This window comes from Plodia interpunctella, chromosome 14, assembly GCF_027563975.2.
Source record: "Plodia interpunctella isolate USDA-ARS_2022_Savannah chromosome 14, ilPloInte3.2, whole genome shotgun sequence".
Classification (NCBI taxonomy): domain Eukaryota; kingdom Metazoa; phylum Arthropoda; class Insecta; order Lepidoptera; family Pyralidae; genus Plodia; species Plodia interpunctella.
The window spans coordinates 3,524,443-3,668,621 of NC_071307.1; the positions used below are offsets into that span (position 1 = coordinate 3,524,443).

At 35.3% G+C, this 144,179-nt stretch overlaps 10 protein-coding genes and 1 long non-coding RNA gene across 11 annotated transcripts; 4 read left to right on the forward strand and 7 right to left on the reverse strand.

Moving 5' to 3' along the window:
- The first annotated feature begins 10,506 nt into the window (after window positions 1-10,506).
- On the forward strand, window positions 10,507-25,363 carry Regnase-1 (Regnase 1). The gene is made up of 4 exons (XM_053754692.2): window positions 10,507-10,847; window positions 21,135-21,311; window positions 22,241-22,473; window positions 22,734-25,363. Exons 1-4 carry the CDS (start codon window positions 10,626-10,628, stop codon window positions 23,851-23,853), a joined length of 1,752 nt encoding a protein of 583 aa, XP_053610667.1. The 5' UTR covers window positions 10,507-10,625; the 3' UTR covers window positions 23,854-25,363.
- Window positions 25,357-26,628, reverse strand: LOC128675353 (uncharacterized). Its single transcript, XM_053754698.2, has 3 exons — window positions 26,336-26,628; window positions 26,095-26,238; window positions 25,357-26,003 (listed from the first exon to the last, which is right to left on the reverse strand). Exons 1-3 carry the CDS (start codon window positions 26,425-26,427, stop codon window positions 25,376-25,378), a joined length of 864 nt encoding a protein of 287 aa, XP_053610673.1. The 5' UTR covers window positions 26,428-26,628; the 3' UTR covers window positions 25,357-25,375.
- Window positions 26,629-27,032: 404 nt separating this feature from the next.
- On the forward strand, window positions 27,033-31,313 carry LOC128675352 (uncharacterized). The gene is made up of 6 exons (XM_053754697.2): window positions 27,033-27,533; window positions 28,165-28,322; window positions 29,062-29,628; window positions 29,860-29,972; window positions 30,286-30,429; window positions 30,956-31,313. Exons 1-6 carry the CDS (start codon window positions 27,362-27,364, stop codon window positions 31,095-31,097), a joined length of 1,296 nt encoding a protein of 431 aa, XP_053610672.1. The 5' UTR covers window positions 27,033-27,361; the 3' UTR covers window positions 31,098-31,313.
- LOC128675350 (uncharacterized protein) lies at window positions 30,929-33,821 on the reverse strand. Its single transcript, XM_053754694.2, has 2 exons — window positions 32,397-33,821; window positions 30,929-31,931 (listed from the first exon to the last, which is right to left on the reverse strand). The coding sequence occupies exons 1-2, from the start codon at window positions 33,623-33,625 to the stop codon at window positions 31,694-31,696; spliced, it is 1,467 nt and encodes a 488-aa protein (XP_053610669.1). The 5' UTR covers window positions 33,626-33,821; the 3' UTR covers window positions 30,929-31,693.
- A 573-nt stretch (window positions 33,822-34,394) lies between these two features.
- Window positions 34,395-43,790, reverse strand: Prp6 (pre-mRNA processing factor 6). Its single transcript, XM_053754690.1, has 18 exons — window positions 43,749-43,790; window positions 43,475-43,642; window positions 43,289-43,348; window positions 43,079-43,202; window positions 42,827-42,957; window positions 42,250-42,509; window positions 41,782-42,042; window positions 41,420-41,613; window positions 40,635-40,905; window positions 40,062-40,198; window positions 39,686-39,763; window positions 39,187-39,403; window positions 38,724-38,887; window positions 38,065-38,241; window positions 37,400-37,533; window positions 36,548-36,698; window positions 35,995-36,105; window positions 34,395-34,725 (listed from the first exon to the last, which is right to left on the reverse strand). The coding sequence occupies exons 2-18, from the start codon at window positions 43,567-43,569 to the stop codon at window positions 34,501-34,503; spliced, it is 2,790 nt and encodes a 929-aa protein (XP_053610665.1). The 5' UTR covers window positions 43,570-43,642; window positions 43,749-43,790; the 3' UTR covers window positions 34,395-34,500.
- A 106-nt stretch (window positions 43,791-43,896) lies between these two features.
- Window positions 43,897-55,940, forward strand: LOC128675346 (uncharacterized protein). Its single transcript, XM_053754691.1, has 5 exons — window positions 43,897-44,573; window positions 52,292-52,850; window positions 52,924-53,439; window positions 53,658-53,872; window positions 54,371-55,940. Exons 1-5 carry the CDS (start codon window positions 44,196-44,198, stop codon window positions 54,587-54,589), a joined length of 1,887 nt encoding a protein of 628 aa, XP_053610666.1. The 5' UTR covers window positions 43,897-44,195; the 3' UTR covers window positions 54,590-55,940.
- LOC128675349 (carboxypeptidase B-like) lies at window positions 45,239-51,429 on the reverse strand. The gene is made up of 9 exons (XM_053754693.1): window positions 51,274-51,429; window positions 49,471-49,767; window positions 49,205-49,396; window positions 48,175-48,308; window positions 47,906-48,066; window positions 47,574-47,705; window positions 46,447-46,543; window positions 45,856-46,002; window positions 45,239-45,693 (listed from the first exon to the last, which is right to left on the reverse strand). The coding sequence occupies exons 1-9, from the start codon at window positions 51,365-51,367 to the stop codon at window positions 45,454-45,456; spliced, it is 1,494 nt and encodes a 497-aa protein (XP_053610668.1). The 5' UTR covers window positions 51,368-51,429; the 3' UTR covers window positions 45,239-45,453.
- A 668-nt stretch (window positions 55,941-56,608) lies between the features above and the next one.
- LOC128675351 (carboxypeptidase B-like) lies at window positions 56,609-60,437 on the reverse strand. The gene is made up of 9 exons (XM_053754695.2): window positions 60,278-60,437; window positions 59,796-59,990; window positions 59,527-59,718; window positions 59,243-59,376; window positions 58,936-59,096; window positions 58,521-58,649; window positions 58,041-58,137; window positions 57,418-57,561; window positions 56,609-56,969 (listed from the first exon to the last, which is right to left on the reverse strand). The coding sequence occupies exons 1-9, from the start codon at window positions 60,411-60,413 to the stop codon at window positions 56,730-56,732; spliced, it is 1,428 nt and encodes a 475-aa protein (XP_053610670.1). The 5' UTR covers window positions 60,414-60,437; the 3' UTR covers window positions 56,609-56,729.
- An 835-nt stretch (window positions 60,438-61,272) lies between these two features.
- fl(2)d (female lethal d) lies at window positions 61,273-72,984 on the reverse strand. The gene is made up of 10 exons (XM_053754699.1): window positions 72,825-72,984; window positions 72,472-72,703; window positions 68,872-68,996; window positions 68,114-68,441; window positions 67,656-67,885; window positions 64,258-64,418; window positions 63,325-63,447; window positions 62,944-63,043; window positions 62,204-62,350; window positions 61,273-61,584 (listed from the first exon to the last, which is right to left on the reverse strand). The coding sequence occupies exons 2-10, from the start codon at window positions 72,665-72,667 to the stop codon at window positions 61,318-61,320; spliced, it is 1,677 nt and encodes a 558-aa protein (XP_053610674.1). The 5' UTR covers window positions 72,668-72,703; window positions 72,825-72,984; the 3' UTR covers window positions 61,273-61,317.
- Window positions 72,985-74,092: 1,108 nt separating this feature from the next.
- On the reverse strand, window positions 74,093-107,477 carry LOC128675531 (runt-related transcription factor 3-like). The gene is made up of 6 exons (XM_053754998.2): window positions 106,604-107,477; window positions 102,045-102,284; window positions 93,604-93,717; window positions 90,324-90,488; window positions 76,326-76,460; window positions 74,093-74,799 (listed from the first exon to the last, which is right to left on the reverse strand). The coding sequence occupies exons 1-6, from the start codon at window positions 106,710-106,712 to the stop codon at window positions 74,276-74,278; spliced, it is 1,287 nt and encodes a 428-aa protein (XP_053610973.1). The 5' UTR covers window positions 106,713-107,477; the 3' UTR covers window positions 74,093-74,275.
- LOC128675532 (uncharacterized) lies at window positions 94,797-96,371 on the forward strand. Its single transcript, XR_008405291.1, has 3 exons — window positions 94,797-94,931; window positions 95,644-95,734; window positions 95,955-96,371. It is a non-coding gene; the product is annotated as an uncharacterized LOC128675532 (long non-coding RNA).
- Window positions 107,478-144,179: the final 36,702 nt, after the last annotated feature.

The window sequence follows — 144,179 nt, forward strand, 5'->3', positions numbered from 1 at the left end:
TGAAAAAATCGCGAGAATAGAGCACCGCGTAAACTGGAGATCCACATCTGAAGAACGTTGTCGCGCCGCGGAAATATGGTAAGAAACAGAAGTACTTAGACAGTCAAATAATTATTTAAGTATATGAAGTGGGGATATCTAATAACGATTATTTTCATTGTCTACTATTATTTTGTAATATTCCCAAAACACGCAATAATAATAGAACTACAAAAAATAATGCATTTGATTTTTTCCTAGGTTAAAAAGTTATTTATTCGGAACCAGCAAATGAATGCCCTATGAGAGAGAGACTTTGGGTATTACACTGCTCAAGTACCAAACATTAAAATACAGCAATAAGGTGTAATTATTAAGAATGTTCAAATTACGATGCTCATGCTCAAAACATTTAATCTTTTTTAGAACCGCGAAGTGATAAGTTAGATATATTATATGGAAATCAATGAAACAGCCACGATAGCATTATATTTGCTACGAATGTTCGAGCCAGTCAACACGAATAGTATAGTCGAAAGAACCGCTACCGTGAGCCAGCCCGGTCCTGTCACGAATAAATCCGTATTTTTAAAACGAAATTTGAAATTTAATCAGAAAATATCTAAGATTGTATATTTGTAATTTTTAGGCATTCTATTTTTATCTATTAGGTAGATTCCTAAAATGAATAACTTTTTAATTAATTGAAATTATTTTATTTTTGCAGAAACCGAAAGTCAAAAAGACAATTTTGAAAAATAGAAACGTGAACACTGTGGCTAACGATAATCTGGTAAGATGTTATATGCTTATTATATTTTCTTATATATTATTTAGAAAACTAAGACTGACAAGCTACAACAGTATAACAATAAGAAACATTAAACCACTTATATCAAAAAATCTATCTGATTCACAAGAAGCAAGAATCCAAGCCGAATAATATTGTTTTGATAAACGCGATAGTATATCTTAGGTACCAATAGGATTGGGACATGCCAAAGTTCCATCGCAGTTACTGAACAGTATTCATTGGACTCCAGAAACATACACTAGCGCCACAAGAAAGCTGTTGATGGCAGTGTTTTCACGAAGGTAAATGACAGAATAAGTTAGAATAAGTTTCAGAACAAAATAAAAATTTGCATTTTTTATTACAGCTTTGTAGGCTTTGATAAAGTTCTAAAAATAATTTTAACCGTTGTGATTTAAATGCGTTTTTTTTAATAGCGTGCTGGCAACCCATTCTTTGACGGGTAAGCCTTCTCCAGCCTTCCAGTTCAAGTCAGCTAAGAAGAAGCTAAATGCCCAGAGTGTTGATGACATTGTGCATACCGTGGCATCGCTCTCGTCTAAAGAAGTAGACGATCAAATGAAAAAATCTCGAGAATAGAGCACCGCGTAAACTGGAGATCCACATCTGAAGAACGTTGTCGCGCCGCGGAAATATGGTAAGAAACAGAAGTACTTAGACAGTAAAATAATTATTTAAGTATATGAAGTGGGGATATCTAATAACGATTATTTTCATTGTCTACTATTATTTTGTAATATTCCCAAAACACTCAATAATAATAGAACTACAAAAAATAATGCATTTGATTTTTTCCTAGGTTAAAAAGTTATTTATTCGGAACCAGCAAATGAATGCCCTATGAGAGAGAGACTTTGGGTATTACACTGCTCAAGTACCAAACATTAAAATACAGCAATAAGGTGTAATTATTAAGAATGTTCAAATTACGATGCTCATGCTCAAAACATTTAATCTTTTTTAGAACCGCGAAGTGATAAGTTAGATATATTATATGGAAATCAATGAAACAGCCACGATAGCATTATATTTGCTACGAATGTTCGAGCCAGTCAACACGAATAGTATAGTCGAAAGAACCGCTACCGTGAGCCAGCCCGGTCCTGTCACGAATAAATCCGTATTTTTAAAACGAAATTTGAAATTTAATCAGAAAATATCTAAGATTGTATATTTGTAATTTTTAGGCATTCTATTTTTATCTATTAGGTAGATTCCTAAAATGAATAACTTTTTAATTAATTGAAATTATTTTATTTTTGCAGAAACCGAAAGTCAAAAAGACAATTTTGAAAAATAGAAACGTGAACACTGTGGCTAACGATAATCTGGTAAGATGTTATATGCTTATTATATTTTCTTATATATTATTTAGAAAACTAAGACTGACAAGCTACAACAGTATAACAATAAGAAACATTAAACCACTTATATCAAAAAATCTATCTGATTCACAAGAAGCAAGAATCCAAGCCGAATAATATTGTTTTGATAAACGCGATAGTATATCTTAGGTACCAATAGGATTGGGACATGCCAAAGTTCCATCGCAGTTACTGAACAGCATTCATTGGACTCCAGAAACATACACTAGCGCCACAAGAAAGCTGTTGATGGCAGTGTTTTCACGAAGGTAAATGACAGAATAAGTTAGAATAAGTTTCAGAACAAAATAAAAATTTGCATTTTTTATTACAGCTTTGTAGGCTTTGATAAAGTTCTAAAAATAATTTTAACCGTTGTGCTTTAAATGCGTTTTTTTTAATAGCGTGCTGGCAACCCATTCTTTGACGGGTAAGCCTTCTCCAGCCTTCCAGTTCAAGTCAGCTAAGAAGAAGCTAAATGCCCAGAGTGTTGATGACATTGTGCATACCGTGGCATCGCTCTCGTCTAAAGAAGTAGACGATCAAATGAAAAAATCTCGAGAATAGAGCACCGCGTAAACTGGAGATCCACATCTGAAGAACGTTGTCGCGCCGCGGAAATATGGTAAGAAACAGAAGTACTTAGACAGTAAAATAATTATTTAAGTATATGAAGTGGGGATATCTAATAACGATTATTTTCATTGTCTACTATTATTTTGTAATATTCCCAAAACACTCAATAATAATAGAACTACAAAAAATAATGCATTTGATTTTTTCCTAGGTTAAAAAGTTATTTATTCGGAACCAGCAAATGAATGCCCTATGAGAGAGAGACTTTGGGTATTACACTGCTCAAGTACCAAACATTAAAATACAGCAATAAGGTGTAATTATTAAGAATGTTCAAATTACGATGCTCATGCTCAAAACATTTAATCTTTTTTAGAACCGCGAAGTGATAAGTTAGATATATTATATGGAAATCAATGAAACAGCCACGATAGCATTATATTTGCTACGAATGTTCGAGCCAGTCAACACGAATAGTATAGTCGAAAGAACCGCTACCGTGAGCCAGCCCGGTCCTGTCACGAATAAATCCGAATTTTTAAAACGAAATTTGAAATTTAATCAGAAAATATCTAAGATTACGTATATTTGTAATTTTTAGGCATTCTATTTTTATCTATTAGGTAGATTCCTAAAATGAATAACTTTTTAATTAATTGAAATTATTTTATTTTTGCAGAAACCGAAAGTCAAAAAGACAATTTTGAAAAATAGAAACGTGAACACTGTGGCTAACGATAATCTGGTAAGATGTTATATGCTTATTATATTTTCTTATATATTATTTAGAAAACTAAGACTGACAAGCTACAACAGTATAACAATAAGAAACATTAAACCACTTATATCAAAAAATCTATCTGATTCACAAGAAGCAAGAATCCAAGCCGAATAATATTGTTTTGATAAACGCGATAGTATATCTTAGGTACCAATAGGATTGGGACATGCCAAAGTTCCATCGCAGTTACTGAACAGCATTCATTGGACTCCAGAAACATACACTAGCGCCACAAGAAAGCTGTTGATGGCAGTGTTTTCACGAAGGTAAATGACAGAATAAGTTTCAGAACAAAATAAAAATTTGCATTTTTTATTACAGCTTTGTAGGCTTTGATAAAGTTCTGAAAATAATTTTAACCATTGTGCTTTAAATGCGTTTTTTTTTAATAGCGTGCTGGCAACCCATTCTTTGACGGGTAAGCCTTCTCCAGCCTTCCAGTTCAAGTCAGCTAAGAAGAAGCTAAATGCCCAGATTATTGATGACATTGTGCATACCGTGGCATCGCTCTCGTCTAAAGAAGTAGACGATCAAATGAAAAAATCGCGAGAATAGAGCACCGCGTAAACTGGAGATCAACAACTGAAGAACGTTGTCGCGCCGCGGAAATATGGTAAGAAACAGAAGTACTTAGACAGTAAAATAATTATTTAAGTATATGAAGTGGGGATATCTAATAACGATTATTTTCATTGTCTACTATTATTTTGTAATATTCCCAAAACACTCAATAATAATAGAACTACAAAAAATAATGCATTTGAATTTTTCCTAGGTTAAAAAGTTATTTATTCGGAACCAGCAAATCAATGCCCTATGAGAGAGAGACTTTGGGTATTACACTGCTCAAGTACCAAACATTAAAATACAGCAATAAGGTCTAATTATTAAGAATGTTCAAATTACGATGCTCATGCTCAAAACATTTAATCTTTTTTAGAACCGCGAAGTGATAAGTTAGATATATTATATGGAAATCAATGAAACAGCCACGATAGCATTATATTTGCTACGAATGTTCGAGCCAGTCAACACGAATAGTATAGTCGAAAGAACCGCTACCGTGAGCCAGCCCGGTCCTGTCACGAATAAATCCGTATTTTTAAAACGAAATTTGAAATTTAATCAGAAAATATCTAAGATTACGTATATTTGTAATTTTTAGGCATTCTATTTTTATCTATTAGGTAGATTCCTAAAATTAATAACTTTTTAATTAATTGAAATTATTTTATTTTTGCAGAAACCGAAAGTCAAAAAGACAATTTTGAAAAATAGAAACGTGAACACTGTGGCTAACGATAATCTGGTAAGATGTTATATGCTTATTATATTTTCTTATATATTATTTAGAAAACTAAGACTGACAAGCTACAACAGTATACTGTTGATGGCAGTGTTTTCACGAAGGTAAATGACAGAATAAGTTAGAATAAGTTTCAGAACAAAATAAAAATTTGCATTTTTTATTACAGCTTTGTAGGCTTTGATAAAGTTCTAAAAATAATTTTAACCGTTGTGCTTTAAATGCGTTTTTTTTAATAGCGTGCTGGCAACCCATTCTTTGACGGGTAAGCCTTCTCCAGCCTTCCAGTTCAAGTCAGCTAAGAAGAAGCTAAATGCCCAGATTGTTGATGACATTGTGCATACCGTGGCATCGCTCTCGTCTAAAGAAGTAGACGATCAAATGAAAAAATCGCGAGAATAGAGCACCGCGTAAACTGGAGATCCACAACTGAAGAACGTTGTCGCGCCGCGGAAATATGGTAAGAAACAGAAGTACAATAAAATATTTATTTGCGTCTTTCTACGTTAAGAGGGATATAAAAATAGGTGGCAATATAAAAAAAATCACACATTATTTGAAAATTTGAAGGAAATGACAATCATTATTTATTGTAAATAACAAATACTTTGATACCACTAAATTGAAATACCTAAATTAGCTTAGTTTGGTTATAATTGCATGTTTACCGACAAAAAGTAACTACCCTGGCCTGTCCCTTTTCTATTCTGTAACAGAATTTTTGAAATTTACACAGGAAATTACAAAAACTCTGTTACATTTACAAATACATTTGTGATACATTCTGATCTGAGCTTTATTTATTACATAAAGAAGCTTAATCAATAATTTTGAATACTTAAATAAACTCAGAGTTTTGTCCCTCGTATTTTATGTCTCCTCCCCTGGACATTTTTCGTCAGTTTAAAAATGCCGTTAAAGTAGGTACTACGGTGTAACAAATTTAAGTCTTGGAGCATGTTTCAAAGTGAAATTAGCTACAAACGGCGCCCGAACGAATCGCGTGCTCTCATTGGCCGACAGTCCAACTACGCCAGTCGGCTCGCGCGTCTGTCTGTCATTGTCGTCTCTCCACTGGTAAGATATATAGTAAAAATTGTAATTTGTTTTTACTTTAATTTATGCCTAGTTTACGGTGTTAGTTTGTTTTTTCGTAACAGTGAAAACGTCTCTGCCCTGCCGTATTTCCCCTGCCTCATGAAATGCCAGGATAGAGGCCTTACATCCAGGGTAAATACGGAAGTATCAAATTAGTACTTTTTTAGTATTTTACTTTTAGTTATTTATACTATTCTTCGTAAATAAGTAATTTGTTAACATAAATAAGTTTTTTTTATTTGAGTTAATATAAAACCACTACATAGTGTAAAAGTAACTTACACCATACATTACTTTACATAGTGTAAATGTAAAATAAATGTATATAATAATATAATTTATATTTCCGTTTTTTATACGGAACAAATTCTGTTTTCAGCATAATTCAGTAGAACAACTGGTTTGTTCTAATTATCTGCATTACTCATAAGTCTCCCAGACAGGGGATCACACTGGGTGTAGACACATACCCTTTTAACGTAGAATGACCCATTTAAGTATATTAAGTGGAGACATTGAATAACGATTATTTTCATTGTCAATTATTATTTTGTAATATTCTCAAAACACTCGATATAAAGTTCTGAAAATAATTTGAACCATTGTGTTTTACATGTAATTTTTCTTCATAGTGTGCTGGCAATACATTCATTGACGAAAAGACTTCTTAAAAGCTTTGTTAAAGACATTATGCACACCATGGTGTCGAAAGTGTGGCATTGCGGCAAATCTTGTCTATAACGATTAGCATTTAAAAAATATTTTTATTAATGGGTATGAACAATAGGCATGTATTTGTTATGTTTATTTACTTATATTTTTCCAGCAAAATGCATTGAACACGACAAAATAAAAAGATGAAACGAAAAAATCGCGAGAATAGGTCACCTATTTTTACATCACAATCTAACGAAACTGTGTGTACCTTAGGTCCAAAAGGTCCAATTTAAGAACCAAACTTGTCGGGTGGCCACGGAAATGTGGTTAGAAACAGTAACTAGTAGACAGTAAAATATTTACATAGGTATATTAAGTGGAAATATTATGTAATAATATTCTGAAACACTACATATGCATTTTATTTATTTTTTAAGTAGGTTCTTTCAACCTGATTTCACAATGTAATATTTGTTTAGAAGTGATGTGTATGATAAATAGAGCAACTATCCATATTTCATACCCTATGTATGCCTTTACTTAACAAAATAGTCTGATTATTAAATAATACCTTTAATGCCTAGCTTTTTAACATGAACATTGTGTTTTATTACTACTTAGACCTTTTGTTAGCAAGTCGGCAGACATTTGTGTAGCAGATATACAATTTTAATCCAGCCGTTTATAACCACTTTCCTGACAAAATGGTAGCATAAATCAATGTTCTTAAACCTCTTGTGAAATAAAAGGTTTTTCTATTAACTTTAGAGGATATCAAGAAAAGAAATACATCTATTATCATAAGCATCTCTTAATTTGACCTAAATCTTTAGTTTTGAAATTTGACATCAAACGATTTTATATATATATATAACACTTTCATCTAAGTACATAGTTACTTTTACATTCTAATAGGTGGAACTTGCATATATACATTTTCTTCAAGATAGCCATTTAAAAAAATGATGCTTACATCAAGATGGGTGATTTTAAATTTTACCCTCAAAGCAAATTAAAAACTTTAAAGTTTAGTACCTTAACACAGGTGAATATGTTTCTTTAATGTTTCTTCTACCTGCTTGAATTCATTCCCCAGGCTTGATTTTCTTCAAACGCGTGTAGCTCTTCTTTCATACCCTATTTGCACATTTCACTCTCAGGACCTATTGATGCCTCCTGCCTCGTAAGTGATATCTAATTTTCTTGCATTACAAGTAATATATGCTTATATATTTTCATTTATAGCATTTAAATTTGTTTTCACAGTTACCTAGTTGGTTTTGTTTATTACCTACCAGTAGTTGTCACCTTAGACGTTTCGTTCGATGATGACATTGACGTTCATTTGACCTGCCGTGTGTAGCTCCAATCCTTTGCATTGAGCTCTAATGTTTGTTTGCCTGACCAAAATGCCGATTCACCCCCAATGCTGTCAACGTCAGATGTCATATCCAGAAGTTTCGTTAATGACGTCGGAGCTTACCGTTAGGCCTGAATGTTCCATTCCAAAGACTACATTGTTTGAAATCGCGGCGCATTTCTGGTTTACCCGCTAACAGCAAATATCCAAACCACTCCTCACTGATTTCTAACCCTGTACTTTTAAATCGTCGAGCAGTTTCCATTATTTGAGATACATAATTTGTCATTTTCACAATACTCCAGGCGAATATTTATCAAAATCCGTAATAAACGGTCAATGCAGACGTTGGCCGCCCTTATGGAGTCTAGGCAACCGAGTTGTGATTGTCAAAGTATGAAAAATTGAAAATAATATATGTGAAGTATTAACATCCTATGTTATTTATTTTCCACTCCGGAATCTTCCACAAACTTATCCTTCTTGAGAATCCTGTGTCATCAAATATTTGCTTCAATTTATTCCATACCGGCGTAATTGTAGTTTTTTATACACACATATAACGATGTACATATAACGATGGATTAGTTATAAAATAACTTCGCTTTCGCTTTTCTTTGTTCGGCTTCCGTGATCGTTGGCGATATCGATGTCGTCGATATCGATGCCCACCAACACAAGAAAAAAATTCACTGCAAATATTAGGTACCAATCATCGTAGATTTCGCGTCCCTTCAATTTCGGCGACACGTTCACTATTATATTATCCCGCGGTAGACATTTTGGATAAATATACTTTTTACTCAACTAATTACTTTTAGAAACGACTGAGCCGATACCTGACCTGATAAACTGATAAAATACAAGGGTGGGTAGGCAGGTTAACTGTTGCAAATATAGCACAGATTAATAAATTAGAATCATAGATTTAGAAAAGTACCGCGCGCGGGTTGTAATCTTGTAAATGTTGCAATAGTAATAATTTTTATTCTTCAACGCACAGATATAAGTTAAATTAAATGATCTAAGGTTCAATATAATGTTCTTATATCTGTGTTTTTACGTGATTTTTACTCTTTTGTTCATAGAAAAGCTAAAGCATACTATAGGCAAGCTAAATTATATTTTATCACTATCGCACTTTATGATGTTTGAAACTGGTAGAAAGAGAAACACATACTTTAGATTAAAAATGCCTTAATTTTTTTATGAATTTTTAATGAATATAATTTTTTTACCTTAAACACAGATATAAGAACATAACATTGAAGAATAAAAATTAAATTGTAACATGGCAATAGGTTAGTAGCGGTGGTGCTTGCTTGCTTGGTGCACTTGCTTCCGGTGAAGGAAAATATCGTGATGAAACCTGCAGACTGGCTGATTATAAACTTGTGTGTGAAATGGAGAAGGCAATGGCAAACCACTCCATTAATAATGCCAAGAAAGTTGTGTGTGTTTAATTCCACGTAATGTCCACGACCCTCGGCCATGAGGAATACGACTATGAAGAAGATTATGTTATTCATGAAAAAGTTAAAGCCACAGATTATAAGAACATTATATTGAATGTTCTTATATAGCTGCAGTTAAAGCATATTTCAAGGAATATCTCCCTATTTTGTTTATTTTCTGTGATATGGTATATATATATATATATATATATATATATATATATATATATATATATATATATATATATATATATATATATATATATATATATATATTAGTATGCTTTGAACAAAATTTCTGTTTCTTATCGTTCTTTTTGTCCATGAATTTACGTCACTGTCAAAGCGGGTACCTACCTAAGTCAATGACTGACTCGAATTACTAGGTACAAGAAAAACGTGCATACATAAAAAACTTATGACGTAATTATGTCGCAAATCTTTAAACATACATAAAATGGCGGCATGACACATACCTAAACTTTTGGCAGGTGTTACCATAAATAAGCAATAAGCAAAATATGTTTGTCCTTGTCGTCAAAAGCAAAAATACGGTAGAAAAAAAGAGAAAAACATATATTTAACACTCTGCTTTAATTGCTTGATATGTATAACTAAAATTCGTATTTCCCATGTTAGTATGCATATAGGGAAGTATGTATATAGGGAAGATTCCCTCAACAAATTTCTCAATCAACAATTCCTTTTTAATAACATTTTATAATTGTTTTGATATCACGCATTACAATGGCGTTTCTCTAATTTAAAATCTGTTTTATCAACAGTCTTACCAGCCTGCCATTAGACACTATGATAAAACAGTACGTGTATGTGCAACTTACAATGGCGTTCATTCATTTTAAATCTGCTTTATCAACAGTGTTGGCTGTCATTCTCAAAATGATAAAACAGTATCTACATAAACACAACGTAGATTATACTTACATACTAAGTCTAGGAAACAATGTGTTTCCTAATATGTTGACAAGGGCTTCTTTATATAATGTATTCTCTAAGACCTAAGTTTGGCTTACGCATTTACGCGGTCGATGATTGAGTTGATGTCATTGTCAAAAACTGACAAATGAAATGACATATCATCTTATCAAGCACGTCACGTCATACGAAAATTTAGTGTTGGATTGGAAGGTTGTAAAAGTTGTGTTTTGATACGAATTATGCAATTAAATCGCGATAGTTGTGCGTGATTACTATTTTAACACTCTTCCTTCAACAATGTCTCACGAGACTGATCTGTTAATTTCGGTACCGCGTTCTTGTGTTGGTGATTTTTACACCAAGTATCTCAATTTAGTAGAAACTTTTTACTGTGTTACATTAAGTGAGGCTCCAGGCTTTGCGAAGGATAGATCAGATTATGTGTTCTTCAACGTCATATTTAACTTGAATCCAGCAGATGGGAGCTTCAATCAACGTGAATTGATCGGGCGTATACAGGTTCGTATAATTTTAGTTTTGGGATCAATCACTGGAACCCACATTATTGTTCACTCTTATAGCCTTTGTCTACTATTGCTTAAAATTTGGTTACGATCATCTTCAATAATTCAGTTTAAATCTTGAGTTGACACCCAGTATTACTTTCTATGCTTTGAAAAAAATGTTTAAGAGAGACCATATTTACATAATTTATTATTTACGAAAACCATATTAATTAATGTATGCATAATTAAGTATAATCAAAATTTGTCAATTTTCAAATTGGAATTTTTTTAAGATTTAAAAACACTAATATATATTGATGTTAATCTTTATTAACATAGGACATTTTGGGCAGTTTTTCCTAAAAGTAAAAACTGTTTTAGTTAATTTGTCAGGTTTTATATATGTATTAATATGAAAACATATTGTACTTATACTATTAATTATAATTATATTATTATAATGTTATCAGCCCATAAAGGCAACTAAAACAGAATATATTCTAGATTTTTATTGTTATTATTTCACTGTACATTGGTTTTCTTTATAAATCTGTAATGAAATAGAGAAGAATAAAATAACAAATGGTGAAACATTAGATGTCTCAAGTGTTGTTGAACAGTTCTTGTTCTTAAATACTTACATCTTATAAAAATAAGTCCCCCGTTGTATTTGTCTGTCTGTGTGAAAACAGTAAACTCAAGACTTCCCAAACACATATTTGAACCAAAAGATTGTGTGATCTCTGAAGAAGGTTTAGGTTTATAATTTACTAGCTGATACTCGCGGCTATGTGTTGCAAAGTTTCAAGGACATTGGTTGAGTAGATAGAGTGTGAAGAGATAACAAACAGACAAACTTACTTTCACATGTATATTATGGTTTTACCTGTATGAAGTTGGATTGGATACCTTAGAATAAAAGACTTTAAAATAATTATTGTGATAACAGACAATTAAAGACCTAATTTTTGGTTTAATATTTTTTCAAAGACTTGATTTAATCACCAATTTACCATAGGGTGTAGACCTTGATAAGTAATAATTAGTCTTATTAAATCAGTGTTTCTGCTTCATATTATGCCATGCCCTTGAAATGGTAGCAGATAAACAAAGATGGTTGTGCTTAATAGTGATATATAATTTCCTCATTTTCAAGCTTACATTTATTGTTCATTTATTTACATAATAGCTGTAAGGGACTTGCATCTACGGCATTGTCCAGGCTATTTTGTGCACTTTTTGGATTGTTAATTTCTACTTTAGACATCTTGTAGAAAATTTTCAGAGTAAAATTTAGTCATATTGCCAGTTAAGTACATATTATCAAAATTGATGCGATGTCGACTTTTATATCTGCGACGGATGCGACCGCCGAGACGATTTTCGGCATGACAGAGGTCAACGTTGCGCGGATTGTTTGGGGGCCGGCGGGTGCAGTGGGCGCACACCCGGATCTCGGTGCCCCGCTTCCCCTTCACTGAGCGGGCCCGTGGAGGTGTGCATGCGCCACATGCTGCCAGTAGTCTCCGCGCGGACTAGGCCGCGCCCGCACACGCGCTATGCCACGCCACGCGCGCTAATTCTAACGTCTATTATGTACGCGATCGACAACACCCAGGTGAGCGCGAAGCTTATTCCTCGAGACGAGTTCTCGAGTACACACTCCGATACCCCTCGCGGATGCCACCCTGCCCCGACCCTTGTAATGATGTTCATTCACGTTCGGCCGATATAACGATCCCGGAAGTAGAGCCGGTTCGTTAACGTCATATATGCTAATTACCTTCGACAGTGATCGCGTATCACCAATGAAAATTGTATTACTTAATTTCTCAATGTAACACATATGTCAAGTTAATTACACACGGATGAGTGAAACAATTATGTGTATGTGATGTGAGCTTCTTAGAAAGTATGGAAGGAATAATATTGCTGTTTACCGGATCTCTGATGAGTTAGGTGTAACAATAATTACTCGCGAGCACGCCGTCGCGAGCGAGGTGTTTGTGTTTTGTCACCTGCAATGTTTTGCGACGGTGTCGTTTATAATGTTGTTGTTTTTGCATTGTGAAAGTAGTGGAGAAGTTTAATTAATGTGTATGTCTTCATCAGTCGGCCGTGCGAAGTGTCGCAGGTCCGGCACTGGTTTTATAGATACTTTCACTCCGACTTTGAGAGCCCCAGTGATTTGTATTTGTTCGTTTATCTATGGTATCTGATCGCGAATTAAGTAAGCGCAAAACGGAAATTTTCCTAATACTTGCATTAATGAAAAATGCTGATATCTTATCTGATTGAGAGACGAGAGACGATTATTATTACAGTGAATCAATCACTTTCATCGATTGAATGTACAACTTTATTAGTGGATTAACACAAGACTAAAGGTCCAAAGCACCAATTTATTTTTCAAAATTATTGTGAGAATATGTATACTTACACAATTCTATGGTAAGGCATGTTGAGTCTTATGTGTTTTAAAATTTTATATATCAATATACTTACACGAGTTTTTGAGTTGTTTTGAGTTTTTACTAAAACAAAAACTCTTTAGTTGAACTGAACATGGTTCGTGGTGTTAATAATATTAAAATTAATTATAATATTTTTACACTTCTATTTCAAATAATTCTAAATAGGTACCACTTCCCGCTAAATTATAACTGCGTAAGTTTGGATGTGCTGATGTGAAGGATGCTGTGGAAGTACCTATGTTTGTTAGGTTAGGTTACCTACTTAATCACGCAAAATATAGTGAGAACTAAAAATATTAATATACCTAATATTGATCAAATTTGACTCTTCTTCAGTTTTATTACTTGCCTTGCATGAAGTGCCAGGAACCTTTTCAACTACTTTATTGTTTCTACATTGGTACATTCCTCGTTCCCTAACTAACACGATGAGAAGGTTCCCCACTAACTCCTATCAGTTCCCAAGACCTACCTACCACACAAACATCAATATTTTTTTTTTTTTCAATATTTTTATTTTTTTTTTATTTTATGGAGAACAAATTTTTTAATAAACCCTACCTAAACCTCAAGGCTCAAACAAAATGATACTAGTTTTATTATATTTTTCTTTCTTCTCTCTGGTCCTGAAGAAGACCTACTCTTTTTTTTTTAATGGTGCTAAAAAGAAAATATCGCTTAGGTATTAATTAAAATATATTATATCAGATAACATTTAATACTTTTTACACACATGTTACAATCTTATTCAGCTCTGGGGGCTGACTGTGTCAAAACATAAATCAAATAAAATCTTGTTGGTTTTTCTGTTCTTCTTTCGAAATGCAATAAAGAGTTTTTTTTAATGTAATGGAGGAGTATCATTACAGTACCTAGGTATAACAGTATATTTTTTCCATAAAAGGAATCCCTGAAGAACTTATTTATTTATTCACCCAAACGAAGCTGCCGAATAAAAGATACTGTACGATAAAAGATATTAGATTTTATCCTTGCCTTATTGCCTTTATTAGGGTTCGTTTCTTTTTTCATTGATAGGTTTATACATAAAAGCGAAATTTAGTTGTCAAAAAGCCATTATCGCAAACTTTTATCATATACCTAACTAATCAAAATAAATACAGATTATGTTAGATATTAGATATAACTAATCCAAATATCGGGTTGCTAGAACTCAGTTATGGACAAAATATTAGTTTCGATGGAGACGAGACACATATATTTACTATATGAAGGTTATGTATTCACGGATGTAAGGTGGTAAACAATCAGAAAATACGTCACTATGCCTACTTATATTTATTATAGTTTCAATAACTGTTCCAAGTTCCAACAATTTCTTTTTTGTGAGATTTTTTCATCATTATAGATTTATCCACCACGACCACGATATCAACATTCATATTTAGGCCATGAATGTTGGTCATGGATAATCCATTATTTTTTAATCATTGAAAATGACCTATGAATATTTTTCGAAAATCATAATCATATGTGAAAGCATAGGTAATTATGTCGTCAATGTATTGAATTAATGACACATTATTTAATCTCTTTAAAAACCCAATGTGTGTTAGTACACACTCATCCTATGTTAGTAGGATTCCTAAAAAAAATTTTACAGTGCTTGAATATTTTTCTGCTGAAAAAAAAAACCACATAGGTACATAAGTCAGGAAAAGTTTCAGAAATTTCTGTACAGCCAATAAATTTGGAATTATTTAAATCTTTATTGAACTCTATTTTGCCGGATTTGGCCAAATGTAAAAAGTTCTTCATTGTTTTTCCGGACATTATGTAACTCCTTTCAGCGGAAAAATATTGAAATTTTTCATCGCTTGCCCACTAATTTGATTAGTATTAGTTTAGCCCCAGGATAAGGATAAGGACTTGAACTCATTTTTTTTGTCTAGAGAGTATCAGACGAATAAGCCTGCCTATAACTAATATCGAACTATTTCAACTGATAAAAGTAGTGGTTTAGCAACCTTCTAATGTTCAGCTGTATCCGGTATGATTATACTCTGATGTAATGAATGAATGTCAATAGACTAGACTAGACAGGCGCCGAACTCTGCGACGACGGGGGCCAGTTGTGGTTTTAGTTCTATAAAATATAATACATTTACTATTTATTCCGTAGGTATAATATAACGACAAATTCTGGTTCTAGCTTCGTAAAATATATATATAAATAAAAAAGCTATTTATAAATAGGAAATCTAAAAGTACTTGTTATTGATATTTTGCACAAAGCCTAAGATTAGACCGAGTGAAGTGACGTGTTTTGTTTACGAACTAAATTTTTACAACCAAATAGTTGCATGAGGAAGGCTTCCTAATCAAATAGCATAGTCAAGTGTAGTCAACCAACGATGTCTACAATAGAAATACAAATTTATATGCCTAATTGTGTGAACCCGACAAACGTAATACAAATGAGAAAAAACCTCACTAGGTGCGCATGCGCACGTGTGGGGAAACCCCAGGGAGTTATGCGTAGGTAGAATCCGACGCGCCGCAACAACAATGCTTTTTCAGCTTTTTATATCCTTAATTTACATGAACTCTTTTGGCCATTCTATTACGCAATAATCCACGATTGTGACAGCAAACCTTATTGGACCACAGTGGTCGAATATGATCGATCATTGATGAAGCAAATTCAAGAAACAGAATACGTAGGTACTGCTATGTGTTCCAGTCCCTTCAGTTTGGGGTTAAATATTTATATATTGTTGACTAAGAGATGAACTATGAAAGACTATCTTATTCAAAGCACTCGGTAGAAACTCAATTAGCTAGTTCGTATAATATCAATTTAAGTTCTACAAAAATTTATCAACTAGCCGTGTTATAATAATGACCTCATGACCTCCTTTGATTCATTAGTTCAATCGGTAAGCAAAAGTTTAAGATCATTGATGCAGGTATGCATCAGATCTATGATCTTAAACTTCTGCGAGAACGATTCAGATAGATGTTAATTGCGTCTTTAAAGTGATGACAGTAGTATTAATGGTTGTCGATTTAGCAAATCGTTTTTTGTGTTGATTCCGAACGACCAACAGTCGCATTAACAGTTAGTAAATAGCCAATGTTCCTAGTTTGCATAAATTCACGACACTTCGCTATTCGTCACGCTTTATTGCGAATTTACTTTTTCCACATGTACCTTTGCATTATAGCGATTTTGTTTTCTACGTGTTACCTACCTTCGATCTGCTTCAAGATTACCTCAAAAGTGCTATCAAGAAATATCAATTTGCCATTTTTGTAGTTAGCTACTATCCTTGAAGTTTTAAATTTTACATTAATTTTTGAGTCAACAAAGCCCTAAGGTGCATATGTATTGTCTAATTAGGTACACTTCATAGCGAAAGACAATAGGCCGATTGTGACGCAAACCGTTAAGATAATCCGAAGTTGCGCTAATCTGACTGACACTTATCATCGCAGAGTGCCAGTGTACTAAATCATGTGTCCAATTATAGATGTATGCATTTCAAGTACATATGTGTGCGTGTATTTGAAGTATGTCGCGTGCTCGCATCCTGTTCGGCGCTGACGCCACATCGAACGAGTCGACGTCGCCCCAATCCTCCCTTCCCATTGGTCACTCTTATCTGTAAAACAAACACGCGATAGAATTTCTCCTTACAAACGGAACCAATTTGTGCCCACCCAACAGACGCTGTTATCGTATACGGTCGTTCAATTTATGAACGCACTAGCAAACTTGTAAACAGTGCATCACGTAGTGAAACTAGGCCATGCATATGCAAATACTCATTAACAACATATCATTAATCAGAAACTGGTTTCCGTCAACTAATAAAGGAAGCGCACATTTTCGTCAATGTTGATGTCTCTGACGTCAAAGTCAAGAATAATTAAATAATTCTAGTTCTTGGGAGATAACACTTTTTTATGTTTCTTATTTACAATATGAACTGCGCAACTCTGCGGTTATGCTTAGGAGTATTGTTTGTTGATATGCGCAGAAATTGTGCGTATCGTTTTTCTATTCACGTGCACTTGTCAGTTACAAAATCGAAACGCTTTCGCTTGAGGTGTGTGGGGAATAGCCATGCTCATGATGGAGATAAACAATCCTGAATGCAACGTGCTTGCCATTACTTATTGCTGATTCTAAATAGATGAGACAACTGCAATGTGAAAACAAATCGCCTTTTAGTTATGTTTGTATAGTAAACAGTGTTATATCTACTTACGTGTGCAAATATCGCACAAAGGAAGTAAATAGAAGAATTCGTCATATGTTGTATTCGTTTAGTTTCATTAGTAAAGATTTTGATGAATTCATCTTAGCAATGCTTTGTAGGTCACGTGACGTGAGTAATGTAATGTTATTATAGTTTTTTATTTAGTAGCTTATTAACAAAAATTGACTTACTCATTTAATACTGAAACTTGATAAGGTTTACCCAGTCTTTATATATGCTGGTTTCTTATATAGGTATAGTGTTGTAGTAATTGGTGTGAATTGGATTTAGGTAGTAATAAGCTAATGCCCGCGACTTCGCACGCATTGATTTCCCACGGGAACAGCTATTTTTCCGGGATGAAATGGTTATATGGAATCCCTATGTCCTTTTCCATTACTTCAAGCTAGATGTATACAAACATTCAAAGAAAATTGGTCGAGTAGATAGAGCGTGAAGAGTTAACAAACAAACAAATTTACTTTCACATTTATAATAGGTATTAGGAAGTTGGTAGATATGCTTTTGAGTGTAAAACTTCTCAATATTTATAATACCGCGCCGGATTAAAAATGTAACTGACTAAAACGATAGCCATGACGTGCTTGTACATTTTGAAAAAGAAAATTAACAACACTTCATACAAACAAGTTTATTACAACCGTCATAAATGCCGTCTTTTATAAAGTTGCGGTTACTTTGATAGAGGGGTAGATTTATCAAACGGGTAGATTTAGCAAACATCCTGTTTAAATTTAACAGAAAGCGGAACTCGCCTGCGTCCTACGTTCTCCGAAATTACTGAGTACTGATGCAATAACGCCTTCTAAATCCAAAGTATTTTAATAAGCATGTCTTGTTGCTAATGTTAGATTTGTATCGTTGCATTCCCGACCTTCAAATTGGATTTAGGTAGTAACAGACTTCTTGTGAGCTTTATCTGTTATGTCTCCACAATGTCTCCGAACATGGACACATACACGCGAATGCGTGAACATTGCGTAGTTAGTATGAGTGCTTTTATTTACCGCAATAAAAAACCAGCAATGTTACCGAATCCGCCAAAGTTTGGCAAACTGTTCGACGCCAGAGTGTGGTGCCGTTATTTCATTTAGGGTAAATAATTTACTATTTACTTATATGTAAGTATGGTTATAAAATATAGTAACGTTGAGTTAACAAGTATTTAAATTTACATTTTGGCAACTAGCTATATTTGTACTGTGGCTATCCTACAGAAAGACTTCCAAATCAGATTGGAACTATCCAGAATTTAATGCATTCAAACAATCGAGCTCTTTAGCTTTATTAGTAGTATCACTACGTTATGTGAATTGTCGTAGGTACCTATATTAGTATTTTTACAAGGAAGGATCCACATCACGCTCTATTGTGCGATTTGTTTTTCCCATTTCGCGATTTTTTGCCACAAATGGAAATTATAGCCAGTCTAACGTAATTTTAACTATCGTATAAGGCGATGAATGTTTGGATGTTTTATTCAATATCATATCTATAATTATATTTAAAGGATTTTTTTTACAAATATTTATTAATTTATATAGTATTGTGTAAATACAGTCAAACTGTGAATCTCTAACTAAAATCTAAAGTTCAATAACAACTTGCAAAAATATTTTTGTCGCAATACATCGGTAGGCAATAAGGTTACTGATGGTAAGTAAGCATTTAGACCTCAAATGTAGCAATTATCACTCAGAGATTCTGCTAAACCCAATTACTTTATTAACGTCTCATTCGTTTCGCCTGTAACTTATCCACGGTTTTCGTTTAAAGATTGAGAAGAGTGACCAGGAAAAACGTAAACAAATAGATGAGCGAACCTAAAGCGGGTAAACACCGTAACTAACAAACCGGGAAGGTAAATATCTATTGGGTTTTTTGTCTATCTAATGTCACAGTCAACTATAGTGACAAGATAGAAGCCATGAGGAAATTGTTTCTTGTCTATCTATTGTCTAATCTAACTTGGACAGGCTTAGCGGTAGTTGAGTGGTCTGTGGCGGTAGCATATTGTTTTCCTCATAGTCATAAAAAACATGGGTGTCCTAGTTCACAATTTTTTTAATTTATTTATCATTAGTAAATTGAAATGTTATGAATTACAGCTGTTTATCAAAGATTGTCTTGATGACTGACTGACGTTTGACTGAATGAGATCCTGCAGACTCGTGGTTACTTACAGTTTCGATACACTGCTCACTTGATTCCAATACGCAAATTACAGGGGAAAATATAAGTGCCAAGCAGGCGTGAAAAGACAAAATATAATGACATCAAACTCTGAGCTGTACTGAAAGAATATTTTAACATTCTATGATTGACAGGTAACCTGAAAATGTCAAAGATGAAGATTACTTTAGAAAGTCTACGTTAAACACATTTTTGAAAATATCTTACTGCTTTTGTTGTATTGTTTTGTGAATTAGAAAAATATGTCGTCTGGGATTATGGTAACTTTATAATATAATATTCTGACTATGAGCGAAAAATGATTCGTGTATCGCGGCCTCTGCGGCGACGGTTTACGCGCACTATATTTTTTAGAAAGTCGCATCCGGCTGCGCCGATGTAGGTGGGGCGTTTCCGTACCTTGCGCCCGGATGTGCAAACACAAGCTCCCAGCAGAATAAACCAGAGACCTACTAAACAATGTGTTTTATTTCTCTTCATGACGCTATCCACAAATTGGCGACATTTTAGATGATCATATGGATAATTCGAATTCAACCTTATTCAAATGCTTTCAGTTTCCCAGCCAACTAGGTCTCTACACGGATGTTGAATGACTAAGAATTATTTTCGATCGAATAACCCGACATGAGAAAATTATAAAACGGAGCGGGGCCTTCATATGAATAGACACTGCGTAAAATTAATATACCTGCGCCGAACCTCGAATATTTTTGCCGATTTAGTTAAGTAATGAATTATAAACAACCGGTATGGTCGACAGTTGCGCACACGCTAAAGGTCAATGATCATCTGTAGATCCGCTTCGACGCCCTGATGAGATGACCCTGTCTTGCCCCGGCGCCGTTTGTGGTATTATACCTATCAGCTTATTGATCGATGATCACAAACTTGGTGTAACAAGTGCCAAATTAACACTAGCCTTCAGTCATAAAAAACTCATTTATGTAATCCTCGTTGTCGTTAAAGGAACTAAAAATTCAACGATTAAGTGTATTATACCTATAAAATGTAGTATCTAGTTTGATAACTTTACATAGTACTAAATTAAATTTATTCGCCTATAAGGCGAACAAATTTAATTTAGTACAGTAACAGAAGCCCAAAAAAGTATCGAATCAATGACGTAAATGACTAAATGTTATCAAGTGTTTCGTTTAATTAGGTAGGTACATACGAAGTTAACATGCGAACTAGCTATACCTATTTCGTTACCACTTATGATGGATTTGTAAAATAGTTAAGTACATAAATTAAAATTAGGTAATAAAAAATGCAGGTATTACTACGGCCGAATGAGCATTTTTGACTGAATACCTAGTTATAATATAACATGTTTTTTTCTGTAAATGGTCCAATAAAGAGTTCATCTATCTCTTATTCCAGAAATATGTGGAGTCATCACTGGGCTGGGCCGGCGAGCGCGGAGAGGACTCCAGTTATGACTCGGAGTGCGAGGACGAGAGTGCACACAGGGCCGCGTCGCGAACGCCCTCCGACACACTCGCGGCAGAGTTCGCGGAGTACGTCACGCTAGCGTCCGCCGCGCCGCAGCTTAACCAGGTGAGACTGAACAATACATATTATAAAACAAAGCCATCAACCACGTCTGTCTGTCTATTCGCGATAAACTCAAAATCTACTGCACGGATTTTCATGCGGTTTTCAGCGCGGTCAAACATTTGTACTTGTTGAACAGATATTTGCCTGCGGTTCTGAGCTGCCTGGACGTTCTGTGTTTGCCATACCGGATGTTGAGTGTTGTCCATGCAAGCTGAAAATTGCTGAAAATTTACCTGACATATCTAGATTGGTACCCTAATTTCTCAATGTCAAATGGCACTTAGCGTTTACATAAACAAAAAACAATCATTATTTAGTTATTACTATTTAATAATTATTTATTTATTATGTGTATATGGCATAGATATCGAATATTTTTTGAACCTTGGACCGTGTATCAAAGTACAGAGTAGAAAAAACATAACACGTTCCTTTGATAACGTCAATTGCTGATTGGAAAGAACTAACTGAAATAATCACGGGTAAAAGCTAGCCTATAAATATATCAAATTAAATGGTAAAACGAAGACAGATTATTTAGTAGCTATATTAACGCTATTTCAATAAGAAGTCAAAATTCAAAATACAATTCAAGATGCGTTGACGAACCTACCTATATTCAAATTCAAATAATTCATCTTGGATTAAAACACATTAATATTAAAAAATTATAAGTTGGGTTGTTGGATTATTGCTTATTAGTGATACATAAAAATATGTTATTTGAATGTTTTGTTCTAATTGCACTTAGAAACTGATAATTATAAAATGTAACAGTTCTAAAAAAACTTTAGTTTATATTGTAGGTACTGTTAGCTATTTAGATGTGGTTCTTATTATTGTAAATAATTGGGTAATAGCATATGATCGCATACGTAATATATAATATGTTTAATTCATATTACATTATAACATAATGCATATTACAGGCGAAGATAGAGTTCGCAGTGAAGCTGGGTTATTCAGAGCGACTGGCGAGGATAGCCCTGCAGAGGCTAGGACCTGACCCTCCACGCAATGAATTGCTAGCCGAGCTCATCAAACTGGCGGCCAAGCAGCCGCCACGGACGCTGTCCCCGCCCCCGCCCTCCGACCCTGACCCCCCGCCCGATAGGGAACTGCTGCGACAAATAGTCATCGATGGCAGCAATGTTGCAATGAGGTAGGTTTCTCTGTATTATGTAATTGTTGGTGCACGTGTCGAAACTAATAGAATTGTTATTACGAGGGCGAGTATTGTTCGTACTATTGCGCAGGCTGAGTACTTCATTTGCGAGTTTTATATTCTTATATCTCAATTTGAATTAGATCAGTGAATAGTTTTAGAAACCATTTTTAAAAAGAATGTATGATATTAACAGGTTGTTTATTGTTGTGTCTTTCTTCAAGTATATTATTAACATATTGCCTTGCCTTTTCCAGCCATGGCAACAAAGAGGTATTTTCATGTCGAGGAATAGAAATATGCGTGGATTGGTTCCGCGCCCGCGGGCACAAAGACATCATAGTGTTCGTGCCCAAATGGCGCAAGGAGGCGTCGCGGCCCGACAACCCTGTGGCGGACCGGGACGCGCTGGAGAGACTCGAGAGAGACAGAGTGCTCGTGTACACGCCCAGCCGCCTCGTGGGGGGCAAGCGTCTCGTCTGCTACGACGACAGGTACATACTGCGCCTCGCCGCCGACACCGACGGCATCGTCGTCTCCAACGACAACTACAGAGACTTAGCAGCAGAGAACCCCGAATTCCGCAAGGTCGTCGAAGAAAGACTCCTGATGTACTCCTTTGTAAACGACAGATTCATGCCTCCCGATGATCCTTTGGGTAGGTCAGGACCTACACTGGACGCTTTCTTACGCGCCCCGCCGTCTCGCGCAGATCCACCTCCGGCCTGCCCGTACGGGCGAAAATGTACATACGGCAACAAATGCAAGTTCCACCATCCCGAGCGCGCCGGCCGGCCTCACAAGTCCGTGGCTGAAAAGTTGTCTGAAAGAGCGGCGCGGGCGTTGAGAGCGCGCGATCTGCACACCGTCAGCTTGCCGCCGGGCGGCCGGCCCGTGGACTCCAAGCGCCCTCTAGCCCGGGCCCACTCGGCCGCCCCTCGACTGGCGGACGCGGCTCTCGCTACACACTTCGAACGAGCGCAGTTGCAACTGCCCGGGCCGTCGCAGCCGCCGCCGGCGCAGCAGATGGCGGACGGCAACCCGCACCGCAAGCTGGCGCGGCAGCTGACGCTGAACCCGCTGAGCGACCCGCGGCTGCAGCAACACTCGGCGGCGGCGCGCGTGTCGTCGGCGCCGGCGGGCGGCGCACGCGCGGCGGGCGCGCCGCTGTCGCCGAGCGCGTCCGAGGGCGCGCTGCAGCACTGGGACGCGCGCCGCCGCATGCACTATCACCTGGCCGGCATCTTCCCCGAGGCGCAGGTGGCGGAGGCCATGGCGGCGTACCCGGAGGAGACGGACGCGCAGACCATGTGCGCCATCATCCTAGCGCGCTACAGGCCCAGCGAGGCGCGGCTGCCGCGCGCGGCGCCGCACTGAGCCGCTGCCGCCGATCGTCGCTCCGAGCGGACGATGCGTTGACGAACCTGAATTATTTCGATTTTGAAACAAAATCGATTCAATATTCGCTGTCGATCAACGAGCTTCGGAACTTTTGGTGCTCATTTGAATTCGAGTGTTCTGGTACATTGCCAATATAATAATATACATCGATGTAGTATTGAGCGAATGTGCCTGTGGTTTTAACGAATCTAGTATAGTGCCAATCACGCCAATCCGTCACATGATCGTGTTACTAATCAAGTAGGCAGTTATACATTTTTGTAAATTTCATTTATTCATTTTCGTTGTACACTTCTAAGAAGTGTATAATGTATATTTAATATGGTATAACTATAATTTAATTTAGACATTAAGATGTACAAATTAACTAAAATATATGTATTTTGACATTGTTAATCTATTAAAGTTTAATTAAATATATTTACCTTTTGGCTTATATACGCCTTTTATATTGTAATCATCCAGTGAATCGATTTTCCACTTATCCATCATTTAAATACAAGATATTACTCTAATATACTAATTTTTCGTAGCTAGTAAAGCTTGTGTGATGATACAAACAATATATAATATATTGGTACTATGTACCACTCTTTGAGTTTAGTGAAAACTTTTTAATATAATGAAAAAATGTTTATAAATTTAGTATATTAAGTTATAGGTATGACCACTTTTCATTAATGTTTTTATTGTTCACAACTATTTCATAAGTATAAATTAATTTGTAATTATGTCCAATATATTACATAAGTACCCTTTATTCAGACCATAGATGACAAAAACATGTGCAAGGTCTATAAATTGTCTTTGACATATTATGTTCTATACACATAAACCATGTTTTCTACAGTTTAGTATTCAGTAGGAGAATCTCTGTTGCCAAAAGGTGTCTGCAACACTCAACTAATGTATGTAATGTATGTAAAATGTATGTAACATCCAAATAGTTTTTGTCAACTATTACAGACGAAATGATTAAAAATCATTGTTAAGACTTGGTCATTCCTATTTAGCATTAACTCTAATCAATGGCCAGATTTATTATGGACTAATAGTCATTTGGATTATACTTAGGTGTTAAATTGACACACACAATTTATTGTTTGATTTTTATTAAATTGAACTGTTAAAAATTAATGCAATGCATCAATTGAAATGGTAAGATAAATATATCTACTAGTGTGCTGTACTTCATATCAGTATTTGTGTATGGTGTATGGCATTATTAATTTAGTATAATTGACAATCAAATTTTACCAATGTCCCACAGGTTACAATATTGCAACTGCATATAAGTAAATGTCATAAGTTTGGTAAAACTTGATTGTGGTGTTCAGAAGTGTTTTAAAATGCTTATGTTATTGTGTTTTAAGGCACAGCTGCCAACTGTCTTACATTCCTTGTGGAATGATTAACATGATACATGTCTTTTTTGACATTATGATTATTAATGTTAAGAATAAAAAAAATGTCTTTATCCTCAAAACATGGTTTATTTTTAGCTCATCCTTTTACTTTTAACTCTATTAGGATTATTTGAAATTCGTTTGATCATCACTTTCTTGAAAGTACTCCTGTCTGTCTGTTCTTTGTTAGGCTTATCAGAAAATTCAATATAATTCTGTCCAACAAAGTGCTTGGTTGTCTTTGCTGGCACAACTGTACCATTAGGAATAAATACTCTAGTCTTTCTATTAGATCTGTATAAATAAGGATTTGTTATACAAACAGATTCATCCATAGCAGTAACTTGCTCTAAATTTCTTACAGCAGTAGCTTCTTTACTAGGGTCTACATCCATAATTTCTTCCTCTTTACCATTCTTATTTGATATTTCTTGCAGCACTGAATAATTCTTTGCTATCTCAAGTATAGTACATGTAAGATCAGGCAAGTTATTAAGTTTTATACCTAAGCAACTTGTGGAAATACCAAAGTAATTTTCAGATGTTTTGCGTAGATTTTTACAACAAATAAATGGTACTTGAGCCTTCTTACATGCTACTGTTACAGGTTGAACTATAACTCTGGGATTAACCATAGCATCTATAATAATGGCTGAGCATTGGTTACTTTGAATAGCTGCACAACATTCTGTTATTCCAAACAATAGTCCAGGGACTTTTCTGAAAGATAGACATTATTTTGTCAATATCAGTAGAAGAATACTGAGCAAAGGTTAAATGATTGAAAATAAGTTAAAAAAAAATAACTTACTCTAGTTTTGGAGGCTTCGGACGCTTTTCCTTAGGGATTGATTTCAATTCATTCCAATGTAGTTTTTTGATAACTGGTATTCCCACTTTGTGCTTGCCGAGAGCCATTTCCAATAAAGTTTTCTGGTCTTCTGACACCTCAGGCCTAAAATTGAGATGTTCAAAATAAATCTGTTAAAGATCTGCCTTGTCCAACAGTACTTTGAAGGTTATAAATATACATAGGTGTCCACAATACTTACCATAAAACTGGATCTGGCCTGCACAGTACATTTTTTATCGTTTTTTTTAATTTATTTTTATTCAACTTTTTTTGTGCTCCTGATTCTCCCATTATGGACAAAGACAAAAAAGTAAAGTAGGTAAAACAACTTGCTTGATCCAATTTGCAATTCCACAAATAAATGTTTGTTTATTACTTATTTAAACTGTCTGCTGACACATGACAATGATAGGTAGGTACATGTCATTGCTCATGTCATGTAGCCTGTTTTTTTCTTTTGCTAGTCTTTGGTCTGCCCCTTTCAAAATGCGGGAATTTCAAAATCAACCGACTTTTTCAAAAGAGAGCAATTTCTACTGTTTCCATTTTCTATTGCTAATTCCCCTGGAAAAATAATTACTACCTACCTAAAGCATCCTCCTTCCAATTTTCCGAAACCTATTACTACAACAACAACAACTACAACTATTGGGTAAATACCAGTAAACAGTAAAAACAAGCAAAAACGGCTACGTGATCATCACAGTTCCGTGGTGCTCATTATCGTACCATATGATACAACGATTAATTAAATTGATTAAAAATATGAACATGCACCTACTACACACTCGTGCAGGGTCTTCTACCATAAGTCTCAGGCAGGAGAAGACCTACCCACAATTTTGTTAAAATTTACGTACCTAGTCAGATGTAGTAGAAAGTAATGTAAGTATGTAGGTATTTATCTACATCCTGTTTCACACATTTTAACACAAATAAACGTTACTACGTCATAAACCTTTGTTTTAAAGATAACGACGATTGAATGAGGGTGCGGCATTAACAAAAGAATATTTAAACAGTCTACTATCTTACTAGGAAGTTGCTTGCAAAAAAGGATGGATTTTTTGTGGGTCTCGGGTTGGGCCGTTGGCGAATTGTATTGTTCGAGTTTCTTGGGGCGGGGGATGCATTAAATGCAGTTAGGGTGCAATGAATCTTTTACCTGGAAAACAACGAGGGTTGGGTACTTCGGTAGTGTATTACCGAATTTCGAAGACACAGTATGTCTCGGTGTGCAGAAAAGTGGTTGTTGGTGCAGTGGGATGATAGTGGTGTTGATGTGGTGCATGTCAGGAGTTTGACGAATACCCGACATGAGGACATCCAGCCTGGAGCCCCTATGTCGGCTTTTTTGAAAGGGGAACCGAAAGCGGGAACTTTCATTTGTAAATCCCGTAAGTACTTGCCATTAGTTATAGTTGCATACTTTACATATTACATACCACATACAAAATAATGGTGTTGTGAAAAAACATTTTATCTTAAGAAAAAGAAATCGATTTAAAACTACATACAGAACACAGATCTAACATTACATGTAATATTCTTATATCTGTGATATAGAATCAATGGCGCGCCGTACAGCGGCCTTATAACCCACAGATAGAACATCTGTTCAGATATGTAAATCTGTACCCGTGATGGAACTTTGATGGTCGGTGATTTCTGTGTTATTTAAAATATTGAAGTGGTTAGGTCCTATAATCGAAAGATATAGCGATCTGACTCTTGTATAGTATTATCAATGTATGTAATTGACTACCACTTGCTTCCGGTGAAGGAAACATTGTAAGGAAACCTGCACACTGGTTGACAGTTTAATTCACTAATGAGCGGCAAAGTAATAGCATAATTTGGCACTAGATGTCAGTAGGTAGTCGTAAGACATGTTAGATGCCTTTGTTAGCCACCAGTGTTAGCAATGACACACATTATGTAGATATTAAACATTTAAGTACGCACATAGTTTAATTTCGGTACTTTTGTTCACCATTTATTGTTCTACGAACATTTTATCACCGATAGACGATCGTCACCTATTGGAGCAAATGCAACTGAAGATGAAGGACGAGGCGAAAGGCGGTCCAAGCGGGGAGGGGGGGCAGGGGGAAGAACCAGGCGACTTCTCAGACAGTGCCTCGTCATGGGAGCCTAGTGATGACCATGCTTCTGAATCCGACGAGGTAAATCTAGTTAATAGCTAACACTTTGCATTTTATTGTCGCGAAAAATTGAGAAACTAAAGATGAGTAGTTAATGCGGAAGGCAGCAGGACCAAGAACTGGCGACATCTTCAATAGGCGAACCTGGCGAACTCTTCACGGGAACCAAGTGAAGACCATGCGGATACCCGTTTTCTAATTCCAACGTCACGACTTGATATTCGCCTTAATAAAATAAACCAGGGTAGGTGAAAAAGGCTCATTTGGGCTTAATATTTCAATCACTAGAAATAACAATATGATAACAAACAATGAGTTATCTTAGACTGTTTATGCGTTTGTGTAACTATCGTAAGTACCTATTTTTAGCAATCTAGGTAAACTTGCGGTGGTGGTGTAATGGTTAAGACGCCCGCCTTTGGATCAAAAGGTCCCAGGTTCGAATCCTACTCGTGCCACATGAGTTTGTATACCAATCTGACTCATGTGAAGGAAAACATCGTGAGGAAACCTGCACACTGGTTGATCCTTATTGTGTGTGTAATGAAGAAGGTAATGGCAAACCACTCCATTAATAATGCCAAGAAAGTTGTTGTGTATGTTTCATTCCACGTAATAACCATGACCCTCAGCCATGAGGAATATATGACTATGAAGAAGAAGAGGTAAACTTATTCAAGCAGCAGCTATCTATAAATAATGTTAATTCTTATATGATTATTTATAAAATAAATCGTGTTTTAAAACAATATCATTTCAGATGGAGGAAAAGAAAGTGAAGTTGGACCACTTCAGAAAGCAATCTATACAAGAAAAGCCCAGAAAAAGGATACTCACCCCGTCACACAGAGCCAATGCAGTCATACCAGAAATTATGCAGCGAGGAAAGCACTCAACCAAAAAGCCAGCCAACAGAAAACGCACTTACGGATCCACTAAACCGATAAATGATGATAAACTGCCAGATTCGACTAAAAAGAACATGGCACGCGAAATAATACTACAAAATGTCACAATTGACCTCAATGATATAATGGAAATACGGGAGTGTTTCAGAGATCTATTTCAAATGGTCAAAGACATGTCGCTTGGTCAAGTCCCGTGTGTGGGAAATGCGCCAGTCAAACCTGACCTCTCAAATACATTGACAAACTTACCGTGTGCGACTGATGATGAGAAGGAGAATGATAGAAGCCGTAGTGCCGAGTCTGATCGCTCTGAAGACAACATTCTTATTAGCAACAAATATAAGAATTATAATGGAAATGACAGCAACAATACCAGCAATAAAAAAAGTCCAACACCGAACATACCGGAGGGTGAATGGGTAAATATAATCTCTCATATCTATTCATACTTGTAAATACATCGGTAGTATCGTACCTTATGTTCTACTGTACAGAGTCGGAAAAGTAGAACCAAAGGCGATAAAAAATGTGCCCATTTAGAAAAAAGTGCTCAAAGGCATTGTTACATATTATTTTAGTTACATTAAAATTCATTTAGTACAACCTTCATAGGAATCAATTGTATTTAATATTTCAATTTTAATTTGCAGATAGCAATCGGCAGTGGAAAGACGTTGTTACACAAAGATAAATTCAGGAAAGTCAATTGGAAATCCTACACAATAGCAACAAGAACATTATTACTGGCTTTATTCCCACGAAGGTAAGTAGTTAGCTACCTACTTTATTTTCTACGAATTAATCAAGTCCACGGATCCCTAGAAAGTCTAGCAAAATTTCAATCTTCTAACACAGGATTAAATTTCAGACAATTTACACTACACAAACAACTTAATTTTAAATATTAAAAAACTGTGCTATGGATTATTTGAAGGTAGGTGCTGCCTTTTAACGAAATCAGGATTACGAAAGTTACTAGCGTTTATTTGTAGTACAATAAAACGGCATTTGAGATAAGTCCCTAAATATAGGTGCCTAGTTCTAGCTATATACATTATCTTATTTGCTTTTTTCAGGATCTTAGCGACTCATTCTCTAACAGGGAAGAAGTCACCGGCGTTTCGAAACAAACCAGCGAAAATGTGTCTCGATCCAAAAATAATTTCCGATGTTATTATCGAAATCCAGGACAGATTCAACGTGAAAGAAAATCTTATCAGGTAAGAATATGCGCGTAGGAAGGGTGAATGGCACACAGTCGAATTGGAATGCATTACATTATAATTAATGAAAAGAATTGTCATAAATATTGTTTGATCTCTTACATATGTTATGTAGCATAGTAATAAGTACATGCTGCTTATTCTAGGAATCTGAAATTACTCTGAGATGATAAAATATGCGCGTAGGATAACCAAGGTCGGTTTCACTTTATTCCTTTATTCCCAAAATGTCGGCCCAAACACATCTGGGCTGGGTTTTCTCTGGACTTTTATGTAAGAAATTGGGGGAAAATCTGGGCGTCATTCGAACAACTACTTCCAAAAACATTCATGGCAAAATCCAGCATTAGCGATGACCCCTGGAAAATATGGTGGATGGCAATGGATATGTAGTACAATGAAATAAATTTATAGCAAGATACTTTCGGACGGGGCATAAAAAGGGGTTAATTTAGATATTTTTATTATTGTATTTTCTTAAAATAAAAGTTTTGAGTGTCAATCCAATTATTTATAATTTCAGGAGTATCATAACAACAAAGTGTGCTGACGAATGTAAAATGTACAAAATGAGACAAGATAGAAGAAAGACCGTGACTTTGATGCGGAAACAAGAAATTGTAAATGATGAAACTGAGGAAGACAGAAACAATAGAACTGCCTGATGGATAAAGAATTTCCAACGCATTCTCTTTGGACAAAATAGAATGAAATCTAAACTTAAAACATTGGGTTCATGGCTAGAATTCTAAAATAATTTCTACAATAACACAATTTCAGCCAATGTAATAAATTACATTTGTTTGACTAGATATAATTAACAGTGATTAAATTATTTCTATCTAATTTTAGATATTAATTACATAATATTTTTTCTATAATTGTTTCATATTACTTGCGTGCAATACATTGCGTATATTTTTTAGTATTTCTGCAACTTTAGATCAATTATATATTTATAGATAGAATACACACGGATTTAATAAGTACTTCGTACAACGGAGTACCTACTAGTTCCATGAGAATACATCATAGATAACATATTAAATGTTTATCATAGATAACATTTTCAATTTGACATCTTAATACACCAACGAAAGATGTCGCCAAGCTATTTAAAAAAGCATAAAGTAATTAAATGCACCATTTCATAGTTTAACTTATAACTTCTTTGTGGCATAGAACGACCGGCCTTTCAATAAGGTCTAGGTTCGTTTCAGTTATAAACGGTAACCCTGCCGAAATGAATAGCCTCTGTATCCTAATTACCCTGCTGGAATATGCCAAGCGGCGACAGAACAAGGTCGATATTAGTGCTAGCTATGATGGCTCTCATCAGCATCATATCGTCGGGCGTGAACTGCCAGCCGCTGAGCTGGCCCAGGCTTTGCAGCTTGGGGCAGCATTCCATGAGGAGTTCCACTGTGTCGCGGGTGAGGCGCGGCGCGTTCGGGAACCAAATGCCTTCGAGGTTATCGAATTTGTAGCGGCGAACCATTCTGAAATAGCGTTTTTTTAGATAAGCTTCGTAGAACTAAGTAAATATGGAGTTGGTTTATATTAATACTCATACAATGAAAATAGTTTGGATCGATTCCGAAAATGTTGGTAGCCGAATAAGAGTAGGTATCCGAATAGCCGAATGGCATACAGTCGAATTGGAATGTATCACATTACAATCAAAAGAATTGTCACAAATAGGTTGTTTCACATTATAGTATAGTAAAAACTACCTACAAGTCATTCTAGGAATCTGAAATTGATATTAACAACATTCAACTAAGATGATTCATGTCACATAAAACAATGTTTTTATGACGGTTAATAACTGATCAGATTTTTAATGTGTAGTGCAGCTATTAAGATACAAAAATAAACTCAGTGAAACGGGTTTAAATATTAAATACGCTCACTGTAGCTAGGTAAACTGCTCATTTGAACACAGATTGAGGAGAAAATCTTACCGTGACATGTCGTTGTCATCCAGTCTGATCTCATCACCTATGATCAGCTTCTTAAGATTAGGGCTTGCGGTCATCACGTACTTGAGACACGGCGTCGATAGGTTCCCATGGATGATCTCAATGTGCTCCAGCTTATTAAACGGAATCTCTTCTTCGTGCGTCGCCGTTTGAATCTGGTAGAACTCTAAACTCTCCAAGTTCCTACACGTTTCTGCTATCCTGGTAAAGTTGAAAGACCCCAGAGACGCAGAAAGCATCAGCGTGACAATTTTATATCCTATCTTATCTAGCAACTGATGCAGTTCATGACACTGAAATTTGTTTAACTTAATCTTATTCAAGTAATTCATCTCCTTGATCAATTGTAACACTCCCTGTTCAGGCTCTTCAAGATATATCGTCTCTAACATAGGGCAGAGAGCAACGATGGCTTTCATCGTCCGTAAATTAGTTTGGACATCGTGTAAATATTGCAACTTCGTTTTGAAATTCGGAGGGCAGTCCGTATTGTAGATATGATAGATTGATTTTCCTACAAACGAATAGCTGCCGAGATTTGTTAAGTTTGGCAGTTGTCTTATTAGTAAAGCTACATCAGTATGGTCAATGTTCTCTTCGCCGTACATTCCAATGTTTACTACTGTCAGACTTTGCGTCAGCTGTGGATTGCCTCTCAACATGGCATCTATACCTATCTCCGTAATATCTGTCTCGCCAGATATATCCAGTAGTTTTAAAACCTTGTTGTGCTCTCCTATGAACTTGAGCACTTCATCATTGGCGATGTAGGGTATATTCAAGGCGGTCAAATTGCTTAAATTCTTAATTAACTGGTACATTAGTGCTAAATGCTCGTCTTTCACCCATACGCCCTTCAGGTTGAGCGACGTCAAGTGATGCCCTTGCTCGGTAATGAGCTCAAGGACTTTTCTGTAATAAGGGCAAGGGAATATTCCGGTCGCTAGACTTTTGACATTTTCTTTGAGCAACAATCGCATGGTGAAGTATCTAATAGACGGATCGAGGTATTCAGAGGTAAGTATTAAATTGAGTAGATCTTGAAATATGTCACTGGTGGCTCCCATGCTTTCGTAGTAGGAGGAGACCATGGCGAATGGCAGGGCGACATCTTCTTCTGAGGCTACTCTCGAAAGAGTGTGGATAAGTTGTCTGGCTACCAACGATAATGTGATCTCTTGCAAGGGTGGCACTGGTAATTTAGGCGACATTTTCACTGCACTATTTTTTACTTTAACGAACTAACTTTTACTTTTTACGATAACGGTCACTACTTCTACTATATCACTTATGACTATGTTATTTGAGCATCACAATGAAATGTTACGGCTTTCAGTTTTGGGAAGAGAAAGAAGTGAAAAATTCGTGTAGTTATTTAGCTCACGCATGCGCAGCCAACTGTTGGCTCTGCGCCAACGCACGGTTTTGATTCAAACTCACACAAACTCGCGCGCATTATGTATTTATAGAACATTTATAAAAGGTGTTTACCGTGTCCACAATTGTTATTATACTCCAGTTTCGTGACATGTTTCCGTTATGGGGCAACGGCCAAAATCTTAACATTTTTTGACAGGATATAACAATTTTGATTGTAAATTATTAGGAATGTCATAATAAGTGAGTATCATATTGCACGTGGTGTTAAAGCAATAAATATAAGCAACAAAATAGATTTTGATCGCGTTCTTTATAAATTTAAACATCGTCTAAGTAATAATTACAATATTTGAAGTAACTGGTGTAAGTTTAAACGCATTTATAATAAAAATCCGTTAAAGTATAAGACGATTTGTTAAGAGCTGAATACTATATTAGGTTCATAAATAAATACTTAAATATTCGTATTACTTATTAAGATATAAGAAGAAATATAATTTGTTAAAAATTACTAACGAAAAACTTGCATGCAAGATTGTAATACGGTATAGGGCAGCAATTTTACATATTTATATATGTATGTTTTGTTAATAAAACTGATTTCTGACTTACTTAAAAATATTTATTAGTAGATATCAATAGTAAACATCGGAATACTACCAAACAACTTAAACTATATAAAATATACTTAATATCTAAAGTCACTTCACGTGGGAACTGGCAAACTTTTAGCTACTAACAACAGTATCTGTTCAGTGCTAAAACACCAGTTGGCTATTTCCTTCGACACCTTACACCAGTGTTCGCCGTGGTGGGGCTCAGCTGTTTTACAACGGGCTTTCACGTCCTCTTGTTGTTGCTCTGTGCCGTGCAATAGCTCGAACTTGTAGAAAAATGCCCACGCGTCGCCTAGATCTGGGTCGATTTTTACCTGTGAAACGTTTGTCGTTATATGATCTACGTATGATCTACGAGCTACGATCTATGATCTACGATCTATCTGTATGAGGCAGGGTATAAACCGTTGTTATTCAAACAATAAACGTTAAACTTTATTAAATTGAAAATTAAGGAATTGAGTATTCAAATAGTTTCGATGGAATTTTATAATTTGTTTATCTGCGCCCGTTCGGTTCGGTAAAAAAAATAAAAATGTTTTTTATTTTTTTTTTATTGTAAAGTCACTGCACTAACGGTTGCCCAAGGCGTGCAGTGAGTCAGAAATGCGAGAGGTTCGTTTTTAAACAAAACTTCATATTTATAAATTAGTATGGAAGTATAAGTAGGTACGGATTTTAATACACCTGTAGATATTCCTTTCTTTACTCTACACTACATACTATATGCAATAAACAAGGGACTATATAGACTATCACGTAATAAAGATCTCTTTCGGAGTTCAATACTTTTCACACTTTATTTCATTTGGCATTGGATCGCAATATTTTAGTTCACTCTTCCGTACCTATATTAAAATTATCACTCATTTAGTTTAAAACCAGACTAGTGTAATTAATGGACAACACTTAACGGCCCATATAAAACACTAAGCTTGATTCGCGGGTCCGATGGACACAAACAAAGAACCGCAGATAAATATTTATGATTACAGGTCCCTACAAATATTTGCCTAAGCTCGGGAACAAACCCAGGACCGATAGTGGGCCGGGCGTGATGAGGTAGCCACGTCAACGAAAATCTTAATATCCTACTATCCTAAATAATTAGCTACATCCCGGGGCTTCGCTCTCGCGGGTATATGGCAATAAAAAGCACCCTATAGGAATAATGCAATTTCCTACTGGTGAAATAATAACTTCTACACACATTCTTACAAACCTTATAGCATTAGCATAGTTTAGTGATCCACATAGTTGTTCGACGGCCTTGCTAATGGCAAAACAGCCGCCAGCGGTGACAGTGCAGTCAGGGTTGTCACAAAATATGAAAGACGATGCTACTGTATCTGTATTATTTTTTCCAAATGTTACAGCCCTATTGATTTAACTCCTAACGCCCTCCCTTCCCTGTCACTCCCAGTCAAGTAAATAGGTCGGTCGGCTGTGAAATTAGGTTTATATAAGTAGGAGATGTAGGTTTCAACCAGTTTCCGATAAGTGTATACAATATTATGTGTATATTAGTTATGCGTTTTGTTCAACCCGCGAAATTCTAAAAAAAATATATTGCATCAACTTACCGTTCGATTGAACCACTCGCGACATTTATTCAGCTTCCTCTCTGTCCAGAACAGCTGAGATACTGCCAGTAATACATGCGCGTCGTGTTCGCATTTCTTCAGCGCGTCCACCTGGCGGAGAAGGAAACTAGTTAGAACTAAGTAATTTACAATAGTGATATTTTTTAAGCTTTTATTGACATCAGAGAGATCCTGTTTAATTCAACGCATACAAAAATATTCGTCGGGAGTCTATACGTGATACCTACACTATATGATCATGCACATGCTAATAAATTTCGCATAGTCTTCGGCAACCTTAATTGTCAAGCCATTGGCAGCACGCATGTCATCTTTGACGACATCAAGCCAGCAAGTTTCTTGGGTTAGCTTCTTTACCAGGACCGTCAATTCAAAATCCGTCCATTTCCGTGGAAAAGATAGTTTTTTAAATCACATACTAATGAAATTAACATTACACCATTTTTTATTATAAAAAATCGAAAAATGTAATGACAGCATGGCCGCAGCTCTCAAAAGTAAGAACGACCCATAAATAGAAATAAACACTCACGCTCTTAGTCTTCCTCTGCGGACGGGACTCCATGAAGATGGCCTCGGCCCACAGGCGGCCGGCGGCGGGGCACTCCTGCAGAGCCTTCGCCATCACAGCGTTCGCTATCTCCACGCTGCCATTCCGCCTCTCCAGCCTCACGCTTTCTAACCTACAGTTAATAATAACTATTTCAGACGATTTGCTTCCTCAGGTGGTGAGCGTCGGAGCTCAGGGAAGTTAGCCTCAGTATACTACACTTTTTTTTTTTTCTGATGTTGCATTGGTTTCTTATGAAATCCGTTCCACCCTTACATACGTACTTGTAACCTGGTATATTTTGGATGTAACGCCGACGCATGTGGATCGAAAAGGCCCAGATTCGAATCCTACTCATGCCACACGAGTTTGTATGCCAATCTGACTCATGTATCATATTTTCACCGACCACCACTGGCTTCCGGTAACGGAAAACATCGCGAGGAAATCTGCACACTGGTTGACTATTAACTTGTGTGTGAAATGGAGAAGGTGAGGAGTACGACTATCAAGAATATATGCAATTAGAAAAGGTCAGAGGTCGAAAATGGTTCCTAACAGCAAGGGAAAGAAGTGAATGGCATAAATTGAGAGGCCTATGCCCAGCAGTGGGATATAAAGGGCTGCCGATGATGATGTTATGTAATTAAAGCGATTTTTCGAAGTTTTGTGGAATTGCACATATCACATATCCAATTAATAATATCTTATGGTTGATTTCCAGTTACGTATATTTCCTTAATCATTAACTAGTCAGATCAATATTAAAAACACAAAAAACCGTCCATAAATTACCATTACATGTAAAACGCTAAAAATTAATAAGAAATATACCATAACTCAGCGTTTTTGGGATTCCTCAGCCTCGCCTTCTCGAGCACGGACCTGGCCTTGGTGACGCGTCTCAGCTTCTCCTCCAGTCGCGACAGCAGAATCCACATCGGAACGCAGGTTGCACATTTCTTCAACTAGAAACAAAGATTAAATTTTTTGTGTAATAATAATAACACATTGTCATACAAACTACATGTGTAAAATCGGTTTAAGATATCTGCTTCAAAATTGAGTTGCAATAATCCATCCATACAAACAGTTACCACTCAAACATACATGTATGTTTGAGTGGTAACCGTTTGTACGTTATACAACGGTACCGTGTATAGAACATACATATTTAATCTCTCTAATAATCTTGACTCCTCATCATACATTGTTCAGCCACGCGAGCGAAGTCGCGGGCATCAGCTAGTACTGTATATTAACCTTCTTGTTATGTATGTACTTTGAACACGTGTCTTTGTACAAAAAAGATATTACAAACAATTAGACTAATATTAATAAAGTTAAATGCAAGCTAGTTAAAGCAAGATAAAACTAAGAGACTTCTTTTTCGTGGAGTCGACCGTTCTAATTGCAACTTGCAACATTACATATGTTGTTATCTTAATTTTTTTCGGAATAAAATTCTGCCACCAAGAGTTGTGTGTAATGATCCTTACCCCTTGCTGGTAAGTGTTGTGAGCCTCATCATCCCTCCCCATCTGTTCCTCAATCTGGCCCTTCATCATGTGAAGCTTCGCGTAGTCTTCGAACACTCTGATGGCCTCTTCCAGTAGAGTGAGGGCTTCGTTCAGGTTGTTCAGAGCCCATTCCAGTTTCGCTGATTTTATCATTACCTGATGACAAGTTTCAAAAGTTATAGTACATTGTTCACCGGGAAATGAAAGTCATAGATTCTAATGAGGTTGCATGTTGTAGTCGCAGACGCACGAGTTGTGAATTGTACTATCTTTCGAGTGATACGTAGTGCTTTATACGACACCTGTCTAGGGCGGTAATAAAAATAATAGAATAATTATTATTTTCTATTCATATGCAGGTAAGGTAGCATGGAAGAGATTGCACTAGCGATAAGTCATATTGTATATATTTCTAGTTGTCTATATTTTATATAATGTATTTTATATTATATCTTGTATTTGGTGCAATAAAATGTTTACTAACAGCGTAGATTTTAAAGTTAGCGAGCCTAGTTCTATTATTGAGTTAATGAAAATATTCCTTTAGAAATACACAAAAACAGTTTTAATTTAGAATTAATTCTTAAAAACAAATTTGATACTGCTGATTTAGGGGAAAAACCAAAACTACAAATTACCCTGGGCGTAGGAGCTGAGGCTCTCGCTTTGGCCAGCAGCCGTCTCGCTCTATCGTACTCCTTGTTCTCGCTCTCAAGTTTCACGGCCGCCAACCAGATCTCTTCGGAGTTGGGGTTCGCCTGGAAAGCCAATGAGAGGATGCCACGCGCTGCCGGCACGTCACCTGGAAATTAAAATAATATATTAATAAAATAATAAAATATAAATAATAAAATTCGAAACAATTTGCCGCCAAATCGTAATTTGATTTTTAAATGCACATTTGAATGGGCACATCTGTTTTTTTACCGATTTAAAAAAAAAGAATCTTCAGCTAGCTAGCAGAGCTATTTTTTTTCAGGATACAGAAAAATTGGACTGAAGGAGAAACATATAACTTCCAAATTTGAAATACGCTTCCTATATAATGGTCCCAGTCATTTAAGAAATAAATTTAAAAACACAATAAAAAAAATATATTACCCGCCAGCCACTTAGACTTTGCGCCCATAAGCCACAGCACCTCAGATTTAGGACAATGGGCCACTGCCCTTTGCAGCAATGCTTCCAGACTGGCCCTAGTGCCGTGTTGTTTCTCCAAGTACGCAGCTCGTAGCCAGATGGATTTTTTAGACGGAAACACGGATAATGCGTAGCCGTACACTGCGCGGGCGCACTCGTAGGCTCCTTCATTGGCACACTGAAAAGTCAGTTTTATGTAAAAACCACAATTTTGTAAAAAGTTACCAATAGTGCTATAGTAATGAGAAAACTCATGAATATATTAATTACAAACTACGGATGGTTCCTGGTCCAAGGGAATTCTATTGCCGTTCGAGAGGGATCACAGGGAGCAATAAATGTATTAATGAGCACTTTTGAACATTAATGATTTAATATATATATTTATAATTTGTATTCACTTTTCTAAAAAAAATCTACATAGAAATTTATAAAATATCTGTTACTCCAATAAACTTACCGCTTCAGCATCTTCCATCCATGTGTGTTTTTGATCTTCAGGTTCAATTCCATGACCTATGACGGCGCGAATAATAGCCTGCAAAAAAAATTGTATCAATCATATTAGCCTATTTCACAACAAATGAAATCAGCTACTTTTTTAATGTAAAAAAAAAATACAATAATTCATTTAGAACCTGACAGTGATTTAGAAGTAGTATTTATGGTATATATTTAGTGTATAAATTTATATACACAGAGAATATAAATATTTATGGTGTGAAATACCAAAACATAGATGCAAAGACAGCTATATCCATTTTTTATAAAACTACTAGAGATCCTGAATGGATATTGCTGTATTAACGTCTATCGCACATCACAGTGAAGTATACCTGACAAGTGTGTACGGCTCCGGACTTCTCTGACTCCATGGCCTCTTTGAACCAGTGCTCGCGGTTGATCTCCACGCCGTTCGCGCTCAACGACGTTATCGCGCGGTCTATTATCTTTTCCACCATGTGTGTGTTGCCTAAAAATTAAAAGGAATAGGTTATTTGACTAATATCCTTACATATTATAAAAATTTCTCCCCCCGGTGAGTCTGTATGAACGCGATAAATTAAAAAATAACTGACGGATTTTTGTACGATTTTTATCAATCCGACAGTGTGATTTCTGAGGAAGATTTAGATATAATTTATGGTGGTTTTACCCGAGCGAAGCCGAGACGGGTCGCTAGTTTTATGTATCACTATTTGAAGATTCACACATTTTTTGCTTTGCATGCATGCCTTTAAAGATATAACAAAATAAAAACATCTAAACGATCCATGCTAAATGACGCTGGTTTGTTCAGTTGTGCAGTTTATTCACAAAGAATTTACTGCATCTCTCAACCTTTTAAACCAGAACACAACAACGCAAGTACTGCGGCTGTATATAATGATTGAAAAAACTAGACTTACCATGAGCCTCTTCGAGCTTAGCGGCTGTCACCCAAATCTGTCTATCCGTGGGTATATTCTCACGCGCCTTATTCAGCACCTTCCTAGCATTCTCGTATGTTTCCAACCGTGCCAAGGCCAGCCACAGTTCAACGCTGGTAGGACAACATTCCACAGCTCGGGACAGCAGGATCCGGGCGTCTTCGGGATTCTCGAGTTCAACTGCTGCCTTCCAAAGGCGGACTGAGTTAGGAATGTGTTCTAGAGCTTTGCGGTACACGCGGCGTTTTGCCTGTGATGGAAGTGTAAGGAATTTTAATACCTATCTCAACTTTACTATATTTTGTTATTGGTGTACTAGAGACAAAGCCTGTTGTTCATAAAAAAGATAAAGCATATTTTAAGGTAAAGTATGTACCTATTGTGAATGAAAAATAATGTAGAGTGTGATAGTGATAAAAATAAAAATTATTACTCTACCTTTTATTTTATTTTTTTATGGATATACTTAGGTATATAATTTACGCATTTACTTTATAATAAACAAAAAAGATGAGGTCGACATAAATGAATTCCTATGCTTATTGGTTTGCATCAAAGTCTTCAAAATAAGTCATTACATTCTGTAGATTCATTCAGCGATTTTACGACCTGGTGTCTTGACGTCTACCCCATTTGGGAATGCTGCTATTGCCTAGTTGTCAAAACTGTTCGTAATCCTTAGTCGCTTCGTCACAACAAATGGAGTGGACCTATTCGAGGGCGGGGATCACACGTATAACTCTATACTACTGGGGGTCTCTGACCTTAGTCTCCTGCTCCAGTTCAGCAGCCTTGACCCATATCCGGACGCTGTGCGGCAGATTCCTCGCGGCGTGGGCTATGACCGCGCGTGCAGTGTCAGGAGGCTGCAGACGAGCCGCCTCCAGCCATAACTCTTCACTGCTCGGGTTCACTTCGCAACCTTTCATTATTAGGTTGCGGGCTGACTGCACTTTGCCTAGAAATTAGATTCACTTTTAAAACAACTTCATGGGAACTTCTTATAAATTTAAAAAATAAAATTAGGAAGTATTAGGAAGTTAAGGAACCAGAAAAATACTCAGATAAGAAAGAATGACATTGAACATGCATAGTGCCTCTTCAATAAGAAAGAAGCTATACCAACCTGTAACTTCTTCAAGTCTAGCACTGGCAATCCATGCCGGTGGATGGTTCGGATTAGTTTCTCTGACAGACTTCAAGAGCAGGCGTGCCTTCTTAATGTCATTGATATCGCCACCATAAGTAGGGATCATCGACTGTAAGTCTGTCAGGTAACCTTTCGGATCAACCACAGTTTGGCCAGTCACAGAGTCTGAAACTTGTGACAGTTTGACTGTCATCAAAGTGTTTCTGGCCTGACCAATCTTCCTCAAATCAAGGTCACCTGAAAACAAAAAGTATTGAATGGCTGGGAAGTCTGTATATTTATCTTTTTAGAGAAATTAAGAACCTCCAAGTTGAGTGATAAATTAAGAACTATTGTAACTTTATTTTTAATGTCTACCTGTAACTGCAAATGTGCTGATGGTTAAATTTTACTAGTATCTGATAATGTAACTTTGTTGTGAATAATAAAAATAAAATTATCTACCTGACGGTGTTAACATCCCAGGAGTCATAACACCAGGCATCATAGACGCCAATCCTGATCCTGGATCTATTGATGTAGAAGATTCTCCTCCTAGGTTTCTTGATAGTACACTGTCTGGCAAAGGCGTAAATTTCTCTGCTCTTGGGTTACGTTGTTTTCGGTTCCTCGCGTCCCCTACTTCTGGAATGGCTGACCACTCCTCCTCTGACACCATTTTCAATTCACGTTTCAAGTCAGAGAACTGTTGCTGTATTTTTGGTCTGTAGAAATTAGATTTTTTGAGTTATTATTTTTATGTGACACAATTTTACATCTTTTCAAAGTAATGGAATAAAATAATCCTGTATAATATTTTTGAAAATGGATATTAATATAATAAGCAAAAGCAACATTATTAAATTACCTATTGCATATATGCCCATTCCCATATGACTTGTTGCCAACAATATATATAAAGGTAACTTCAATTAAGAATCACAAGAAACTCTATAAATTGACATAATACTATCCACTTACAAGATTTCTTTTTTTACAGAAAATGAATTACACAACAGAATAATAAATGCATTGAGCTAACCTTTCTTGCCGGTATCTCTCAAGATCTTCTTTAAGCCGTTTCTCCCTGTATTCCTTTCTTTTCTCATCCATACGCTTGTCAATAGACTCGTAAATAGCATCTGCCTCAGCATCGTCTTTATCATAAGGATCCTAATAAACAGATACATTTAATTTTTAAAACTAATGATCATTAAAAATATCAAAAATTATCATCAAAACAATTTTTATGTTAAGATTTTATAGATAAATAATGAATGATAAATAAACAAACCTTGGAAAAAAGTGATCCACTATAGCCAGAGAACTCATCATAATTAGAATCATTTAAATCTTCATCATCATCTTCTTCTTCATTCTTTTTACGTTTTGCTGCTGGTGGAGCGTGTCGGTCATCTCTGTAATTGTTTGTTATAAATTATTATGAAATATTTTTACATCAACAGTGCTATATTATTTAGTTATGTTTATTTAGTTTACTTACGACACATCATTGGCATCTCGGGCTGGACCAATATCAGATCTGGTAGTGAAACCTGTAGCCCTGAAATAATAATAATTTGATTACAATCAAATAAATTATCATGGGTAAAATCGCGATAGGTACATGTATTTAATTACAAAAACGTATCATTACACAATAATATTTATAAAATAACTGTGAACTCACCCTCTACCGACACCAGCAACATAGCCCAAGGGTGCAGGAATACCCAGGAAATGTTTCTTGTTTTTATTGACGAATGCTTGCGGTGGAACAGACATGGTTGTTGGTTAAGATTACCTACCTAGGTACTACTACAATATTTTCATTAACTGAACTGAAACTTTTTTATATTTGTGGACAAAAGAGAAATGAAAAATCAAAATTATATTATATTGTGTTTCTATAAGAAATTTTTGTAAATGCCTATTTTTTCTTATTAAATACTTTAAAAGGATACCTCTACATATTGTGTACTAAATTCACGTCACTGTCATGCACGTCATAATGACTTACTAGAAATGTTACTACCATTACATACTAATATTAAAAGGACGCTTTACATTTAAAAAGTGTGGTTTAACTGCAGTGCAGTGCAGGTGGCAAAAATCTGCAGGATACACGATAGAATGATAAGATGGGTCCTGAAGTTTATTATTTCGTGGATGGGTCTGGGCAGACGTTAAACGTAGGAATCGTTATTAAGGGTCTGGCTGAAAAAAAAGTTCTTGACATCTCTATAAAAAGCAAATTGTTGCCTAGCAACTGTCACGTACATGTTTGATTGATTGAAAATCGAAAACAAATAAATTATGACTGAAATGTTCAAGGTTCAATATATGCTTGTTTCTTCATTAAAGAGCCTAATGTAAATGTAAGTGTGATAGTACAATAGTATTCTTTGAAAATGGCACAACACAACAATAATCAGGATTCTCATTCTAACGAGAACAGTGTCTCTACTAAAGAATTTTTGCACTTCGAAAAAACATGTGAGGCTTATAAGGACAGCGATGAGGAGATAAAAACGATATTTAGTGAAATAAACAAACTATCGGTTGGCAACGATAAAGAAAAACTTATCGGAGATGATGTTGAAGATGTGGAGTTGATATTGAAGAGAGCTGAAGACATTGCTCTCGAAACTAAAAACTTACTGAAGAGCAGCCCAGCCTCTTCTAAAAATGTGTCCCCAGCAAAGGAATGTACTGCTACAGTGCCTCTTATCAAAGTTACTAAAGCCAATGAGACTGAATTCAATGAGAGTATAATTTCTGGAAATAAGGTAAGAGATTAGTCTGCTTAAATCTTTGGGGTCTATGATTCATACATGCTTTTAGTAGAGAAACTGTACAGAACTGCCAAACATTTCTTTTTCTAGTTGGGACATCTGTAAAAGGCATACTAGGACTATTTCACTCAATCCCTCAACTTAGTCTTCTCTTAGATTATGTAAACCATGTTGTTTCAGTACAATTTGGTTTTATAATACTAGCAGCTCATCATAAACTGAAACATTACAAAGTTTAGGAATATCCATATTTCCTACATCATTACTTATGCAGTGTATCTTCATCTTTAAACTGTTGCAAAACAGTGAAAACATTCTCTCGATTGAGTTTCTTTATGTGTTCATTTTCAACTATATTAAATGGATCTGTTATACTTTCTCATCATCATTCCTTGCCATGGCTATGAGATTCTTTAATCTTGTACAATATAATCATTAATACAGTGTTCTCCCTATCAGGCATTTCATTTTTTGTTGCAAATAAAGACCCTAGAGTATAAAAACTATTACATTTCCTGTATTCATCCCATCCAAACAACAGGTTTGTCAGGTTTGTCGATTAAACACAATTACCTATATAGATACTTCCTTTGATTGAGATAGTAACTGCTCAGATAATAAACAACTGATCATAAGTAATTTTATAATGAAAAATCACAAAAGGTAATTAAATTTTTATTTAAATATTGGAATAAGTTACTTAAATAACACTATAAAACACACAAGTTTACATCATAATGAAAACAACAGCAAATATTGCATGCCAGTGTTTTCAAAATGCACTCTAATAATTTATCTTTTACTTTTCTCATAAAAGCTTGTTCAGGATGTAACATTCTACTTTCCTTAACTAAAATGGCAATTGATGAAGAGATCAAATTTTATGGACAGCTGCAGCCAATACTCTCAGACTGGCCAAGGATTCCTTAGCAACAGGTTCAATGTACTGTGTGGGTAGTATGAATCCATAGGTGCCCTGGTCGTTCAACTCGATAGTGTAGGCATATTTGATGCCCAGGCTCTTGGCCCAGTCATCGGAGCCACCTGCTGCTGGATATAACAAATTGCTTGATGATCCAACCATATAGTTATCATTCCCAACTGATTTTATGGCCTGAAAATAAAATGCGTAAAGTGAAAAATAAAATCTTTGACAATTTTGTAACAGTAAAATATTTTGCAGTTTATTAAAAAAAAATAAAAATTTAATGCTTAATTTAAAAAAAGTTATTAAAAATTCATCATCAAGTTGTTTTGGAAAGGACAGAAAAATTACCTGTGCCATATTGTTGCCAACATCGTTGAGGTCGTTGTGGTCTGGTGGCACTGCATTATCGTATCCCCATGGGTATAGGATGTACTGGCCATAGCTATGGTATGTCAGGTATGCACTGAATTTGGCGGCAGTGTTTTGGAAAAACTCCTGGAAATATTAAAAAAGCTATTTTGTTATGAAAAAATAAAAAATGTGAGGTAAGCAAACCATCATAAAATAACACACTCCATCTTGAGCATAGAGATAGATATATATGTAAATCTAATGTAAAAAAAATCTCTCATTCTCGCCTATTACCGGTTTCATTCGGGGCTATGACGCCGCGAAGCCAAGTGTAAAGCGTAAAAATTTTCAAATTTGAAAGATTCAACCCTTCTTGGGAATGAATAGTTGCCTATCAGCTATGAAGGCAACAATATATATATACATTCCCAAAGACTAATGTGCCCTTTAGTCGTCTCGTACGACATACATGCGAGGATAAGGCGTGATCGTATTGTAGGACGGAACCACGCGCCGCGATGTAAAAAGTATTTGTTAGTCTCACTTGAATTTTACCATTTTTCTGAGTTTGTGGTATTGGCTAGTTACCTGGACAGCTTTAGATTCAGGTTCCGAAAAAGCCCTGGGTCCTCTGTAAATCTCACTGCAAGGGTAGTTCGATGTGCCTTTTCCTCCCCATCGATATCTGGTACAAAAATAGATAATTTAATAACACATAAAACATTATCATAAGCAGAGTTTATTTATCTTGTACACATTATAAGCAAGTTCGTTAAATTCCTAACAAATATTAAAAAATATGTTTGTATAGATACATATTTTGTTAAGACCTATAATTTTTAAAACCTTTATTTTTTTATCGTGGTTTATAAGCGTAGCATGTTTTTTTAATTCAAATACCGGGTTATATTACGTTTGCTAATAATAATTTACGTTCGTTGTTTAGCACCAAAGGAATATATTTGCATAATTAAATAATTTTACTAAGTACTAAAACACTATCGCCAAATTAAATATGTTAAACAAATTGGAGCCTATGATTCATCAATCGATTCGTTTTGCTCAAAATTAAATATTCATAGTTGTGGTTCCCCTAACGGTAAAATCGAAAATAAACATTAGAAAGTGATTTTCTTGCGACAGCGTGTTTACGTGCTGCATATTTTGAATATCCCCATTTCACAACATCCGTTGTAATGAAGGAAGATTCCACTGTGATATAAATCAAATAGTTGAATGTGTATCTAAATCAGCGATTGGTTCTTGGTACTGGATGTCTACAATAAAGCTACACTAAAAGGAATTGCAATGTATCATGTAACTTGACTGTACACAGTACATTCTTTCATAGTTGTATTCCTCATGTCTGAGGGTCGTGGTCATTGCGTGGTATTAAACATACACAACAACTTTGTTGGCACTATTAATGGAGTGGTTTGCCATTGCCTACTCCATTTAATTAATAATTATCAACCAGTGTGCAGGTTTCCTCACAATGTTTTCCTTCACCGGAATCAATTGGTGGTCGATGAAAACTACTATACATGAGTCATATTGGTATAATACAAACTCACACATGCCACATGAGTTGCAATGCAAACAATCCGAAGATCCCATCTAATCACTGGGATAAGGAGAATATAAGGATAAATACAGAATTTATTTCTAAAATCTATATAAAGTAGTGTGCATGTCGAAATAAGTGAAGAACTTACCCAAAGTTCCTGTTGAGGTCAACGCCAGCGCAACCACGTAATCCGGAACCAGGTCTTCTGTTCTTTCTCCACAGACGATCTCTAACATGTGTGTGTTCATAGCCATCCGGATTCAATACAGGGATGAAATACCTGGGAGATGTGGTTAAATATTATCATCTATAATTTCTTAACCAACTGAATCGCTATGGACGATGAGAGAAAATTAATTTTGGACGATAAAAAAAAACACATTACTCATTCACATTACAGGTCAATTTTCAATCAATTTTCTATAATAATAAATATAATCTTGATCTTAGATTCTTATCATTTATTATCATATAACTTACCAATCAATGTTTTTGATGTCATCATGCTCAACATCAAAGTTTTCAGCGAATTGATTGATGAAGTAGGTGACTGTAGCGGGACTGATCCACTCACGCGCGTGAATACCTCCGTCAATGAACACGGCCTTATTAGTCGGGTTACCATTGGAAATCCTCAGTAACTGTCACAGAAAAATATTAATATTTACAAAAAATCTATCATAAAAACATATGAATAGACGAAAATATTTTTATTAGGCGATTGATATTTATGCTAGAAATATACTAACCTTTATGTCTCTTCCTTCATGTGATTTCCCGATACTTTTGACACTAATAATGGCAGGATAAGTTTTGGCGAGATAATCCAAAAAGCCATGAATATCTTCAAGTCTGTGGTACTGCTTCCAGTTCATACGATGGCCTGTATCGTAAGATTTTTTAAATAATGGATTTGTTTTTTTATTGTTTATGAATATCCGAATGAATATTGAAATGTGTCGATAACAGGTGAACATGGAATCGTGCGCTTTAATTGAAATGTTAGTTTAAAAGTAAGGGTCTCAACATATCATAGGCGATGCAGGCGATACGGAATTGTATCTCGAAGTGTATGTAGATAAACCACCTGACACACAGCATATCAGATGCATGGAGACTCTTAACATAAAAACCAAACATGCAAAATATACATAGAATTAGAACACTCATGAGCGTGCAAACTGGTGCCGAATGTCAATAACGAACCCCAATTTGCATTTGGCCAATACTCCATGGGTATGTTGAGTGCAGTAAAACCCATGTAAGCCCCCATTGACCCTAGACTGTCGGAAGCCCTGTAACGCCAAAAATTGTAAGCTCTAGCTGCAACAAAATTATGGTACCCTTGGAATATGGTTAATTGTATTACTTTAATTTATGAATGTACTCATTATTATTTATATTGGGTTTGCGTTTATAATGTCTCAACTATCATGCAGAAGCCATTTGTATGATATATCAATAACATGAAACAATGCATTATTTTACTATTCATAATAATATACTTTCCCACTTTATGGATCTAACAGTCTTCATTATACAACCTGATACGTGATTATTTAAAATTAAATGTAATTTGTTTTATTTTGGGCTTTCTAGATAAAGTATCCAATAATCCTCGATGAAGGGAAAATGTTGTAGAGGTCCCCTGCTAAATAATTAACCTATACGCTTGGACGATAAACTCTGGTTACTGGTCACCTACAAACATGCAGTGACTTGTAGTTTTTATCGGTTTGTTTTAAGTTATTTGGAATTAACCAAAAACATTACACTCACCTCTTCTATCCTGGAGTTCTATTTCATTCTCGTCAAGCGGTGGGTTCTCTTGATTTATTCTAGTTTGGAGATCTTCAATGATAACATCAAATGGAATGTTTTCTCTCTTCAACGCATTGGTAACATTTTGTATAGCATGCGGCTGTACCAGTATATCAATGGTAGTGCCATTCGTTCCCCACGTTGATATAACTGAAATCATCAAAGGAATATTACACTTGTACCATCGAGTGATATTGAATACTTTTAATTCCAAGTTGACTTACGATTTCGGCGTCGCAATCTGCTTAACACGATTCGCCAACCGTCTTTCTGTGTGGAAACTTTCCAGAGTTGGGCTCCCGTATAATCTACTTTTTGTGTGTCTTCTTTACCTTCAATTAAAGATTTAGTTTTAAAATCAATTTCCGGGGTAACCTCATCTTCATTACCCTCGTCTTCAGGCTCAGTTTTATCAACTTGAGGTTTGACTATAACAAGTTCTCCTTCTACCTCTCCTGTACTCTTCTCTGATATTACTTCAACTGACTCGTGTGATGGTTGCTTCACTAGTTGCGGCCACTCTGAAATATGTAATGGTTTTGCATTATAAATTATTGATAAGATACATCACGAATAACTAAATAAGGTCAATGTCGATCAAATTATAGTAGGTCAAACTAATTACAGCATCAATCTGATTGTAAAGGAATCTTCATATGATAATAGTAAAGGCGCACAACGTGGTCTATTAAGTATCATTAAGTTTCTTTTGTCAACCCATATTATTTTCAATTCGCAGTTATTATGCTTATCATCAAATGCTGCATGTTGTATACCTAAGCACGAACAGACTATTTAATTGGCAGGTTCTATTTAATCTCGTTCTCCATTATTAGATGGATATAGTTTTGAATAAATACTCAATATTTATACCTAGTTTTATTTGATTTGATTTCACAAAAATGCAAACAAAACAATAACTTTAAAGGTACTTAGTTTATTGACTTCATTATGCCGGGACATTCCTATCCAGTTGATTTATGGCGACAACCAGGGTTGATTGGAACAAAGCCTTTGATAATAGAAACAGTGATTAAAATGCGCAGCTTGTGCGCGTGCGACATGTTTTAATGACTTTCTCTGGCGGCGCATGATTTCCATTCGACGCCGGCGCAGATCTTGGGCCAGCTAACGGGAGTACACGTCTAACTTGATTCCGAAGGGTTTCCTCGGCCCATGTCGCATTTAGATCACGTCCAGTGAAGGTGACGGCCCGCGCTGAATATTATGGTGCATGTGAGAACAATGTTAGATGGATAGTTCCGCCTGTTTTGTATGGATGTGTGGATGCGCTCAGCTGTGAATTTATTGTTAGGTATATCGCTCGTGACAATCATCGGAACTGCAATTTTATTTGTCACTTTTCCTTTTTCATCCGTATTTAGAATAGAGATAATGATCTACCTAACAAATAAATCGTACCTACTTATACTTTAAATTTGTAATATTATTTTCCCCCATAACAAGAATTCTGCATAGAATATTTATTAATGTACTTGCTAGGTACCTAAGCCCGCATAAAAAGTGCTATACTGTGAAAGCCATTCGGTTTTCCGTATTTACGGAATTATGGAATTCCATACATACACAATTAGCCTAGGCGACATAGGCATGTTAATAATTTTTCTACGTTCCAAATTGAATAAACAATAAGTACTTATACAAACTCACTTTAGCATGTGTGTTAGCTGAGAATTTTTAAAAATAAAAATGTGGCACCTGGTTCCGCTCTAGAACAGGTCCATTTCATATATTTCCGAAAATGTCGTACGAGGCGAGTAAGGGACATAGCATTCCCAGGGAGACTTAACGTCAGGCTGGTGGCTGGTTGTAACATCGCTGCCGAATCTTTAGAATTGTGTGGTTTATTTTTTTACGCCGAACCTGGGCTTCAAACGGTATCACGTAAAGATGAGCGAGTTTAAAAAATATATACAGTCCTTATTCAATTAATATGACACAGATATTTTCGCAAATACATGTTCCGAAATGATTATTGTATTAAGAAGGTCCCTGAAAACGCTTACCTTGGCCGGGCTGTAGCTGGTTGATGAGCGGCGTACTCAGTACGGCTGCTGAGATAGTCACCAGTAGGACGACAGTTCCTGACCACGACCCCATGACGACTGGCGCAGTGTCGTCTGCGCGCGCACTCTGATGCTCCTGCGCATTGCCGCGAGCCTTATAAGCTCGCACACAACATAGATATTCTACACATTTTTTTTGTATTCCCGATTCGATCGTTATGGAAAACCAAGTACACATTTTTTCGTCAAAAATTTTAATTTTGTTACAATTTGGTGACACGTGATCGTTTCAGGGTCATAACTTCTGTATTTGAAGATAAATTTTAAATTTAGAGTTCCAATTTGTATCTGCTCATCATGATATTTCCCAAAAGTTTAAAATGATTCAACTGCTGGTGTAGCGATGTTAATGTTAGTTAAGATGTCGAATAAGACGTGGAACATTTTTTTGGCATATACCTCAGTCCAATCAATGTTAGAACGATTTAATGTACGATTGAGTTAATAATTAATTATTATGGCGAAACACGACACCCAATAAATACCTACTTATATACTTGTATTATGTGTATAAGGTATACGTAGCCAACACGCGGCCCTTTACTAATTTACAGAAGTTTTTTACAGAAGAAAATATGAAAATTCATAGATCGTCTTCGATTGCAGCTTCCTACTGATTTGTAATATTATTTCAAAATTTTACATTCACATTTAACATATTATTTAATTTTATTGAAAGGAAAATTGCAAGAGTGAGCTGTGATTGGGATGCGGTTTGTTGTTTGTTTTGGAACCAGAAATACAACCTTGCTTGGGGCTTTAAGCGCCACGCTCGGTCATTGCCTCTAGTTTGCAGTTATTTAACACTGATTACAGACTCTTTACAGTAAACACGTTTTTAATGGTTTATTTATCGCATAATTAACAACATTGTTTCACGGTGACATTAGTTGACCAAAGCTTTTGGAGCATTAGTCCGATAGATCAGTGAACTTTGTAATATATTTTTTTATTTTAGGTGAATCAAGTTGCCAAGCATAATATTAAAGAGAACAATGAGCCACGTCGCAAACCAAAATCGAGGCCTTTCTCTGCCAGCGTTATAGATTCAAAGAAAAGAGAGAATGCGAAAGTAGCGCGATTCATTACCAATTCACCAAAAAGAACCCCTGGCTGTAAACATGAGAATTTATTAGAAGAATTAAAGGATACAAATGAACGAGTTAAAGCCATCGAGCTCATTAATGTGCAACTGACTGAGGATAATAAAATATTAAGGAAGAAGTTGGACCAAGTAAATGAACAGAAACATGTAGCTGATCTTAAATTAAACGAGTGTGAAAAGTTCATTAGTAGATTGGGAAAGGAATATGAGAATAGAAACTCAGAATTAAAAGCAGTAAAAGAAAACGAGAGCAAAGTTATCGCGGAATTGAATAAAGAGAGGAATGAAAGAAAGAATTTGACTATCCAGCACGACAAAGATAAAATCGTAATTAATGATCTTCAGAGACAAGTCAAAGAAATGGAGATGATCTTGAAACGAAAGCATCCAGATTCCGTTTCGGCATTGATAGGTACGTACGAAGCTCATCTCTGGGAATATTAATCAGTCATGTATTGTGTAACAGAATTAAAATTATTTTCCAGTTGCTGCAAAGTCCTCGACTGTTGAAGACAATAAAAAAAAATTGTTAGAAGAACGCATTGCTCGTCTCGAACAAGAACTTAAAGACAAAGAAGATCATTTTCAGGGTATACTGTTAACGCTTCAAGAAAAGTTTGGTGATATGAAACAGAAATACGAGAGCCATATTATTGACGTTGAGCGTCAACTTATGGAAGACCGTAAAACAAATTCTGATCTCAAAAATAAGATTAACAAAACAAATGTTCTTACCACCGCTGTTCAGACGGTGGCAAAAACTCAACATACTGTATCAACTCAGACATTTATAAAGCCAGATAGAGCTTCTTCGGCTGTAAGCAGGTTGTCTCAGAATTCGGCACTAATTTTGACCAAGTTAAAAGAAGACAGTTACTTGGTGGCTACTATAAAAGGGCTGCAAACAGAATTGACTGTAAAGCAACGCACTATAGCTAAAATCAATAGGGAGACGGAAGAGTTGAGGAAGAACTTGAGGAATTTGCAGAAGGAAAAAGAAGGTAGGTTTTTTTCACTTATCTATAATAATATTTAATTACATTCACTATTTTACAAATAAAATATATGTGAGCCAAATGGTTAAATGAATAATAAACACATTACTATTCATGTAACCACTAGTACGGCTAACTCACCAGACATTGTTGATTAACCATTGGTCACTATTAAATTGATACCAATATTGTGACATTTAATGTATTATTATGCCACGTTTCAGTTTTGTTGAATTTGAACCCGCAAAGGAAGGTCGGCTGCAGGCCAGCCAAATCTATAGAGAACATTCTGGCAAAAGTCACCAATGAAATGGAAGCTGAGTTATCAGAGGTGAGGAAGCAAAAAGAGGTTTTGATGCAAGAGCGGAGCAGCTTGCTGGACTCCCTGAAACGGAGTAACGAAGAATTTATTCTGCTGAAGAAGAAGCGAATTCAGGATGTAAGTATAGGTATTGTCTTCTCTAATCGGATGCAAAATTGCAAACGCTGGTAGGTATCAGATTTTATCTGCATATGAAATGACTTAGGACTTCCGCCATTTAGTCGCATAGCTACTGTAGTGGTGTGATCGACGAGAACTATATGAGTCGAATTGATATACATCATGTGGCACGAGTAGGATTTGAACCTGGGACCTTTCTATCATAGGAGTCTTAACTATTGAACCACCACCGCTTATTTATTATCACCGTTATCTGTCGTATTTAAGAGCGAAGTTTTAAGTTCTAAAAGTTTAAAGTTATAGTTTCCGCCTGATACTTAACACTCGCAATAATAATCAAAATGCGAACAGGCCTTTAGTAATAAAATATATGGTATTTTTAAGTAAGTTTAAATGTTGTAAATAGAGACTAATAACTGTAATAATAACGTTATAATATAATGTGAAGAATTTTTTTTATGAATTGATCTATAAAAACTTATAATTATTTTCCAGCTACATACGTTACAACTCGCCCACGAAAAGGAGTTAATGCAAATGAACATGCAATTATATCCATTGCAAGAAGAGATAAAATTACTCAATAGGACTGTGGAGATCCTGCAAGAACGAATCAGGACAGCTGACGACAAACTCCTGAAGTACCAGGCTGGTATAAAAGAGGATGTGTATGCTGGCGGGGACAACCCTGGTGTAAGAGGTTCGAGGAGATAAGTTAAGTGATTCATTTAGAATAGCTTGGTTCAGTTTAGTTGACGTGAATTTATTTTTTTTTGGCTATGAGTTTTAGCTTCTGCAATTTTAGCATAAGGTTGTAATTTGGATATTATTTGAAGTATGAAATTATTGTGTTAAGACTATTACGTTAATTTGGTCATATCTTAATGTCAAGCATTAGACATTGTACCTACATAGGTCAAAAATAAGGTATTTAATTATTTAAGAATTATGTTGAATCTTTATTCTAAATTAAGTTAGTATATCGATTTGGATAGCCAAAACATTTCTGTACATATTTAAAACTTTTCGCAATTTTTCTGACGCTAAGACATTTATGAAGATGCCATATTTTAACGATGTTGCATTTATATAATCTTTACTTCGGTAAATTTTGATATGTAAAAAAAATTCCATGTTGGCGTTCATGTAAGGTTATCAACATGCCTTTGTTCTATGTTTACGTTTTCCCGAAAATGTGAACTAGGTGCTGTTAAAATTAATTTTCGTTTCTACTTATTCCGTTCCAAATAGTTTGAGTTATTGAGATTTCAAGTCATAAAAAATATGATTTTATAAATCCTGTTTAATGTATATTAAAAAACCTATGTTTTTTGGACCTGTATCCGTACCCATACGTAAATCGAAATAAAAACCGGTCAAGGGCGACTTAAATTCGAGACCCCCGTCATACGTTTTTTTTGTTATTTTATTAATATTTATGACGTAACAATTGGTCACAAAGACGTAATTTAGTCAATTACTTATGCTTTAATGTGATGAATTGAACATTATTAAATAAGATAGCAACCGGTCCATATTTTTACATTGATATTGTTAGTAGAAAAGTAAGTACTTGATATGCTACTATACAGTTTACTCTACGCGTGTACACGAGGCTTTAGATAGCTATCAAGTATAAGAATCCACTGAAATGTGGCATAATTGATCTGAGCCACTTAAATTATATGTTAATTTAACGATAATAATGGGACCAGATAGCTCTAAGTGTTCTTCAAGTGTGCCTAGAGTGGAATGATAAGAAATATAATTAAATATACAGTATACAACCTGACAAGAATCTTTTGATGCGCGGTTAAAAATCGAACTAAATAACGTGTACGCTATTACATTTTCTTATTTAGAACGCAGGTGGCGCCCCCACTGAAATGCCAGAAGATCATTGTCAGATTGTTATTCTTGATGTTAATATTAAAAGCACAAGTCACTCTCCAATGATGTTCCTATGGTATACGTGACAAATTCTAGTCTATTTTGTGGTTGCATTTTGCCTAGCTTATTCGGTGCCTTAACGGTTAACTCTATTAAATAAGTGTATTTCTTTAAATTGTTGTTTTCATTCTAAGACTTAAATATCTTAGGACAAATTACACAGATTGAGCTAGCCCCAAAGTAAGTTCCAGACTTGTGTTATGGGATACTAACTCAACGATACTATATTTTATACCATTTACATATATAGATAAACATCCAAGACCCGGACCAATCAGAAAAAGATCATATTCCATCATGTCCCGATTGGGATCGAACGCGAGACCTCTCGGTTCAGAGGCAAGCACTTTACCACTGCGCCACCGAGGTAGTCTTATATCTGAGGTCGACTTATCGCTTCACTTGCAACGAAACTTGTCTGTACGTGTGGAAAATATGCAAAATATAAAGAAAAATTTAGTCAATAAGGTTTGAAACTGCATGCATCCAAGACAATTAAGGTACATACTGTTTTTAATATTCAATCCGCCTGATATAGAAATAAACTTTAAAATCAAATTATTAGCAGTACCTAAGTTTTGGTATAAATATTTCTTTTCCATGAAATGTTATTACAAACCCAACTCCATCTCCAAGTAATAATGTAGCGGTTCTCGGTTTACTATTTAATTATTATTGGTTTCCTGTCCTTAGTTAGATCCTAGAGAAAATGTATTTCATTTTAAAGACCACTTAAGATAGTATGTACATAACATTAATAGGGTTTCTAGGATTACTAAGTACTTAAAAAGGAACATAATTTTTATTTCAGACTAACTGATTATTGGTTTCTAATTATTCTGAAAAGTAATGTACCTATGTTACATAACAACAATATTGTCTTTTTATTTTTAACTTGAACAAATCAGGCCTCATGAATAGCAGCCACTAAAGTTCTCAAACCAGCCAAGTTTTCTTTAGCTACAGCTTCTATGTACTGGGATGGCAGTGCAAATCCATATTTGCCTTGATCATTCAATTCGATTGTGTAGGAGTACTTGACGCCAAAACTCTTCGCCCAGTCATCCGAGCCGCCTGCTGCAGGGTATAACAGATCAGCTGCTGTCCCGACAGTGTAGACATCTTGCCCAGTCGACTTTATCGCCTAAAATCATCATCAATTATTTCATAACCATAGTATGTAGGTTCCTAAGTAAGAAATAGTTGTAACTGACTTGACTACCCAGTCAAGTCAGTTACAACTATTTCTTCTTACAACTAACTTCTCGAAGGAAGGAAGGAACTTCTAGGAGTAAAAGATCTATAAGAGAAAAAAATGAAAGGGACTCCATAGATACAAGCCTCTTTTTTAAGACTTTAAGAGTCTAGAAGAGATAATAATCAGGTGTCACATCTTAAAAATAAAACGATATCTTTGGGTTTTACGTAGCCTCTTCCACACAGTTCTCATTGACAGGTTGATGACGCCTCATATCTGTCTATTTTATCAAGTGGATTTGCCGCGCTGCGTCAAATGGGTTTTCCCTCCAACTTCATAGATGTACGAGTATAAAGTAAAGAACCAGTTTTCTTCTATCAGAAAGTGGACTTACCGCTGCGATATTTTTTCCCGCCGTGTCAAGTTCGGCAGCGTCCGGGGGCAGGACACTATCATATCCCCATGGGTAAAATATCCATTGACCATAACTGTGATATGTCAAGTATGCACTGAACTTTACCCCACTTTGGAAGAATTTCTAGAATTTAATGATATTTTAATCACTGTTACACAAAATAGATTACATTTTTTATCTACTACGTGTTTTGTTTCCAAATACATCCTACTTATAATTTCGGATACTTATACCCTAAAATTAATTTACTACCTACACTTTTATTGATTTTAAGAAATCAACGTAGATTTGTTTGTGGTAGAAATATTGCCCTAATAGTGTGGTGACCTCGTGACAATAAATCCAACATATGTGACAATGACCTTATTAAAGGCAAGGTTACATGTATATTCCGCACATAACTGTACATCACAGCCAGACTCACTGATGTTCCACCGCACTCAATGCACATTTGCACACCGCGACAAATGTGAACAGATTGACAATTGTCGGCTCTCATATCTACGTGAAGAGGATGATGTAAGTCATACTTAGATTGAATTGATTTGTATTTACATACCTATATAGTTAAAAATAATTTAAAATAAATATCCGCTCCTCACCAGAATAGCTTCAGATTCAGGCTCTGAAAAGGGCTTCTCTCCTTTGTAAATATCACTGCAGGGGTCTGCAGATGTGCCTAAGCCTCCCCATTCATATCTGTAATTATAAGAATTAAAACACCCTCACCATGTCATCTTACTTGGCTTTTACGACCACCTACGTAAACGTGGCAAGTAGACGCATACACACTAGTGAACTAAAACTGTCAACCAGTGTCAATTTATTATTTGCCGTAATCGAAGTTAAAGTCACACTACACACGTGTTATGTGAAAATTTCAAGGACCTCAATATGAGATAAGTTACAGAAATAGAGAGCGAAAAGTGCGTAAAAATAATGCATTTTTGGAAGTCCTTATTTTTACAGTCCAGTCCAGTAGACTACATTAATATGATTAGATTTAACACGATGCTAATGGAACAATGCTAAATTCACACCCCTACAAAAAGTAAGTAAGGTTAGGTATATGTTGTCATTACCCAAAATTCCTGTTAAGATCCACGCCAACGCAACGTTTGTTAGGTCCGGGCCGCCTGTTCTTCCTCCACATACGGTTTGTTGTGTGTGTATACTCGTAACCGTCTGGATTCAACACTGGCAAGAAATACCTGAAACATTAGCAAACAGAATTGCGGAGCAATTTACAGCAAGTTCATATTTTATTAAATCATATTTGCTTTTATGCATCTAGAAACGGATACTTCCTTGTACTTATAATGATGTATTGTTAAATGATCTGAAGCCGAAACTGAAGGAGTACTCTTCAGTTTTACATGTCAATGGTTTGGTTATCGATGCCTTTTGGGGTGCCACAGGGATCTTTGTTAGGTCCTCTAATTTTTGTAATGCGATTGAATTAGATGATTTGAAAATGGCGATGAACGATTTTTTTACCAATCAATGTTTTTGATGTCGTCACTCTCAGCTTTGAAGTTTTCAGCTAATTGATTGATGAAGTAGGTGACAGTAGCGGGACTGATCCATTCGCGGGCGTGTATACCTCCATCAATGAACACAGCTTTGTTAGATGGGTTTCCGTTTGAAATCTTTATTATCTGCCACGAAGTAAATATAAATTTTTATTATAGGTTTTATTTTTGGAATGGCTTCTCTATGCTTGCGTAGTTTTAAATATATTTTTTTTATATAACAGGCATACTTCGTACAGTGCAGTAACAATATTTTTTATGTATTTATCTACCTTCAGATCCCTTCCTTCTACTGATTTCCCAATACTTTGGACACTAGCAATGTCGGGGAAGATTTCCGCTAGGTAATCCAAAAATCCGTGGATATCCTCTAGCCTGTGGTATCGCTTCCAATCCATAGAATGACCTGTAAAATAAATTTTGAAAATAATTTCAACTTTTCATTCAAGCAATTTTCTTCAAATTTCGCATTCAAATAGAAGTATTTATGACTACGAAGATGGACATACTTGTCCCGTGGGAAATACACGTTGGCAAAAATTAAGTAGGTACTTACCTACGCTTTTTTGGGGTTTTATCGCATTCTCTTGAAGCGGTGGGTTTTCTAGGTCTATTAAAACTTGAAGATCTTCAATGACGATATTAAAAGGTAAGTTTTTTGTACTCAATGCAGTTTTCACTTCTTGTATCTGATGTGCTTGTATGAGTGCATCCACAGATGAGCTCTTTGTTTTATAAATTGATATCACTAAAATCAATATTATCAATATTAATTGTTTATTTATTTGAAAATCATTTTTTTGTGATTATTATAATTACACTTACGGTTTTTGTCTTCTAATTCACTTACAAATCCCCATCTGTTTATCTCTACAGATATTGTCCAGACTTGAGCTCCCGTATAATGAACTTTAGTGACGTCAATATCATTTAGTTCTGGTTCAGCGCTTTCACTACTTTTAAACGATTGTATTTCACCTGGTACCTCTTGAGTTTGTTGTTCGAAGAATTTGCTGCTCCCTGAAAATGTAAAGGCACCTTCGTTGGTTGTCTTTGACACCGACAAGTATATAACTTTTAAATACAGGTACTTGGAATAAAATGACATATTTTTTTAAGACTACTTTTATCATGGATAATGCTATATAATCGTAGTAATAAAGTAGTATTTGAGGAATCTGCCAACAAAATTGTCAATTAGTATTAGGTTAGAGTATTTATCCCTAGGGTTTTGGCTGAGGGAGCCATTGCTCATATAAAGAGTAAATCAGTAGGTGTTTTAATTAAAAATAAAAACTTTTATTTACTTTGGTCAAGCGGCGTGCTAATTACCACTGTAGATAGGGTCACCACCAAGAAAGCAACCGTTGTTGACCACGATCCCATGATTAAACTGGCAGTGTCGCCTGCGCAGGTAAAATGCGCTATGGTGCTCATGCGCATCGTACAGCCTTATAAACTCACACTTAATATTTTCAAGTATTTAGATATTTCTAATATTCCACTTATCAATTTTATTTTAGATAACCATAGTTATAATCACGTCATAGCCTCACGTCACGTTATTTCATGGCTCACATTCTCTTATCACATTACATAGTAGAAAACAAAGTGGTTTCCCGCTGTCTGTCCCTGTGTATGCTAAGATATTTAAAACTATGCAACGCATTTTGCAGTGATTCATGCAGAGAAAGGTTTCTTTGCATACATATAACATGCATAATTTTACACCCGTGCGAAGCCGGGGCCGGTCCGCTCTAGCGACCCGCCCCCTTATTAAACTCTTGCCACAGCTGGGGTATTCCCCAGCAGTGGCAAGAGTTTATAAATGTATATGATAGCCCGCGTTTAAAAAGGTATATGATAGCAATTTTCCTTCTACCCTATTTATATAGAGCAGAGGACCTAAAGAAGGTATTGGGAATGGACATCGGCATGAGGACTGTGGATTGAGAAGGCATGGTATGTAAGCATTTATTACTAATGTAACAAATTTCAAGAATTCGCTTTTCAATTTATTCTGTTCTTTATGCATTCCAAAGGTTTTATGTATGTAGTTAGGTACGTATTCAGTACTACCTCTATACCTACTAAATCCTATTTTATTGCTAATAATTTTTGTTAGCCTTTACATTATTGAGCAATTAACATAATATAAAAATTTAGTATACTTAAACTAAATTCTTCCTAAAATTAAAATTAAGTCGTACCTACCTTTACATATGAAAGTACTGGAAGCTAGCAGAGATAGCTTGGAGATTAGATCTTGTATAATAGATCGATAGATCAAAGAAAAATAGTCTTGAATTCACAAATCTTTAATTCTTTACTAAGAAAATTATTAAATTTAAAGCCACGAATTGCGGTTCTTCTTGTACTTTGGTTGGAGCACGCTCGCTAAATACTTTACTCCTTGAAACAATTCTCTCCCAGTGCTTACAATCAAAGATGGCGGTAGGAGGAAGCCGTTCGTTCCCTTGTCTCTGGTCTCGATTGCGTAGGAATGGTTGACTCCGAGCTTGTAGGCCCAGTCTAGCGCGGATCCTGACGCTGGATACATCAGGTGGTACGCGGGTCCATATTTGTACACTTTCTGGTTTTCTTTGTATATTGCCTAAAAATCACATATTTATTTACAGATTCGAATATTTCTCATAAAATCTGCTTGGACTTTTCTGTTGATCTAATGGAAAACTAAATTGGAGGAGTGCGATGGTGCGGTCATCCTTGTGAAAAGGTCGGTCATTGGATGGGTGACCAGAGATTATCTCGAGCCCCATTGTTGAAGCGACACGCATTAGGCACGCCCCCCTTAGACAACCCAATGTCTCAGCAGTGAGGACGTTAAAATTGCTGATGGTTGGGATACTAAACTATGTTAATAAATTGTGATAGTAATCGATCATACTAATTTAATGTGTTATTTTTTATTTATATTGACGACCTCGGTGGCGCAGTGGTAAAGTGCTTGCCTCTGAATCGAGAGGTCCCGGGTTCGATCCCGGTCGGGTCATGATGGAAAATTATCTTTTTATGATTGGCCCGGGTCTTGGATGTTTATCTATATATGTATTTCTTATAAAATATAGTATCGTTGAGTTAGTATCCCATAACACAAGTCTCGAACTTTCTTTAGGGCTAGCTCAATATGTGATTTGGCCTAATATATTTATTTATACGGATCTAGCACACGCACAGGATTTTAACAAAGGTACTAAACCTTATTTATTTACCTCTGCTATACCAGCCGCTGTGGATTTGTGTAAATCAGAGCTTGGCGTCTGTTCGGTCCTCGCGCACCACGGGTACAGTATTTGTTGCCCGTATGAGTGGAGATCTACAAATGCTGCTGGTATTTGTGACAATCTCTTCACGAAATCCTATAAACAAACATTGGGCCAGATTAATGTATTTATTTTAGTAGAAAAATAATCTTCATCTTCATAGTCGAATTCCACATGGGTGAGGGTCGTGGTCATTACGTGGAATTAAACACACATAACAACTTTCTTGCCATTAGTAATGGAGTGGTTTGCCAATGCCTTCTCCATTTCACACACAAGTTAATAATCAACCAGTGTGCAGGTTTCCTCACGATGCTTTCCTTCACCAGAAGCAAGTGGTGGTCGATGAAAACTACCATTACGCCACCACCGCTTCAAAAATAATAGGTAGGTACAATCAAGAGCATAAATAGGTACCGACGCAGGCCGTATCGTATGTATCCAAAATAAAAAATATATTTAAAATTTGGAATTACTCTCATCTCATCACATACACTATATATGAGGAAGGTAAATTAGTTACATCGCCACGTTCTATCTACTCACCCTGCAGAAGTAGGGACATTTTATCCCGGAAAAAAATAACGTTCTGTTAACGCTGGCAAAACCAGCGGATTCGCCTGCGTGAATTTCCCACGAGCTAGCAATAAACAATAAATACAGGGACAAATCACACAGTATAAACTCACACTTAAAGTTACACTTTCTGCTTCGGAAAACGCCTTGGGCCCGGAGTAAGCCTCGCTGCATACATTTGATTCAGTCACACCGGGAACCTTCCAGTCTATGCTGAAAATATTTTGTTTCATAATATTGCTCCATATTAACATTGTAAATATGTGAAACTATTTCTATTTGTTCTTCTTTCACGTCAAAATGAGTCAATATGATATGTGTTTTTTGCGTGGAGATAGAGGGATGGAGTCACAGACCATTAGGCTAAATGGTTTGTGGATGGAGTACATAGTAGGCTATTGGTGACATAGACAAACATATCTGAGGCGTTGAACTGAGGCCTGACGCATATGTTTGGATGGTTAGTGTAGATATAAGTGATATTGTATACATACTCAAAGTTCCTGTTAATATCCACTCCATAGCAAATGCCAAATTTGCGACGATTCTTTCGCCATAAGCGGTCCCTTGTCAACGAGTATTCATAGCCGTCAGGATTTAGAAGAGGCAGTATGTACCTGCGGATGCCAAATCAAAATAGTTGTAAGTACTAGGCACTTTTCATCGAAATGCCCCAATGTTGGGACTCTGGCCTTACATATAGTACAAAAAAGTAAAACCATTTTCAAACTTTTGTACGGGCACAACAATGGGTGTCCATTTATTAGCATTGGCATATTCTATTGATTCCATTGGGGCACTAAGAGAAGAACTAACAAGTAATGATTTTATGTATGTGGTTTATGTAGGTATTTTTCGGCTTAAGTTTACAATTTCAGTTATATTATGCGAATAAGGGAACTTAAACCCTAATGCCAAATAGATCTGTAACCCCACCACTAATTCGTTAAGTTTTTATATGTTCTGGGTGATGAGTGGTGCAGTGTTGTACATAGTGGTCAAAAGGATGGCTGAAGATAGAGAGATGGAATGTATATTGGCAAGAATATCGTTAAATTACGATTAATGAAAATGTGCGACCTAGGGTCTCGACGAGTTTAACTAGGCAACATGGCCTATGGCCAATACAACCTCGGTGGCGCAGTGGTGCTTGCCTCTGAACTGTGAGGGTAAAGGGGTTCGATCCCCGGTCGGGTCATGATGGATGTGAATGAACTTTCTGATTGGCCCGGGTCTTGGATATTTATCTATATTTGTATTTGTATAAAATATAGTATCGTTGAGTTAGTATCCCATAACACAAGTCTCGAACTTACTTTGGGGCTAGCTCAATCTGTGTGATTTGTCCTAATATTTATGGCCTAGTGTATAACACCGTCTTGTTCATACTAAGCTACATCAATAGAAATAACTAATTTCTCACTTACCAGTCTAGGTCTTTTACGAAATGTGGTTGATTGTCGAAACGGTTGATTATTTCATCAACAATATAGAGGGCTGATGTGATGGAGATCCACTCGCGGGCGTGCTGTCCCGCCGTTAATAGAAATATTTTATTCTTGGGATTTCCATTCGATATTTTGATTACCTGAAATTTAAATATTCTTTGAACTAAACTAAGTAGATCCTCGCCATAAAAAGTGGCTGTAAGTATTCCTCACTTTTATAACCTAATTAGATAGAATTGGAGGCCTACCACGAAACATACTTACAAATACAAACACGTAGCACGGTACTAACGTCCACGTGATGTCTGTCTCTTTTCTCATATCGAATCTTGTAAAAAGAGAATGAACACAATTGACGTACTACGCGTTTTATGTTTTACAATAGCCCCCTGGTATGTGCTAACTGAGTGTGCTCTGACGTTGCATCGCATACATGCATACACACCTAACTCAATAAATCTCTCGCTGTAATTTTACGACAGGCCCGCCTACTTGACGTCAATATGGCAGTATCTCAGCTGTCAACGCTTTTTATCCCTTAGTCGGATGCCACGGGAGTGGTCCGATTATTGCGAGACCGGGAGTCATACTACACGCCAAAGTAAGTATGGTAGGTACCTTAATAGGGTTGTTATGTGCCGAATGTCCAATGGTTGTGACGTTGCAAATAGAAGGAAAGTTGTCTATTAAATATTGCATGTATTCATCGATGATTCGGGTCGAAGGATACCTGTCCCAGGACAACCGATGACCTGACAAGAAAATTAAGACATTGTTTTTTGTGATAGAATTGGTATGTTGACTGTGGGTTAGATTAGCCACGTATTCAAAATTTATGTCTGATAAGCAGCTCGCAGTTTGTCACCTGGTCATTAACTTTATCTATTCCAAATTTCATTAAAATTGACAAAGCGGTTTAGCCGTGAAATCGTGAGACTTTCGCAATTATAATATTAGTATGGGACATGGATGCCAGATGATTATATGATATTATATAATACGCCGAATCATAGGTTCACGCGTAGATTTATGTCCACATCCGTCTGAGTTCAGGGATAGTGGTATAGGTAGCAGCCATAACAGTGTTATTAATTCTTATCATATTACTGATTTTTTATTTGTTTTGGCTACTTAAGTAGGTGTTGTTTCTGCTAACACATTTCAACGTAGCTAGTTATTTAAACGCAATAAAAATTACTATGTGGATTCGAGACGTTTCGTAAAACTTGCCTATCCGTAGCGATTCTTCCGTCCATAGATCCGATTGTACATCTTCAGTGTTGATGCGTCGCTGTACGTTGCTTATCAGGAGAGTATGGTTGATTTCCTTCGCCTCCAGAGAGCTACGAACCCTGACGGTATCTTCGGATCGTACTAGGAATTCTGCCCGAGTTGGTGACAGACTCCACAGAGAACTAATAGCTACGAGTAGAACACGCTTTTCTATTAAATTTATGATAGGAAAAGTAGTAACTACTTAGAAAACATTATTACATGATAGGACACGTAATAATGATAAGTGATTCGCAATGTCTAGTACCTACTCATTAAGTACTGCTCAAGTTCTTTGGTCTTAGCATAGGTCTACAAAGAATCCGATCAGTACTACCTAGGAGGTACTATAGTGTAAGTACATCCCATTATACAGTTCGGTGGTTTTTATTAAAGTAAATTTCAATGCATAATTTAACTAATTTTTGACAGAAAATCTAATCTTTATTAATTTCTTTAGTGCTGCTGGAAGTGGATTGGATCACCACGAAATTTCGCATACATGCATGTTTCGAGGGCAGCCTGTACTAAGTAAAGTACTTGTTTGGTGAAATTGGGAAAAGCTAGTTAGAGAAATATAAACCTCCAAGTTCATAGAGACTTCTGACGGTAACCACGTCTTCAGGCACCTTCAGGATTGCTCGGAATACTTGAGAACCCTCGTACGATATTGTGTCTTCATCTTCTGGCAAATTTTCGAATACCTCCGCCGAAAACAGGCCGTAATCTAAATATGCCGTAAATTATTATAAAAAAATATTTCTTGTAAGTTGAGTTTTAATAAACAATATATTTTGCCAGGGGAATACACGCTACACAAGATATTTTTTAATAAATAGGTTCGTATTTTCTAATATTCTTGATTAAGATAAAACTGCTGTTGCTAAAAATGAAAACCGCAAGTAGTTTTAAGATATTTCTATATTCCTCGGAAAGTGGTTTAGGCACCTATTAGATAAATTTCATCTGAACGTTTTCCTGGTTACTTCCGCAGTCATAAAGCGTCGGAGCCCAGGGTATAGTCCAGCTTTCTTACTTTTACTTCTTTAGTTCGCACGGTTTCGGCATATTTTGTTGTCAGACCTTGGCACGCATATTATCCTTGATAACTGGGGTTGGGCCCCTTCTGCCAACTGTACTTAACTAGCCAGAGTAACGATTTATTGAAGATTCTTCGCAATGTACTTATTTTCACTACCGTTTTTACTATATATTCAAAAATATATACGAATTTGCTTACCTATGAGCAAAAATATCAAATATAGTGATATGTAAAACATTATTGAAAAACCTTTTACGACATCGCATTGCTTCACCCATTTCGTTTTACTGCTGTGAATGTTAAACGCACGAATGCACTTTTCCTATTAAATATGAAAACCTAATCAAATAATACACCAAAACGTATGCCAGTAATATATGTTTATTAACATAGCTCTATATACATTCATTGTAATTTGAGAATAAAAACATTTCATGTAGAAAGTCGCATAAATTTCATAAATATATGTGGCAATTATAATAACATTAGGCTTGGTGTTCTGACAGTATTGCTACATGTACCAACGGGCGCGATTCTTATCATTTTCATTAAATCTGGCACGTGAATAAAATAAATGCCATTAACTATCAACTTTATCAACACAAGTCTGTAATTGCTTATATTGGATTCTCTAATATATATCACTTATCATAAATAAATTATAAAATTGTCAACTGAGTCTTCTCTTAATATTCAAGTATAAAAAACAATGTCAAAAACGATTTCACCAGTTAATCTGATCACATGTTCCACTGTTGTGCATAAAACGCAAACTATACTTTTACCAAATGTTTTCTTAGTCTCATTTTCACATCGGACACAATCATCACCAATTAATTCATTGTCAATGGAAATGACGATTCGTCTAATTGTCTTCTAAAGTACATAGATTTACAGGATTACACTTCAAATGTGTTACATGAGCATTCACGAGCGTTACCGTCACAGAACCAGCGCTTCACCTCACTCGAAAGAAATGAACAGAATGATAAGTCCACTAGAAGAGTCGTGTTCGAAGGAGGAACACTTTCGTCCGGGGCTAGTCGGCGTCGCCGTTGGTGACGGTGAGGGGGTCTTCGTCCTCGTTGTAGTCGAGGGAGAGGACGGAGGCGCGGCGCCGCTTGCCGCGCGGCGTGTCGCTGCGGTCGCTGCCCGAGTAGCGCCGCTTGTCGGGCGACGGCCGCGCGCCGTTCAGCGACGCGTGCGACGCGCGCAGCTCCTGCTGCAGGAACAGCACCGTGCTCTGCATGCCCTCCACGTCCTCGTCCAGCTCTTGCAGGAAGTCGTCCAGTTCTGAAATCGGTTTATTTGTTTATTTTTAGGAGATCGAGACTAACAAATACACGATAAGTAAGTAAGATGTTCTTAGACTTAAGGGCTTGTAAATATCGACAAATTTTACAGTTAATCTCAACATTTTTTTAATTTCTTATTTTATTTTTTAAATCTCAATAAATACAAGAAAGTCGCGCCGCATCCTTGAAAAAAAAAACGTTGGTAAGGACCAAAATAAATTCTTACCTGATTGTGATTTCTTAACTTCTTCGCTTAAATTCTTTTGTAACGCAAGGTCGCCCTCAAGCTTCGCTATTCGCCCGCTGGAGGTCATACGACCCAGGTCTTCATTTTCTTGATGGAGAAGTCTACACTTTGCCATCAACTTCTTTCCTGTATTCGAATCAGGCGTGAATTTCCACGCGGACAGTTCGTTTTGTGTCTCCTCGAGCCTTGCTTTTGTTGATGTGAGTTCTTGCTTTAGTCGCAGTATGAGGACGTTAACTGCGGGATCTAGAAGCGTTGGCCGCCCGTTGAGACTTGCGTGTGAAGATTTTAATTCCGTTATTTGACTCTGTAAACAAGAACGATTTACGATAATTTTCTATATGTTGTTGTAAACAGCTGTAAACAAGTCTTCTGGCCAGAGTTGGTTTGGGTTGCGATGCTGGATGAAATTTCGTAGGTACTAATAACAACTAGCTACTCAATTGTATGCAAAATCTAAACTAAAGCGAAATTTCCAACAATGGTTTACAACAAGATGCATGTAAGATTATGTTCGAGCTGCAGTTCTGCATGCATAACTTAGGGTAAGTATGTAATAGGAATCAGTTAGCACTGAGGAAGTTGTAATAACTAGTCACAGCAAATGACTTTTGCAGTTTTCTCCCTAGGGAACATTAGGCTTATTTGTTTAGTCATTAGACATAGGATACAAAGCTTTGACAAATGGTTCACACATGCATATTGTCGATTCCAAATAAAAGTAATAGAAGACTCACTACATAATCTTGTATCTCTTGCTCTTTGGCCGCTAACCGCCGGACCAGTACTTTCTCTCTGTGTTGTGACTCAGCATATTGTTGTTTGATCCTATCTTCTATTTCTTTCGCTTTTTCCAAGCTTCCTGCAGATATTAATTTAGTGTCAATTATTTGCCAATAAAGCAAGGTTTTACCTATCAGCTATGAAAATTCCTGACCTTAGGACTTAAAAATAACATTACCTAGGGTATGTTGTTTTTAAGTTCTTTCAATAGCTATATGAATTTTATAACTATTTTTAGGACAGATCATGAAAATATATTTATAGGACAATAAAATTGATGTTAGGTAGAACTAAGGTAACTACCGAATATGGCAAATATGGCTTTAATATTGCATTTTTTTACAGGCTGCATTTGGATTTTACGCCTATTCAATTTTGAAATAGCCACTCAGCTCTTTTTAAAATACTAACCAAATTGCTCTAGGGCATGCTACTCTTTTTTGTAAAACAATAACTTGGTTAACAAATTATTAAAATGTCCTTAGTCAGTTATAAATTAAATATTTAGTACCTATTTGCATTTAGAACTTTAGTTTAACAAAGCATATTTCTTACAATAAAATTTAAATCGACAACACCTTAACTAAAAAAACAATTCATAGTAAGTAAAAATATGTGTAGTTCAACCATGTTCTTCATATTCAAAAATTTTGAAGCAAAAAACATGTATGTGCTTAAAGTATTATTTCTTCCTCTTGCCGCTGTGAATGCTGGTCTGTGAGTTGATAAAGGAGAAAAAAATACAACTATTTTTTGAATACCAGCCAGCATTAGTTTAAAAAATAGGATTTGTGTGTATAAAAAGTTTTATAAAGCAAAAGCATTTCATGAAAATAAACTAAAAGTTATCAAACTGACAATTTACTTTACAGCAACACAACCTAATGCAATTTTAGAAAAAATTACTAAACCCACCTTTAAATAGAATGAAAATTGCATTATATCTTATAGGTATAATGCAATATACATTTATGATATTCTATGGATAGATAATACAATATAATAATAGTAACATGGTATATTACTAATTAATCTGAAATTGTAAAGTACATCATAAACTCTTTAGCAAATAATTAAATTAGTAAAGTGTCATTAAATTAGTATAAAAATAGCAGTTTTCACAATTATATAGCGCATGGTCAGATTTAAAATCTAGCATAGGTTTCATCATGATATGTTTCTTAGATTCCGAGACAATCAAAAGTTATGAGCAAGTGTACATAATAAATGCAAGCAAATAAGTTAATTATGACAGCTAAAATAATAATTGACTCTGTCAATGATAAATTTATATTTTCATCTGTATATGGGTACTAACACTGTCCCAATAATTAGGATTTCATTATTATTAATAAACAAAATTATAAATCTTAATAGGTATCAATGCAAAAATTAATCTTATAGTAACATATCCAAATTTGATTTTCGAATTTTTTGGACACCCTTGCAATGTCTTGAGCATTCAAAAACAAATCAAAAACAGGTTTAATCAGGTTTTATATTTAGTGTTGAGCCAATAGGGAATATAAACACATAATTTTAATACTGAAATAAAATATTAATTATAAATATTACATTGAGCAATCCATTGTGAATTTCCCTATTACAGCTGGTAGACACATCATGCAACTGCACATCAAAAAAGTGTTTTACAAAAGATCAGAGATTCTCCAATAAATAATTTGATTATGTTTTAATTTGAGTATGTTTTAATACTTTATTAGAATACTTATATGAGTTTCAGTTCGATGCATATTCCCTAGGTATAATGTACAGTAACATGTAGTTAAAACATGTCATCAACCATAGGTCACACCACCATACACTATTACACTTACCCTGTTTAATGTGGACACCATGTTTTATATTTTTCATACATTTTATAAACTTAAATATAATATATATAATACATAGATGATTGAAGACTCTTGACTTTGTGACTTGACCTTATTTATTAATATCTAACTAGATAAAATTATAAGAAAATTATATGGTGAGAATATGCAGACAAAAAAATATATTAAACCTATTGATGTGTCCCACTACTGAGCAAAGGCCTCCCTTTCGTTTTTTCATATATTTGTATTAATTTATATATAATTATCAAACACATGTTATTAACAATTATCGCCTAGTGTGAAATCCTATCTACTATACCAATACCTATCGTCTATTTATATTTTGTTAGAGTAGTGAAACTACTATTTTTACCAATTTAAGTCTTCTTTTTTTTAAATATATAGAAATGGTGGCATAACAAGCTATAGAACTTAGGCTATGAATAACAATTAATAGGAATTAAATTGAATTAAAAATACCTATGTCAAACAAAAATTAAAAAAACAGAACTTAGGCAAGTGTGAATAGTACAATGAGATAGAAATAGAAATTGACAATGAGGCATAATTTTTACTGTAGAAATCATAAATTTCCATGATTTCTTGTAACTAAAAATTCTTATACTTATAATATAGTCGGCATTCATGATCAGAGATCACGGCTAGAATCAGCAGTTATACCAAACAAGGTTAAACATTGAACCGGATGGTAATCTTAATCCAGGTATGAACTTGAGGCGGCCTTAGGCTTTCCTAGTGCCTCAACTCAAAGTTGCCTTATGTCCACACAAATAGCTATAGGTATATGATTGCCAAACTTTGACAACTACCTAGTATTAATGTGAACTAGGTTCCACAACAACCAACGTAAATTATTATTGATATTATAATTATAATTTGGCAAACATATAATTTTACCATCACTATTCAGCTGCTAACAAATAAGAAGGCTCCCAGATGAGTATAAAATTAGATAGATCTTCACATGTTATGTTCTCTGACTGGTTCAAATAACTAAATATTTATTTTTCATGATTAGCTATCACAGTTTACTAGTTACTTTCAAATTGAGAAGATAATGATTACAGAATAAACAATTTAGTCTCAGTTCTTTAATATCCTTAATGTAAAACTAATAACTTTTTGCACATGCTGCCATCTATTTTGTTAGCAGCTAGCTGATCTTTTGCCAACTAGCTGATTTTAAACTACCTTGCCAGCAGTTATTAAAATTAAAGCTAGGTATTCTTATTTAATTGGTTAGCCATAATGAGAAAAATCATATTGTAACAAAAGCACATAAAATAATAAGTAGGTATATAGCAAAACAAAAGAGAAAGATATTTACTTTTTTTTGTGAACATACACCAGGAAAGGCTGTTTTCTTGAATGGCAATGTGGATAGAACATCACTGAACAAGTGCACCACTTCATGGCCCCCCAGAGGCTTCACTAGGCCTTCCACCATAATCACTACCACTGATCACTCCACTGGCACAGCAACACCAACTTTGATTAAAACTAAACTTAATCACCTAGATACACCCGAATCACATCTTTTCAAATTAACAAATATCACAGGAACATACTTTTTAAATTGTGTCATAATAGAATCACTAGTAATTTAGTTAAAGTATTGTCGATATCAAAGAACAGAACTCGTGGGTCGATGTGACCCATTCGCAGGCCGCTACAAGCCGAAACTTTCGTAAATACCTTCCAATTGTTTGTTCAATGTCTCAAGGTGGTCAATATACAAGTCCTGGGTTCTCCACGCGGACCGAAGAGAGTCGGCGGAGGCGGCGTCGAGCTGGTGAGGGGTCAATAACACTCGCGTTTCTTTCGTGCCGCCACCGCTGCCTGCGTAGTTATCACACGCTGCTTCGCCATGGCGCTCTGCCTCTTCGGACATTGCACTCTTACAATTACGATATGAGGCCTTTTTTGACTGTAAGCAAATACACAAGGTTAAATTCAAGCAGCATAATTTGCATTTTGGCTGCCTTTATCTCAAACCTGTAATGACGCATGTTAAATTGTGACAAAAACGCATGAAGTACTATACTTACGCTTGAGTATCGCTAACTGTAACTAATGTAGTTTATTTATAATGTTTAAAACTATATCTTGCACTTGGAAAGTCCTAAAATGAAATTTTAAAAGGTCATCAAACGAAACAAGACAGCCGCCATTTTATCACGTAGCACTATGAATGAAATGAATGATTGACTGACTGAACTGACATGAATGGAATGAAATGAACAATGAATATGTTACCATTTATAAAAAATAGTTATTGTAGTTTTTAGTAGAAATTGATCAAACAAAACAGAAAGAAAATTTTAAAGCCGACGACGTATGCAACTTCTCAGCCCAATTTGGTTTTTCATCTCATGCAATGTGGCAGATTGGGCAGGGCACATGATGAAGGGCAAAAGATGTGCTCTGTCTCGTTTCTTCTCTTGTATTTCTAATACATCTCTTCCTTGCCCGAAACAAATCGATCCGCAACAAAAACAAAGAAAATGTTGGAAACACCAGGCGCATCGCACCACAAACAAGATAGGTACTAGATTTAGTTCATATTATATTTTTCCCGCCTTTTTTTGTTTTGTAAACTTACCTACACACACAATTTTTGAATTTTTAAATTTGCTTTTTATTCTGAATGCGTACAAACATAATGAATGATAAGGTAAATTGTTACTTTACGGCGGCACTCTTAGGTACCTCTACCCTATAGTAAGTACTTACCTGTTGTGTTGACCATGACATTTTTCAAAATGTGAAAGTAATAGGAATTAAATAGGATTTTCTGATCTGTAGCCCCCAAATTATATAAATATTTATATAATTAGGTATTTTTTTATTTAATTCATGGTTTAAGTTAAGTGGGAAGATGAAATTAATTAGCTTGCAAAGGCTTGCACCGGCTCTATAGCTTAGCCGCTAGCGGCTTTCCAAGAGCCGCTGCCCCGAAATAGCAGATACATGGGTGCCCCACTCGAGTCTAGTCTTATATAATTTTATATGCTATGTAATCATAGATTATAGACACAATATCATGTAGGTATTCTGAACTAGGTCCCTACATTGGTGGACCAACCACACATAATAATAATAAGTAAAATTTTACTTTATACCTAGGTACCATTTCTTACCTCTTAATCATAAAAAAGATAAAGCTTATTACTTTATGCTAAATATAATTGAGACAAATATTATTTAGCATAAAGTAATGCCAAAGTTTCTGAAGTGTCAGCCAGCCAAAATGCTTTATATTTTTATAAATAACAGGGTTAGTATTTCTCAAGTCTATTAAATAAAAATCAGAAAAAATTGTGAATTAATTTAATTTCTCAAATTTAAATTTAATTAACGCATTATTAACAATTAACGGCTACGTAGATAATTAATGTTTAACATTAATATTTCTATACAAATCTTTATACCTATGACGTAACTATATCACAATATGTACAATGGAATGTTGATTGTCTTCGTAAGGGTTAGCGTACTGTCAATAGGGCCGCCACACTTCCTGGTTACCAGCTCCGTAGAGGCCGTGCTTGCCTTCTTCTCCTGACTCGCAAGTTTGCACTAGGCCTGCTCCTTCCCCACTGCCTTGTAACTCTGTAGTTATCGATATTCCGCCATCGATATCGCTAATTTTAATCTCACTCGGTATGTACTGCTCTAGGTTATGTTTATCGCCTGAGCTGTGGAGGTGCACATGTATTTGGTTTTGGTTGACTGTGGAATAGAGGTTTGGTAGAATCATCTGTGTATTAGGGTTGATATAAGGAGCGTGGGATTGGAGGCAAGATGGGTTATTATTTAAGTTGTTGTACTGGTAATTATTGTAGTTGTAGGTGTTTGACCAGCTATTGTAGTAGCTGGGATCGTAGCGCTGCGGCGTCATAGGCGCTGGGGTGTTGAGGTCTGTCAGCGAAGCGCCGGTGCTGCTCGGACTGCCTTTGAAGGCCGCTGGTGATGTCTGGAAGCCCCCGTAGTCCGCATGCCCTAGAGGGATTTCTGGTATCACTGTAAAATAATAATAAAATATCAGTAAGGACCTGTTTCACCGCTTGTTGATAAAGTATCAGATAGCCTAAATGTAACATGTCAAACAGCGCAAAAATTGTTTTTCATAAGTATTAGTGTAAAGGTGGGGGCCTCTGGTGACGTGTTGCTCCATTTTAGACTAAATTGGAAACTTGATACTATGAATTAATTGTCGGTATCGCAAACTTTCGATGACGAATTCATGAATCATTGTTACCATGAAAGCAAAAACGCCGATTGCTCTTTATCAATGCATTCAGCTAAGTAACTTTACTTTTTTAAATATACTTACGTATTGTGGAAGGTACATGTACTCAAGTTAATAAATTTAAGCTTTTTTTTTAAATCAATCATTTATTTATTTCATTGGATTATAGGTTCCAAAAGTTTGCAAAACGTAGATACCGTAGGTAGGCACTTAAAGGTATTTAAGTACTTGGGTTTAAAACAAGATGATAAATAGATATCAATTTTGCAAAATATATAGTAACATATATTACATACAAGACATCCCCAACACTAATATTCTTTATTATACTGTGCCCAAAGTAAGTTCGAGACTTGTGTTATGGGATAGGTACTATATTTTATAAAATATAAATATGTCCAAGATCAAAATTAAAAGATAATTTTACATGCTGTGTACCTCCGTGTAGTAGTCCGGCAGGCAACCAATACTGACCAGTAAGATACATACGTCTTTATAAAAATAAGTAAATAAATGAACCACTCAACGGCTCACAATAAAATAGCGGACGGGCGTAGTGACATGACTCCTTGGAGGTTTGAACAGCAATGCACTTTTAGGATTTTCTATAATTCAGTGACTATCATTGCGGTCAACCGCTACATTACATGGTTATAAATTGAGGAAGTTTGTTTATCGCAAATTAATATTAATAATATGTGCACCGTTATTATTACAACCATGCCAAATGTATAAATGTACATAGGTATATAGGTGATAAGAATTGGCGCAAGTCTACATTACAAGTAATATGTACTTATACATCGGTTGGTTGTGGTTTTGATCACTACATATTGGGTAATGGAATTTATATATCCTTTTTAATTGATATTACAACAATAACCACACATTACGTTAAAAACTTTGTGACAAAAAGGTTTTTATTAAAGCGAAAATGATGCTCAATGTTTTATCTATTTTTAGTACTTAGGTTTCTAGCTCAAATTGAAAAAAATCGTAATATTATATGTTTATGCCATGGACGAATGACCATGGTTTATGGTATCAAGTAGGTATATTGCGTATAGTGGAAATTGGTAAATATCAAGTACTTGTTATCTATACAAAAAAAATACACTTTTCTTTTTTTTACATCAAATCGCTGGCATAATATCAAAATGTAGCATATCAATTTCATGACATTTTTGCTCCATGAGGTAGTTGTAATGTTATTAAAAATATGAAGTACTAGATCTTGCCCGGGGCAAACATACAAACTCATAAACGCTTACCTCTTTATAATAATAGTATAGATTACCTGAAGGTATGTGTATCGTAGGTTCAGGTTTGTAATAGGACGGCTGTAGGGACCCATACGCTGCTGGGTACACCGTGGGGGTGGATGGGTAGCCTGTGTTCCACTCGCTGGCACCTAGGATGTTGCCGCTACTCTCTGGTATAGACAAAAATTATATATCAGTAAGACTGTACTAAGTAAGCCATTCAAGATTTATTTTCTGTTTTGAATTGGTTAAAAAAAAAAAATTAATTTAATATTGAGTATTTTAGAAATCATTTCTTAACGGTTTTCTCATAGATGAATGTTTGAACAACGGGATTGAAATGACTGATCTATTAACTACCTACTTTGTATCTATAAATAAATGCATGGGAAAATCTATATCGCATCGGTTTACTTCGGAACTTATAAATAAACATAATCTTGCCGGTTTGAGTGACGTCACAACATCACGAGCCAAGTTAGCCTCAAGATAAATAAATGGGTATAGAGGAAAATCCAGATTCAAACTTATGACGTGAAATTATGAGTCGCTACATAAATAACCTTCGTCGTAATCTATTAACATTTAAAGATACTAAAGAAATTATATGGAAGCTTAGGCATTTGATGTAGGTAAATATTATTGAAAAAAAAAATATATATATATTGATTGCCACGCTGTGTAGGTACTTATGCACAGTACGACACTTCGCCGAAGTTTTTACATTATATTATATTTACATAAAGGTTGCTTCCAAAACATAGTGAGAAGAGAATAAGAACATGTACCTAGGTACCTTTAACTTTCTATACGAAGAATATACCGATCAACTGATCAATTGACCGATCAGTTGATCGGTCTTATTTGGAGAAGATACAATAAATGTAGATTCTTGTGTTACATATGCAAAATTTTAGGAAGATTTGTTGAGTAGACAAGACAAAGCGTACAAGGTACTTTGACAAATAAAAAATTGCCTTGTTAGTAGTAAAGGTAGGACAGTGTCGAGTTTAACTAATGAAAGAAAACTCATGTGGAGGTTTTCATTCAATTAACAAATTCGATCACCGACTGCAAAACGCGTGCGCGTGCGCTTTTTTGTATGGAATTATGGTTTAAAAGGCTATGCATTGGGTGGTTCGCAGAGCGTTTCGACCGCTGTGGTCGCGCTGTCATTGAGTTTTACCTTATGACTGTACCTACATTAATTACTCTGTACTGTAGTAATGTCTATTTTATGAACGATTGATTTTGGAAATGATTCCTTCCTCAAGAAAATTGACGGATTGTAATGACCTCGTAGCCACAGCGGTCGAAACGCTCTGCGAACCACCCTAACTTTTTTTAGAAATGTTTTTTTCTAAAATATTTTTCATAAATTTATGCAATGACTATTGGTTGGTGTTGAAAAACCCATATATTAATGCATATCTAAAGATTTTAATATCAATACGCACATCATTGTTATAATGTTGTTAATATGGAGGTCACGTCGTATATTATACCTACGCGCCGGGTTTGCCTGTGATTCATACGATTATGGTGTAGTAAATCTTCGAAAGTGGGACCTTGTTGCCAAATTGTAAAAACAATCATCCTTTGTCACTTCAATCCCTTTGACACATGCGACATTGACCGGGGAAAGTTCATTATTTACAAATTAGCCTTGTATTGGCAATAGGCCAACCGGCGAAAATTGTGACACAAATATTACAAAAAGCACACGCGATTACATATTTTTACTTGCATATTTTGAGATATATCTGGGGAAAATATTTTTTTATCAAGATAATCCAAATATTCTGATGATTAGATACTTTATTAAATAGGTAGGTACCTATTCATGACAATAATTAAGTTCCTAGGTGCCTAGTTATATTTGTTTATTTATATAGTTATTAAATATGTTCTAGGTACTTGTATCAACAATTTCTGTAAATATATTACTGGTTAGTTTATTTGAAGTTCAATGATTCAACAATTGATATACGGCTCAATAAATGATGACTCGACATGTCTTTGTATTTATATTTGAAGGAACTACGCGATGGGTGGCACGTACACATCGTATGAATGCCAATGGTATTTTAGGCATAAGTTGGTTGTCGTAAGTAAGCATAGTACATCTACTTGTTCCAATGAAGATGAGGTTAGATCGGAGATTGAGGTAATAATAATTTATTAAAAAGTCGTGTCATTTAATGATAATTTTGTTCAACATTTCATTCAACATTCACGTGAATCAATTCCCTGCCTGGCCTTGGCAGAAGGGGCAAACCCAAGAAGTGGCTGGCTTGATGTCGTCAAGGATGATATGCGTGACAATGGTCTGAAAACTAGGGATGTCGATGAACGTGTGAATCGGAGACGAAAAAGTAGGAAAGCGGACCCTGGGCTCCTACGTTCCGGGGAAAGTCGAGAAAACGCCCAGATGAGAGGGAGATTTATATACGAGTAATGGGTATAAAGATTGATTAAAAATATTTAAAATCATATCTCCGGAAGCATGGAAGAAGAAGAAAAAAAGAAGAAGCATTGTCAACTATCGATGTGACAATAATAAAGGTGAGTTGCACCGTCAAATTTGACGTCGATTTTAACCGGCGCCCCGCTGCTGTTTAGACAAAATGTCATACTTTTCGTTTTCTGCTTGCTAACATTTGTGCCAGATTTTAATTTTATTAAAATTTTGTTTATCTTAAAGTACATAGTGTCTCATGATTCCAAGTCCAACAAGTGGTCTGGAAGTTGGTCTATGCTTTAGGTAGGTAGGCGGGTTTTCAGAGCGTTTCGACCGCTGCGGCCCCGCTGTCATTACGAACCGTCAATTTTCTTGAGGAAGGAATTATTTCTAAAATTAATTATTCATAAAATCGACATCACCACAGTACAGATTAATTATTTTAAAGTCAGATAGTAAAACTAATTCATGTGTTTGTTAAAATTTAAAAAAATGGAATCGTAGCGTTCGAAACGATCTGCGAAAGCGATGATATCGTGTAACAAACTTTCAATTGGTACTTACTCAAGCATTTTAATCAAAATATGAACATAAGTTGATAAGTATTGAATCTGTTTGTTCATAAAGTTAATTAATTTTATTGCGATTTTTATTTTACATGAATGCGCAGCGCCTACGAGTGACGTAAATTGTACGGTAAACCCAATGAGTCCAATCTTGAGTTACAAATTCGGAAAATTCTGCTGGATTTGCATATTATTGTTGTTTATTGCTAGGACTTCCAGAAAATAGATACTGTTTACGTATTCTTTACTAAAGGATTTATTTTGGTTAGGATTGAGCACAATATGGTGAATGAAGTTGCAGTGTAAATATAATACAGATGGCAGAGATAACAGCACATACAAAACGTAAAAAGTACAATGAAATTAATTTTAAAATAATTTGGAGGCGTTTAAAAAGGCATCATCAAAAATAAAGTTGTAAATTGGTGATACTATGAGTACTAAAAATATAAAGCATTGGGATATTCACAATAAAAGTATCGGATAATGATTTACGGTGCCGGCACAAGAGTACTACAAAATAAATAAATACAGAGTGGTGGCAGAGTATACATTTAATATATTTAGAAATTTTAATTGTTAATTTAAAATTTCTGCATAAGTGATTTTATGGTAATCCATGAAATCATTTTAGCGATATGTTGGCTGAAAACAAAGTAATAAGTAATTAAACTTTTAAAAAATGACACAAAATAAAAGTAAATCAATTTACAATTACAGATTCTAATATAAATATTTACAAAGAAAACATAATGTACATCTGAAGAAACATTAGCTTTGATCTCCTTTTACTGTAAAGTTCATTAAGTATGTATTTGTTATATACTTTTCTAAGTAGAGATTATTACGAACGCTACTTGATTGGTTTTTAGCACCTACGATAAATTCATATCTAAGGTGATTGTTAAAGTTAAAAACACAAGAGCTATAATTGTATGTCCTAGTTATTTTGAGTGGAGCCGAATCGAACGAACCCACTTCATTTTGCGGTTCGACCGATCACTGTTCCTAATTTTGCGCGCTCGCACATGAAATTAAAATCGGTTTAATTTATAATTGAGATATGCCTTTAATAAATATTTAATTAGGTATCTAAATAAAAGCGGCCATCAGATTGGCCTGTGGTCGCGATGTAGTAATACTGCAAAATAACAATGTTACAGCCCTAGGAAAACCGCGGCGTTACCAAATTGACGATCCATTTAGAATTTTCCAATTTCATTTGGTTCGCGATTTAATTATTAAAATAATGATGTGGCCGCATTTGTACAAAATACGATGATAAATTAATTAAGTCGGTATCTATGTACTCATCGTAAGAGAGCTATAATTTTTTAGATATCTGCTCCCATTTTGTAAATGTGTTCAATGAAGGAACGTATAACAAAGGAGTAATCTTCTAATGAGAGTCATACTAATATTTTTAAAAACAAACTGAGCCAAAGTTTTGAATAACTAAATGAATAAATGGTTTGGTAGGCAAAGTTGTATGCAGACTTCCGAAAAAGTAGTTTAATAGTTATTATTTTTGAAATTAAAGGTTTTAACCATGACGGATCATTTGGATAGGAGAGTCAAAGCTATGCAAGACATCACTTTGATTGGGGCCAGAACAATGTTTGGAAAATAATATTTTCCATATTATACTAATATTCAGAACAAAAAACCCAATATTCAGAATAATTTTTCTATGACTATATTATAATATAGTCATAGAAAAATGAAAACAATGCATAAGTATAAATAAATATTATATACACTAGTAAACCAATTAGAAGGTAATCTCATATGAAAATAATACGTGAAACGAAAGCTACCTATTTATATTTATATAAGTCTTTGTTCACTTGGCAGATTTATGAAAGCAGTTTGCCGGCATTAACATAGTAGGTAGACAGGGAGCCTAGGCCTGCCGGTGACGTGGGATAATTACCAGCTCCCCGCGACCCTCACCTCACACCCCGAGCACCCCGACGCAGTAATGTCACATTAACAACCCCACACCTCTGGATCTGTCAAAACATCGCGCCGTATACCGGCGAAAATAAAACGCTCTTTGGAAAATCCGCACGGAAATGAGCTGGGAAAATAATTCATTTATTGTGTCGTTCGAAACTGCTATTATTATTATCATCATATATCATGCGGGATAAATGTGGAAGTTTCCTTTACTATCGTCAATTGACGTCAATTCATTACTTAACTATAAGTTTTCCGCTGCCCCCATCGATGACGTCCACCTTTCGCTGTTTGTTTATTCACAGCCATCATTTTAACCTCTTTTTTTTGACGCCTTCTCCTTCTAGCGTCGTTTATATTGACACCATTTCACGTTTCGTTTCGATGGCTTTCAATTATCGAATCATCTTTATTCACACACAATTTTTAAGCCTAGATTTTTTAACGTAAGTATGCAACAATCATTACTGATATGAACAATGGCTTGTCAAGTAAACTTGTCGAATGCAAACACGTGTCTGGACCAATCAGACGCGCTGATTAGGGGTGGGGGCTAATTAGCGCCTTTGATCGCGCCGCCCGTTCTTGTTACACTTGTGTGTGCTTAGCTCATTGAGGGCTTGATGACATGTCATAACACGTTAATAATCAATTAATTAAAATAATCAAAAACGTGATGTTGTTATGTGGAAATTATAAGTAGCTTTATAAGTTCCAAACAAACATATGTAAAAATAAGTAATGACTGTTTAAAAAAGGTGACACTCTAAGTAGATGTTAGCATCTAGGTCCTGGTCCATTGCTAAATTGTGTTGACCTCATGTTCCACTCGTGCAAACTGAAAATACGGAAAACACTCTGTGACATCTCTAACAAAGCCCAGAATAGCAATACATATGAAGCCATTATAAAGATGATCAATAAACAAGCCAATAAATATCTAATATCTATTCCTTGTTGCTTCATTAGGTACAACATATTTCTTTTATTTTTAACGCAATAATGAAGCAGATAGGAATGCAAAGGACTGACGCAAATAAATACATAACGTGAGAAATTATACGAATACTCAGTACCTTGGGAAAGTGCATATTTGGTCGAAGCTGTACAAATCTCATTACGCTGGTATAAGATTTCTCACCCCTCGTTGTTTTGTTGAGTTTTTGTCGGTGATCACTTACATCGTAACAGGGCGTAATGCGATACATCCTGTGCGCTTGACGGGTCCTGCCTCAGCTTGCAGGATCATCTGATCATTCTTAGATACTGGATGATTATTGAGTTTTAAAGTTTCTAAGATTAATCTTATTTACAAAGATTTTATTCGAGCTTTTATTTACTTTTCGAACTATAAGTGCAACTAAGGTGTAAACGTTAGTAATAAGAATTAATTACACTTGAATTTGATCGTGTGATTCCTGAGGAAGGTGTAGGTGTAATTACTGTTTATAGTTACATGGTCGCTAGTTACAAATAAAATATAAACAACCAAGTAAAAAATATTTTTCAGAAATTTTGGTCAGCAGGTAAGTTTTGTAAGTAAAGTATAGTAAGTTATCCAAGCGAGAGTTACGCAGAATTATAAAACTACGTGTTGGTAGTGTAAAACAGTGTGGCAGTGTTGCTATTGATTTGTTTTTTGCTGGCGCATCTTGGTAGCCGTGATGAGCCGTAATGATAGTGCTCTAGGAGTTGCAGCCGACCGCAGCCGCGCACGGCTTCCAACTGTATTATAACGATCTTACAGAATCAGTACTTTTCAACATTTATCATCGAAATAGTCGTAGCTGTGGATCTCTTGACTAAGGCCTTCCAGATGCGATCTTATGTTTGCTTTACAGAATATCATTCTACATATATTTCACAATTCTTTTGGAATGTTCACTAAATCCCAAGATTTCATAGAATTTCAAGAAGTGGGCCCTCAGACCACACGCACATATATTACTAGCGCCACGTCCTGGTTGTGAGAATTTCGCTAAATACATTCTATGTGATATGAGTTTAATGGGTAAATTAATAATGTATCGTACGATCGGTCAGATCCACCAGATCCGACGGACTCGAAATAGAAGTAGGAGATTGTTGGTTATAACCTAGAATGAGAGTAGATTGAGTTTTTCTTCTTGGTTCACAACAATTTGTATCATTTTTGAAAACGATGTATTTATATATAAGAATCGATAAAGATTAAAGATTCAAATTTGGATTTGAATCGAGTCATACGTTCGACTCAGATCTATATGCACACAATGACATCCTACAAAATGAATATTCAAATCTTTGCCTTTCTAGAAGATGAAAACCTTTCGTATATTAAGTTGAGCGTTAACCGACTAGAACCAAGGTCGAGTAATGGTAAGTGGTGACTTTTCAATCGTATAAAACACAAACGGTAACATTGTGCGGTTCAATGCGTTTGCTTCTAAGACACGTTCACTGTGTAATGTAAGTTGCCAAGATTAGAAGTGTGGCCACTAAATACACGATTGGAAGTGAGTAAGTACAAGTAATTTGTCTCATAAGCTATGTTTCGATTGCTGACCATTTCATTCGCATTCTGCATCTAAGGGTAAGACATATTTAATCTGCGCCGTCCGTTTTGAACATCAGAAAGATAAGCCCATGACCCATGTACCGGAAGGTACAGACAGACGGTCAAGCAAAGTTTTCAAGTCCTGTTAGTCAGTTTATTCAGGAATGTGGATATAATTTTTTATTTTTTTATTTGTGGAGTTTACATTGTAAACAGAATTGTAGTTATATTGTTCAGAGCTTTCATTTCATTTAATGTATTTGCAATAACATCATATTCATCTTGCTAGGCATTGCCGTGAACGAGAGTGAGGCAAACAAATATTACTGCGAATATTCTTGTATGCATGTCGAGGAAATAAACAAATTATATTTTACAAAGACAAATCTACGCTCATTTGGATACAAAATATTTGATCGCTGGTTCCGCGGCCACACCGAAGGTATTGTTACACGGAATGGATCCGGCCGATTGACGACCGTTGATACAGCCGGTCGAACGCGTAATCTTATCCGAGAACACGCGATACGCGGGCTAGCGTTACCTATCACATCTCGGTACGCAAGGAATGGCAGCTATTGCTATTTTTATTGACGCATTAACCGTTCTTCTATGTCGTTTTGCATCTATGAGGAAGTAATGTAGAGTGATGGCTATTATCCATAGTTCTCATTGAAGCTCTGATAGGTTATAATCGTGAATGTTTAGTTGTTTTAAACAACATATATGTTATCTGCTTTTCGGGGGACCGACGATGGTTTAAAATTTTTAAAGATGTACTTGTTCTTAGTTAGGTTTACATGATATAGGTACTCTGAAATAAAAATCTGTACTTTCGAGTTAATTTCAATTATAAATTGAACGAGTACGTAAAACGAGCTGCTCCACTGTTTTGTGTGCGCTGGCTTTGTGCACTGCCCGTGTTCTCTCATTGAGATAATCAGATCATACCGCCTGACGGGACACCGCTCGACTTATGTAGTTCTAAACCAAAATAAATTTAGGTCTTCATCAAACGAATTCTATAGTTACTTTATAAACAGTTCACATAGGTCTCGGCCAATATCATAAATATACGAAAATTGCTTCCATTTTCCAATATAATTTTTTACAAACTCAAACATATTACCGACAGAAGGCAGCCGTGCAACACGTAGAACTATAATTGATTGTACTTATTGAGCCCGACACCTCAAAAATGTATCGTCCGATATGAACGGCCAATATTAATTTCCTATCCTGCTTCAACAAACAAGTTTTTGTGTAAAAGAAAGGGATAGAAAATGGACGGTGCTATCCGATACGCGTTTTCCTCTGAAGGATACGAGTACGTGATTCGGTATGTTTTTTTCGTGGGTGGAATTATTTGTAAGGTTTCGTTATGTGTTGCTCATTACGGTACAAGCGCGTATCCTGCCTTGAGACCGCAAATGCGAGACATTACGCCTGGAGAGCCACCTGACCCAGGGCTGCAGATAATGCCTCGTTCGTGGTACGTGCTCGTGATTCCATAATCGATGGTAAAACAAAATCCTCGCCATCGATAAGTGCAATCGTTTTGATCCAAGGCCGGAAGGGAGATATTGGAGTAATAGGCTTTGTTGTTTCTTAATGAGCTGTTCTGTACGATGTACTTGGAATTATGATTTTTTAAATGGAAAGCAAGGGATTTGAAAAAAATATTCCTTTTGCCGAGGCCGGCCTTTTATGCTAGCGTTTGATAGCTTTTGCACGTATCTGTTACATCTGAGTAGTACCTATTTGGTTAAATGATTAGCATCTAATAATGATAACAGAATCTGCAACAGCAGGTATAATGTTACAATATCTTTAGTTTAGATGGATTTCTGAAGAGTCAAAAAAGGCGTTTCTTTTTAATGTAGTTTTTTTAAATAATTAGCATCGTGTATCTTTTTGAAACTTTCTACATTTTATTTTTCTTATACATTTATGTATATACTACCAGTGCCCCGGGACTTCACTCTCGTGGGAATTTCGGGATAAAATGTACACTATGTGTTACTTCAGGTTATATTCTACTAGTGTACCAAATTTCATAACAACCCGCCCAGTAGATTTCGCGTAACAAACGTACATACACATATACATACTCACAAACTTTCGCATTTATAACATTAGTAGGATATAATATCCTACAGCACTAAGTCTAGTAGTGTTGCTTATGTGACCGAAATAACCAATCTTGCGGTCGCCGTGACGTAACGCGCCCTAACAAGTTCGCTAAAATTTAAATGTAGAAAATGTAGCCGATGGAAAATAGTGGCGGATTCTAAATGAGGGGGGGGGGGAGGACGCTAATAGGGTAAATAAGTTGAGTAATGGACACGGCGGGCTTCGACAACACTGCGTTAATGTTGATCGCTACACGCATTTCGTTTTTTGGACACAAAATTAGGATGGAGTTTTAGAAGGCTGTTAATTTTATTTCAACTTTTTCTTTTTTTTAAATATAAGCTCAGATTTTATTTGTTTGTGATGTAATGATCGATCCGACATGGGTGATATAATTTTACATAAGTGATTTCAAAATTATTTAGTAGGTACAGAAGCCTATGCCTGAAAATATAAAGCTTCTTACCATATATAAACCCACATTAGTGATGACGATCTAAAACTCTAAATGTTCAATACTTAGTTCCTATGGAATACCTACTTAACTTTCAAAATTTCATTTATTCCTTCATTCTTCCATATAAAGTAAATATTTAAGTAAGTTTAGTAAATATTTTTCAATATAATTCTGCTATAAAGGTTTCTTTGAGTTGCTCTATTCAATATCCAAATCTCCTGTGAAAATTTTACGGGTGTTTTAAAATAATAAATGTTTCAAAATAAAAGTTCATTCTCCCTGTATAAACTATAAGCAGGTAAAGATTTGGTACACATACCTCGCTAGCAATAAAGAAGCTAATTGTAAAATCGTCGTATCGATACTCGGTAACTGTCCAGCGCATCCAGAAGCTGTGGTTTGTGGCCACCGAGCTTAATTCGCCCGCACCGCTCCGCCCTCATACATTTTAATAGTTTTAATGCTCCAAGAAGTCAGCAGCTCCAATTATCGACTATTTCTGACAAGCCATTCGTGTTTTTTGTCGACGGTCATTACGGAATCCTTGGATAAAGACGTTTCAGTGTACGTGCCTAATCAAAAATTTGTATTTTTAAAGTCTATTCGAAGAAATCGTTGTTGTTTATCATGTGTGGAGGGAATTGCGTTAGTAATATCATCTGGTGTGATGTAGGCGCGTGCGGGGCTGATGTGGGCGGCGACGCCGCTGACCAAAGATGGGTTTAAGCCCGGGTATAAATTAGGCATAAACGATTTTGCCCGGCGCGCGGCGTAGCCTCATCTGGCAAATGGGTTTGCGCCCGGGCGTAAACTATCTTTGACGCCGGCGAATCCGCAGCCGCTTATTACATCCCACAGTAGCATGGATTGTAACCGCAGCTATTGCCCCTCGATGCCTGCAGCCCCATCGATCTATAGTTTCGTTATCAAATTTTCACACGGACCCTCTCGCCCCAAGATTGACTTTATTTGAGTAAGTGTAACCACAGAGATACGCGCCGGTACCCTCACAACTATTAAATCGACTTCGCTGTACATAGCACGCCCAGTTCGATTTCTAGATAAAAGCACTGACAATTTAGGTGTATTGTAACGTGAACAGAGAAAAGTATAGCAATAGAAGAACAGGTAGGCGATCGGTAGCCAATCACGGCGCCCGAGATATTGATCATCGAAATTGATCAATCAAATCGAAAATATTGTACCGGAAATAAGGCGCGATATAATACTTATTATATTGTTTCACGGATTGAATGTTTTCCCAAATGGATATTATCTGTACAGTTATTTTTGTAGATGAAATTGTAACACCTTTTAAGATTTCCGTGTTCGAAACAAATTGGCTGTTTTTATCACTGGATAAATTGCATTCGTGTGTTGTATTTTCATACATAGTGATAATTTTAACGTTTTAAAATATACGAATAATTAATTAGATGAGTACAATATTATTTATATAAGTATTTCAATTTTCTGTGAATATTTTTATGACTAAAATGGACTTGTAACCTGAGATACGTAATGAAATACTTAAATAGATAAATCGATACATGTTGCCCTACATGAAATGGCCTCTGTGCCTACAATTTGCAATGATTTTGGTGTCAATGAATTGAGGATTTGTGAATAAACTCTTATTCATAAATCCTAACCAATATTATAAATGCGAAATTAAGTTTGTTTATTTATAACCTCTTCACACTTTATCTTCTCACTTTATATATATATATTATAATATTTATATATATTTGTAATATTAGTGTCAAATCATTTCTGTGTGTATTTAACTCTGCGCTCACGACCAAGCTGCCTGGCTGTAATGACGCTGCGCCGGAGTCGCTTTTTTATCTCCGCGTTTGACGTTATTGTTATTATTTTTCTCTCAAAGCTATCTAGAAGTCGACGACCCGGGTTACGTTTGAATATTTAGAGCAATTTATGAGTTAGAACATGAACATTTCTAGATTAATTTATTAATCATTTCTAGAATAAATTGCATTGTACACACATACTTAAATGGATATTCTGTGTATTCTGAGATACGATTAAATCAATATATATAGATAGATATGAATCCGTTGATATATCTACTTACTCTGTTATTCATAAAAAAGTTAAAGTGTTTTGTCTCTAGTCGCACTTTATTATATTTGCCATTGACAGAAAGAGACAAAAAATACTTTAGCTTAACTTTTTTATAATAACAGGGTTAGTAACTAAAAATATTATATGTTGGGGTTAATTCCAAATATTTGTATGACGCGGCCGTCACAGCCCGCTCCTGCAAGGTGTTCTCCCCTCATAATTGGAGGTTCCGATGGAGCTTGGCCTGTGCGTAACTCCGGGGAGAGAGAGGGGGGACCCTGGTGAACCATTTGCACGAACCGAAATGATTGTTGTTTCAAACGAGGTAAATTAGTTTAGTATCTTCTTATATCTGTGTTTTTTATGTGGCTCAAAAAGTGCGCTTTTCAGGATTAGTTATGGTTTCATTTTCAACATTCATAATAATTATGATTTTTTAAACCTTTATGATTTTTACATCTGTATTTTTGTACCTATGTTTGACAAATAAATTGATTGATTAATTGATTAAATATTCCGAATTTACTTTCATACTATCCATACTAATATTATAAATGCGAAAGACTGTCTGTCTATTTGATATGCATATAGTTACAGACCCCTGTTCCAACATAGGCTACATTTTTTTAAAAGTCAACCCCCAAATTACGGGGGTGAAAAATCATGCTTCCGCTTTCGCAAATAAAATCACGCGGGCGAAGCCGCGGGCAAAAACTAGTGTTTAATAAACTTATGTAAATTTATAATATAATACCAAACTTTAAAAATCAAGAAGCCAGTTGCAAACGGTCATGTAAATCATGGCAACACTGGTAGAGATGTAATTTGTTTGTAATTTGCCCTAAATAACTGTAAACGGAGTAGTGCGTCAAATTTATTAATATCCCGGCTCATTACCATTGCACTCACAATCACGACCCTCTAACTGACTACCGCCTTATTTGCCGACGACCGAGAACTCAAGTTGCCTTACTAATCTATTAGATAGATCAGTTTTATTTATTGATGTTTACAATGCACTGGATATATTTGTGTATATTGTCAACCCAAGTAGCAAACATCAAAATTAGCTATACAAATTTTCGCATAGACATTATTTGGCATTTAAATTAACAAAAATTTAATGCATAATCAAAAAAAATATTTGAATGACAAACCGAATTATTGCAATAGACAGTTCATAACAAAACGAAATTATAATTAGCTATGTTTCTTGGATATTGTAAGTCCAAGTATGGCTCTACTAGCTGCACCCGCGGCTTCGCCCGTGTGAATATTCTGCAGGAACATTTCTTTTTCGGGGATGAAAGTTATGTCTATGTCCTTTTTCGTGTATGCAAAATTTCAAAGAAGATTGTTTGAGTAGATAAAGCGTGAAACAAACAAATAAATTTACTTTCGCATTTATATAATTTATTAGTTAACTTAAGATTAAGATACTATAAATTAAATAAAAAAAACTTAACAATGCCGTGTCTACACATTCACAAGTCTAGTTCATAAGCTATGGGGCGTTTACAAGGCAATCTCGGCGACTTTCATCAGCAGCGCGGCAATCTGCTCACTAATGACGACCAGCTATTACGCACATTATTATACGAGCACTATACAGCGCCATGTCAACTACCTGATGCTCGTGTACTACAAGTCAAAGATTAGCATTTTCTTTTAGGGTAAGTATGTATTTTTTTATCCCATAAGAACGCGATTCCCGTAGGATGTGGTCACATAGTCTGATAGCGCTACTGTGCATAAAATTAAAAAAGCAAGTAATAATATTATAAGCTGGTAAAACTGATGGTTTGCCGGTAGTAAATAAATAAAATAAAGATTTACCACCAGTAGGCAGGTTAGCGTTGGTTTTGTATTCCCTCTCGTCGTGCGACATGGCTCGTATGCTCCTCTCTGGGGGACTCTTGTACTCCATGCCTCGCAGGGCCGAGTCGATCATCAGCGTCCGATGGCAGCCGAAACTTCGGAGGGAGTGGGTCACATTTGTACCTGTGATAAAAATTAAAGGTTTTTACAAATGACATTTTTGACACATGGTTTTATTATCGCCTAAGCTTCGATATACATAGTAAATCCAACAATATCTTGTTGCATACAAGAGTTATTTGTGGAAAATTTTGTCAATGTAACGAGTGTATTTAAAACCAATGTGTTTTTAACATTTTTAATTTAATATTATCATAAATTCTTAACTTTACACACATTCTAAATACCTATTATGGTCACAAGCAATATTTTTTCTAAAATTTCATACAGATAAATTTAACTTGAGTACTAGTTTCTAATATTTTTTTATATCACCTGACATATAAGAAAGGAATAAATATTGCCAATAAAATAGAAAATCAATTATAGCAATCGTAACATCGTTTCCTGTGTTCACTGCCAAATAACAACGTGTCAGTCACCTTATTAGAATGAAAGGTGGTATTTTTTTGGCCAGGTCCTAAAAGTCGGCCCTCGGCCTTTATTCGAAAAGGCACCGCTGCAATTATATATATCCCTTGTATATAAAAAAAATAAGCACATAATTAGTTTATGAGTTTACACAATACAAAACATATCGATGCCGCAATTATATCGAAAATCGACGAAAACAATTGCCGGGAGTTAATTATTGTTATACAATAGTAGAGTAGAAATAGCATTGGATACGGAACGTTGACGAACGATAAAATAATAATTTTTATAACAATTTTACGTGCTAGTAGTTTGTAGCTTTGATGAACATGTACAATTTAAAATTTGACATGAAGATGTTGAAACATCAGATTTCTGAATAAATGTTTTGATTTTGCTAGACACATTATCTAGTAGAGTTAAATCACAGAAATAAAATATTAATTAAACATGCCAGGTTGATTTAATAGTTCTATTTATTCTACCATTATTTTTTATTTTAGTTATAATTGATCCTATAGAAGTCAGAAGAAATTTTGTTTTTATTTTTGGCGAACGGCTGGTTACTGTCACATATTAAACTCGTTTGTAATTTTCCAATTGTATATCTATGTTTTTCAAAGTTGCTATACAATAATCTTCGAATGAAACTGAAATTATGTTTAAATTTATGTATTTTTATTTTTAACATATACCATTACTGGTTATTAATTCAGTTACAGTTAAACAGTACCATATTATAAAGTTAATACGATAGCATAATCATAATGCAGTTCATAACAAATAACAAATAGTCCAAACTATATTATATAGTAATTATCGATGTCGATATTTAATCGCGCGTTAACATCCCTCGGCGAGGGTCACTGAAGCGGCTTACGGCAGGACCTACAAATTAAGTCTATTAACTAAACTTTTAAGTCCGTGCACGCGAGATTCCTTTCTTGTCCCGTGGACTTTGGGGCTTATTCGCTAAGTACTTGCTTTTGTTCAGTCTTTGTCTGATATTCAGCGGGGTTTAAGCCATGCATTGCGATAATTTCGTTAAATGAAGGGTGGGCTTTGTTTTCGTTTGTTATTTCGACGATAGGGACGTTTCGAGGACAGGCTTCTCTAATCTTGTCCATAATTATATAAAGTTTTCCAACGATTTATTGTTAATATTTCTGAGTTATTTCGGATTTAATTCCGACATACTCATGATGTTTTATTGTGCTTTAAATGGAAAGAAGAATATTTTTTCTTGAAAGTCGGAAAATATGAAAATGTATGCTACAGCATAAGTCCTCACAACAGCGTATTGTGTTCGTATGTGAATGTATATTTGTTATTACAGTCGCGAGCACAAAGGTGATCCTGCGAGGCAGTTGTGAGCCGTGCGTGAGTGCAACTTATTACAGATATAATTTCACTATTGTTTGCCGCCGGCTCTGCTGCTCCATATGGCGTAACGTGTTTTTTCGCCCGCCAGCCAATTTCGACGATAGTTCCTCCAAAATATAGAAACTATAGGGAACACACTCCAGTTAACGTCACAAGAACACAAGGGTTGCGGTAAATCAGCCGATAACTTATGCTGGCACTAAGGATGCACATATGCACACTAAGGAAATATTATTTTAATTTTTATAAGTATAATCATACAATTTGACGTAAAATATTGGAGGAGTTAAATTACCACCAATCAAATGTTTTTATCATGAATTTAAGTTACAGTGTAAAAAAAGAAAAACTTAGGTAAACTATTAAGCCAGTTTGTAGGCACGTACTATCATGTGAAATGAAAAATATAGATGTCTAGTGTGTAACCAAAAGCTTTATTTCAATGAAGTTTATTAAATTATCAATTTTAATTTCATAATTTATGACAAAGGTTAATGAGATATCCTTCTCTTCCCTCAGTATTTTACACCAGCCAATTTCGTCGATATTTTGACTTCTTTTCAGTCGTTTCTCGCGTGCGTGACAAGACCGGTACGGCGGTGGCGGAAGACAGTAATATTATCAATTAATTTGGCAGATATTAAAGGAATTGGATATTAATTGAATTCGGTAAAAGTGGATGCATTATTTAATTTTCGGATTCGATAGTAAAATCGAATCCACGCAACAATCAAATGAAGTAAACGATCAAATGAAGTAAACAATCAATTGTATGTTTATGTTACAAATTGTCACAAAGACACACCTCCGGTATAAAAATACTTATTCATATCTCTTTTCGGAAGCAAAATAATGTGAAATGAAATGATAACACATTAACATAGTACGTAACATGGCCGTCCTTCGTCCGACCCAGTACGGTATCGCGGTTCCGTGGGAAGAAAATACTTATCATGGCGATACCGCAGCAATACTGAACATCGTTCGAAATTGTGTGATAATAATAGACGTAATATTCACTTGTTTACGAACTTTTGTTTCCGTTGAATCAAATATTATTTTTTATACAACGTGGAATTTCGAAATAGGTATAAAGTTTACTGAAATCTATATTGTATTTGTAAGCTTTATGAAATTAGGGTTACCTATAATTCAATTTCAATTTTTGATCTAGTTACTAAAGCAGTCCCTTGTTTCCTTGTTTTGTCTGTATATCCAAAATATACAGACAAAACAAGGAAATAAAATACGTATTCCATGTGCAATAAAATGTATATATAAATATGCATTTTTGTGTATTTTATTAGTATACAATACTTACTAGTTTTGGATCGTGGTTCCCGGGGTCCGTCCACGGTGACCTTAATGGCTTTTTGGTATGTTGCTACTTGGGGTGGGTTCGTCAGTATTGTTATCGTCAATGAAAAACTCTTGCCTGAAACAAAAAACAAAAACAAAATTATATATCATTTTATTGTGTGATCAGATTTATAATGAAACAATAGAAACTTAAAAATTCTAAAAGAGCGTAGCTCTTTCTCTTTCTTCTGAACGCTTTGACGGTTGCGATCACCAAGCTCAAGAAATTGTGTATTAGCAAAAGTTGTTCACACTGATGAGCTTGTTTATGTATGTATAGAATAACGTTTATTTTGAAAATTTGACTTTACATGTGTTTAGATTCTGCATTGAAGTAATTATTTTAGCTAAAATCGTTATAAGTACATAGTAATCTGCATTACAATCAAACAGGGAGGCACTAACTATCGTCGATGCAATGGTGAAAATAGCGAGCTTTTTGAGCGCCCGATTTGCGGTCGCCAGTAATGAATGCACCGATAAATACCGAATAAAATTACAGTTAAAATGAGTGGATTAACATGTCTAATGCAGATAATTCGCGTGTAGCGAGCACTCGATTTGGAATAAATGACTGATTTCAACCCTGTTTAATTTCGGTATTGCACTGCGTGACTATTCATTTTGACGTAATGTTTTATTTCGTTTTTTAGCTTAAGTATTATTATAGGGCTGTTATAAAAACGAATGCCTTTAGGTTAGTGAAGAGAAAGGTGTATGACGATATACTTAGGTCACCTTGCCGACTGCTACACTGGAGGTCCCGGGTACGATTCCCGGTCGGTCTAGATGGATCATATTTTTCAGATTGACCAGGGTCTTTGATGTTTATCTATAATATGTATATGTTATAAATAAATTTCGTTGTGTTAGTATCCCATAACACAAGTCTCAAATTTACTTTGGGGCTCAATTTGTGTGGTTTGTCCATATTCATATTTATTAATTAATTTTAAAAAAGGTGTGAGTAATGTTGGGATTTATTTAGAAAATGATGTGTTGAATTATTTCGGCATTTCTTCTCCGCAGACATCGTTTTGAAATGCAAGCAGCAAAGTTTTGAAGACTACATAATTTAAAATTTGACGTTTTTTTCGACGACGAATTCTATTTGACATGTATCAGAAACAAATGTTTGTCATTTTCATTCTAAATTGTACAAAATTCATTTAACAAAATTAGATACATGCAATGTATTGTGTATTACATATTTTATGACATGTTTATCCTGTTATAATGGTCAGTCATGTCGTGTCATCTTTTTTCCCACTTCGCCACTGATACTAACTAGTAAGTTACATGCATCACATCCAATGTAATTTTATTAAACAATGAAAGCGTAAATTTAAGCTACATTATGCTCTTTAATTAGATTTGAATACACTTAAATATCCAAAGAATACTGATTCTCGTAATATACCTTCACCTAATCCGATATGCGTATATTTTACCTCATTTTATTTGCACGTTCTGTCATACATTTCCACGACGACGTCTCAATATCGGTGTCGCTCTCACAAAGACGACGTAAAACTCGCATTTCAATACGGAAACAAATCACCATAAAACTCGAGTCGCTAACTCCTCGACTCCTCTCCAATCATGTGAAATATTGCTTTTAAAACTTAATGCATTTCGTATGATCACTCATCAGCAGTTTAGGACCTAACACAATACGCGGGGCTATAAAATATAACATTGTATCTCGGAACTTGAGGTGTTGAGAGAGGCGCGTGAAATATTCAATTATGGTGCGCAGGCGCAGGTGGGCAGCAGGGTGAGGCGAGAGGGACGCCCGTCATCTTGATTTACGATCGTGCGTAAATCCTCAGTGACATTTGTGAGTAAGGAGACTCGTGAGCCAAAGAACGCTAGACTATGAAATTTTTCAGGGAAACATTTTGTGGTTGCTTGAATATGGATGGTTCTGTATGTACGACAGCCGGTATTAAATTGACTTCGCGCGTCGATGAAGAGTGCATTAGTATTTGCATCGTTTCAGGCTGATGAGGCAACGATTCCTTGGTCCTTATTGATGACCTGTCAGTGCTTCTAATAAAGCACATAAATATGGAACATTATGTACAAACGAGGTATAGTATGTGTGAGTAATTTATGGACCGACTTCTAAATGTTGTCGACTCTGGCACTCATTCATGTTTATGATAATATATTATGACTAATAAAAATGAATAATATTTATTGTAATTGACGTAGTAAATATGGTGCCTTAAACAATAACAAAGTATGCGTCCAGAATGCTGCCCGTTAACGTATTATCACAAAAATAGAAATAGAAATATTTATTTACAGTGACATGAAATATCAGTCAAACTGGATCTCAATTTACAAGGTAGGTATGACGCATTACCAAATTAACAAAATTAAAAAATATATCTCATCTCAGCTACACAGTAACGTCGTTTTCTAACTGATCTGGTGCACTCGCCACTAAGATAATATATTTAGTAACGCCTTAGCAGTGAGGAACAAGACTAAAGGAGAGGGAGAAATTGCCATAATCAATAGCAGTTCATATTCTAAGAAATGCATTATCAACATCTGTACTGTCAACATTGTATGCTGCTCAAGTGAGCCGTGGCCAGCGAGACGCAAAGCAATAAGAACAAAACCCAGAGTGATGGTACCACAATTACGACCGCTACAAAACCATTTGGTCACATTCTGGTCATGGAGTTTACCGCCATTCGCTCCTAATTATCTCTGCGTTTTGATGACAAACTCTCTCTTCTAAATTGTGCTATGAAGATCAACTGTTTCACAACGGAATTAGCGCTCATTTAAGATCATTGTTTTGCGTAAGAGTGACGTGAGTTGAGTAATAAATTCGACATAAGAACATCTTGCGTTATCTATTTTTTGTTATAATAACAGCCTATAAGTTTTGAACAAGCTATTGTACAACAACTATAGTATATGTAACTTGAAATAACAAAATAAAATATATATAGAATAATTTTCAATCATTAGTAAATACATGGATAAATAAAATACATGGATATTAACTTGTTAAAACTAATGGGAGAACACAGAATTTATAGCGTAAAATAGACTTAATATAAAAATACGTTCTAGTGTTGAAAATTGTCTTCTATCATAATCACACGTGAGTGACCCATTTTTGTATTATACCTACTTACATGAATTCAAAGGCCCAAAGCATTTAGTTGCGACATGATATAAATAGAGACAGTCGAATCATATCCGTAGCAACCAAATACCTTTAAAATGGAAGCGAATATAGGTACCTGCTTGGGACGGATCGGTCGGACTAGAGTGTCCGAATAATAATTAACACTTTTAGGAGCTGATCATTTCGGTCATCTTAGGTATCTTCTGGATGGCTATTTTTGTTGGATTTTTATTTAATGTTTTGATTTTATAGTAAACAAATGTCTTAGTTCCTCATTAATTTATTGAACGTGGCTTGATGTATAGATAAGGATACCTACATCGCACACAGCTCCAAGTAGGCATGAGGTTCTAAACGAGAAAAAGGTTGAAATTTCATCGAAGTAATATTTATTAATTAAATTACGTTTATAAAAACAGCTAGGTATTTTAGTTTGAGAATTATTGTAATGAATAATATCTAAAGTGCAAATTGAGACTGTTTCTATACAAGTTTTTATTTTTACACTTCCGTGGTATTCAACGGTGTCACCCGCAAATTCGGTGATGGGTTGCTGATAAGCAAGTGCATTTGTCACAAGATGTAACAACAACAAGACACATTGTGTAACTATGTATAAGAAACGTTAGTCAATATTTTATTTTTATTTAACAAGAAAACATCGTCTTTATGCTATTAATAGTTATATTATATTCAAATAGACTTGAGGAATGACTGCAGACGTAGATATAGACCTTCCAAACTGATACACGTCACCGGTCGTTACCCAGTGCCGTCACATCGGATCACGGAGCCAGTGTTGTGACGACCACGTCACAACCGATGGCAGTTCACACTCCTTGTATCAGGTTACATATCTAATCTACGACTTGGACTTCAGGCTCGCTTTACACAGTTTATTTTGATTTTTCCGATTAGAATACAGTAGAATTAATCCCATCTAAAACATTCTGTAAAACTGGTCATGTTTCGATGAAGCTGTTGTCTCGAAGAAGAAAGTAATGAAATCTCTAGGTAAAATCAAGCCAAGTCTAAAGTTCCTTACTGCGATTTCTTTATTAATAAAGAACATTCGAATAACTATTATCCTAGCTTTCGTAGAATTTTATATAATTAATCTAGGATTAATATGATAATAGACTAGACTTAGACTTTGACATTAGACAGGTCATAACAAGATTACTAAAGAGGATTGGTTAAGACATTTTGCAAAACCAAAATGATTCAAACGAATAAACCAAGTTTGAGAGCTCACCAAGTTTACTATTAGACTACGTTTTTGTTGATAAGGTATTATGGTAGCTATACGAAAGTGAAATGATTGTATATCAATATGTCAGTATAAATTAAAATTAGAAACCAAGGCTGAACCTGAGTCATTACATATTATTTTTTACGAAATTAATACGCATTTTATCCAACACTAATAGATAACAATGGTATTGATGCCAAATTAGTTGATCGAATAAATAAACCAGTTGCAATAGGTAGCGATTAATAAGCGGACCTATTAATAATAAATAAGCAACTCTGCATAGTATCATAATTGATTTATTGCTGCTGATTTAAAATTAATGATACTGGTTGTTGGGCTTAATTTTGTGACCGTATGAGTATTTGGACATTTTACTATTTTTCCATTAGAATAGGGCGCCAAGAAAGCAATCTCACGAAGGTAACTGATTTAATTGCCTAACTGCATAACTAGGGACATCATAAGGCATTGCCGGTCTTTTGTCACAGACTCTATTCTTTAAGGTTCCAATGTCGTATCGGATCGGGAATACTGTCATAGGAAGTTGATCCACAGGTTGTTCGTACGACAGGAAATTTATTTTCAAACGTAGGTACGTTGTTGGATTGCCAGAGGAAGAAGGGATGAAAGTTTCAAACTGCAAGATTTTGTGAGCCTATTATTCTTTCAAACAAAACTACTTAGTTACTTGAATACTTTACATTCAAGAATACAAATACAAGAATAAGAAATAGCTAATTTACAATGTGACAAATAATGTATTGGATTATATGACAGTTCATTATTTTTTACAGATCATATAAGAGTACATTCTTCCTTAAGTAAGTTACTAACTTATAAGATAAGTATTTCTTTAAAGTATGAATTGGTTTCTAGAACATCTGGCCGGTCGCTGACGTGCCAAACTTCATGAGAATGGTACCTTCTAAGACAAGATGACCACTGGAGAAACGATCTCCAAGATTTTATAGCACAATACATGTGGGCTAGTAATGGCTGCGCCGGCGCACCTCGACACAATGGAACTGTAAAGTGCGAACGTCGTTTACGGCCTCCTGCGGTTTGGAAATTAAAATCCGACTTGTCTGATATGCTGTCGTGAAAGCGATTTTCAAATGAGATTTTCGCATTCAGTTTATTGTTTAGGTGAAAAGTTATGATATATTATCGAGGTTGTACGAGCGTTTTGTGAAGTCTGTAAAGCGTTGCGGGTATAGCCCTTTCCACGATTCCTATATAGAATATTAGCTGCTGCTCGCAGCCCCTCCCAGGTAGGCATATTTGACCTCGGGTCATTTATGTCTATTCCAAATTTCATCACAAATTCAACAGTTTTACCGCGAAAGCGTTACAGACAGACTTTCGTCTTTATAATATTATAGTATGGATGGATGGATATTGAAATTATTTAACCACAGGATAAAACAGTAAAAGATTGGACGTTTCCTTCGTTTTGTATATTTCTTCGCATAAAAGTCAGAAAGCGATCAATTCTTCACAAATGGCATTTAATCCGGCGACACGAGCATCACTCCACAAACGATTCTACGTTCGTGAGTTAGAAACTTTTGCTCACCGCAAACTATTATTTTGTTTATTACGGGGAAGGGGAGGTATGCAATGAACGAGGCCTTAATCGCACGACCGTTTACATTCTTTCATTAGAGATATTTTTTTATTTCCGTCTATAATATGAAAAACAAGGTAAAAATATTATTGAAAAAAAAAAAAACATTTGATCGGTACATTTGATGGCACGCACAAATGAACTTGTAAAATTTTAGCACTACGCTTCTCCTTGATGTCTTTAAATATAAAAATGTATTAAAGTACATATAAGTATTTTATATAAATGAAATTTTTGCCACAATATTTTATTGTCGTCGGGAGAACTTATTGCATTCAACGGTTCCTGGGTGCACTAGGTCAAGCCTATCGTAGTAATAATATCATAGAAATTGAAGCGATGATGTGGTAAATTTAAGCTCTGTAGGACTGTGGACTGAGGAAAATGAAATTTAACTTGCAAGATTTGATTACATATAAACAAACAAAATAAAATATTGTAAAAATAAAACCATGACTATGTATGATTAATCAAATATTTAATTATAATACCAAGTTATCCAGTTTTTTTTTATGTTGATCTATGAGTTCTAGTGGCGTCAAGTTAAAAAACGGTTATTTCCGATAATTGCCGCGTCCGGTTTACCCGTGTTAGTATACAATGACTCGAGATTGCGGGATATACGCAAAAAAACGGTTTGTATTGATCTCTCTTTGCCATAGAGTCATCTAAGTCAATAGTGCCAACATAGAGCACGCGTGATCAAGGGTAAATGATATTACATATAATAAATGTCTAATTATCTAGATAAAAACCAGTTATTTGCAGATCATAAAGGTACTCGTGTTTATATTTTTAAGAAGAAGAATTTAAGAGAAAACCAAAAGTAATTCTCGTCTACATATAGATATTTGATATTGACAACAGTGAACCGTAAGCAGGTAAACAAAGTAAATAAATTATATATTTTCCATGTTATTTATATAAAAAAAGTATTATATTATTTTAGTTAAACATGTTTAGTAATTACAATCAATTTACATTTAAAATACGAGGCAATACATTTTTTTAATGAAATAGGTTGAAGAGGGATAATCTACCAGTATTGTTCTTTAAAATGAAATAGATATACATTTTATCGAACAAAATAAAGTCAAAAACATTAACTACCAACTGTTAGAATTAGCGTCATATGTCTTTTTTGTAGTACGCGTGCTCTGCTGGGTCTGCATATCAATTATTCTATGGGTCTTCTCGGCTCGCGCGCAATGTATTGAGATGACTCAGCTTATTAGCAAATAGTATTTCCGTATTATATAATATTGCTGTGCAAATTATTTCTGATTAATACGGGTGATTCCCAACGTAAATGTCCACTACTCAAGTAGGCGCAATCATATTCTATATTCAACATAATGTCGTGAATTGATATTCAAACATTTTTGCCGTAAGTATTAAGTAGTATAAAAAATGTGTATTTCACATACGTTGTATTAATCTTACCTTCCATTAGGTTATTAGATGTAACTTAGCGTATTTATGACAAAATCATATGGGAATTTCGGGCATCATATTCGAGCAAATTGAGGTGTAATAGAGGAACATTTATGCAGTTAAGAACCAATAATACAATATTAGTAAGGATTAACTTCACACATAGCAATTAATCATAATATTATATTTAGTAAGTAGGTAGGTAAAAATAATACAAGATGTCCTTGTTTAAGTGCATTATGTGTTCCAATAAACAGGTACAGTCAACCGCATGTCAAGGTAAACTACATGGACCTCTATGTGGTGATAATTTCGGCAAATTTCAACGCTCAGATTGATGTGTTGTCGACAGTACTCCTGCAGGTATATAATCGGTTAATCTGCCGCGCGTGCATGATTTGCGTGCAATAACTAAGTTACCGATTTTACGTCTCTCTGTTTGATTAATGCCGATTATTTGCCGCGGCTTGGATTAGATCGACGGTTAGGCCTATCTAGCAGTTAATTAATGTTATTTCATAGTGTGGTTTTGACTAAATCGTGTTGTTGTGATTTTCCAAAAGTTTTCCGTAATAAAGAGCTTCTAAATATTTTTGTTTCCTTGCCGGTCTAATTAGCCACTTTTTGAGTATCGGCTGCAGAGAAGAAAAATAAATTTAAAAGAATGGCAAGATTGCTTCGGAACTAAGAGGGCTCAAGGATTTGGCATGAATTTGTCCTAATATATTTATTTAATATATTTAATATTTCTTTTTTTAGCAGTAGTGGTACTCGTATATAAGATCTGCAGTTTAATAAAGCTTTGTCTGCAGCTTAGCGTACATGTCTTAGAGAGTATATTATTTTTTTATAATACCTATGAACTGTTTACTTTCTCAGAAGCATGAAAAAAAAACATCTGTATAAATATTTCAAGTGTGTTCATGTACTTACCTCTCCCACTTCTGCCGACGAACCTCAAATCGTTGAACTTGGCAACCCTATTCTTCATCACGGCCGAGTTGTTCCTCAGCTCAGCGCAGCAGTTTTCGTCGTTGCCGGCCATTACGGTGACTGTGGTACCGTCGCCCACCTCTCCTAGGGCTACCACCTTGAACCCGCCTGGCAAAGTCTTGTTTGACCGCCAGTGTTGAGGCAGCATCGAACACATGTAGTCCGGACTGCCGGTTGGTACTGGAACAAGATAATTAACAAGTATTAAACAGTAGTGGTTTTCAAACTGTCGCGCTTAGAACATATAATTACATTAGCAACCACAACATCACACAGGAAATATTTGGAGTATTTGCGGTTGCTTTGGCTGCGACCACGGCGACTGTAAGATCGCTGAAACATCAGCTACATTGAGTAAAAATGGTTCGTGTTGTCCTGTTAATATATGTAGTTGCACGTAGTTAAGTAAACGTTAAGAAACGAGGGAAATTACATAGAATAATAACCGTGGCAATGGAAAAATCGGCATAGTGCGTTGTAAAGAATAGAACATAACAAGCCGATACCCGGCACAAAATTTAACAATTACGTTGTTTCTACTTTATATATGGGCCAACTGTAAAAAGTTGTTTGTTTGTATTATTTTGTACCAATATACACCATAAAAATACATACACAATAAGAAGATAAATATACAATGCGGACTAATCCCAAGAAGGGATTTCTTCCAGTCAACCAGTATTTTGTTTAAAGTACATATAATTATGTGTAAGGTTGTTTGGTTTATAAATAATTTAAATATAAAAGCTTGAGTTTAAATATTAACTAAAGTATCTTTATCTCTCATCTGAGCGCATCTTTCTCAGAGCCATAGAGCGCGTCCCAACATTTTTTCCACGCACGCAAAATTTACTGTCCAACATTAAAATTACTATATTCACTTAATCAGGAAATATTTATGATTTGTAGTTTAGTGGGTGCTAAATTGCTAATAAGCCATTGACCGATGTAACCCCGGCAAATTGAGATGCGGTTACACACGGCCCGAGATTTTTAACCAGCATGTAACGGGTCGGGTTATAAAAAACATTAATAGAGTAACTGTGGTTTCTCTATTTACGGAAGCAACTCTGAACAAATTACTGCACTGGGCTAGAGTGTGGTTGAGATGAAGGGTCCATGTGGCCACAGGCAGGCGGTGGTTCGTGGCGATCGATTTATCTAAAGGTGCTAAAAGTGCATCGCTCTTCTGAATTTATTAATTTGTAGTTTTTCAAAAAAGTGTCATTTATTTCGTTTTTATAGGCTCCACACGCAAATGGTGAAGCGGTATCCTATTAATACTAAGACTACGCTGTCCGTCTGTGCGTCTATCGACATACTCATGAACCGCGAAACTTAGACGGTTGAAATTATCACAGGCGATGTTACCGGTGTTTGGAAAATTCTTGAATAACAGTTGCTTTCTCCAATATTAAAAATCTATCTATATTATAAATTAATTAAATCTACCTATTTTGTCAAAATATAGAAACCACATAATTATTTTACATAATACATGTAAAATAAATAGGCCGTTTAACGTGCTATATTTACGTAGATAATTTTATGCAGGAAACTGTTACCAATTTATACGGGAAAAACCTAAAACTGTTTTGACACATAATATAATTTTAAATATTTACATTATTCAATTTGAAAATGCCTGTTTTATTTTTTATATTTATGTATTTATCATCCCACCCAACCACAGATACTCGAACTCTGTATACCCAACTTATTATTTTTTGTATTTACAATACTGATATTTACATGTATCTTTTTTTACATTTTACCTACTATATTAAGTAAATTAATAAATAACTGTGACTCAAAACCAGAGGTGATGGTATAAAAGTTTCATATATTAGTCAGTTTGTACTGTAAACTTGTAAGTATGTACGAATAGGATTCGAATTTTGGACCTATCGACCGCAGCCGTTCATAATTATTGGGTCACTGATGATGCCGCAGATTGTGGCATGGGCTGTGCAAGGAAAAATATCAGCAATTTTTACTTTCCCAAAAATTGTCCATACTCCTTTGACTATTTACAGTAGAATTATTTAAGTCTACAGTTTTGTTTTCACTATTTTTTTTATAATGCTGGTCTTAGAGAGAAACATAGAATGTGCCAGCTACTTCTCCCATCGCGCATATTGTAAAAGTCAATAAAAGGAAAACACTGTAAATTGTGGTCTTTCAGAATCCCATTTACCATTAAACATGTTAATTGTCGTTCAACTAGACAAGGACTTCAAATTGCGGCTTTTGGCTCTATCTTTCCCGTGAGAGATAAAGACGTAATAATGTATTAATTAAAATTTTCGGTATATTTTTAATATGAATTGGTATATGAGTATAGTACAAAGTACCATGCCCCGTTCAATTTATGCGTTGTCTGTCAACGGATGTTAAAATGACGGAGCGCGACTGAGCAATGAGGCATGGCTCTGAAGTAAGTTGCTTAAACTAAAAATACCTCCACTAAACAGATGTGTATATTGTATAATAAACAATGGTAGCAAATAAACAGGTAGTAATTTTATCGAAGCCGGCCCTCATTAGCCGCTATTGAGCGAAGTCATTACCAGAGTGCTTTCTAGGTTTGGTTTGCACGTGACATATGCGCGAGGCCTATGTTAGTCCTGAAGATCTAAAAAAATATTTAGACATATTTTTTATTCGAATATACATGTATTATTTACGTACGTTTAAAATTATCTTACAAATGTTGTATGTAGATATAAAAAAACCGGGCTAACACCTAAAGCCTAATATGTTAGTCCTGAAGACTACTCAATTTCTGTTGTCGTCATCCTTTTTCATTACCATCAGTTGTTCAAATCGCGACTTGCGGACTTGGCCGGATTTATTTATATGGCAGTTATAATAAATTGATATTTGTTATTTCTTACAAAAGTGAATGAAAGATATTGTTATTAACTAAGCTTTAGTGCATAAATACTTGCACCTGCAATTACGAACAGTCCCTGACCTAATTAGCTGAACGACATCATTACCGTGAGTGCTTTTCACTGCGCCGCGACCAACGTTGGATTTCTAGCTTCCACTTAATTTGACGCAATGTACTGCAAATGCAATTAATGTGTTCGCGGATCTAACAATTCGAGAATAAGGTTTTGTTTTTTTTTTCGAAAGATTGATAACTATATGTAAGTAACTTATTCAAAGCAAATAAGTTACATTATTAAATGAATAAATAAAAGTGAGAAATAAACGAAAAATTTTTTTTCTTATGGATGGATGGAATGGGAAATTGAGTTAGCATAATTGAACTTTTAGGCTTATTTTTCATTCGATACAAGTATATTTTTTTCATACAGTGTGAATGTATTTAGTGAGAAAATAATGTTGTATAAGTATGTAGATATAAGAAGGTCTTTGCCAAAGTTGGCGTAATAAAACCAATAAACATTGCTACTTGGCATCTCAATGCATAAGAACATCCTTGACGCCGCGTTGAAGTCTTTTACTTTGGACTGATTTTATCTACGCTTATCAACTTTTCCTCTTTCTATCTCTCTCTCTTTTACACGTGTATCCGGTCACATTCGGAGCTGTGACGCCATAAAACCCAGTGTTAGCGTAAAAAATTAAAAATAGGATTTCATTATTTGGCTATGATTTTACAACCGGCAGCCACCAGACGTCAACCGTCCCTGGGAAAGCTGTTTTTGTCTAACAGTTATTAAGGATATGTATCTCTTAGTAGCCATGTATGACATTCACGGTAAGATATGCAGTGCTAGTATTCTCTGGATCACACGCATCTTGTCTTCTTGCTAAAGAAACAACTTGAAGGAATTACTTGTAGAAACAAGGATAGGTAAAATAATATAGAAGCAAACTTGGTACTGATAATGAAAGTCTATATTTCTACATTAAATTAAATAGTTTTATTTCTTTTAAGAAAGACGTATTTTTGAAGTGGTGTTATATCTTCCCAGCGATAGCAGAACAGTTGCAAGTCCCATAATTTCTTCACAAAAAGATATACCTCTAGTGAAACTCTAGTAGATAGCGGACGGGATTGCGCCGGATATTTTTTGGGAATAAACTGGGAAAATACTAGCTACACTACAATACTGGAAAACCCATCTATTGTTGGGACAACAGTTGTCCATTGACATTGACGGCAATATAAGCCGTTGATGTTGCCAGCACCCGTCATACCGGCGGCGGTCGAAGTTTCAATAAACATTGTAATTATAATGACTTCTAATTAGTTAATTAATTAGTATTAGAATACACTGGCTTAAATTGTGACAGTATATCGATTTAGAACGAAGTCTATTTCTATTTATTTATTACTTGTAGATTTGATTAATCACTAGCTTTAGTAAGAGGTCTTTTTAAATTTTCGTTTGTATATAGATAAAGTATGTCTTGGTAAATAAAAAATAATCCTGAAGGTCTGGAAAGACTTTCAAGATCTTGACCTGAGGACCTTATATTCGTCCGCGCAGACGGAAATTATTTATTTGTGAATACCATACCTAGGTCCGGGTGCTCCGCTCTGGTCTCCTCGATGATGTTCTGCATCCACCAGGGCTCCAGCTCCATCTCGCGCCGGCGCCGCCCCCGCGACTCGTACGGCAGATGCATGGTCACAACATCACACGAGCTTCACTCAGATACCACTCACTATATAGTCCTAGAGATACACTGTAGTCTGGTTCGAAAACTATTCAGTCCCAATTTGAATTTTTTTTTCTTGGCACTCTTCCAAAACTATTCTATTAGTCTTTGACTTATTTGTTCAATATTTTAATTTAAGTACTTATTTTATTGAGATCTTTGGATACTTATTTGATTCAGTCTCATCAATATTAATTAACAATTGTCTTATATTAAAAGTTTTTGATGTTGCAAGTTCAACTTACAAACTAATACTGATCATTCATTCACAACAACAACGTTAATAAATAAACGATTAGCACACATATAAACGTCTATTTATGCATTCTAGAATAGAGTCTATTTGTAAAATTCCTTTCTTGTTTTAAACTTAAACCTTGAAGAATAACTTCAACTTAACTTTCGACATTTTAGATGAGTCACGGTAAAGTTTAGCGCGAAACTGTCCGAATTGTGCGCAGGCATCCAGATTAATAGTTCCGGTTGTTTTCTCAGAAGCGGCGTATGTCGGAGGTCACCATCTCAGCCGCTGTCAACATCAGCTGAGCGTTAATTAATTCAGATATTTCCCGCGCGTTGCGTCAACGCCGCCGGTTCGGAGTTGTCTTGTGGCGTAAGTCCCCGAGCCGTTGTCCGGCTCGTCACAGGTATTACCGCGTCCGCGCCGGATGACTCAGCGGTCGTCGGAGGCTGCGCACGTGTTGCCTGCCCGCGCGACTCTCTACTACTGAACCGCCGCCATTCTGTCACTCGCTGCCTCCATTCTCTGCGGTCAATCTGCGGTTTGGCCACGCTTCATTTGTCGGGAAAATGTACCTCATTTTCCTCTTGCTCGCTCGCATGTCGACACGGCACCGTGCGAGCGAGACGCACGCAAGTTTTGTATCATTAAATATTTTTGTTTAGTTCCATTGTTGAAAGGGAAATATTATGAGCTTTTTCATTTTGAAACGTTGCGTATCTCCTTGTTGCCCATTATCGTTGAAGCGGATAGAGATGTGAAATGTGTTTGTAATCTATTCGCCTAATGAAATTTGAAAACTTTTGGTAAAGTTTTATGATGCATTCGCTAATTATACTTAAACTATTTTAAAATGATAGATCATATACATAAACCAATATTACTAAGAAATCAGTACCTACTGCAGAATGCGTTGTTCAAACGTTCGAACTCATGTTCAAAACTCTTATCGTTGCATAAAGATGAGGACCGTAGTTTACAGTTTTCAAAAAACACTAAAACTAATTAACAGCAATCATATATCTGAGATATCAATCGTAGGAAAACTCAAGAAAGGTGGGCGTGTGGCGCACTGGGCGTGTCGCCCCGCCTACGTCGCGAAGACGCCGGCCGCGCGCGTCCGAAAAACGCGGCGGAATCTCGGCTCTTCGTCCTGTGACGTCATGTAACTGGCAGTCATATGCGAATTTTTTTGCTAACCGTATACATTTTTACTAATTACTATTTAACTTGCAATGTATGTATGTATGTTCGGGTAAAATCTTGTAAATGAATTTTGAAGCAGATATTTTCAAAGTAAAAATACACATATTTAGTTTCGATGATGTGATTTATTTATTGCATTGAATGCTATAAAATCTCTTTGATAACCGCAGATTTAGAAAGGGTCCCGCGCGCATGAAAACTATAAAAGTTACTGACAAAAATGTAATTTAAAAAAAAAAACTTATTTGCTAACCATATATAATTTATAAATAGAAAATAATCTCGTATTTGAAAAAAGATGCAGCCACGAATCATTCGTATTTAAAAAGAAAAAGAATTTGAAAAAAGAATAACACATTTTTTTGATAAAAAAAAAAACGAGCAGTGTTGATATATCACCTGAATTTGTAAAAATAAATGTTGTCGGAGTTTCAGTAAAGCGATGCGTGAGAGAAAATTGCACCGGAAGTGCACAAGATAATACATCTTGTGCACTTCCGGGTATCAGTTTCCTGTTAGAACATGTTGTGAATACATTTGTTATTATAACTTCTGTCACTACTTATTATTATGGTTTCGATGGTTAGAATTTTAATAAAGTAAATAAATTAATAAAATAGTGATAAACATTTTGCAAATGCATTTTAGTATTTTTGGTAATTTTCTATTAAATTCATAGTGTTCAAAACTTCTATAAATCTATCAAAATTGACGTATTTAATAGATAATATAGTGTACTATAACAACAATATATGTACCCTAACTACAATGTCAGACGAGGTGGAAAAATAATAAAAAACCTATAAAGCTAAAAAGAGACAACAGCATAACCAATGACGGTTGACGTCAAGCACGAAGGAAGCCAAATATGGAAAATTTACACATTTTTTTCCCCTGGGCCTCGAGACGTCACGACCTAAAATGTAATGGGTATTCCTATTACATTTTAGGTCATGAGGATAAGAGGCCATGAGGATAAGAGAGAGATAGAGATAGACAATATTACTATTCTGAAAGCCAGACCACGTGTTTAATCTTTATTTAACCTCAGCCACTGAGATTAAACCGCGTCCACAACAATAACATTAATTTGCGTCAATTATGTCATTTAAAAACGCAAATACCTAAAGTTTGTATGGCAGTGACCCGATAACCGCAGTGTTGTCGATTTTTGCGGTACAAGGAGCGGTGGATACCGCAGTCGCGGTGGCTACACCCACTCGCCCACTGAAACTCATTTATATTAACTGTTCAAAAAATAATATGTATGCTGTTTGCATACATATTATTTTTCCTCCTGGCTATAAGCACATTTTTGAACCGACTGGTAGAGTAGATAAAACGCGATGCTAATTATAAAAGTGACAGTTTGTTTGTTACTTACAGACAAACTTGCTATCGCTTTTACAATTAGTATAACTTAGAATTGCTATACACATACTAGAACAGAGGAACAACTGAGAACAAAATAGTTCATAGTCCCCCTGATAAAACCTAACATAAAAAATATACGTGTACAATGTGCATGCACAATATAACAAAGGAAGTATCAGCTTTAGTACTACAGGCGAACTGGGCAACGTTTCTGCGCACCCTATAAAAATGCATTTGTTGAAACTAGCGCACTTCAATTTGTATCCGATTAGCAGTGCGGTCTAAAAAAGCGAAAATATTTTAACGGAAAACTCCATAAAATAAATTTATTGTCCATTTTATCAAACCATTCCAACGTTTTGTACCAACGAAGCGTAATTATTTTGATGACAAATTAAAAACATATTAATATGGCCCACCGCATATTAAATCAAAGTTGTGTTTAATTATCTGTTCTTAATGTTTAATGTTGAGGCATGCTAAAAGAGGTGCAAGTAAGTAAGTGGGAGTGCCTAAGAGTGGAAGTACTTATTGTATAATCTGTGCTATGAGTCACAAGGTAGAACGGGTGCGTTATCGCGGCGACCAGCCGAGTGACCGACTCCCATCCCGCATTCAATTATTTAGCCCTCAAACATTTCGAGATCGACCAAGTGACAATTACATAAAGACAAACTGACACACGGTTAGCCGCATTTATAATTTACTATCGTTAGCCCACAGCTCCACCCGCGTGAATGTTACTTTTTTCGGGATATTGTATGGTATTTCCTACCCTTTAATCTTAGGTACACGTATGCAAAATTTCAATTAAGTAGATAAAGCGTGAAAACGTAATATAGGTTTAGTGTAGTAGTGTAGTACTTTAAGCATTTAAATTTTTATTTGGATTGGGATAGTATTTGTATGAATCTCATTCCCGTGAGATCTTGTGTGCAAACGATTTTGTTTAAATTAATTAGTAAATATGTATATATTTACTATTTATTTCAAACATCCAAAGTGCATTGGTAATTCCGAAAATGGGTTTATTCCGAAAAAAAAACTACAAATCTGAGAGATATTTCCTTGTTGTCAATATAAATCTAGCCATCTTATTGGCCTGGCCGAATTGTGGGCGTGAGGCATTAGTGTCAAGAATACATCAGTAGCATCAAGTTTTCAAGTTCAATTGTTTTTCGCGCCATTTTTCTTTATTTTCATAATATCCCCAAGATAGTTCGTAATTTCCCTTACACGAAATATGATTCGACATTTAAATGCTTGATTTGAAGAATCTAACATAGCTACGATTCTAGCACAATTAAATTAAAATACATCATTTTATTGAGTACATACAGTAAATATAATTTCGAATAATTTATCTTAACATAGACCTCTAGTCATTTCTTATAAATTTCTGTCAGTATTACCCAAATGCACCTTACATAGATATATGGCAGCTGGACAAATGGCTCACCGACCTAATATTATGGCAACCACACAATGATATAACAAGCCCTACCGTACGGTAATCATTGCGGCGTCTAACTAGTGTGATTGTTTATAAACAGACGCATGCATGAACAAAAGTACAGACAGCAGAAATGTTACATTAAAATGAAAAAGATTCGTGTTGCTGTATTGAATACCATGAATGCAATTCTATTTTTTACTAATCAAACACGTGAATCTAAAATTTACTATGTGTCACCCTTCAAAAATAACGAAGTTTATTATTCTTCCTCATAGCCAAACTAGTGTTATGTAAACTTACAGTTTTCATTATTATTACACTCCCATTTTTTATACATAGATTAATTATTATACAATTGTAATTTTTGTATAAAAAAATTGGGTTTTCAACAATCTAACATGCCTACGACATCTTCTGATGTATTATATTGCTTGGGTTTAGAGTCTACGAGTCTAAGGATTCAATTTTCATTCATTAGTTTAGATAACATCTAAACTAATGAATGAAAACTGAATGGAAACACAACTAGATGCATTTGACCGTCTGTCGAGCGGTCACTGGCCTCTGCTTCGTTAACACGTAAAAATTACATTACTTATTTATAAACTTTTTATTATTAAGTAGATATGTACAATGTACATGTGATATTAACTGATACACATGAAAACTGAGCAAAATTATCATGCTGGCTACACGATATCGCGGAATAATTCGCCGAAATAGCGGATTCGGTATACATTTCTGGTTCTTCATTGCTGTGAATAAAGCAATGTTCATGCGTTCGCGTCGGTATAATGGGTCCGAATTCGGCGATAGTGTGAAGCCACAACTTTTTGTATTTTTTTCTGTTGACCGTACAATTTCGATGAGCAATTAATGTTGTTCGATGTCCAAGGAATGAATACTATGGGCAATGTTCCGACGACAATGACTGAGTCAGGCCAATTTGCATATATCTTGGATTTTGTATTATTTTAGAAATTGCTTCAAAGGAAGGCTAATCTAGTCTAGTCTTTAGAGCTCCATTTTCAAACATTGTTTTAAACTAATCATTTACTACACAAGAAAGAGACAGACTGTAAAATAGGAAGACAACTCCTTGTAGCTTTCCCATTTTATTTCTAACTTTCCCATTATATTAGATTTCTTCTCAGCAGTGGTCGTTCCGAAATGCTAGTAGTTTATAGCTTTGGTAAACATCATTCAATTTAGAATATGACATGAAAAAGTGCCTGTGAATAAAATAAAATTTCTGAATAAATGATTTGATTTGATTTGATTTGATTTTACTGTCTGTCCTTGCATTTTTAAGGTTTTTGAAATGTTTGCATTGTGTGTTACTACTTACTGTGTAATTGTGCGCGAAATAAATGTTTTTTTAACATATTCAAAAGGAAGTACCAAATATAAAGGTGCTATTAATTTAAAATGAAATAATTATTATTGGTCAAGAATATCTATCACCATAAGCTTAAATACATTGTATGCTTTAACTTCAATTAAAATCAAAAGTACACTTACATTTTAGCGAAAATGAAAATGAATCATTGCGGATTTCACGCTCATTGCAATTCACTTTGCATAAAACACTAATTGTAAATACCAGGAACATGTTTATAAACGAGTAATTACATACACTTAATAAACTAATAGTATACTATACATACACTTAATACAATATGAAATTAAATTTCGTAAAATAATGTGCAGATACGAAATTTATAAGGTATGTAGGATATTCCAATAGAATTTTTAAGTTCGCGGGGCATCAAAATCGGTTCAGTAGTTTTTGAAATATTTACAATTTTGCAAATAAATATTGTGTTCGCGAGGTCTAAGTTCGTGGCGAACAACGAGTAATATTTTAAGTGTAAACCGAAGGAACTTTTAGTATGCACCTGTCAACCGCACATAAACATAGTCAAATTATTTGCAAATCGAGACGATTACCGCCGCATGTGTATACTTGAGAATCAAATATTAATTGATTCTTATTAGATTTTTTTTACAATACTTAAATACAATTTGAAATCTAACCCATGTTAACATTATAACCCGCTCCTTAGCGTCTCCGGTGCCTAAAACACTAGCCGCGTTACCACGCTGTATTGCTGTGGCTATTCTTTGCACCAGAAAGATTTCTTATTAGATTATCTAATAGAATATCTATAAATCATTCTACGTTTCTATAAATCATTTTATATTATTTTAAATGGTTGGTCCATTTAAAAGTATATAACATGATTTACAACGTCTAGAAAGTATAAAATAAAAGTAACACTACCTCTGTGAGTAAACCTGGCTCACTAGGCTCGTTCGGTGTGTGTGTGGATACTGTGTGTGTGATATTTAATCCGATTACTCATACACATTGCGTTGCATCGTTATTGTATTTAGTTCCTCAGGTAGTCCTAAGTGGCGGTAATAAAATTACATATGTTATCACTTTTCTATCTAAAACTAATCCATAATTACATATGATATCACTTTTCTGTCTAAAACTAATCCATCCGTTTCTAATGAGAAAGTTAGAGTATAATATTCTAATTAGATTTTTTTTCCTTTAGGGCCGTAACCAATTTTTCATAGTGACACTGTTTAGTTCATTAATAAAGAGATGAAAGTTAGTACATAGAACTTTAGAACTAAATATTTGCATAAACATGTACACAAAAACGTACCTAAAATATCTCAATGGATATGCCAGCAGTTTTAAATTAGTTACCTTGTCGATAGCATATAATAATTTGCTACAAGCCGCCATATCTGGGGGCACGGGAGTGCCCCCGCCAAGATGAGCCAAGCGAAGCGCAAGAGCACTACCTACCTTTTCTCGAAACGTTTCGTCATATTTTTGAGCCCTCGTAACTTTGGTTTGGATAATGCCAGATAGTTACAATTTTCAAGATATTCTTATTAGACGTTCTCGTAGTGTGTAGCCGTGATTCTTGTCGTAAATTAATAATTTTTAAATAAATTAGTCAAAAAGCGTGTGTCATATAGCAAACGTATAGCAAAGTAAAAAAAGTATAGCAAACGATATTATGCATATCAATATTGTATGTAGCCATAACAAAATTAACGTTTTCCCAATCTGTTCATTTAATAAGTACTCAGCTACGCAAGTACCTACGCAGTGGACCACAGAGTCCTATTGAAAAAAGAAAGACACTATACCGTGCTCTTTGCCCTAGCTTAATCGGTTTATATTGCTAATGAACTCCGGGGCTAATCTCAGCGGTTTATTAAAAACAATAGAAGCGACTCATTAAAGGGACAATGGGCTTTGCGCTGGCCTGGTGTCCTAGCTGCGCTACAAATGCGACAGGGCAACGCTACGCGGCGCGATGCGAAAATATCAAACGAGTTTTAATTTAGTTAAATTCATGTAGAGCTCCGTAGTTTTCTATAAGTATTGAAATTGATGAGCGGTTACGTACGTCAAAACTCCATACACTGTGACGTCAACGTAGTGGAGAAGGACGGACGCCACGTACCTAGTAATCGGGCCTGCTCTACTTGTGACGCATCGCGTCGCACAGCGTTGCTCTACTCAGTGGGGACGCCGGGGGAAGCATGCATGACTTCGCTTTAAGTTGATAGGATTTGTTTTTGATATTAAGATTTACAGAATAATGATTTTATATTCATTGTAAGTAAATAGTTCTTTGTAAGTTAAAAGTTCAAACTTTAGACTATCCCGTAGGTTCAATGAAGGTTACTGGTTACACAAGAAGAGGGAGACCAAGAAAGAGGTGTGGATTATGTGAGGGAGGATATGAAGGAGTTAGGAGTGGACCAGAGCATGGCAGCAAATTGAAACTTATGGAGTGAAGAGACATTGCGCTGACCCCAAATGATGGGAAAGTATTCAAAGTTTGGCAAACTGTTCGACGAAAATGTGAAGCCGGCATTACAAACGTGCGTGTTAGTACTATGTACTAACACGCTCGATTAAATTTTCTTTCAAATAAGAAAAAAACTTGTTCAAAATCGGCCTTTTGACTGCTAGGATGCCTACAGATATATATATAGTCACGTTAAACTTATAACTCCTGGGGTAACCCTCGGGAGTTATAAGTTTATCGTGACTACCCCCGACAACAGAAAGAGAAAAACAATGCAAATAAATTTTCAATATTTTAATTTATATAAGTTGCCATCTACAATACCACTAAAGTACTATTACGTAACTGATACGACCATATTAAAATTTAGCACTTTTATATAGTCACAAAAAATGTATTCAGTAGTTCAGTATGCAAGAGATAGATGGCAGCACTTAATAGTACTTATATAAAGTTATAGATGGCGCCATTATAAAGGAAAACTTCGTAAGAATATTTTTGGATTAGGTGACATGCCTGTGAAAGAAAAATTTTTGAGCATGAAATACCTATTTATTTTAATTTTATTGTTAATTCATATGGAAAAGCTACGCCACCGCGCACCGTAGCTTGTAGCCGTTGCGGGACTTTGTAGCACTCGTAGCACTGCTACGAACACTAGAGACTGTGGTCTTGTCTACAAAGTACCTAATCAGTTTAATACATCTGTTGAACTCTTGAACTTGATTTTTGATTTTAATCACAAATATTGTATCTATTTAAAGATAATGAATTGCACGTCCTGCAGACTCATTCAGATACATTTTAAAATATTTATGTTCGAGGCTAAGCGCATGTCGTGTATATAACGGCGTCTTTTAATACATATGATATAGGTATACGTATTATATTGTTTAATTATTAGATTTAGACACAATCTTTCAACCTTTGGTTTTAATATCAATCCTTGCCACAAAATTCGAAGTAAACCATAAAGGGAAATAAATGTTTACCTTTTACATTCCATACACAAATCAAACATTGTGTTACAAGTCAGGTCACATTTCTCACAGACAAACTACGATCATAAGACTGGCAACGCCCACGACATATCTTTCATTGGAAATTATTTTCAATAAAAAGATTCTTAGTAGGTAAATATTTGGATAGTGTGACACAACATTTCGTGAAGGCGCAGCGGTCACGCCCTCTACCGGGCACAATAGTTCTCACCCAACTGCAAATTGTGATTTCCACACCATAAAGTTTTCTAAAAGTTCTATTCTTTACGGCTTTTGCACAGACTATTAATCTTTCCTCAATGAATTAGTTTTTATGGCACACGGAAAAAGTTATGTCTCTATCCGCGATTTTATGGCCGTGTCGCGTTTATTTGGTAAATTGAATGTTTTAAGCCTCCGTTTTCAACAACCAGATTAGCTATTTAAATAACTATTCTTGAAAACAATACCTAAATTCATAGTAAGTACTTATTTAGTTCAGCCATTAGTTAACAATGTATATAGGATGTATAATAATATATGCATCTTAGTTAGTTGACAGATATAAGAACATTACATGTGTTCATATGTCTGTGATTTATATACATATTTTATTCATTACAAGTAAATTTAACTGACTGGACTCATCAGGAGAAGGAAATGCGATTTTTTGAGACGTCATAACTAAACTATATAAAAACGCGGAATATAATATTTTTTATCCACTGTCCTTTAGCATCTCAATTGTACAGAAAAATCGACAGAAATAATCTATTCTCTCAATTGGCATTATGGTAATATGATTACATACTTATCTAAAATATTATTTTACCTATCACTCCGCACGCATACTTTCGTTTTTACGACCATGCACATGACTGAGTTTTATTGAAAAAAGCCTAAGTAAAAGGGAGATATCTCTAAGGAGCATCGGCCGATCATCAAACATTCTCATTGTCGCACACCAAACCGTTTTCTATCAACATTCGCCATTTATTATCTGATATCTGAATGGTATGTCGCATCGCGCCCAAACAAAGCTTTCTGAGGTATACCCGACCATTTCAAATAGATCTCTTGGTTTCCATTAGCAGTTACTTTTTAGAAGGCAATGCTTGAACTATAGAGGTCTTTTTCGACTGGTGAACGCATTATAATACGTTTAATGGCCTGTAATGAATGGCATAACATCCATAAAGCGACAATACGGCCACTCGAACAAGCCCTTTTTATAATAATACTTGATTTATAGACGATCACCGCGAAAAATCTTTGTTTTGCACGTGTTTTGTACGCAACGCCTTCGTTACAAGTCAACGCATTCGTCTTCAATGGTACAATTCGGCTGACACCACAATAAAATGTTTATCGAACTTATAAAAAAGAAAAGATGATTTGAAGTAACTGGAATTAATAATTTAATGCTATAAAATGCATGATCATTATGAATGACTGAACATATTTACTACATAAAACATCGCTAAAAAGCTTTTGCAATATTAGTGCATTTTGTCTCACCATTTGAAGAACATTGATCAATTACATCAAAACATTATTTATTTCATAATGGAATGAATATAATACAATATCTAAATAAATCCAAATAGATATAAAAAATAGTGCATTAAATTGAAGTGCGTAGGTTCATGGTCTACAAAGCACATTTTTCTGTGCAAACAATTAGGTATATACAACTTTTCTATTTAATTATCGTTTACTAATATTTTATTTAGCCTGTGTCTTAGAAGACGACATATGCGTTTTATCAACCCTCTTTTACTTTTTTGTTGCCGATTTTATGCCACGGCTTCCACAAAGCGTAGACAGATGTCCAATTTTTATCTTTGATGATAAGCTTCTTATGTTAAAAAAGTTTTATATTCATCACGAACAACACCTACATAACAAGGTATTGTTAGACAAAGATGGGATAAATGCGACGTGAAATCTTTCCTGTGTGCCGACGAATAATCCACTTAGAGGCATGTCGTCGCGTTTTGTCAAAATACAACTGTATGGTTCATTGATTTGTAAAAAATAGCGCCGCGGGGTCCCGCTGTGTGCAAACAGAGGTTTTTTAGGACTGGTTGGGTACTGGTCTACCGTTGACGGTGTGATAGTGGGACAGATGGCGCAATAAACTGATGAATCAATATAGATGAAATGAAGTCGGTTTTATTATATATATTCCATTCAGATGGAGAACCATTTGAAATATCGCAATGTAGTGTAAACTAGGTACATTGCGATATTTCAATTGAAATTTCCAGATTGAATATGATGCCATATGATGATGATGCCATGAACTAAATAGTTTTGGATATAATTTAGTGTTCAGTTAGGTGAAAATCTGGTTGAGTATGGGAATTTCGTTTTGAGAATAAAAACTTCCCAATGAGTTTACTAAGTAACTTTTCACTTTTTTATCTCGAGTTCCTACGTACACACAGCCAAATATTTAATGTATCGGATAACAAGGGAATCCTCGGTCGACCCTAACATTACATATCGGTGAGACCTTGGGTCAGCTCATCAAGGTTTCCGTGGGTTAATCCCATATAATAAGGGGCTTAAATAGCGCCCGAAAAGAAATAAACCGTTTTATAACAGTAACTTCCTTAACCCCACGTAAACCCGCCAGTAAAACTCATAGGAGATGGGATCGGCGATATGGGGCGGAAATAAATCGCCATTTGAAATCAATTTGTGTAAAGGGCCCAGTAGTTGGCCGGCTGGTGGACGATGGTGGGTGTCTACTACGGAATCGGGCGCGATGTCGTCATGCGTTACATTTTTACTGGATTTATATATGAGCGCTGAACAAAGACAAGTCGTCTTATTTTAAATCATTTAATTTTGATTACTTGTTTAGGTCACTATTTTATAGAATGATTAATAAATTTCCTGCATTCAATATAGCATTCGACATTGAATGCCGCACAATGTACTAATTTGTCATTGTTTGTTTATTTATTCTTTATTTTATGTTAGGTGTTTACACACACATTCACTGTTAGGTGTTTGTTATTCGCATGTTTTTATTTGTTTGAAATTGTCTAAATATGTCAGTTAGTTGGCTTTCGAAGACGAAATTCCGTCTTCGATTTAATAGAAGGAAAAACTGCTAGTAGCAAAAAGATTGTTTTGCAATCATTACAGATAAGCACAATAAGATGGCTGTCTATTACTTGAATACTTTGTTTATATTCAAAATGTTGTCTTTCAATCGACGATATGGTTTGTGTTCCGGAGTAAGCACTCGGGTCGCGAACGATTACGCCAATCGCAGTCGTATCGGTTTATTTGCCGCCCTTTGTTGCTTACTCTGTATTCGATATGACGTTTGGACTATATCGAAAAACTTTTGGGCTCACTTTTCTTCACTTAGTTTAGCAATACAACCTATTAAATGAACTGGAAATTTGAATTTGTTAAGACGAAAGCAGAATTCGAATAACGATACATAAAAATATATTTAAGTTTTATAAACCTGTATGACGCACAGATAGTGGTGGCGTCTTTATTGGTCTTCACTAAAACGCTAAGAAGTTTTCCTATTCCGATGGTGTATAGAAAGAAAATCATGTATTATGGGCATGCTTAGTCAGACAAGCAATCATAGCCAAATATCGGAAAAGGAACATCATTGACACATGTTTTATCCGCAACCACAACGGAATCTCCGAATCGCTGATATTAAAACAAGTAGTGAGAACAAGTATGAGGAAAGTGTACCGATCGTTCCGGCGACAGAAGTAGACAGATTGGGAAAAAATTATCAGTTTAAGAAAGTAGACCAAACATTCAAAATAGACCGTTCGTTCCGGACGGCAAAAGAAGCTGAAGGCTGACGGCAGTTTAGCCGCGTAAATTCGGCAGAATCGGGCTCCAAAGGTGAACTTAAAGGGGTTAGAGGCTTAAGTTCGGCGGCGCGGCGCGTATTGGGGCTTACCCGTGATTTACTCGTTACGTCGCCTCCGACGCCGCCGATCTTTTTTCCCTTTTTTCTCTTTTTTCTGTTTACTTTACGGATCATGGCTGCCCTTTATTGGCAACTCGGAAACTGATATTCCACGGGGCATAAACTTGACGCGACTTTATGGCTAGATTTGTGCTGGATTTGTCAGTCTAATGATTGGTTTGTCTGTTGGGCTGGGGTTGATTTTAATTATCTTTTGTAATTTTTTCATTATTGTTTTGTGAGTAAATTGACACAAAATGATTCCCCGTATTGAACCCAGGATATTCTAAAATGTTACATAAAAGTATTTTGACGTTAGATGAACGATTATGATAGATGAACCCAAGTAAGAGCACTTGTTACATTTGGAAATATTTTTGAAAAGCTGCCAAAACTCAGTGACCCAAAATCGCCTCTATTAATCACCAATAGAAAAATATCACTCGAAAACACGTCGTTAATCATCAAATGTAACTAAATAGCCCATAAATGCCCACAAGCTATTGAGAGCCGTGAAATTCCCGAAACGCGTCCTGTTCGCACGATCCTGAGGACATAAAGCCGAGTCTACACGTCGCAACTATTCGGCCACATAAATCAAAGTTGAACAAGATATTAACGCTACGGTTGACGTGGCAGAAACTATTGTTGGAAACGGCGAGGTTTGGCCTTTGCGGACTCTTACTGACATTCTATTCACATCGATGTGTGAATTTGTGTATAATGAAAAGCGAAATACTTATTTGTTTAGGCCCGCTAGTGTTGATAATGTCGAAATAATTTCACGCTGATTAAAGGTAATTATTATATCTCTTAAATGCATAACATTTGGTCATGTATCTATTTGTTTTATCTCTTTGCATATCCAAGTTGAAATATGTAAATATTTCAACTTGAATATGTAAATATTTCAACTTGTTCATTCACGTCATATTTATTACTGCTTAATAAAATGGATCATTTATATCATTTATATCAAAGAACCCTAATTATTCATAAATTTAACAATGGCGATTTTTCTTACTGCATACATAGGTATAGATAGGTATTTATTTAGCTTCACTATGTAGGTAGATGAATTGACGAACCAAATTCTCTGATTAGTTACTCGGCATTTTGTAATAGAAGATACAACAATACGTAAAAGAGTTATAAAATTAAATGTCTAACTGTAAATACGCAATTTTGCACAATTCTATAGGTAACGGGTTTTAAACGTCAAAGGAATTGCAGACTTTTACCCTTTTGCGAATTTGCGCAAATTACTTTATGAGCACATTTTCTATAGCAAGTTGGGAGATTTTTTGCCTATGTAGTTTACAACTGCAACGGGACGTTGCGATGGAAGGTTAACATTACCCGGCTAGGTTTGGAAGGTTCCTGATTTTATGGGCTTCACTGCTAAATATGCCGTACTGCAGGCCGTCGGATAATAGAAATAAATAGCAACCCTTCGGTGGCGCGTTCGCTGCCGAAAGGTTTACTTTTATTGCCGGCAACTTTCTTTTATTGACTACTCCTTCGTAATTGTAGGGTTGAGCGAAAAAACACAAATTCGCTAGTTTTTACCGAAATAATGCTATTGTGCTTAGTTTTTTGCGAATTGCATGTTTATTTTTAAGAATTTGCAACGCCATAAAATTTGTTGTCATAAAAAGAGTCATTTTAGCTGTAATTTAATGATCTTTTGACATTTTGGTTTAGAAGAAATTTTAAAAAAAAGTTTATAATGACGCATATATTATTTTTAACCATCTTGTATCAACATGTTTTTATTAAAACGTTTGCTAATTGTTGTAAAAACAATAAAGATGTTTAAAACTTTGACTGCAGCCAGAAACCGCAATACCTTTATGCAATAAGTACCAAAGCAACTTTCTCATGAACTACATCACATCACTCACCATGGCACTTACTAGGCATTGTCACGATGACAGTATACTCGGAATGTTAAAAAAAGTCCGTCACCCCCCGCTGCATAGCCTTTGCGGTCGCAAAACGTCTCAATCTAGAAGCAACCATTAGGGAAAAAAATCATGCGAGTATTTTTACCTTTGCTTTCGCCGTGCTGGCAGGTAAGAATCCCGCTGGGAATATAAATCAGGACTTGATTTTTTAATCTGTTAATTGTTGAATAGGCTTATGTAGATCACCGCTCTGACAATTTACTGAAAGGATGTCTCAAGGCTTTCCATTTGCTTAAAAGTAAAACCTTTTAGTTCCTAAGCTGAAAATAAAACACATATTTATGCTTTTTATACATAATGTTATATATACAAATAAGCTATTATTGATAAAAAGTTACATTTCAGAAGCAAAGGTGTCTGCAATTTATTAAGTTTACCATCGTTTCGTAAATGGTATTTTTACCTAGGTAAATCAAATCTTTAAAAATAAAAGTTACTATTTAAAAGACGAATTTTTAAAACAATAAATATATATTCATTACAAAAACACCAATGAATCGTTTCATATTTTCCGCGGAACACATACATCGTCGCGCCCCGTTCCGGCCACTACGATTTTGATACTTTACTGCATTTAAATGCTGACTCTGAATTAATACAAAAACTGTAAATTGTAAATAATAAGAGGTTATTCAGTTTTTTCTCCAATCGATTAAATGTAGTCCAAAATGAGTGTAACAAAACGTTTAAGGCTGGGTTCACATGGTTGTACACTTTTGTTTCATTAATTCTCGCATGTTAAATTTTTGGTGTTTTTTCAACCATTTTAGAAGTCAAACGATAATTTGAAGTTAATTTCTCATTAAAGGAAATTATTTCTTTAATACTGAAATAACCCACGTGTTTAGATAGCCAACCACCATTTTTTTTTTATTTACAACGATATTATTAACGTGAGTACACTCAATAACAATCTAAAATATTCTAGTTTCCACTGAAAACTATAATAATTGATACTAGATATTCAAGAAGTGATTGTGGATATTTATTACATCAAATAGTAGCTAATTCATAAATACACACGAATCATTATAAAAGATTCCTTGCCATGTGACCCGATGCTACCAGGGCGACATAAGCATAGCAATAGTTGCCGTAAAATTTTAACGCCTCTAATGGCCCCCGCTGATTTGTAGAGGCAGCAGTTCCAACCTCAGGCCCATGCCGCGTAGACTTGTCAGCAGAGAGATAACTAACTTACAAGATGTTACAAAGGACACCATGATTCTATAATAATGTTTATTTAGTGTATCTATGTCGAGTGTCGTTATGACGTTAACAGCTGACTTGTAAAACTTAGATCTCATACAGAGTCTGGCAACATCAGCCAGGTTTTGCAATCATGGAAAAAGTCGGCTGTCCATGGGCTATGTTATAAAGTGGTAATATAGAACTAATATATGTTTGTTCTTGAGTGAAATTTATGTCGGAAAAAGTAATGAATTCTCAATGGATACATAGAGAAGATCAAAGCGATGACGTAATAGGCAACAATACTCTTACAATACTATTACAATGGTAATCCAAATTCGACGTATAAATTCTATCCATGTAAGTATTCATTACCTACTTTTTAAGACATCGAAAATTCTCCAAATACTTTATTTGACGCGACACAATGTATTTTTTTGAGAACAGCGTACTTGAATGAGCGTATAAATTTCAACGTAAAAAATAATAGTATAGGATATCGATGGCAAGATATCGCCCGAAGCATCGATCCCGGGTAAACCGGCAATGGTACCGGAAGCTCTTCCTTCTCACACGGCATTCATGGCTGAACAAAAGCGCACAGTTTCATGACAAATTCGACGCGCCGATTGTTGCGCTGACAATTGCATCGCGAACGCTTTGTCAGAATATCATTTAATAAAATTTATTAACAATTTTTGAGTAGCACTAACATTTTGGAAGCTAGAGCGCGCGTTACTTGTTCAGCACACATTAATATACAACATTTGAGATTATTTTTTTAACATAGTATTTTTTCTTAACAAATATTTTTTTTTATGATCGATAAAGTGCATATTGAATTTTTTATACATTTGGTCTAAACAAATATTAAGCCAATTTTTTAAGTGTTTCCTAAATATAACTTTTTTATTTTCGCTGTAGACTTATGCGCGCTCTACAACAGACTCATAACTATAGATAACACAAAATATTTGAAGTTTTTGCATTTGTTTACTTTAGGTGGTGCTGACAAAGACTAAATCCAGCTTTTGTACGTCGATGTGCGAGCCAGATATTAAAAGCACGTGTGGCCAAACAAAGGTTGCGTTATGCGGGGGATTATTTGCCAATTTATGGCGCTTTTTGTAAGTTCCGTTGAAAGCTCGCGCCGGAAATTTGGCTCCATTTCAACAAATGATCTTTTTACTATAAATATTGAGAAAAATGTACATTTGTGGGACAAAAATAGCCTGATGGAGGATGATGTTCACCTTACTCGTGGGATTATTTTTTGTTCCTACATTCTCAGAATTTAAGCGTTGCAAATAAAATAAGTTATTTTATTTCGTAATTTATGTATTGAATTAGCTAGATAGAATATAACACATTTGACATAGAAATTTTTTAAAGTGAAATACGAGGTTTTTTCTTCTTCGCAGAATATAAATTGACATCTTACATTCGAAGTTAGTATCAATTTCAATTATTATAAGAATATTAAAAATAAACAATCTACTTTGGTGACTATAGCCTAATAGGAAATATAACGAAGAACTAAGTATAATAATTTGAATTTATATACAAATATCGATATTAGTTTAAATGCTGTCAGTCAAAGGTAAAACGCGCGAGCTATGGTCATCTAACGCCACAAAGTTACACCGAATAAAAACGTCACAGCTAAAAAAAAATAAACAAGCCTTTTTTTCAAAATGCATATCACGGCTATGTCTACGCGTAGCCACGTCATTCAGGGTTTATAAAGACCTGCTAACAAACAATCCGGGATTTTTGCAACAAGAAAAAAATGCGAGCCATGTGTCGATGGACGCATCGACAAGTGCGGCGTATGATACGCGAAAAAAACAATAACCACGCCGGAACAATCGAAGCAGACATATAAAATATGTATTCTGCTGGCTTTTGAAATTCCTGTGCACTATTCCAACCACGATCGGGATTTGGAGGGTCACTTGCGCAGACGTTTCCACTTTTTGTGCAGCTCACATCGACAATCGGTTCGCGAAGCCACTTTAATTAGAAAATCGGAAATCAACGTTGTGTATACTGGCGAGGAAAATGCTGAATGTTTGTTTCGTTTTACTGACTTTATTTAATTATAATTAGTTGATGATCACGATTGTTTTCGCTATAGTGCGCTAGCTTCAATTAACGGTTACGGTTAGTTAACGGTTTACCATTGACAAAAATTAGAAGTTACGTATCTGCATATTGCCAATTGGAAGTCAAACTAATCTGTGAAACAATATTTTGAACATATTTTTCATTCAATAATGCACAACATATTTATTATTAGTATTAGAACAATGTGTTGTGTTATTATTTATTTTAAAAAAACCTTTAGGTATATGATTTATGTATAAAATACCTTCGTCAAAAGATTTTAACAAAAACTTCCGTACACGGAAGCTGACAGCAGACATACATAAGTTGGCGGGATCTTGATGTCTGCGTTCCAGCCGAGATAAAAAGCAAAATATAAGGCTCTGGAAAAAAGACCATTATGCCATGGTCATTAATTAAGCTGCCTGACAAATGTTGGCCGATGCCATGTTTTGATCAAATATATTTTGGATATTTTTTGCAAAAATTCTCACTTATAATTAAGATTTCTCTGTTTGTACAGTTAGATGTTATACTTTTTCATGCAATTTGTGCTTTAATATATTCGGTATTATATTCATTTGCAACGCAAAAAAACGCTTTGAAAATAGTTATTATGACTATGTTCAAAGCGTTTTTTTTTTAATATTTTCCTAAATATCTACGATTAAATAAAATTTATGTTATTCGGAAAGTTTTATGTACTTACCAAGTATTACAAATTTTATCCTAGTTTTTGATTATATTTAAGTTATGTGCCTTGAGTAAATATATAATATTATATTAAAAAAAAATGTAATTACTCCATTCAGTTATAAAATATTCCTTTCTTAAAGAAATAATTTTCGAAATGTGTTAAAAAGTGGCCAGTGTCAATATATTGTCGAGTGTTATAAATGAATAATTCAGCCGCCAGCACGTCGCCAGCATTTATAACCCAATCCAAACATCATTTTTAACCGTCATCGCTAATTTGCTATTGTTTTGTCCGCTGACGCCACCTTTTTTGCTGAAAACCATAAAATAGATAAACTTTTTGTTATTTGGGCACCCTTAATTGATTATAAACTGTTAAGGGGAATTGAGACGGAAAGAATCATTAGCACATTGGCAGGCTATTTGTCATTTTAGTAGCGCAGGTTTACGGTGATCATCGAGATGGATGCTCATCGGTGCTCGGCTATAGATTGGTCCAGAAGGCGTCTGCTCGGCTGCTGTAAAGCACGGTGCAATAAAGAGAATGGATGCCGCCCATCGGCAGCGAGCGGCCGCCGGCAGGATTACCCGAATCGACACTATTTATCGCTCGAGCCTAGCGCCCAGGTGCAATCAATCTATTTAATGATCGGGTCAGCACACACTCTCCTTCTTTTTGCACGAGCACCCGGCGAGGCAAAACGAAGACAACCAGGAGATGGACGTTTGATGAGGCTCTTTTGTGTCGATCGCTGCCGTTAAAAGGATTTTTGAACGCACTATCAGCATTTAGCTGTTATGTTCGATTTTTTAGTCAATAACGTTGGGTCACTCATAAAATTGGCAGCCGGTACCAAGTTGGCACCACATGCAGCACAATTTAAGTGCATATTACGTTATAAAAGCTATATATTTTTAAACATTTCAAATTCATTTTTCATTTATTTTATTTCTTAATCAGTTGACACAGAAATTTTGCTTATTTCTCAATCGTGTAATAAACATTATCGAACAAAACGACTCATAAAATTAATTAACATATTTAACTCTTAGAGCATCTAGAAAGACGATATAACCAAATTAAATATATACAAACATATTCATTTATGAGAGGGCTCAGGCCAGCCCTTGGCCAAAGATCACGCGACAAAAGCAACGGTCGATTTACTCACAATACATTCTGATCTGTGGGCCATACATCCCATACATCTGGCCGGATCGTGCTCGACGCTACAGCCCTGAGGATTTGATGGGCTCTTACTCAGTATCACAGTCTGCCAGATTGGGCAACAGTCCATCTAAAAGGGACAATTTCTAAGCATATGAACCCTTAAAACCTATTAGAGACCGAATTTTGAATAAAGTCCAGTTTTGAGCATACCGTTGCCCAATTGTCTCTTACTTATGCTGTTTATATTCAGTTTTATCTTTCTATTCCGGAATAATAGGTGACTTAATGCGTTTGATTTATTGCTTTTCGTATGACGCTTTTTGTTTGTTGTACTTATTTAATCTCAGGACTATAGGGACTTCGGTCATTAACCTGAAACCAGAACCAGTGAAACCAGACTAATATAAATGAGTACCTTTATGTACAGGATATGACATTATCCAAAACTATTTATACAGAAAAGAAACTTGTAACGTACATCATGAATTACCATTTCCAAATATTATTAGATCATTTTGAGCCGAATGTAATAAATTTTATGTCTAATTTTTGAAACTATGAAAATGATTCGTACTTAATGTAATTTGAATAAAGTGTTTAAATGAGTTGTAAATTAGAAAGCATTATATATAATTCGATTAGATTAGATTCTAGTATTAGAGGCGGTCTAAAGGCCGGTGCACATCGATTGTGGCTGATTGAGTAACTACTATTGCATACCAACGAATGAATAAATAAATCTTTTATTGCTGTCATCTACATAAAATTAGACTTTCAAACCACATCACATTTATAACCTCTCCTATCCTATCCTAAGTAACCATATGAGCTTCTTGTCCGCTTGGTTGAATGTGGCCAAATTGCGGAGCCGGAAGCGAGCGGGCCGCGACTTGACCGGAACCGCCGCCCAACGCCCGCCCGCCTTACGGCGCGGCTCCATTACAACGTAAATTGAAAATGAAAAATGGTTTATTTGCTGCAACATATGGTAGGAAATTTTTTACAAAATCTGTACTTGAACACATATACTGCAGAGAGCTTACAAACTAGAAAACACAAGGTTACTTCCTCACTAGGCAAGCCTGTATCGAGAAAGCCTACATTAACAATAAAGATTATAACTAAGTTATGTTATATTTCAACTATAAAAATTATCGTAAATTAATGATTAAACTCTTATTATTCTCAACCTTTTTCTACCAGTCCTTTACTTTATGCCATCTTTGACGGTGAGGGAATCTCGATAGATTTCACGCCTGCTGTTGTCTTACTATTGTCTGACTGTGGGTGTGTTCCCCACGGTCACCTCTCTATCTTATATTAAGGCATTACATTTAGCTATATTTAATCAGTTATTTGATAATTTATTTACAAAGCTAATGAAAAAAATGTTGCGGTCCTTTGGCGAAAACAGAGGTCATCAAAAAATTTAGAATATTTGGATAAAAATGGTCACGTTTTCACGGTTAACCCATAGGCCGATTTTGATAAAATTGGCAATATAATAGTAAGTAGACCCAAGGCTAAAAACAGGCTGCCGCGAGTGGACATGCGGGCAACAGCTCGTATTCTATATATCGTGTATGTATACATAAATGATGAGTTAGCACTTACCGAAGCTGTTCAGTCGATATTTGGTCGTCCGTGTCGCAACGTGCGGCAATGGACACAGGCCCTAGTCGAGGGGGTAGTTTGTCCACGTGAAATAAGCGAGTTTACATTAACACACGACAAGTCTTATTGAGGTAGGTAGGCGAGGGCTGATCACACGACGTCGCAATTCTGGTGACAGCTCAAATATTTGACTACAAATCACATTTTACGGGTTGTGGCATTTATAACATATCGCCTCTGATTTATTTATTTATTTTTTGGTTGGATTTTAGTTTTTTAATACCTTTTGACTCTTTTTTAATATTATTTGATGTAATAATGACATGTAGTTATTGAAAAAAGTTGTTAAGCCAATCTTTTTATATTATTTATGCAAATCCATTTTATTTTATTATTCCTATTATAATACAGGTGGTTCCGAGCTAGGCGGGAGACTAATCCTGGAAAAAACTGCCGCCAGAATACAAGATCAAAAATATCCAAACTAAATAACCTGTAATTTTTGTAATCCTTTAGATAAGTGCGAGATATTGATTTTCATTTTGTAAAGTGATTCACAGGTCTTCAACGCACAGCATGTCTTTGAGATTGATATAAATTACAAAACATTTATAAAATTCATTGAGGTTGAATGTTATTTATCCTTATAATGTTTCTGATTTTAATGATTAATGGTAATTATGTAGGTAACTCGAATGTAAGAAAAACATTTCCCGTAAAGGGCAAACAACCAAAACATTATTTAATCCGAGCGTATATATAACCGTAACCTATCCCCGTCTCACATTAAAAGTGCGGCCGAAGCTTACAATTTTAATGTATTTTTTGCCGCAGGCTCTTCCCAATCCACATAAGTAGCTAAGTACCTGTAAGTCCGCGCATTTATTTTGCAATTTTCTCTGGAAAAATTCTCACCGCATAATATGGAAACAAAGCATGTGTCCCGTGAAATCCACACGAGGTGGTGGGCTCCTCATTAAGGAGTCAAAAGGGTAAAAAGTCCCTCCGACGCTTCGGCCTTTTGTAAAAAGAGGCTTAATTAGGGCTTATGCGGCTACCCTACAACCCCGGTAACTTTTAATAAATGTTCGAGGAGCCTTATTTACATGCAGTAGGTATATGGGCGTTGTATGGAGAGTGAGGTAAACGGACTATTTAGAATTCAACATTTAATATTATAATTTTTATGCATTTGAGGCAGGTAAGCCTGCTTCAAATGCATAAAAATCAAAAAATTGGAATAAAATGGCAGATACAGTTCGCCTATTAGTCACTCATACTCTCTATTTGCTTATGTTTTATATTCTCCTATTTATCACATGTCAAATAAACATGGGGACATTCTTGTTCATGTTAATTTAAGCCAGTAAGTATCATTAGTGCGTATGCGTTTACTGCCACTATGTGGTGGTAATCGTAAAAGTAATGTCAGATGCCCTATAGCTGGCTCGAATAAAATCAATGTTAACAATAAAACAATTGCTAAGAAAGAATTTATAAATGTTCAATAGACAGAATGTAATAAATGAAATTATGCTAAGCACATACACCTACATATAATCTATTTTGAGATATGTACTCGTAATGTTACCTTCAAAATTTCTAGTTAGATAAAATATTTATAGTCGACAGGGAATATAATATAATCACGTATCAAAATATCCGTCAAATCAGTGTATTTCAACAGTAAACACGTCTACGAGTAGCTATTTATTTTTATTTTTAATAATACCTTAGTATCTTCCCACGATTACTTAGTACGCGCGTGTGCTCTCAATATAAGCGTACGTGGGAAGGTACTAAACAAGTACCTCAGCTCAATGCCCGTATGAATGAAACTGATATGAACATACGATAGTCTTGTCCAACCTTACTTGAGCTCCTCATCCCTTAAAACGCTACTAAACGTGTTTATCTAACACGAATTTAGAAGTTCAAAGTAGCTTGGACGCGTGATTTTAATAAAGCGATGCTCCCTTATCAGTGCCATCTGTAGGCACAATGACGGATCATCCTGTAATGCGGATGGAAAAAAGAAAAAAATATGCTATTGTATAGTTTTTTTGTTCCACCATTTGGGGTCATTGATGCGATGTTTATTTTATGGTGCTTTTTAAGCAAATGATATGGATTTATCTCTGCGTCCTAGAGATGCGATCTGTGGCCGATATGATACCAGTAACTCATGAATGAGATGTCGTCGGTCGATACGGATACCGGGGAAACTAGATACTACTGTTGCTTGTAATACCTGACGCTTGCAAGGGTAACTAAGTGAAAGAACTTGTTCAGGTAAAAATACTTTTGGTGATTTAGAAAATTATTTGCATACTGTTGTTATTCTGTTCTCTTATTCTGACTAATAATAAATGTCGATGTCTTTTAGTATATATTTAAAGATGTAAACAAAGAAAAACAAATAAGTAAGTAGAATAAAATTAGTAAATAGTGATTATTTTTACTATACTTATAAGCTTTTTTTCTACATACATTTAATTTAAGCCTACGTAATTTTCCAAATGGTTGGTTTTGTCTCTTTACTTTCCCATCAATATGTATTATTAATACAATCAGATAACACAACCTCATTATTGGAATCACTGTCTACGTGATTCAATGCTAACGAAATTGTTTACAGACACAAAGCACAATAATAATGCGTCGTAAAGCCGCTGCCACAGCCACCAGTTTCGCCGATCTTCGCTTATCTGTGGATCACAGTACAAAGGAGATGTGATGGTAATACCTTATTAGTATTTTCGCGTTATTATTATTATTACTTTATATCTAACTTTTGTAGACCATGCTTAAACTTAATCTTTCATCTTCGCATTTTCCCGGTTTCGTACGGGCTGATGACGCCGTTAAGCCCATTGGTCGGCGTAAAATAACCTTGAAATTTTGAAAATTTGGCTGTAATATTACAACCAGCCACCTGTCTGACGTATTAGTACATAGTTTTAAAGTTATAGAATTTCAATTCATAAATACGATTGCTTTATGAAGCAATGTGCTCTGCCAGGGAGTCATATTCCAACTCCCAAGAAACAAAAAGTGCCACATTTAAATAATTGAAAAATATAATGAAAATATCATAGGCACTATGAAAGTAGAAGGTGATAAGAGTAGATGTAATCAATTCTAGAAAAAAATGTGTTATCAAATTTGTCAAAAATATTATTCGTTATTCGGTTAGAGATTAATTATAAAAAGTTTAAAAAGTACACATATTTTTAAACGTAATATAACAGCATGTTGCCAGCCACATCTTACTCTTCCCCTGATCTACAATCCTAACCGAGGTTATTTACATAGCAATAAGCCGAGATAGCGAGAGATCGACGCCGCCTTATCTCCGATATTGCCTTGGCCGGGGAAAAATGGTGTAAGGAGTTTTTAAATCGGTGTCTATCAAGGGTGATGTCTTGGGCTTGACAAACATTGCTTTCATAAGGTGAATAAATTATGGGCACAACAAAAGAGCTGCATAATCGTAGAAATCCAATTATTAATTTAATTCTAGTGGCAAATAAGTATATCTAAATTAAAATTTATAAGACAAAAGCGTAGGTTACGTTTTGTTTGGTTTTAAATTTTACTTTGGCAATGCCAACTTACTTTTACAGCATTAGCATACCTTATGAGTTAATTTATTAATTTTGCATGACTTTTATAATATTTCGAAATATTTGTTTTTTTAATGATTTGTGTAACCTTTAGCGTCCGCTTAGCTTTTAACCTTTAACCGTTTAGCGTCGGAGTCCAGGGTCTGCTATATTGTGTAATAAAAATAGTTATTTGCGTTGAAAATTCAATGGTTTATGAAAATATGATGTGTATAATTTGACGACCTCGGTGGGGCAGTGGTAAAGTGCTTGCCTCTGAACCGAGAGGTCCCGGGTTCGATCCCCGGTCGGGTCATGATGGAAAATGATCTTTTTCTGATTGGCCCGGGTCTTGGATGTTTATCTATATATGTATTTGTTATAAAATATAGTATCGTTGAGTTACTTATCCCATAACACAAGTCTCGAACTTACTTTGGGGCTAGCTCAATCTGTGTAATTTGTCCTAATATATTTATTATTATTATTGTTATTAAATATTAACATAATGAAATATTAATATATTTTTTTCATTACACGGGAAATGCCCCTTGACACACCATTAAGATTTGTCGCGTGAATCTATGCACGGTACGATTGCCCAATGGCGGAGGGTGAGCTAAATATTAAAATGAAAATTTATGAAGTACGGTCCGACAGGGTAGGAGCGACCGTGGCGAAGCGATTTGTATGGAAATCTGGATGTCTCACTTTGTCAACCACTGCAATAAACTTACAGTATGCCAGTTGATAACTATATCATTATTTTGTTACTAGGGGCCCATCCCGGCTTCGCTCGAGTAAAACCATAATAAAAAATGTAGCCTATGTTACTGCTGCATGTTTCGTCTATCTCTGCGCAAAAATCAAAATTGGTACAGTAGTTTTCAAGTTTATTCATTACAAACAAAAATATAAATCTTTTATCTTTTTAATATTAATATAAATGTAACCATGAAAAGTATGGATTGGGAATAAATTGAACCTTGTCTGAAAATATAATGTTTTAATTTTTTAAAAGTTTTTACAATAAATAACTCGGCAGGCTTAATATATAATGTTTTGTGACAAATTTTTAAGTTAACTATTTAGTATCTTTAAAATAGATAATGCGTGTTACAGTCAAAAATGTCGAGTCTCTAATACTCTAATAGATACAAAAATAATATGTTTAATTTCCAACAATATGATCAATACAGAATATAAAACCAATTTAATATTTTTAACAGTTTACACAGATTATAAGAAGGATTTTACTTAACGTTACTGGTTAAAATAATGTGATGTTGTTTTTGTAAACACCATATTTAAAAAAATATATTTTTTATGAGAGTTACACGTCGCCACTCAACGGATCGGGTGTCAGATCCCCGACCATTTGATGGTATAATTTGGGACAACGGACCCTTAAAATCTCCCGATTTATGTGTGTTTGCTTTGGCTTTATTGAATATTGCGGGGACAATATTCAGAGACACGATTGTTTATTTTTTAATTAATTTCTTGACTTGCATTGTGTCAATTTTCATTCATTCATTTACACGAGTTTTATACAGCTTCCAGTAGTAATATTGCACCAAATTTTATGTTGTCAATGAAAAGAAATTACAATTATATTATGCAGTAACGCACTTATAATATTTATACATGTAATATGATTATGTAATTAATATTACCTATTATTATTTTTCCTTGAAAGTAATAATAATGCCGAGAAAGATTATTTTTAATGGCAGCGATATTACCTAAATTCGTTTTAGCACATGCAGACACTAATGTTGGCTTAAAAAAGAAGATTCAAACTCAAAGAATAATTTTGCTCTCAACATCATCTTCATCAACAGCCATTTCCTAAGGAGTATGGACCATGACTCAACACGTAGGCCCATTGCGGATCGGCGGATTTTAACGACAGCAAATACAACAGACACCAACACCTTAATGTGCCTTTCGAAGCACAGTAGAGCTCGAGCTAATACATTTTGGTCACCCATCCAATAACCGACCATTGTGAGAGTGTCTTATTACGACATTGCGCTCCTCTATTTGAATTTTGCTCTAACTTGTAAAAATTAACAACAAAAAGAGAGTTAAATCTCCAATATTTTATTGGACAGCTGTGCGAGCTTATAAGGCCGAGTGTACACTGTACAATCCGAACGGCAGTAAAGCCTCCGAGCCATCATATCGGCGGCAGCCGGCGATCCACGGCACGTTTTACGCACCAAAAATTACAAAAAATACAGAAATATAGCATATGCTTTACTGGTGTAAAACATAATAAATTATATACCCAAACTTTCCTCGGGAATCACACTATCTATTGGCGAAAACGGCATAAAAATCCGCGTAGTAGTTTTTGAATTTACCGCGAGCGGAGCGGAGTTAGACACGGCAGAGAACTTGGTTTAAACCATTTCTCTTTCAGATAAATTATTATTAATATTACTTATTATATAGCTGATGTATGCTTATTATTTATATCAGTTTTCGTGACCATGTCCATGTTTCATAATAAAACTATAACTGCTGGACAAAAACCTCCCCATTCTCTTTTCTTGGTCTTTATCATTCAAGACTCGTTGATTGCATAAGCTCATCAGACTATATATCCTTTCCTCTAAAGCTATAAGTAGTTAGTTATATTTCCTTTGTAAAAATATAATATTTGGATGTTTAACAAATGTTTCAAGTTCTGTGCAATAGTTGGATTACCTCTTATGGTTTTTCGGAGAAGTAAATATCGCTGTTTTATAATATAATTATGCGTGGTTAATTGATTCTTGACAAATAAAACGCCTAGCTGCAAGTTTAGTTGCGGAGAGCGATTTAAATACAATATATTGTTTCGGGTGATCCCGCCCTAGAACAAGACTACTTCTATTCTTCCCGTGGATGCCGTACGAGGCGACTAATGTACACATACCTTAACAACTGATAGGCAACAACAGCATCCCGGTCAAGTCTGGTAGACAGCTGGTTGTTAAAGCAAGCAACTTGGCTTGCGTAGAAAATCAACCATGCTTTAACCCCAAAGCCCAGGTTTTGGGCGTCACAGCTTCGAATGTAACCGAGGATGAAAGATAATGATTTTACAATATAATATCTATACATTGTTCTCTACATATGTACTGTGTTTAATTTGCGTGGTACGTTTTTACGCGGCCATCACCGAACCGCGTATGGGTGGCGCGGCGATACGGCGAATTTTTCAGCGCGACGATTCTGCGGCGATGGATTCCCTTTGTGATTAAAAACGGACAACTACTGTTGTTTATGCTTTTATTCGTCCTGTATTTAATGAAAGATTTTTATATTTAATGTACCAGTGTATATGTAGCCCACGGTTATCGCCAAATATTCCACCAGATATACTGTCTTATTAGTTCATTTCTAGTAATGTAATTGATGGACATGGTCACGGAAACTGACATAAATAACAAGCATACATCAGCTATATAATATAATTTATACGAAAGAGAAAAGATTTAAACCGTTTCTGATTTTTGTCAGACATATTTTTTTCCATGAGACTTTTTGTATGAGTCAAGTGGCACGCTACAATGAAAACTCTACACAAAAATGTTCACACACACAAATATAAGAATATGCTTGCTGATTGTTTCCATGAATATATTTTTGTAATCCAGACTATTTTCTGACAAACTAAAAATAAGTTAGCAACCAGCACGTGACAGCAATTCGCGTGTCAATTAAAAGCGGCAAGCGCTGTTGTATTGTTTATTCAGGCAACCTGTGCTGAGCTGTTATATAAGGTTCTTTTGATTTTGTTTCCAATATCACTAAATACATATAGTATGTTTGTAACGCGATAACTATCGAACCATTGGTCTGATTTTGATGACATTTAAAGGATCTATCAATATAATTTTTAAGTTCGAAATCTGTTAAGTCGTTTTTGAAATATTCACAATTTTGTAAAAACTCGTCAAAAATGTATTGTGATCGCGAAGTGTAAGTTCGCGGTGAACATCTAGTAATTATTAAAAGAAAAACCAGAGCCAACAAGCAAGGAAGGATTTCAATAAGATTCTTTTCTATATATTTTGTGATTGAGTGACAGTCTGAGTTCTATTGGAATTCATATCTGCTTCTCCTTCATCTTCTTATTTTGTAATTATCGATATTCTTTGATAATTGTTGTCATTGTCAATAGATACTGAGCTATAAGATGTGTATTGTTATAGAACCTTTACAAAATGGAAAGGATTGACATCAAGTATTTTATACTCTTGAATCATCTGATTCATGTTAAAATTTTAGTAATCAGAGTAGAAAATTAGGCCACGAGGTTTTCGATGAAAAATTTATGAATTCAGTTCAGTTTTTTTGACTACAAAAGTTTTCCAGACCCAAAAACTTCATTGTTTCTATGCACCATGAATTCCTGTCATGGATATTAGTAAGTATGACAGGCTCATTTGGTACCGTGCTTATTAAAATTTAAACATGCATCAGGTCCAGTCAAAATCAAAGCGTACACAGCTGCATGCAGCGCGAATGCAAATGCGGGGAGGGGCTGTGAACGCGCAGTTGGCTGCATTGTATGCCCCCCGCCCCGCTCGCCGCCCCGCCGCTCGCCCCGCACATCCCGCGAGAGTTTGTTTTTCGGGGCAAATAGCTATAGGCTTGATAATGGCTTCGCGTGCCGTGATCGGACTGATGATGCGCATGATACTCTACTTTGTTGTCGTGACTTGATTTTGCCAGGAGATTCATGCATGTGTATAAATTCTTTTTCAGTAATCTTCCTAAGTGATTACATTGAAGAAAGCTCTCCTTTAAATCTTCTGACAGATTTAACCACTTCTTAAATAAATGCTTATCCTTTAAAAATCTTCTTCTCATCCAATTAATGAAACTCAGCGGCATGTAGCCTTGGCTTAGCAGAACAGTTCAGCGGTGCTCGCTAATTAGAATTACTGTACATTCCTCTTACTTTTAATTAATGTGTCTGTTCAATAACATATGGTCTATAATTTTAAGTTACAGTATAACTTAAAATTATAGACCATATGAATCCTCGTAAATCTTTCGGTACTGTATGCTTTCTTAAATCATTATTGACAGATAAGAAAGGTCTTATTAATAATATTGCAGATCTTGATCTATGATGATGACCTAGATAAGAAACTGTCCATAATAATTATCAAACAACGGAGAGCCTCAACTGTTTCATTTTGCGATTTGCTGATTGGCATGTTATATTTGAATATATGGAAGTGGACATTACGATAACGCCTCTTCATTTCCATTGGTTTATTTAAGTAAAGCATACATCAAGATGCTGTCATTGTACCGGAGTGGCGGATGGGTTTTGATTTTTGTAGTTTCGTATTATTTGCGTATTTATTCGCCCGCCGCCCGGCTGATACATTTATTTGCGCCATGCCCCCTCTCCCCGCGTTCGATTGATCGCGATATCATTGCGATAATACGTACGCTTCGATCGAAGCGCGGTTCCGCCTGATACGGTGGAAATATGGCAGCGCAACCGGCGTGCTTGAAAAATTGACCAGCCTTTCAGCTTTTTAATGAGAGCGCTGTGTGTCACAGTGTAACGAAGGTAGTGAGTAATGACTGCGCAGCTGGTCGCGTGATGATATGTTAATACTCTTATTTAGTTAGGTTATTAAAAATAGTGTTGCTTGCGTCAAAGTAAGCGTTTTATGGTATAGGACGACAAACGGACCAACGGAGTTATCTGTTAAACAACTGCAATACCAGGGGCAGCACTGTAGCGTAGTAATGTCAATGCAAGTTGGTTTCACAGTTCAGTCGTACATGGCAGGAAGTGTTTTCAGGAAGCATGTGATATTTCGAAGCCTGCTAAGACTTATTATATTATTTCATTAATTTCTTTCAAGAAAATGCATCATTGCTATAAGTAACATATAAAAAACAGAAGAAGAGTCAATAGTCGTCGGTACTGTTCATGCATTTTAAGCATCCTTTTGCGCTTTAAAATACCACCCCAGAACCAACATTATAACACTTTTTATGATGTGCGAAATACGTCGTTTAACTACCTATCAATCATAGTAAACTTCTGAGTAAGCCAGTGGCGCAAACAAACAAACACGGACAAAACATGTAAATTACTTGGAACACAATGTACAATATGTAAATTAAGTTAAAAGGGACATAAACGTCTTGAAACCTCGATACGGTTAAACTTTTAACCAAATATTCGACCGAGCGTTTTTGAGAGAAAAGATTTGTCACATGAAACGCATTGAGTATTATCAATTTAAAAAGTCGTATTATCCGCATAATGCCAGGGGTCCAAAATAAAACATTTCAATTTGGCGATCCGGTTACGACCCCCGTTCAAATCTGCATTGTGGGTCTGCGGGACCCCATATACTAGTAGTTTTGGGAACACTCGAGTACAGAAGCTGTTATAAAGTTAATAACTGTTAGGATGTTACATTATAAAAATGCCAAACAGTTTATTTTCATTTATTTGAAATTTATTGCACAAAATAAAATTTGTAAGCATTATTTAACAGTCAACCATTGTATCTTACAGAGAATCAATCAATTCATATTATAGATGTCTTTACACCTTTGTTAAACGAGTTTATTCGTACATTTAAATCTAAAATAATTAAGCTATCATACAACAACACATAAAACTAGAGACAAGAAGCCACGGAGAAAGATGGAGGAGGCCTATGTCCAAAAACGGATAAAAACTGCAATGATGTTGATTAGTATAAAATAAAAATCATGAAACACTGTTGCACTCGAGCGTCCCCGCATTGGGTACCCCAAAACGCAGTGTATGCTTGGTTAAGCCCGCGCCTCCCCGGTTTACAAGAAAGGGGTAGTTAGCCTCTATTGTCTCATGGCCCCACTACACCACTGCACTGGGGCAGAAATGGCTATCTAGCAATAGGCTTGGTGACTAATGGCAACACATTTTTTCATAATTTGTAATGTCGTAAAACCTGTTTAGGTGGTAATAGGTTTGTGTTGTGTTCCTCCCGCAGTGGTTTTGTTAACTCTTGATATATTTCACTATCTATCGTGTGCCGTTATGTGTTTATCTAGTAATAAGGTACATAAAACAGTTTAAAATGTATTAGAAATAAATTGTTTTGTACGAATCTTCTCACACACTGCTAAAGTATATAGTAGACCTTAATGCTGACCTGAATTATTTTACATGGTATATTTTTTTTATTAAAAATTCTAATTCTATACCTCGAAACTAGACAACTGAATATACCATAGAATGGGAACTTACTCAAATTTACACCTGAGCCAAAAATGCCAGTTACCTGATGTGACCGCTGAGCAGAAGAGGTTGCACCGCAGTGCTCCCCACAAAGACGTGGAACACGGAAAACACTTAGCTCTGTTGACACTACACTTTACCATTGATTCTACTCAGCTACGCCCGTTCCGTGACACTTAGCGAGCTGTAATTGCATTGCATTGCATCGCATATATTCTGAAGTGTGCAAAGATTTCGTGTTTTTAACTAAGTAATTTGGCCTTCCTTTTGGACGTTTATAGAACAAATAATTGTAAACTTGCCCAACTATTGTTTATATTTATTTGCTTTCGATTTTATGATCAGTAGTTTTACGTTTGTGTATTTGACTTCTCTAGGCTTTTATTAATGGAGTTTTTCTATAATTTAATAGTTGTGCACGTAAAGTTGTCACTTCTTTTCCTATACTCAATATGTCCTATGTATATTTCCTATGTCATATACTCAATACTCAAAATACTCAAAATACAATCAATTGTGAAAAAATAAAAAATACCTTAAACCACAACATGCTTTGTCAACGACTAAAATAGATATCCACAACAAGTTTCTTAGAATATTACTTATAAATATTTTGACATTTAAAAAGAAATGAAAATGATCATGACATTACTTTAATATAAAATAAATAATAATAATTAAAAAAGCAATAAACAGTAGCGTCTCTAGTAATAATTAATGGGCTTACTACTGGACTGCAAATATAGTTCGGTAGGGGAGTGCGGCAAGTTCGGTAGGCCTCCATGGCCAGGCGCTCACCACACTCAGTCAGAGCTGCTACAAACTCTTCACTTCCAATACATCATAAATTATACCATCATCTACCCGAATTTCAGTTTTATAACCAGGCAGATATAGTTGACTTCGCATTGAAATAATTGTATAAGTTGATTCTTTTTAAATGTCGAATTCCTGCCAGATCGCTATAACGTGTTCTTTGTCGCTTTTGCCACGTCCCTCTCACACAATGGCATACTTATTAGGGATTTAGTCCAGATATTAGTTGGGGAAGTTGTATTGTTTGGATTTTAATAGAATCCCAGCGCCCCGGGCGGTTGCGTACACTTCTGTTGTTCTCTGCACATGGTACCTACTCCCATGTGGTATAAATTGCTACAAGACTCAATTTTATTATAGTAAATCCACTTAGCAACTTTGTAGCTATTATTAAACTACAAATTATAAAGACCTACTCGAAATGGGAAACAATTTTTGTTATTTCAAAATTCGTAACAATTCTGTAGCAAGTTCGAAGTTTTGTTTTATCTTCTAAAAGTAAAGATATTGTTTACAATATTGGAATAACATCAAGAAAAAATGTAAGTATAACGATTAACATGACATTAGTCTCAAAAAATGTTTAATCTAACATATCAATGAATTAATTGAGATATGGCGGGGAAAACGAGAATTTTTATTAGGTACTTCACTAAGAGACGACTTTAAAAATAAAACAAAAAACCGTAACTAATTAGTTGCGGTTACGGTAACTACGGTGATAATTATCTATCATTTTCCAGTGATCCATATGATTTTCAACATGACTAAATTGTATTACCTAATTCAAAATAAAATCGAAATATTCATAAAAAGTATGTTAAAAAATAATTCAGTGGCGTAGAAAAAGGTAGTTTTTAACGCTTCGCCAAGAGAACAATTCTAAAATTAAAGTAAAAAAAATATAATTAACATTACGTTCCGTTTTATAGAGATGATTTTCGACATGGACATTAAAATTCGTCAGTGGCAGTAATTTGCGTGCCCCCGAATGTTTGTCGGCGACGGCGACGCATGTCGAAAATACTTAGAGGGGCTCAGCCTCATTATGATCCCTGCATCCCGCCCTCTGCCCTCTGAATTCGACCGATATATTAACACGTCCACGTACGATGTGCTCTTCTATGGATAAGATTTATTTACACTATGTTCATTTATATAATTATTTCTCAAAAATAAAATTTGTTAAAGTACTAAAAATAGATAAGTTAGTTTAAAGGTCTTCTTGTCTTTCAGGTAATAAATTTGGATGTCTGTAGTATTTCTACTTTGTACTTTTCTTATAAATTACAAGAGATCTTGTAATGATCTCCTCCTTCTGGTGCTTACTGCTGTCTGTATTGTGCGTCTTGTGAGATGTGCCTGAACTAACTTCTTCACGATATCTCAATGAAAAGATGACCAAAAGGATAATCAATATTAACATACTAAATATATTAAAACATTATTTTTGAACATTAGAATACTATTTATAAAATATCTAGCTGCATTGGCCTTTGAGAAGTGCAATTGCATGTAACGATTTTTTTTCTTCTAGCGTGTTGTTGTGTCCCACTGCTATGTAAAGTAGTAGTATAAATCTTTAAATTAAGATGTGCTATGATTTATTTTGTTCTATCTGATTCATCAATGGTGACAAATAAAAAATATAAATATATTTTCGTCATCAGGCATATCCACAGTATACGACTGAAATCAGTGAGTGTTAAGAGCGCGCGCGGTGTGCCATTGTTATAATTTTCAATAAGGGGCGCGATCGAGGGGCATCGATCGATTGCTTGCCCCCGTTGCATCTTCTTTATGTGTGCATCCAACTATAAATATACGTAGTATCTGCTTGCTGTGATTTTTGACTTGTTTTTCGAATTTTAGTGCAGATTTAATGGAAATTCAAAAATTTGAAGTTACCTATTTTGCTGGTATAGTTACTTGAAGAACATTATTCTCTTACAAACTCAGCATACATTTCCCAGACTACCTGGAGTAGACACCTCTAGCGGTAAATGTACGAGGAGATCCGACCACATATAAAGTGGGAGAAGAGGTGGACGAAGAAGAAGAAGGTGATTTCGAATACATCAATCATCAAAAGTTGTTTAATGAGCAAAACTGAACACAGACTTCGCTCTGGTTTCGGACGATACTTATGGGTCGGTGAGCGCTGTATCCATATCATCTTCTTTCTTATTTTGAGTTGCTATCCATCGGAATTAATAATAATGTGTAATACTTTAGTGTCGTGGTAAGTACATTTGATAACGATTTCAAATCTTAACTGAGATGCATCACGAACTTTTTAACGATTGTAGCCTATATTTTTTGTTTCTCGTTTTTCACATTACAATAAAATGCAACCAAGCCAGAGGCACGCGTTCAGTTTTTTATTCTTAGATGCCGTCCCAATTTCTCTTCTTCCTCGAACTGACACGTCCAGAAAATAGTGTTGGCAAAATACTGGAACTAATTCCATTATGGAGTCGCGTGGGTGCCATAAACGCCACAATGCGGCCGTCCTGTGTGTCATTAGGCAAAGAACTTTTGTACAGCCATACCCAGAACGTCAGCAAAGAATTCCAAATTCAAATCTTTTGTCGTTCGGATACACCATTGTGGCATTGTTTTTAGCATTTTGTCGCATTGTGTTTATTGTTAGGGAGTTAAATGTTGTTAAAACTATTGTGTGGATTGTGTTCGATTTCACGCACCGAAGTTGAGATTGGTTGTTGTAGTTGCATAGAATTGGTTCGTTTATTAGTGACGGCGGGGACCTGTCGCTGGCTGATTGAGGTGTTTCAGTCCAAGCTCGTTGAGGGATGACGACGGTCTACCTGTAATTGGGTAATCAATTATGAATACTTTACGCGTACCTTTAAATTATTGTAAGTTATCTAATAAAATGCTTCGTCATCTATTTAAGAATTATAGAGTTTGAAATCTGCTATATATTTATGAAATCTGATTCATAAATATAGCAGATAGTTTAAGACGTTATTTTTACTACCAAAATTTTCCGTTGTAGGTAGAAAAAATCACTAGTCAAATACGAATACTTTATAACTATTAAATCATACAAACAAACGTTTGTGTGGATGATACTCTGCTGTAGAAACTTATATTTTGCCTTTTTTGTACGCCCTGTTAATACAGGGAGTAGAGCTAATATAATTAGATAATAATAACAAATGATAAAAGCTGAAATTATCATTTAAATCTCATTGATAATAAAAAAAATCTACAAACCAAATCTAGTAGATTGGATTAAACTTTGTTAAACTATTTAATAGTATGGATAAAACTATAAAAAGATTTATAAAACTCTCGTTCTATATTATAACAATAACAGATTGGAATTTGATGTTTTACTTAAAGTAAAGCAGAGCATTATATTTTCATATATAGATCTTCATCATCTTCGAAAATTTTCTAATTTACTAACACAGACATTTCATCACAGACGGAATGCCTATTTTCCTCCCTTCATCGTTGACTTGGAAAATATTAGGTATCATTTTTTCTATATCTTTATTTCGGCGATTCATTAAACTAACATTACTGTCGACCTTGTCAGCTGTCGGTCATTTGTCTTCAAAGCCAAATGGGTCAAGTTTTTACATCGTCCTAAACTCAACTGTTGCAAAAACAATTCAATAAACAATGGTTTCAAGACCGGTGGCTGACGATTTACGACAACAGAAGCATTCGGCAATTCGTTGCGCGTAAAAAGTTGTAACAATTAGCCTAGCTTTCTTGTATTTCTTGTTATATTGGCTGGAAATAATTTTACATTAAAATAGTATAGGTTTTATAGGTTGGATAATAAACTATTCGAAGTGGTGTAGGTTTATATTCGAACTAAATGTATTAATATGTCCGATGGCGTTAAATTTTAGTATTCTTATGAAGTAAGAAATTGTAGGTTTTAGTAGAATATGTATATG

Coding starts and splice junctions, on each gene's coding strand:
- Regnase-1 (XM_053754692.2), top strand. CDS start 10,626: ATGTCTCACGAGACTGATCTGTTAATTTCGGTACCGCGTTCTTGTGTT. Junction 21,312..22,240: donor CCGCGCCGCAGCTTAACCAG/GTGAGACTGAAC, acceptor TGCATATTACAG/GCGAAGATAGAGTTCGCAGT. Junction 22,474..22,733: donor GGCAGCAATGTTGCAATGAG/GTAGGTTTCTCT, acceptor TGCCTTTTCCAG/CCATGGCAACAAAGAGGTAT.
- LOC128675353 (XM_053754698.2), bottom strand. CDS start 26,427: ATGGGAGAATCAGGAGCACAAAAAAAGTTGAATAAAAATAAATTAAAA. Junction 26,239..26,335: donor AGGCCAGATCCAGTTTTATG/GTAAGTATTGTG, acceptor TCTCAATTTTAG/GCCTGAGGTGTCAGAAGACC. Junction 26,004..26,094: donor CCGAAGCCTCCAAAACTAGA/GTAAGTTATTTT, acceptor TCTATCTTTCAG/AAAAGTCCCTGGACTATTGT.
- LOC128675352 (XM_053754697.2), top strand. CDS start 27,362: ATGTCTCGGTGTGCAGAAAAGTGGTTGTTGGTGCAGTGGGATGATAGT. Junction 27,534..28,164: donor AACTTTCATTTGTAAATCCC/GTAAGTACTTGC, acceptor TATCACCGATAG/ACGATCGTCACCTATTGGAG. Junction 30,430..30,955: donor GTGAAAGAAAATCTTATCAG/GTAAGAATATGC, acceptor TTATAATTTCAG/GAGTATCATAACAACAAAGT.
- LOC128675350 (XM_053754694.2), bottom strand. CDS start 33,625: ATGTCGCCTAAATTACCAGTGCCACCCTTGCAAGAGATCACATTATCG. Junction 31,932..32,396: donor GATGACAACGACATGTCACG/GTAAGATTTTCT, acceptor ACGCTATTTCAG/AATGGTTCGCCGCTACAAAT.
- Prp6 (XM_053754690.1), bottom strand. CDS start 43,569: ATGTCTGTTCCACCGCAAGCATTCGTCAATAAAAACAAGAAACATTTC. Junction 42,043..42,249: donor TGGGATGTTAACACCGTCAG/GTAGATAATTTT, acceptor TTTTGTTTTCAG/GTGACCTTGATTTGAGGAAG. Junction 38,242..38,723: donor CCTCAGCTCCTACGCCCAGG/GTAATTTGTAGT, acceptor ACTTGTCATCAG/GTAATGATAAAATCAGCGAA.
- LOC128675346 (XM_053754691.1), top strand. CDS start 44,196: ATGGCACAACACAACAATAATCAGGATTCTCATTCTAACGAGAACAGT. Junction 44,574..52,291: donor GTATAATTTCTGGAAATAAG/GTAAGAGATTAG, acceptor TTTTTATTTTAG/GTGAATCAAGTTGCCAAGCA. Junction 53,440..53,657: donor TTTGCAGAAGGAAAAAGAAG/GTAGGTTTTTTT, acceptor GCCACGTTTCAG/TTTTGTTGAATTTGAACCCG.
- LOC128675349 (XM_053754693.1), bottom strand. CDS start 51,367: ATGGGGTCGTGGTCAGGAACTGTCGTCCTACTGGTGACTATCTCAGCA. Junction 48,309..49,204: donor AGAACTCCAGGATAGAAGAG/GTGAGTGTAATG, acceptor CTTACGATACAG/GCCATCGTATGAACTGGAAG. Junction 48,067..48,174: donor ATGAAGGAAGAGACATAAAG/GTTAGTATATTT, acceptor TTTCTGTGACAG/TTACTGAGGATTTCCAATGG.
- LOC128675351 (XM_053754695.2), bottom strand. CDS start 60,413: ATGCGCATGAGCACCATAGCGCATTTTACCTGCGCAGGCGACACTGCC. Junction 59,377..59,526: donor AAAACCCCAAAAAAGCGTAG/GTAAGTACCTAC, acceptor TTTATTTTACAG/GTCATTCTATGGATTGGAAG. Junction 57,562..58,040: donor CTGAATCTGAAGCTATTCTG/GTGAGGAGCGGA, acceptor ATTAAATTCTAG/AAATTCTTCCAAAGTGGGGT.
- LOC128675531 (XM_053754998.2), bottom strand. CDS start 106,712: ATGCATCTGCCGTACGAGTCGCGGGGGCGGCGCCGGCGCGAGATGGAG. Junction 76,461..90,323: donor CGCTAACCTGCCTACTGGTG/GTAAATCTTTAT, acceptor TGTCTATACCAG/AGAGTAGCGGCAACATCCTA. Junction 74,800..76,325: donor TACGATACACATACCTTCAG/GTAATCTATACT, acceptor ATTATTTTACAG/TGATACCAGAAATCCCTCTA.